This window comes from Hyperoodon ampullatus (assembly GCF_949752795.1).
Source record: "Hyperoodon ampullatus genome assembly, chromosome: 17".
NCBI lineage: Eukaryota > Metazoa > Chordata > Mammalia > Artiodactyla > Ziphiidae > Hyperoodon > Hyperoodon ampullatus.
In genome coordinates this window covers 58801252-58945430 of record NC_136930.1, presented here as the reverse complement: position 1 = coordinate 58945430, position 144179 = coordinate 58801252, and the positions used below count along the sequence as shown (strand labels likewise).

General features: G+C 38.6%; 1 protein-coding gene across 2 annotated transcripts; it reads right to left on the bottom strand.

Annotated features, from left to right (window-relative positions):
- Positions 1–22669: 22669 nt before the first annotated feature.
- Positions 22670–141439, bottom strand: COLEC10 (collectin subfamily member 10; the record flags this gene model as incomplete). 2 transcript variants are annotated; one of them, XM_079722388.1, is made up of 7 exons in its annotated part: positions 22670–23061; positions 24924–25019; positions 26621–26674; positions 36091–36162; positions 37539–37610; positions 87241–87336; positions 141403–141439. In XM_079722388.1, the coding sequence occupies 7 exons, from the start codon at positions 141437–141439 to the stop codon at positions 22670–22672; spliced, it is 819 nt and encodes a 272-aa protein (XP_079578514.1). The 2 variants fall into 2 exon arrangements, with proteins under 2 accessions (XP_079578514.1, XP_079578513.1); XM_079722387.1 differs by lacking the exons at positions 87241–87336; positions 141403–141439 and adding an exon at positions 61008–61252.
- Positions 141440–144179: the final 2740 nt, after the last annotated feature.

Here is a 144179-nt window from a genome sequence, read left to right as displayed (position 1 = left end):
AAATTAGGTGATTATGAGTTATTCCTACTCTCTCCTAGCGTAGGTGGCTTCCTCCATTCAAGGAGGAAAGATGTCTGTGACAACTCCAGTTCCCATCACCTTTATTACTTGTAATCCTAGAGGAAGAGAGATACATCATATCTCCCATTACCCATATGTTAAACCTTGACAAAAAGTGATTGGCCTTGTGCTTGAGTCACGTTTTTGAACCAATCACAGTGATTAGGAAAAGAAGTTTATTTGCTTGGCCAGCCTAGAACATGTCCCCATCATGAGGGAAGAGATAGAGTAACATGTTTACCAGCTCCATCACAACCACACAGAAGGACAAATATTGAGCAAATAACCAATATCCACTATAGGGAGTATTCCAGGGCACTATTTTCGTATAGATCTGGCTTTATTTATAATATTAAATATATAAATTCTACATTAAAGGAGTGCTATCTTGTGTCAAATGTCCATCGTTTAGACATGTAACTTTAGAGTAAAAGTCTTTCTTTTCTAAATGGTACATGGTAAATTGTTATCCTGAATGTAGATTGATTTTTTTTAATGCATGTCTGTTAATAGTGCCTAACAATAAATTACAACACACAAACAAGGAACATGAAAATCTAGATCACATAAGAGCAGAATCGTGTTAACAGCAGTGCAATCTATTTTAAATCTATTAGAAAAGCTTCAGTAGGTACCAGTAATGAGTTTTAAAGTGCCCAGTTCAGATACACCAAGCAAGCTGCTAGTTCAGCACATAGGATTCATTAATCATTGATGTTGCCTGCGAAACTGGTCTGTTAAAATGGACCAAGCACCTGGTGCAGGGGAGGCTGATCTATGAAATTTTCAGGCACGAGGACTGCACAGAAATTAACCGTCATTGACAGCTTTGATAAGAAACTGAAGATTGTTGACACTATAAGATAAGATTAGGAAAAAATGATTTGATATTATCTAGCTAGACAAATATTTATCCATTTAAGTTATCAAGTATAATGACCAGATGCTCAGCATAGAACTTCACTAGAAGCTCTTCTCTGCCTTTCCAATCTGATTTGCTGGTTTCACTGATGTACTTCATCACTTGGTAAATCACAATGACCCATTCCACTGGTCGCTGAATTCTTGCAGAAAGTGGGCATCTGGGTTATGCCTGCCTGCTTCAACTACCAACCGTTGCTATGTGCACTTACTAAGAGTCAAGTGTGTTTGTTCCCAAACCTGTTTTCCAGTTCAGTTATTACTATAATAAAATAATTAAATATTAATGAACAGAGGTAATATTTATAGTAAAAGTGGGTTGTTTCTGTGACTGTTAAGTTAAATCCATTGTAAAATCTTGACTAATATAACTTTCCAGAAAAAATGGTTGTATAGTTAGGTGAGCTCACCCTTTATGAAAGTGGTTGTGATGACTATCTGTTTGCCACTTCAGATTCATTCTCCTCCATTTTCCACCTTGTGTGTCTTCTGATGCTCCCCTGTAATTCACTCTCTTTCTCCTTTTTCCACCTTCTTTTCTTCTGGAGGCTGAACAGCAACTCTCCAGCTTCTACTTGCTTCAGGCCAATGAGAAACACTGGCAGGAGATCCAAGGGAGGGAGGTTTTGAGTGTTTACAGCCCCAGTTCCTTTCCTGTGGGGTCATATTGGATATGCTACATCCTGGACCTAAGTTCTCATTTTCTTTTTTTTTTATTTTAAATTTTTGCCATATAGTTGATTTACAATGTTCTGTTAGATTCAGGTGTACAGCAAAGTGAATGTGTGTATATATATACATACATTCATTCTTTTTTAGATTATTTTCTCTTATAGGTTATCACAGAATATTGAGTATAGTTCCCTGTGTTATACAGCATGTCTTTGTTGGTTATCTATCTTATATACAGTAGTGTGTGTATGTTCATCCCAAGCTCTTGATTTATCCCTCTCCCCAAAGTTTTCCCTTTCTCTGACTCACTTCACTTAGTATGGTAATCTCTAGGTCCATCCATGTTGCTGCAAATGGCATGATGTCATTCTTTTTTATGGCTGAGTAATATTCCATTGTATATATGTACCACATCTTCTTTATCCGTTCATCTCTCGATGGATCTAAGTTCTCATTTTCTGACAGGTAGCCTCTTCTTTCTGACTTCCTATAGTCATTTTTTCTTCTTTCCTTTCAGACCTACAGGTCTGAAACTGAGCACACTCAGTTTTTACCGGCCCTTGTGCACTACATTATTGCTTGTGTCTCCCCATACTTTGCTCACACTTTTGTTCATAATCCCTTTTTAAAACTCACCTTGACTTATCCATTTTGAGTGTACCAGTGATTTCCTGCCAGCACCATGACTGATATGCTGGAGGAGGATAAAGGATGTGGTGTTGGCATGAGACAGTCCTGGATGTAAATCTGAACACTATCATTTCCTACGCTAAGTGGATAAAAGTAGAGCATCTATGGTACATTTCCAAACTCCAATTTCTTATTTATTAAAATGTAGATAATAAGGAATTCTACTCCATAGGCACACAGTCTGCTTCTACCACCATAGGGAAAATCAATTATTTATAGCTTTTTTGTGTAACTCAGTGCCTAGCATGTATGAAATGCTCATCAAATTTTGATAAATGAATAAATCATTTTATGAATGAAAGACAATGCTTTCTCACACAAATTCAATTCCTGGATGATTCATTTGTGAATATTGAAGAATTCTTGCATTTCTAGGATAAACCCCACTTGATCATGGTGTATGATCCTTTTAATGTGCTGTTGGATTCTGTTTGCTAGTATTTTGTTGAGGATTTTTGCATCTATGTTCATCAGTGATATTGGTCTGTAGTTTTCCTTTTTTGTGACATCTTCGATTTTGGTATCAGGGTGATGGTGGCCTCATACAATGTGTTTGGGAGTATTCCTCCCTCTGCTATATTTTGGAAGACTCTGAGAAGGATAGGTGTTAGCTCTTCTCTAAATGTTTAATAGAATTAGCCTGTGAAGCCATCTGGTCCTGGGCTTTTGTTTGTTGGAAGATTTTTTATCACAGTTTCAAATTCAGTGCTTGGGATTGGTCTGTTTATATTTGCTATTTCTTCCTGGTTCAGTCTTGGAAGGTTGTGCTTTTCTAAGAACTGGTCCATTTCTTCCAGGTTGTTCATTTTATTGGCATATAGTTGCTTGTAGTAATCTCTCATGATCCTTTGTATTTCTGCAGTGTCAGTTGTTACTTCTCCTTTTTCATTTCTAATTCTACTGATTTGAGTCTTCTCTCTTTTTTTCTTGATAAGTCTGACTAATGGTTTATCAATTTTGTTTATCTTCTCAAAGAACCAGCTTTTAGTTTTATTGATCTTTCCTATCATTTCCTTCATTTCTTTTTCATTTATTTCTGATCTGATCTTTATGATTTCTTTCGTTCTGCTAACTTTGGCGTTTTTTTCTTCTTCTTTTTCTAATTGCTTTAGGCGTAAGGTTAGGTAGTTTATTTGATATGCTTCTTGTTTCTTCAGGTAGGATTGTATTGCTATAAACTTCCCTCTTAGAACTGCTTTTGCGGCATCCCATATGTATTGTTTTCATTGTCATTTATTTCTAGGTATTTTTTGATTTCCTCTTTGAATCTTCAGTGATCTCTTGGTTATTAAGTAGTGTATTGTTTAGCCTCCATGTGTGTGTAGTTTTTACAGATATTTTTCCTGTAATTGATATCTAGTCTCATAGCATTGTGGTCAGAAAAGATATTTGATATGATTTCTATTTTCTTAAATTTACCAAGGCTTCATTTGTGACCCAAGATATGATCTATCCTGGAAAATGTTCCATGGGCACTTGAGAAGAAATTGTATTCTGTTGTTTTGGGATGGAATGTCCTATAAATATCAATCACGTCTATCTTGTTTAATGTATCATTTAAAATTTGTGTTTCCTTATTTATTTTCACTTTGGATGATCTGTCCATTGGTGAAAGTGGGGTGTTAAAGTCCCCTGCTATGATTGTGTTACTGTCGATTTCCCCTTTTATGGCTGTTAGTATTTGCCTTATGTATTGAGGTGCTCCTCTGTTGGGTGCATAAATATTTACAATTTTTTTATCTTCTTCTTGGATTGATCCTTTGATCATTATGTAGTATAATAGTCTTTATTTTAAAGTCTATTTTGTCTGATATGAGAATTGCTACTCCAGCTTTCTTTTGATTTCCATTTGCATGGAATATCTTTTTCCATCCCCTCACTTTCAGTCTGTACGTGTCCCTAGGTCTGAAGTGGGTCTCTTGTAGACAACATATATACAGGTCTTGTTTTTGTATCCATTCAGCCAGTCTATGTCTTTTGGTTGGAGTATCTAATCAATTTACATTTAAGGTAATTATCGATATATATGTTTCTGTTACCATTTTCTTAATTGTTTTGGGTTTGTTATTGTAGGTCTTTTCCTTCTCTTGTGTTTCCTGCCTAGGGAAGTTCCTTTAGCATTTGTTGTGAAGCTGGTTTGGTGGTGCTGAATTCTCTTAGCTTTTGCTTGTCTGTAAAGGTTTAAATTTCTCCATCAAATGTGAATGATATCCTTGCTGGGTAGAGTCATTTTTGTTGTAGGTTTTTCCCTTTCATCACTTTAAATATGTCCTGCCACTCCCTTCTGGCTTGCAGAGTTTCTGCTGAAAGATCAGCTATTAACCTTATGGGGATTCCCTTGTATGTTATTTGTTGTTTTTCCCTTTCTGCTTTTAATATTTTTTCTTCGTATTTAAGTTTTGATAGTGTGATTAATGTGTGTCTTGGCGTGTTTCTCCTTGGATTTATCCTGTATGGGACTCTCTGTGCTTCCTGGACTTGATTGACATCCTTTCCCATATTAGGGAATATTAGGGAAGTTTTCAACTATAATAAAAGTTTTCAATAATAAAAGTATAATACAATATAAGTATAATATAATAAAAATATAAGTATAGTAAAAGTTTTCAACTATAATAAAAGTTTTCAACTATAATCTCTTCCAATATTTTCTCAGTCCCTTTCTTTTTCTCTTCTTCTTCCTGGACCCCTATAATTCGAATGTTGGTACATTTAATATTGCCCCAGAGGTCTCTGAGACTGTCCTCAATTCTTTTCATTCTTTTTTCTTTATTCTGCTCTGCAGTAGCTATTTCCACTATTTTATCTTCCAGGTCACTTATCCGTTCTTCTGCCTCAGTTATTCTGCTGTTGAGCCCTTCTAGAGAATTTTTAATTTCATTTATTGTCTTGTTCATGATTGTTTGTTTGCTCTTTAGCTCTTCTCAGTCCTGTTAAACGTTTCTTGTATTTTCTCCATTCTATTTCCAAGATTTTGGATCATCTTTACTATCATTATTCTGAATTCTTTTTCAGGTAGACTGCCTATTTCCTCTTCATTTGTTAGGTCTGGGGGGGTTTTACCTTGCTCCTTCATCTGCTGTGTGTTTCTCTGTCCTCTCATTTTGCTTAACTTACTGTGTTTGGGATCTCCTTTTCGCAGGCTGAAGGTTCGTAGTTCCCGTTGTTTTTGGTGTGTGTCCCCAGTGACTAAGTTTGGTTCAGTGGGTTGTGTAGGCTTCCTGGTGGAGGAGACAAGTGCCTGTTTTCTGGTGGATGAGGCTGGATCTTGTCTTTCTGGTGGGCAGGTCCACATCTTGTGGTGTGTTTTGGGGTGTCTGTGATCTTATTATGATTCGGGGCAGCCTCTCTGCTAATGGGTGGGATTGTGTTCCTGCCTTGCTAGTTGTTTGGCATAGGGTGTCCAGCACTGTAGTCTGCTGGTTGTTGAGTGGAGCTGGGTCTTGGCATTGAGATGGAGATCTCTTGGAGATTTTTGCCATTTGATATTACGTGGAGCTGGGAGATCTCTGGTGGACCAGTGTCCTGGACTTGGCTCTTCCAACTCAGAGGCACAGCCCTGACAGCTGGCTGGAGCACCAAGAGCCTGTCCTCCACACACCTCAGAATAAAAGGGAGAAAAAAAGAGAGAAAGAAAGAAAAAGATAAAATAAAATTAAATTAAAAAGTTATTAAAATAAAAAGTAGTTATTAAAAATATTTTTAATTAATTAAAAAAAAGAAAGAAAGAAAAAACAACCAAACCAAAAAACAAATCTGCCAATGATAACAAGCACTGAAAACTATACTAAAAAAAAAAAAAGAATGGACAGACAGGACCCTAGGACAAATAGTAAAAGCAAGCAAAGCTATACAGACAAAATCACACACAGAATCATACACATACACACTCACAAAAAGAGAAAAAGGGGAAAATATATATATCTTTGCTCCCAAAGTCCACCTCCTCAACTTGGGATGATTCGTTGTCTCTTCAGGTATTCCACCTATGCAGGGTACATCAAGTTGATTGTGGAGATTTAATCCGCTGCTCCTAAGGCTGCGGGGAGAGTTTCCCTGTCTCTTCTTTGTTAGCACAGCTCCCGGGGTTCAGCTTTGGATTTGGCCCCACTTCTGCATGTAGGTCGCCGGAGGGCATCTGTTCTTCACTCAGACAGGACGGGGTTATAGGAGCCGCTGATTCGGGGGCTCTGGCTCACTCAGGCCGGGGTGGGGAGGGAGGGGCACGGATGCGGGGCGATCCTGTGGCGGCAGAGGCCGGCGTGACATTGCACCAGCCTGAGGTGCGCCGTGCATTCTCCCGGGGAAGTTGACCCTGGATCCCGGGACCCTGGCAGTGGCGAGCTGCACAGGCTCCCGGGAGGGGAGGTGTGGATAGTGACCTGTACTCGCACACAGGCTTCTTGGTGGCGGCAGCAGCAGCCTTAGCGTCTCATGCCCATCTCTGGGGTCCGCGCTTTTAGCCGCAGCTCGCGCCCGTCTCTGGAGCTCCTTTAAGCGGCGCTGTTAATCCCCTCTCCTCGCGCACCAGGAAACAGAGGCAAGAAAAAGTCTCTTGCCTCTTCGGCAGCTCCAGACCTTTTCCCGGACTCCCTCCCGGCTAGCCGTGGCGCACTAGCCCCCTTCAGGCTGTGTTCACACAGCCAACCCCAGTTCTCTCCCTCGGATCTGACTGAAGGCGGAGCCTCAGCTTGGGCTGGCGTTTTTAAATATCTGTCTTTCTAGTCAAATAGACTTATTATAAAATGGCTCATTTGCGGGGACTTCCCTGGTGGCACAGTGGTTAAGAATCTTCCTGCCAATGCAGGGGACACAGGTTCAATCCCTCATCCTGGAAGATCCCAGGTACCGCGGAACAACTAAGCCTGTGCACCACAACTACTGAGCTTGTGCTCTACAGCCTGCGAGCCACAACTACTGAAGCCCCCACCTAGAGCCCGTGCTCCGCAACAAAATAAGCCACTGCAATGAAGAGTAGCCCCTGCTCGCCACAACTAGAGAAAGCCTGCACGCAGCAACAGACCCAACACAGCCAAAGATAAATAAATACATAAATGTATTAAAAATATAAATTAAACAAAATGGCTCATTTGCTAATTATCCTGGTGTGCTCTCTACTGGCATTTCAACAACTTGCTATATAACACTTATATAACCTTACATAGCACTTACTGTATGCCAGGCTTTTTCTAATTACCATATATATATATATATATATATATATATATATATATATATATATATATATATATATATAAACCTATGACCGTCTGATGTAGTTGCCCTTTCATGATCCCCACTTTACAGGGGAAGAAACGGAAGCACACAGAGGTTAAGTAACTTGCTCAATGTCCCACGGCCATTATATGGTAAGATCAGAATCATGACACTTAACTACAAGTTTGTAGTCACAGGTAGCAGAGAAAATGGTATGTGTTTACTACAACATTTTCCTCTTCCAGATCACACAGAAAGGCTACAGTTCCTCGATTGCCCTGGAACTAGATAAGTCCCAATGACTGAGTTCTGGCCAGAAGAATGTAGGCAATAATGATGTAAACTTCCTTCCAGGCTTGGCCTTTAAAATCATTCTTTGTTGTCCTCCAGATCGCTCTCTTTTGGCAACTAGGAAGCCAGGTGTTCCACATGGGACCACCAAGAGATGGAGACGGACTCCCCAATCTGTTTTCAATGATAATATGAATGAGAAAGAAACATTTATTACATTAAACCACTATGATTTGAGAGTACATTTACTTGCACATAACTTGATGTATCCTGACTAATAAAGAAATTGGTATTTTGAATCAGATTGCTTTAAAATCAATTATATGACATTGCCTTCATTGTTAGGCATCAAGAAGGTCCATATCAAAGGCTAGGATATATGAGAAACTAGCTATTCTTTTAATACTGTGGAAGAGCAACTGGAAATAACTGTTGCTTTTAGTAACTCGGGAGACAGGATAGGAACATTTAACTTGTAGTTTTAGGAGAAATGGATGAATAAAAGACCACTAGTGTCTACTGGCTATTATTGGCTGCCTTTGGCAAGGTTATTACCAAAAAAAATTGGGGAAAAAAACTGGCCAGTAATAAATAGAATTGAAAGAGAGTAGAATGCAGAAATTGGGGTCTTGCTATGTCAGAAGATGCCAAATAATTAAAGAAGATGAGATGTCAGAAGACATTCAAGGAAAAGGTCTAATAAAACTTCTGAGATGAATAAAGTAATCTGAGCAAAGACAGATGAAGACTGTAGACTTCCCAAGCACAGTTCCAGAGAGCCTCAAAGAGAGGGGATGGCACAGGCACAGAGCAAGGAAGCAGAGAAATACATCAGGCTTGAAAATTCTTCCTATAAAGAATTTTGTATGTGGTTGCTGATGGAACCTAAAGCAAGATCAGAAGCCTACTAAATTTTTAAGGAATTGCATTGTTAAAGAAAACACAACTCTGGCTTAAAAAAGATCCTTTGACTGGATGAGACCTAAAACAACCCATAGGTCCCAAAGTTTTGAGGAAAATAGTCAAGCTTCAAAGGCTATTTAACCCCCAAAGAAGGCGTGGTCTCTAACACCCATATCAGATATGGCCAAGGAGAATAATGAACTAGGAAGAACTTCCTTGCAGATAGAACTAGTGGTGGTAAAGTACAATGGTCAAATGCATTCCCCCTAGGAGTAGAAAGAGAGTGGTAGGTCAGCAGAATAAAAGAGCACACGCGCATTTATTCTTGCAGCCTGAACAATTTTAGATTCTTGAATTGGCTGATGGCCCTGTCAAATTGCCAGGTATAATGTGTCAATTTCATAGCCATATGCTGCTTTAAATCATAGAAAGAGCCTTTTTCATCTCAAAAATGTCAACTTGATAAAAAAACAAATAGATAATAAGATCACCATGAACATTATAACAACTTGAAATATCTCATGGCCGTTGCAATAATTGCTAGTTCCTCATCTGGGAAATGTCTAGTAATTGTCAAAACACTCAGAGCAACTAAAATTTCAGTAAATGTGAAAGTGATACTGCACAATCGGATGGATTTCCAGCTGGCAATCATATCCCCGCGGTCTTACCCAACTTTGGTTTCCATGTGAGATAGTAGCACAGTCTTGCTTATTGGACTGAGGTATTCCAAGCAGTATGCCACAAAGGTACAGTGGAAAGGAGAAATGTGGTCTGCTTTTCTCTGCCGCCAGTTTTCCTGAAACAGCCGGTAGGCACATTGTTTTATATTAAAATAAACACACTATATTGTAGGTGAGATTGCGACATTTAGATGAATTTTTGAGATGAGCTATGGAACTGCAAATAAATGTATTTTTGAGGCATTGGCAGACTTCAGCTTCCCTGGGCTGAATCACTTGGCAGAGACAATTCTGCCTGCCTTAGTTAACTGAGGGACGGGGAGGTGAGAGGGAACAGAAGGAGAGAAGGGGTGTAGGAGGCATTTTACAATTTAGCAGGATGGATATTGGTGCCTCCTTTAGATATTTATATCTAAAATCCCACTGGTCTTAAGTCACTGGGTAGAAGAACAAAATTCAGGTCTAGGACTTTTAAGGATGAATGTTCCTTACAAGGAATTGGGGTTTATTGTGATGTATGATGTCTCCCAGGTGAAATGAAGGTGGAGTAATAGCACAGCTATGTCCTTTATCCTTTTTCATTTCTTTTCCTTTCTGCTATTCAGCCCTTCAGTCCAATTCAAATCAACATAATTCAAAATATTATTACTCCATACAAAGATAGATGTATTTCAAGATAGATAGATAGATAGACAGATAGATAAATCAAAATATAGAAAGAAAAAAAGAGAGACACACAGAAAGAGATTCCATGAGTTAATGGAATTGTTACTTAGTCCTGCCCCATCCGACCTATTCTTCTGCCATAGTGGAGGGCATAAGACCAAACTGAGCTACCTGGGGACAACAACAGGACATTGTGTCCCAGTCAGCAAGACGCACTGTATTTTCCTTGAGGTCATTCTTCCTTGAGGAAGAATGAGAATCAACATGAGGCTTACAAGTGACCAGCATTCCATCATGGGATGAGAGTCTGTAAGGAGACAAAGACAAGGAGAACCCAGAGAAGGCAGAGTCCTTTCAGGTCCTGGATCCAGATGAGCACAATCCAGCTGTAGCCCTATGTTTCCCACTTTCCTTCCCTACTTCAGTTAGTCTGAGTTGAGTTTCTCTTTCTTGCTATTAAAATATTCTGGCCCAAAGAAGCACAAAGGGAGAGCTATAAGCCCAGAAGTGGTGGTGCAGAGGGAATGGGGAACCACATTTCTAGAGTAACCATACTACTTGCACAAATGACTTTTGCTTGATTGAGCTGATTGTGATTGAGAATAAAATTTTGAGTCGACCTGTGTGTTGAGTTTTAATTAGAATTAAAATAGACTCATGATAACGAACTTATTGGTAACTTTTTGGAGAATTTAAACATATAACTGTATATATACATTTTCATTCTATAAGCACGATGGCCATGACAGCAAAGAATTTCAGGGTCTTGTGGAATTTTTAAAATATAGTTCTCAAGGATTGGGGATCATAAGAGTGTCCTCCAAGACCTGAGAAGCCAGGATATGCCAAGGGGTGGACAGTACACTTGAATTCCATCTGACCCTTTTGCGTTGGCAATTTAGAAAGCTCCTAAAGTTAGGACTCATACATTAGTCCCCTTTGCATATGCAAAACCCAGCTCTGTAGACTTAGTAGCTCCTTCTTCTCCTGTGAATAAATCTGTAAACATTTTGTGAAAAGTCCCTACGATGAACTCTATTATTTTAGAGAGTGTCTCCTGGCCCCGCCTTCTAATTTTCATTGACAATTTCCTGTTCAATCCTGGGTTCATGTCCCATTGCCTCACAAATTGTATCCACCATTCTGCCTAGCTCTTTATTCTGATGCTTTATTAGGACTGTCTGTATTAATCCTGGCTGTCCACTGCTTGCTGCCTTTCTAATTTCAATGATCTTCCAACTTCCTTATCTTATCCTAGCTCCTAAAATCCCTAATAGGTATTGTCAGCCTCTGCTTGCTGAAGAAGAAAGCTTGGACTCCGGTCTCTGTGCTAGATATTTTTGTTCGCCCTTCAACTACATCTTCACCTGGCTCCACCATGTTTAGAGACTGGGGAGGTTGAATTTTTTAGCCTACAACAACTGGATCCTTTACTCTCTGGTTTCTGGTTGGGATTGGCCAATGGGAAGCACTTGTGGGTTAACAGGAAGCACTAGGAGATGCTAGTCAGCTAATGATCTGTTGGTTTCCCTCCCTACCTGGCAGCAGGTTGCTTTCCTACCTCTAAAGCCACAGATCCTCTTGGGTAGCTGTCCCATGAGCTCTCTCCAGGTCTGGTAACCCATTCCTCACATTGGCCCTACAGGTCCTGCTGTTACTACCCTACATGTTTCATCACCTCTTGGTGGTTTCCCTTAACTCTGTCTACACTTTTGTAAAATTTCCCTTTTCAAGGCTTCTCAATCACCTCATTTGCATGTGCCATCTCTTTCCCATAAGGACCCTGAATAAAACACCCCTTGGTCCTAAAGTGCTGCTCTGAACATAGTAGGACAAAGGTACACCAAGAGACTTTGAATTCTGTTCCTGGATTCACCTTTTATAAGGTAGTTATTGAGCCAACATATACTGGTTACTTATTATATCCTAGATATTTTCCTCAGCCATTGTGCTACAAAGATGAATGTGGTATAATCCCTGGCCTCAACAGAAATGCCCTGACAGGAACATATAGAATTGTGTGGAGAGAGAGCTGTGGAAGAAACCCCTGAGGGTCTTAGAAAGCTGAGATGTATAAGTTGCGTTTCATTGGATGAGTGAAAATTTGCTAAGCAGACAATAGGGAAAAATATGCAAAGGCAACATACACAAATTAGAGAGATGAAACTGCCGTGGAAACTTCTAGTACATGTGCAGATTTGGAGGTGTGTACTTAGAAGGGGTCATGAACGGAGGGGCTGAAAATGTAGGCAGAAGCCATATTACAAAGATTGCATATTCGTTCATCAAGTATCTAAGTTTCATAGTATGTTATATTATGAATTCTTGGCTTTATCCCATAGGACTATAAGAGTACCGGACAGGATTGGAGGCAAGATTTCTGTGATGTAGAACTGCAAAGGCTAGAACATTACTGCCATCATGGAACAAGTGACACTTCATTCTTAAAATTAAATAAAAACAGCACATCCCACTATATACATCACAGTAATAAAAGAGGAAGACAGGGAGTAATTTTTCCAGGCTAGAATACTGTCTACAGCAGCGGGACCTGAATGCTTTCAGAATCCCAAACAGAGGACTCAATGTCCTCACTAAGGGGGACCCACACAGCCACACTTCCCTCCAGAGGCACTCACGGTGTCCTTTAAGAAGACCCCTGAGCTCTCCATCTTCCTGCCACACTGCATCCCAGGATCACATCACTTCAGCCGCCCAGGGGACCCCAATTATGTCATTTTTCCTCCTCTTGATCAGAGCAGTTGCTTCTCAAGGTTCTTTTCAGGAATTTCCTCATGTCTGACTTTAAGTGCTTTCCACCAGATCCCCTCGGAACGCTCTGTCTCTATTAGTCACTTCCTTTATGTGAAGCTGTAATTTTCCTTGCCTTCTGAGGGACAGAAAAAAGAGTAGTCTTCAGAATTCTTGAAATATCTATTTGTTCCTTTTGAGACATGGACAATATGTTCTTAAGTTTCAAACCTATTCAGGACTAATGGAGGTGTTGTGAAACAGGAATGTGTTTGTACAGTTTTTCCTCTTTTCCATACATCCATCAATAAGTGTGTTGTACATGCTGACAACATGCCCAGAAAAATTGAGTGAGTTGTGAAATTCATCTAGAACCTAGGTAGCAAAGCCATAGCAGAAACTCTGGACTTTCAAAATATGCCCATTATCACATGGTAAGATGGAATAGTGTAGTGATTTAACAATGAAAGCCCTGAACTGAACTGCCTGCAATGAAATCCCAGCTCTAAGGCCCAGCAATGGACCTTAGAGATGCTACTTAATCTCTGTGTTTCTATTTATTCATAGGTAAATGGAGGTAGTAATAGTATGTACTACATAGGGTTGATTTGTGGCTTAAATTGAAACCACATATAAAATGCTTAACATAGCACTCAAATTATATTAGTTATTACTATTATTTTGATTGACAATGTCCAACTTCCATTCTTGATTGGATTGCTTCAACTCTCCTTTACTGAAAAGCTTCTGGAAAATATTACCTGTATATACTATCTCTACTTCTTTGCAGCCCATTTCCCCATCAACCCAGCTCTACTTTATCTCTTGCCTCCCTCATACTATTGAGACTTTTGCTAAGTTCCTTTAGGATTTCATGTTGACAAATCCAATAGGTGCTTTTTAACTGCTTGTACTTGAACTCTCAGAGACATTCAATAAATCTGATGCTCCCTTCCTGAAATGTTCCTGATTCTACTACTATTCTCTGCCTACCCTTTATCAATGAACCATAAGAAACCAACCCTTATCCTTCCTAACCTTTAAATATTAGAATAACTTAGATCTCAGGCCTGGGATATCTGCTCTCCTCACTCAATATTCTTACCCAAAGCAACTTCTCCCATTTCTGTACCTTCAAATCTCAGCTCTACACTCAGGATTGCTGTGGGGGACTCTGGCCAGGACTGCCCATGGAAAGTCTCTAAAATAAGATGAATGGGAAATGTCTATGTGTTATGATACAGACTCAAGTAAACTGAAATTTAAAAATTGCTAGTACAGAATTTCAAGGTCTAGAACCTGGTCTTTAGGCATATATGACATGGCTTGCTGATTTTCAGAATTATTGTTATATAATAGTATATGTTGTTTCTGACAAGGTCTTTTGAAGAGAAAGAAGCTTGATTGCTCAGGACTTCTCAGACATAGTGCATTACTCTCCTCATGTGGGGTGCTGAGTATTACCACTGTTTTGAGTGATTCTTAGTGAGAAATAGAAAGGAAACTTGCTCAGATGTATAATTTGGTGGATATCACTCTTCCTAATTAATAAAGTATCAATGAGTTTTATTTCTTCAGTCTTTGAGTTCATCCTTGATTTCTCTGATCTAGGTTTAAGACGTTTAGCATCATGAGCTATCCTAGAGTTAGTCTCTAATAAAGAAGAGTTAGTCTCTAATAAAGAAGTGTTAGTCTCTAATCTATCTCCTTTTGAATCCATCAGCATAAATTCCTCTTTTTTCTCATCAAAGGAATGTGCCCAATAAGACTTTTTTTCTTTTACCACCAGGTACCAAGCTTAGCATTAGCCTCCTCTGACATGAGGAGAGTGCTGTATTATCCTTGCTTCCTTTCCTCCCATATAAGTTACTAGATAATTTTTACTACCAAATTATACATCTGAGCAAGTTAGTTCCTTTACTCTTAACATGACTTCTTCCACTGACATCCAATGATGAAGAGTAAAATGCAATTCTACTTTATCTTGTGCAAAAATCACTGAAAGTAACCCCACCCTCATTTAGGCTTATGTGCTCAACACCCATAAAGGACTTTTGGTTAAGCCTTTGATCTAGAGAATCTCCTTCCCATCAAGTTCAATAAAGTCCACTTCAACTCACCAAAACCAGTCAAATTGATTATCTAACTGGTATCCCAGCTTCAGGAAATATTTGTCCTAGAAGAATGCCATTTTTACAGTTACACTGTCTAGCTTGGGTCTCAAACACTTCTCACCATACTCCGACTAGGTGATCTCAGCTGAAGCTGCTGGTTGTGGTAAAGGATAATGTGGAAAATACTCTATTCAGTGGCAAGCAGCAGAAGAACCTGGGATACTCAATGGACTTTAGAAACCTCAAGGAATTAAAGCTTTGAGACTTTGTCATATTTGATCATTTTCTGTACCCCAGCTCTTCCAGGGCTTTCCTCAGAAGTCTCATGTTTAATGAATTCCCTCTAACTTAAAGATTCCTGGTGGGCATTGAGGTTTCTGGCCAATGGCCCCGTCACCTGCGTGATCAGCAACTCCATGTACTGCCTTTGCCTTTTTGATTACTATGTGATCTAGAGAGGTGGAGGTTTCCGCTTTCTGCTTCCCTGTTCTATTCTCAGCGTCCTAGCTTTCTGCTAAACTTGATCTCTCTAGCTATCCTAGAGAAATGGAAATAAAAACAAAAATAAACAAATGGGCCCTAATGAAACTTAAAAGCTTTTGCACGGCAAAGGAAACCATAAACAAGATGAAAAGACAGCCCTCAGAATGGGAAAAAATATTTGCAAATGAAGCAACTGACAAAGGATTAATCTCCAAAATTTACAAGCAGCTCATGCAGCTCAATATCAAGAAAACAAACAACCCAATCCAAAAATGGGCAGAAGACTTAAATAGACATTTCTCCAGAGAAGATATACAGATTGCCAACAGACACGTGAAAGGATGCTCAACATCACTAATCATTACAGAAATGCAAATCAAAACTACAATGAGGTATCACCTCACACCAGTCAGAATGGCCATCATCAAAAAATCTACCAACAATAAATGCTGGAGAGGATGTGGAGAAAAGGGAACCCTCTTGCACTGCTGGTGGGAATCTAAATTGATACAGCCACTATGGAGAACAGTATGGAGGTTCCTTAAAAACACTAAAAGTAGAACTACCATACAACTCAGCAATCCCACTACTGGGCATATACCCTGAAAAAAAACATACTTCAAAAAGAGTCATGTACCGCAATGTTCACTGCAGCACTATTTACAATAGCCAGGACATGGAAGCAACCTAAGTGTCCATCAACAGGTGAATGGATAAAGAAGATGTGGCACATATATGCAATGGATATTATTCAGCCATAAAAAGAAACGAAATTGAGTTATTTGTACTGAGGTGGATGGACGTAGAGTCTGTCATACAGAGTGAAGTACTTAGTCAGAAAGAGAAAAACAAATACTGTATGCTAACACATATATATGAAACCTAAAAAAAAATTGGTTCTGATGAACTTAGGGGCAGGACAGGAATAAAGACACAGACATAGAGAATGGACTTGAGGACACAGGGAGGGGAAAGGGTAAGCTGGGATGAAGTGAGAGAGTGTCATGGACATATATACACTATCAAATGTAAAATAGATAGCTAGTGGGAAGCAGCTGCATAGCACAGGGAGGTCCGCTCGGTGCTTTGTGACCACCTAGAGGGGTGGGATAGGGAGGGGGGAAGGGAAACGCAAGAGGGAGGGGATATGGGGATATATGTATACTTACAGCTGATTCACTCTGGAGTGATTACAGTTTGACAGTAAAGATTTCCAGTATAAGGTGTTTACGTACCAGGGCCCAGATATCACGTTATTCCTCTCCATATGGAACTGAGGGATTGTTTGTGGTGAGCAAAGGAACACATCATTTTTTCATGTATAATTTCACCCTCCAGATACTATCTTGATAATTCATACAGGCATGAATCAGTGAGGCCTGGACATTAGTGCATACTGAGCTACTGAATTTTTGAAAATGTAAGAATGAGGAAGACTTAGAACAAAACTTTTTAAAAGGAGCAGTAGTGTAATGCTCCATCCCATCCCCAGTAACATAGATTATCTGAGGAAAGAAGAGCTTAGGTATTTTTTCTTTTACACTTTCAAAGATGGAGACACAAACATATATATTTACTCCCTGCCCTGCACTTTTTATAAAATATCTCCATGCAAGGGTGTTTAGGGTTAGAAACTCCAGAACAAATATTTTCAAGCTTCTTTAAAAACCGTGCTTTTTGATATTTCATTCCAGTGTCTCAAAATGTATTTTTGGATCTCCTTTTTCTCAAATGTAGAGATCAAAATTTTGGACTCTTGGAGATATTTGTTCACTCTATTCTTTAAGCCCTAAGGTCCTTTAGGGCAAAGATAATATCCCTATTCTGTGGAAGAGACAATTGTGGTGATTGTAATTGTGTGCCTGTACAAAAATCCTTCATCCTTCCTGGAGACTGAGTCCCTGAAAAGTACCAACATCAGCAGAATCAAAGATAAGATCAGACAAACCAGGGAGTTTGGGGAAACATATTTTGAAACATTATTATTTTAAACATAAACATTTCCAAAAAGCATCTATTTGTAAAACACATATGTTTCTCCCAGTAAGCTTTCTCCAGAATCATTTTCTCTGAGTTGATTCAGGAAATATCCATATGAAATTGTGACCTCCTAGGAAAGAGTCTCCCACAATTGTCTATTATGTGCACTACACTTAGTAAAAATATTCACCTAGACTTTGTTGGATGTAAATTGAATATGTTTTGCAATTATGTCTCCACTTACCTCATTTTCTCAAGACTTAGGAAATTTCTGTGCCTGCCTTGGTTTTTCACATATCATGGCGGAGCTTATGAGTATTCTTCCTGACTGACGTTCTATCAATATATCGAGGGGTGAGTTGTAGACAATCCTCATCTCTATCACCTCCCCCAGAAGCCCACCAACCCAGTTTGTACAAAGGATAAGACTTACCTCTTGATAAATTCATCTGTTTAAGGGTTCTAAAGTGAAAAACACATAGGCCAAAGCATTACATAGCTTTAAAATTGTGTGGACACACATGAATCTGCATTATTTCCCAGCTGCAGATGCCAACATGGTGATTAATTTAAGGTTGCTGTGCTCACATTTTAATAAATTGTAAAATTCTGATTCCCTTCCCCCTTCTCCCTACCTGTCTTTATTTTAGTATGAAAGTGACAGTCTGTGGGAAATCTGGGTTTCACTGAATGTCAACTGTAGGTCACCAGAAAAAAATAATGTGGAGGAATATTTACCAAGTGTTAATGCTCATCCATGCACAATCACAAGGATATATTCTGTCTTGTGAGGAAGTGGTGTGGGTGAGTATACACAACGACATGAGAACTTCTTGTTCACATCAAAATTAGCCAGCCTACAGGAATTTATAAATGTACTTGAAGAGATGTGTCAATGTTGCTCTTCAAGAAATGGTAACGTTGTACTTTTACACACAAAAAAATTCTCTTTGTCCAACTTATTTCAGTATAATTTTGAAGAGGTGTTATGTTGAAGAGGAAGTAGGAGTAAAAATAGAATAGGTTTATATATTCCATCCGTGACAGTGGATTAACTCTTGGGCTTCAGTGTGGTAACCTCGATGTTCAATGAGCCGAAGGAGAGCTCTGCTCATGAGGCTAGAAGTCTGATCTGTCTCCTTTTCCATTGTGTCTCCGGCCCTCATCACATGGTAAATGCTCCATAAGTACATTTGATGAATTAATGAGTTAGTGAGGTCTGCTAGGTACCTAAGCAAATTGTTCACCATGTCAGTTTCACAAACCTGGTCTCTGACTTGGACTTCATCCCACTGGCACTGGACACCTGCCCTGAACCCTCTCAATCAGGTCTTACCAAACCATCAACCTCTTAACGGCCTCCTCCCTTAGGGTTGACCCCTCTCCACTGAATACCCTCTCCTAATAAATAGATTATTTATAATTGAGATGCCCCACATGACTTTCAATCCCAGTTCTACTCTATATCTGTGCCTCTAATGCCTCACCAACAAAATTTGAATTCACTGGGAGTGGGGCATACCATATAGGGTTAGAGAAATGTACAAAACTGGGTATTCACCTTAGTAACCAGTGCCGCAGTGAGCACAGCTCTCCCTATCCTGATTTGTACTTTCATTTAGAGCCTGATCCAGCTGGTCTCAGAGTCAGACCTCTCAGAGTTATGAACAGCAGAAGGGAGAACAAGGAAATAGATGGAAATTAGAGACAGCATATTTAACTTCACTGTAAGGAAAAACTTTCTAATGGGGTTAGAAAATTACCCTAAACCTTCAAATATGGACTGTGTGACCACCTGTTAGGAGTGCAGTAAAAGAAAGTCCTATATTCAAAAAAAAATTCATGTATACCATATCTGTGGCAAATGCAGTGGGTGCTGTTATTTAGTTAACCTTTCTTATTCCACAGACGTCTATGGTCTCCAGGTATGCAATCCAGAGAGCTTAAAATTAATTGGTTAATAACAATCAAAGAAGCTCATACATCTAAGCAGGAAAAAATACCTTTTCTTTAATGCCAGTAGTTTTTATGGGTGAGTTGTCCAAAGTGTAATCAATGTTTGTTATATTTCTCTCAACACAGGGTGTATACCTTTCTACAGTGTTTGGGCAATGACTCTGGACATAAGATATTTCTTCTTGTCTGGCTATAGTGTGTGTTGCTTTGAAAAGGCAGCATTGCGCAATTGTGAACAAATTTTTAATTTTCTTCCCCTAGAACCTTTATGTCATCCTTGGAGAGTGCCCAGATATGTTCCTGAAAAGTTGAATATACATTTAACTTTTGAGAATGAAATTGATTTCAAATGTTAATTATTTAAGGGAATTATCTACTTTATTCTCTTATGGGGCAAATAATTACTTGCTCATTTTTATTTTTGGTAAATCTTAATTTTAATATATCTGCCTTGCTTTCCCTAAATCTGTAGTTATTTGCAAAACTGTAGTGACACTGTACTAAATCACCCCCTCAACATTAATGACATGTGTAGACATTCCTGAATTTAAAAAGAAACCAGTGAGTACCATATTTGTAAGGTAAGTTTCTGAATCCCCAGCAATTCTATTAATTAACCCTAATCTTTAACTTTGGAAAGTAATTAAGAGAGATTATTTGAGCCCCTGTTATCACAAGAGAATCGTGGATGAAATTCCATTCAATATAAGAGCAAAAAGCATAGGCTGGAGAGAACACTGGATTGACAGTTTCAATCAGCAGAGTGAAATCCTGCTTTTCTTTCAAATGAGTTGATTTTGGTAAACTGCTTAGCTTCCTTGGACCTCCGTATTCTCATTGGAAAGACAGCAGTAAAAACGTCGGCCCTTCTTACTTCACAGAGTTGATCAGGATCACATGGAAAATGTTATGTGAAGACATTTATTTTGTAAAGCACAAAGTAAGTTTTATAGCAAATCTAATTAAGTGTGTGGTGCCTTCAAAATTTCTCCCAGGCAAGGTCTCAGGATGAATCCTACCTTTGAAACTCTGTCATCTTCTCTTGGAAGCACCGACAGCAATGATGAGTCATTGAGAGAAATGTTGTTATTATTATAATAATCATAATAGAAATTAGAATAGCATGGACAGTACACACAATTAATATTCATACTTGGGGGGCTTAGAACAAATCAGAATATAAATCCCAGTGTGAGCTGCCCATAGGCAATGTTTACTGTCTGTTCCCTCTCTCCTCTTTTCTAATTCCTTTCTTTTCCTCTAAGTGCTTCTAGATTCTTGTTCCTCAAGCTCTTGGCTGGCATTCTACCCCAGGATACTGGATTTGATATGGTATCCTGCTTTGTAATTTTGATTTAACTGCCCTGCGTTCAAAATATGCCACATTCTCAGAAGTCTGAATTAGTAACTAATCTATTAACCTGAGGAATGACAAACATTGACTGAAGTCCTGTTATGAGCTGAATTGAATGAGGTATAAATGGGAGATCTTGACTTTGATGTCACTGTGCCCTAATGACATCCTACACAGTTAGAACCTTCAGAACTTTTCCCCAGAGGTAAGAAGTGGAAAGGTCACAATTTTGGCTAGCAGACTGTTTTGTATGACTTAGAATGTGGATTAAGAATTGATTAGTTGCCAACATTTAAAAATATAAAGATATCTTATAAAGTTCCAGCTTTCTGACTTCTCTTAAATATCAGAACATGTAGCAACATTGGGTCCTCCATGGCAAAAATAGCAGTGACTGAGAAGCAGCTGTTCCTTTGGGAGGGCAAGCTGTGTTCAGTGTACCAGGATCCCGACCTGCTCCACTTCATTTATTTATGCCATCTGTATGGCCTCTGTAGAACCTGAGCTTGTGACCCTTGATAAACTCACAGAAATAACCTAATTAAGTCCTATCTCATAACCAGTTAGTCATGGTTGAAATCATAGACAGGTGGTTTAAGGTGAACATATGTCGTTGATCTGTTTCTCTTACTTCATTAACTGTTTTGCCAGCATTTTAAATGTTTAATTGTATGTCACAAACTATAACTGGAGCAGCAGTTTATAAGGGGATAATCTAGGGTTTTGTTGAACTTTTATTTTTAAATTTCAATTTAGACCTGCTTTGAGGTTTGATCTGCAGTTCAAAGTAGAATTTTACCAGCTTAGTAAATGTGAGTCTCGGGCATGTTCCAAATTCCACACTTGACACATTCTTGTGATGTCATAGTACTTGAAAGCATCACTGAGGTGAGAGTTTTACAACATACAGTAGCAGAGAATAAAGGGCCTCCCACAAAATTTCACCATGCATGATATATTAGAGGCAGAGAAGGGTCTTAGGGACTTGGTGTTGGTAGCACCCTGAAGCTTCTAGAGTTTTCTGAAGGCTTCACAAACCCTTTCCTTCATTCTCCATGCTCAAGGGGAGAAAAGTTGCTATGGATAAACTAAAGATGAGGAAAAATGGAGCCATATTAATAGAAGGGGGCAATTTAGCAGGAGGATTATAAATAATATTGTGTGGGAACTAACCTTTTCTTTTTTTCTTTTCAATTTCTAGGGCTCCCTTTTCCTCAGATCAGAGGGTTAATCTGGAAGCCTGGAATTTACCTGTGGGCCTACAGAAAGGGGGCCAAGGCTTGGTATACTTCAGTGAAGGCTGTCAACCAGAAGAATAAAAGTTATCTGTATGATTCCATATGGTCTGGAACAGGGCACTAGGCTAGAAGTTCCTCATATAGAGGCTTAGAGTTGAAGTATTTCTGAGTCTGTGCAAAGAAGAGGACCTTGCTTGTGTGGCTATGGCCATGGTGGGTGACTGGTCAAAGAATTGGGGATCTTGGGTTCAAAGACAGATAATACCTTGACATTCCTAAGAGAAGAGCCTCTCATATGTCTGGCTTGGAGCCTAATCATCCCCAACCAACTATCCAATTATCCACTGGGCTAGATAGACAGTGGTTTACGGCTCTAGGGAGAGGTGGCAGAGCAAATGCCAAGTGAGAATTTCATTTGAGACATAGACAACCACCTCCTGCACAACTAGTAATTCAAGCTCTCTCTTGGGACCCATAACCTGGTGAGCTTATGGCTCAATAACATACCGTGTATGAAAATGTTCAAAATCGTCATGGACGAGCATGGTGATGGAGATTCCAAACCTCAGTCTAGCATTTCTCACTTGCCTTGAGTCAGAATGAATTTAGCGTAATTAGACAGAAAAAGATGGATAAAAATAACTGCCATGGTAGTCACAGGGAAATGACAAATGTGCAGCAAGAGGGAAGTTACTTTTTCTTCTTGACAAACTCACAGACAAAGTACATGGTAAGATGGCACTCTGTGTCATTCCACCTGCCTGAACTCAGCATTTCCACACAGTCCTCGTGGCCGTAGGGGTCGCTGGGCTCACCCTCCTTCCAGTTGCTGTAGTTCTGGAGTGGAGTGTTGTCGGTGAACACATACTGGCCCTCTCTCTCAAGGTCGTTCACCCCGATGAACACCCGGAAGAAGCCACTCTTGGAGACGTAGTCTGCCAGGAGCATGTTGGCAGCTTCATCCTTCGGCATGGCTAGCATTCCACCCCGGACCCGGCAGTGGGTCAGGGATTCCCTGTAGTTCTTCTCCTCCTGAACGATGTAGTAGAATTTCTCTTCAGTTTCCCTAATCCCTGCTATGACTTTGCAGCAAGGAAAAGAAGAATGTGATTATATATGTCAAAAAGAGAAATGCTAAGTATAAAATATTGCTAATTTAAATTCATTTATTCAAAGTTTAAAATTCTTTTCCAAGACCCTATCATGAGGTGGGCACTGGTTCAATATTTTCTCCACCTTTCTAGTTGTCAAATGGGGAACGAACTCCTATCATTCGTCCTCCCTTGTCTTTTTCTCCTTCACTTCCCTCACAATGTGAAGCAGAGAGCTATTTTGACAAAGATGTGTTATATGAACTGTCACTCAGCTCATCTCAGACAGTTTTTCCCCTCCTAGTTTATGCTTTTGCCACACTTACAGTGCCATGAGCATGACCTTCTCTCTTCCACTTCCGTGCCTTTCATGGCTGGAAGGTCTTCTTACTGCTTTATCCGGCAAATTCCTACCTGTCCTTTAGATCTTAGTGGAAGTGTTCTCTCCTATAAGAGCCTTTTCAATGCTCCTGGACAGACATGAGCACTCTTGTGCATTCTCCCCTATGTTTCCATTGTCCCTTTCACTTCACAGCACTTGACACATTCTAGTCTAATTGTTTGTGTGTCTCTTCTACTGAACTGTGAGCATCTTGAGGCCAGTGACCATGTCTTTGCCACTCTGTAGCCTCAGTGCCTGGAACAGCGTTAGGGGGTGGTAAAGGCTTATTGGACTGATATGGAAATAATACAGAAGTTTGTCCCTATGGGACAGATTCCTAGATTGTGAACATATACATCAACTGAGATGGTCTATACTTCAGTCCAGGTACATGAAGTAGACTGAGCTTCTGAGTAAGATTCAGGACAGAATTGGGGACTCAGAATCATCCCGAGCTCATAATATGCTATGTACGTTTTGGCCTATGGGGGCATCTACATACATCTTTTTAGGGTCTATAAGTTAAAATTTACAAATAAATCTATGAGCACTCAAATATTAAGGACTATTGTGCTATGTTGAACCTCTGGGGTCTGGTTTATTCATTAAGGTCCAAGTCATGTCAGATGCAGCATCTTCTGTATAGGTTATAACCAGAGTTATAACTGAGGGTTAGTTCATATCAAACATTTCCTATGCCTTTAGTATTACAAGACGAGAATGGACACAAGATGGCATCTGTGTGCCTCCAGTATTGTACAATAAATATGGCTGGATTATAATAAATAAAAGTACAACAAAGTGAAACCAACCATAACAGTAACTAAAACAGTTCCCTCATTCATACTGTCTCAGGAGAGGGCACATAAGCCCCACTTTAAGGGCTTTATTGAGAACTTTAATAGGGAAGTACAAGGGAAAACAAAAATGACTGATATGGAAAATTGCACAATTTAGAGAAATGCATAATGTTCCTATTGATTTGCACTTAGGGTAGAGGAGTCACGAAACCTGTGTTCAGATCCGTGCTCCACTGTTCATTAGCTTGTATCTATGGGTAAGATAATCTCTCTAAGCTTCGGTCTAATCATAAAAATTATTATTATTCCAAGTACTCAAGAAAGTAGCTGTTGTTTTTATTGTGACTTTTATCTTCTGAGATGCTGGCCGATGAAAGCTGGGCCCTTTTTTTCTTAAGGCCCAGCTAGCCAAACTCTGCCTCTTCTTCATTCCCCTCTCTCGCTAAAGCACCCTTTACTACCCATAGGAACGCACATATGTATGTCCACAGGAAGTGGACATGAAGTGTCCTAGAGTGAGTGGATAATTAGGATTTTGAGAGACCTTTAAACTGGTGACACTATCTCAGTAGGCCTTTGCCCAAATTATTTCCTGCTAGGGATGTTGGAATTGCAGTGTTGAAAGAGATAAATCCATGGATAAATAGTACAAAGCAATAGAAGAGACTCACCATTCTTGACAAACTTCATCGATGTCTTGAGGCGAGCCACACTGACATCCAGTTGTCCAACAACTTTTCGGTATCTTCCGCAATCACAGACAGTCCCTTTTAAATGACAAAGCTGTGAATTCATGTTGAAGCACAAGCAGACTGGTTGAAAAGAGCAATTGCTCTCTTCCCAATATTTACTGTCTTCTTCTAGTCTGACTACGTCTCTCTGTGAACGGCTATGCTTTTCGTCTTTTATTTAAGACAGGGTTTCTGATATACCTTGTCTTTAGGAATTCAGAAAATATCTTTTTAAATATTTTAAATTAGTTAAAACACACTTCTAAACCAGATTTTTTAAAAAAACAGTAAATATGACTAACCACTGTACACATATTGTGGACTATTTGGCATTTTTGTTGAACACAGAACATACCAGTCTCAGAATAAAATCTTTACAGCTTTTAAAAAACATATTTCTAGCCAGTCTTCTCTTGTGTTACTGCATTGTTCACTGGCTTACACAACTCTGCCAAGACAGGAGAAAACTTTCACAATGAAATAAATGTTAATTCTGATTATCCATTTGGAGTATAGCTTAATGTTTCAAGGACTAAGTTTAAATCTTGTGAATAGATCTATCTTACAATTTCAAGAGTCAGTTGTTCCATTTGTGGATTAACTATGACTTTAACTTCTGCCATTAATTCCCCTTTGCTCATTTACCTTTTCAATTACCTACTGGTAATGTGGCAGAGAAAGAATTGTAAGGAAAATGATGTAAAATTCAAATGATTCCCAGATAACCAACAACGGCCTGCTGTATAGCACAAGGAACTCTGCTCAATATTATGTAACAACCTAAATGGGAAAAGAATGTAAAAAAGAATAGACGTGTATATGTATAACTGAATCACTTTGCTGCACACCTGAAACTAACACATTGTTAATCAACTATACTCCAATATAAAATAAAAAGTTTAAAAAAATTCAAATGATTCCCTTTTCCTATTTAATGGCTGCTTCATGTCGACATTTCCATTTGCTTTGTTTCTTTGGTTGTTGAAAAGCAAAATGAATTCTATTAGCCAAAGGGAAAAAAAATATCTGTGGCTTTATTTATCCACATTCACAGTTAAATATAAGGAAGTTAAAAGAGCTCTTAGAATTAGTCTGCACTACACCTTTACGGATAGAAATAATTGAAGCTCACCAAGAACAAGCTACTTTTTTCGTTGCATCACGCGCTGGAAATAGACCTGTCTTTCAGTAACAGGGAGAAGCTCCCCAGCCATTGAGGCATGTTCTGTAACCACAGGGCCTCACTGGATAAGGCCAGTTTGCTGCTGGCAAACTACTTGGCCAGTATTTGGCTGAGATGTTGGTGGAATGTAAGACGTGCTGGTCCAATTGTTGTGGCCCTCGTGGATTTTCCTCTTGGTCTCAGAGAATGAAGGCTGCTTCTTGATGTGCTGAGTTTGCTGCCTCATGGTAAGCATGGGAGGGGTGGAATGCACCATCCTCCCCTTCCCCAGAGGCTTGGAAAGTCACCAGCAGATAGAGAGGAAATTTTCATTCTTCCCTTTCTTCTGGCCCAAGGATAATGAAGTTAATCCCCCTGAAAAGACTATTGTTTTTCTATAAACTATATTCATTTTTAAGATGAATAGATTTGGAATGATGCTAAAAATTAAGAAGAAAAACTAAGTATGTTATACCTGCTTTGCCTTTTCCTCCAGGTATCCCAGGCAAACCCTTTTCCCCTTTGTCACCTGAAGAAAAACAATAGCCATGAAAAGAACAACTAAATAAAATAGTGTTATTGATGAACAGAATAGAACGCATAAAATCTAATGAAACAGAATTATTTCAGGCAGACAATATCTTATACAACTAAAATAACAGGAAAGAGGTTTTAAAATTCATTGCAATATCTCCAACAAATATTCCTTGGTTTTATAAAAATAATTTGATTCTGAGTTGGCTATACAGGTACAACAAATCAAACAAGTCATAATTTAATTAGATGGAATGCAGAATTCCAGTTGGATATATAAATGTTTAAGTTTGTGTCACTGATCTTACTAACATGTTTTTATAATGTGGCCTTCTGGCCAAAGCTAAGACAATATTCTGCATGTTTTTAATTTAAAAAGTGCCATTGTTTTACATATCTGGATCAACTGATTAGCACTACACAGTGTCTGTGTATTTATTATGCCCCCAAGTTCTTCCATGTGGCTTTGCCCTTGGATTTTCAAAAACATGTATTGTGCTTTTTCAATTTAATTCGACAAATACTTACTATTTACTTACTCTATGCAAGACAGAAGACTTGCTTGGTACTTTGAAAGGGTATAAAGAGGGACAAAATTAAACATCTGGCTTGAAAGAGTTTATGCTTTTTGGAAGAGATGTGATGTATGCAAATATCCATAATATAAAGTTGTGTCAAAAATATTATACTGACATATCAACCTTGATAATTTTCCTCTCTGCTCTTTTTTGTATTTGACCCTTTTCTTGTTCAGTCAAAGACATCCACAAAACAGTTCTCAGAGAATCAGAATTATTAAAGCAAAGAGAAAAAAAATGTTCAATTTTTTCAACTTCAAAATAAGCTCTTGAAGCCCACATGAGGCACAATAATTGAAAGCAAAAGCTTTTGATTTATAAGAGGAAATGTTTGCCTGAAGTTTTGGGCCCTGAAGTTCTCTTTTCAAAAGAGAAGACCCTGATAGAAGTAAAATAGAGTTTATGCTTCAACGGTGATCTGGAAAAAGAATAAGAAAGAATTCAGGGGGATGAATACAGGATGAAGGTCATCCAGGCTAGAGAAGAGTACGAGGCTTACTCTTGTAGGATAAAGATGTGGCCAGGAATTGGGTATATGACCGAGGGGGCAATCTAAGGGGCAATGGGGTCAACATTGAGATTCTGCCTAACCCTTTCCTTTCCCAGCAAAAGGGAAAACCTGGGAGCCACTCTAAAACCCAAAGGGTTCACCATGTTGCCTGCCCACTAGCTATTCTTTCATCACTGTCTGCTGACTGCTTTTCATTGAGTCCCATACATACTGGCTACTGATCATGCAGAAAGGCATGCCTGCCAGGGCCCCCAGGATTTGCTGAGCCTTTCCAAATTGACCCATGTGGACACTTTTCTTTACAGTGATGCCAGACATTCATGAGCTCCCCAGACAAAAGGAGGGGAGTCCTTGAAAGCCCAAATGTAGTTTAAGTATGCTGGGGAATGCCTCAGAACTTGTACTTGGACGAAATGAGACAATGGTGAAATCTATGACAATGGAATGTGATAAATATTATAAGAAAGACCATGAACAGAGATAACATACTCTGTCCAATGCAGAAGGGAGTTGGAAGAGGTAGTGCCCCAGCTGGAAGAATGAAGGAAGGCTCTCCTGAGGAGATGGCATTGGAGCTTCAGCAGGTGAAGGTGGGAGCAACATAGGAAACAATGTACAGCAGAGGTACAGTTGGGAAAGAAGCATAAAAATATGCCGAGCACCCTGAAGAGGAAGATTGATCTGGACACACCTAAGCTGTGTCCTGGAAACTCCTCATTTCCTTTATATGTAAATTGGAAGAGATAAGACTAGATTTTGAGAGTATGTTAATGGAAGAAAAGGAATATATACTTGCTGAGTGCCAATCATTTGTCAAGTTAGATACTTTATAGGTATTATCATATTAAATCCAATGAGCTAGGTACTATCATTATCTTTATTCTACAACTGAAGATATTGAAGATCAGAGAGGCAAAATAAATTGCTCAAGGACATCCAGCAATTCAATAGCAGTGCTGGTATTGAAACCCAACCACTTCTGACTCCCCAGTTCCTGGTGTTTTTCAAATAACTTAACCAATGACTTAATGAAGGAAAGCAAAGTCTTCAAAAAATGTTATAAAAAGTTGAAAGGAATATCAGTCCTATCATCACCAAAAGCAATATGGACTTGAAAGTTCATATGAATATGGCTTAATTTTTAATTAAAAATAGTTTATTTTCTTTATATGTGAATCCTTTCAATTCAACATAGGTTGAAAATTGATTCTAGTTCTGCTATGATCCTAGTTCTGGTCTAAGCCCAATAATGAATATTTTTTTAAAAAAGCACACATAGAGTATTTGCTTTAGAAAATGATAGGTTTTGGGAGACTTCCCTGGCCATCCAGTGGCTGGGACTCTTTCACTGCTGAGGGTACAGGTTCAATCCCTTATCAGGGAACGAAGATCCTGCAAGCCGCGTGGCACGGCCAAAAAAATAGGTTTTTAAGGAAAACAAAGTGCACATAAGAGACCAAGGAGATGAGACATTAGCACCATTGTCTACAAAAACAGAATGAAATAAAGGAATTGCCTGGTAGGTTTTCAGAGAACGTAAAGACGGCTGTGGATCAGAGTAGGGAAAGATTCATTGAAGCAGTAGCCTTTAACTGGATCTTAATGTGGGAAATAGATACTTGAATTGATACATGGATTTTTTTTTTCTGAGAAGACGTAAGCACTGTGACTACTTTCCAGTATTTTGACATGAATTCCTTTCCTTTTTTTTAACAGATGGGAAAGTCAATGCAGTGTGGTGGAATGAAAAACCATGGAAGTCTGAAAAACCAGGGCTTGAATCTTGACTATGCCACTTAATAGCTAAACATGGACAGGTTACTTAATTCCTTTAAGCCTCCATTTCTTTCATTTTTAAAGTGGAATAGTGGTACCTTAAGTCATAAGATCATTAAGAAGGATAAATTAGATAATGTTATCATGGGATTAGGTCTGTGCTTGACTCCCAGAGGATGTTCAACCAGTGTTAGCTTCTGCCCCCTAAATCAGAGTTATGGTAAAGAAAAGCATGCCAAGTACGTAGCCAATTCATGGTGAATGTGAGCTCATAGTGTCTACTCCCCCAAAATGAAATCTGGTTTAAAGCATACACAAAAACTTATTTTTGACCCATAAGTGAGAACACCTCTGTGTTAACTGTCTTCATGTTGAAGAATTAGAGGTTGCATTTAAACAAACAAGCACCATAATACTTTCACTGTAAAAAAGATTATTAACCTTAAGTAAAAGCATCTATTTTGTCATGAGATTGACTTTACCTACACTAAATCATCCTTTCCTATTCCTGAAATGAAATATTGACATCCAGAAAGCTACCTTATTCATTCAAGTGACAACATTAAGGTCAGCCCAGAAAGCTGAGATTAATCTGAGTCAGTGAAAAATTTAGAAGGACCAATGACAAAATGAAAACAATAAATTTCAAAGTTCAGATTAAAAATGAAATTTATCCAGGTGAGCCAGAGCACTGAACCTCCATTTTTTTTTGAAATTCCAGGACACGCTCCTAAATTTGAAATTCCAGGACATGACATAGCTCTGGAGGAGAAAAAAATCTTAACCAATGGTGAAAACGGATGTTAAGGGAAAGTAGTACTTAGAAATAAAGAGTAGAAGAGAAGGTCACATCATAGGAAATAATGTATATCATTTATTTTTTCATCCTTAATGCAACAAACATTTAGAAAGTTTCTGCTGTACAGTAGACATTAGAATAAAATGGTTAAAAAGCAGCATCCTCACATACACTTTAAACAAAGGGACCTGATACAGCTTTTGTTCATTTGTTTCCTCCAGAAATCCACAGTGTATTGGATGAAACAGACAACCTAATAAGCCATGATGATAATAAAGTGATGGAGGCGTGCGCTAGGTGTATAGGCAACTGAGTTTGAATAAGGAATTGCCTGAAGAAGATAAGGTTGGTTAACCCTATCCGTTGCAGACTCTTACTTCTCCAATTTTTGGAAGTTCATCCATTTTGAGGCTCAGAAAATCATACGAAAACTTTTGATCCTACCCCTTGACTCTGTCGTCCACCACCCTTCCTTCCAAAGTTACCTAGTCTTATTCTATGAAAGGATTAAGACCAGGCTCAAGATCATGATCTTCACCCCTCCTGGTTGGAGTCTCATCTAGATTTGGCACATCTAAATCTAGGAATGTGCAACGTCTAGAATAATTAATGAAGGCCTTGAATTCTGGACGTGTTTGTGGCAATGACTTAGCCTCCCACTCTACTTCTGCTCATCTCTAGGGCAATACTTGAGATCTTAACCTTATATAACTTGGTCGCATCTCAGAAATCTTGAAGTCCAACATCCCACACTCTGGCTACACCTTTCCCTCCCTTTAACCATTTGTTAAATGAAGCTGATAGAGCCAGAAGCAGATTCATGATGTATTTTTATCTGAAGCTTATATAAGTTGAGGAGACTTCTTTAAAAAAAAAAAAACTAAATTACAAATGACAAAGTACTTATAAAAATGAATCCTTATTATAAGAAAAGAAAACTAAGTCACTAAATTTTAAAAGTAGCCAATTACCACATTACAAAATTCACTAAAAATCATAAAATTTTAATAAAAGAATTTTGTACTTCTATAATTCTTTTTTTCATATATTATGTGCTGCATATGTTTGGCTGCATTCATATACATCCATTGACCTATGGATAGGTGCATAATTTCCCATTTCAAAAAAAATATCATCTTTGCATAATTCAAGTTTGGGGTCTGTTTCTGCATGCTGTATTCAATTCCGTTGCTCTATTTGTCTCTGCACTAAATCAATACTATCTTAACTGTTTAACTTTATAATAAATATTTAAATGCAGTAATTTAAATCTTTCACTTTTGTTTTTATTTTTCAAGATCGTCCTTGGGTATTCATGGTCCTTTTCATTTCCATATAAATTTTGAATTGGCTTATCTATTCCAAGAGAACTACTTCTGGGATGTTAATGAAATAGCACTGAATCTATTGATCAATTTGAGGATCATCTTAATAATACTGATCATCTTAATACTGAGTCAACCAATCTATGAATGTAGCTTTACCTCCATCTCCTTAGATATTCTTTCATTTCTCTCATTATCAACATGTGGTGTTTGTCATAGAGAGCTTATGCATCTTTTGTTGGATTTATTCTTAGATATTTGACCATTTTGATGCTATAATAAATGGAATCTTTTTAATTTCAGTTTTTAAAATTGTTTCTAGTATTTAGAAACAAAATTGATTTTTATAAGTTAAGCTGTCTATAAAACTTAATACAAATAGCTAATTTCTAGATTCTTTTGTATTTTCTGGGTATGTTATCATGTCATCAAGAAATAATCACCCTCTTCTTCACTTCCAATTATTATGATTCTTATCTCTTGTTCTTGCATTTTCGCTCTGGCTGGCACCTCTTCTATAATATAATGTTTTTTTCTTTTTTAACATCTTTATTGGAGTATAATTGCTGATTAGACTTGGTGATGAAGGCTATGCTCATCTCATTTCCAATATCAGGAGAGAAGTGTTCAATATTTCGCTACCAACTATGACTTTTAAATAGGTTTCTGTTGTTGTTGACATTCTTTTCATATTAAATGTTTCCCTCTATTTCTAGTTTGCTACATTTTTTTAACACGAATGGGCATATGTTTAATTAAATGTTTTTTCAGAATTCCTGGAATTTTAACTGGAAATTTTTGTTTTTGAAATGAGAAAAAGAGTGGCATTTCCTGGGCTACTCATCTCTGGCAGACCTTGAATTCCCAATTCAGTTTGAGCAGCTTTCTGCTCAAGTCTCTTAGTCTCTTAATGCTGCCTCAAGTATGAATTGGTAAATGTGGAAAATTAGCACAGGATGTAGAGCTTACCTTAGGGTGGCTCCCCTAAAGTCTTTTTCAATTTGGTTGCCCTCTCATGCCTTCAGATATGGTTTTATTTATTTTTTGACTCAACTAGTCATGCTTAGCAGAAGGATTAATGCAGGTGAATCTCTCATGGCCCGTAGCAGAAACCTGACTTTAATTTTTATTATTAATAATGTAAGAAGTTGCTTTCACCTTCACAACTTGTTATTGATGGTGTATGTAAATTAAGAATATTGTCAACTTTGAGAATACCTCTGTAAAGTCTTGTTCATATCTGAGCTGTTAGATTTGGAAAGTTTTTCCACAGATTAACTCTGGCCTGGTACATTTCAAGCCTTCTTTCTTTTGCACAATCGACAGATTTCTTGGGCTGAATGCCCCGGACACATTCTTATGATGATCTGACTTCTGCCCCTGCATTTTTTCATTATGACTTTGGATAGAGCTGCACAGTCGGTGGTAGGAGTATTCTTGGAAGTTATTCCTACTTTGGAACTGTTAGTAAGAACTTAACTGTACATGGAAGTAACTGCAAACTACACAGATATATCTCATTAAGTCCAAAGGAAATATATCCCCCACTCAAGTTCTTCTTAGCTAGCTCCCAAAATACTTGTATCCACTCCAAAAACTGATACAAGGAGAAGTATGTTGGAGGGAAGTTGGCGCAGGAGACACTGCTCTCTCTCTCTCTCTTTATTTTTTTAAGGCTGTTATTGTCTTTATTTTGTCCATGAGGGAACTGAAGCACAGATAGGTTAAGAAATGTATACAAGGTCACATGGCAAGAAAGACACTGAGTCGGGATTGAAACCCAATCATTCCGATTTCAAACCTCAAGAGTTCAAATATTCTGCTGTATGGCAGCCCAAATAATCCATGATGGGAGATGTTCACACCTTAACAGATGTGTAAACTCAGGTTGAGAGCACAAAGGAAGGGTTCAGGAAAAGCTTTATAAAGAAGTCTATTTTTCATGGTCTTGAAGAATAAGTGGTATTTTGACACACAGTGATGGACGAAGAGGTGTGTAGGGGTAGGAAACTGTCTGAGCAAAGGCAGAGGGCAGAAGAAGGCACCTTGGCATGTTTACGAAACAGCAAAAGGAGACAGTACCCTTAATCCATGCATTCCAATGGGGACAGTATCACCTCATGGATGCAAAAGTCAGTGCAGGGGATGTGAAAAGATCTTACTCTTTTTTAATATATAAAGTATAAATACACACAAACTACATAACATATAGTCCATGGATGGTGTTAAAATTTCACGGAGGGGTGGGCAAGAAGGAAAATATGTCTGAAAATCTCATTAAGGGGGCAATATGTCTCAAAAGGCTTGTTGGCAAGGCATTGATTTTTTTTAAATGTTGAGAGGCACCATTTTGATGAGTTAAGGTTATTTTACCAATTTCACCAAGACTTGTGGCCATGTGAACCCATCGCCGAGGCTCCTCTTGGCGGCTTGGGAAAAACCCAAACAAGTGCGGGGCTCTGAAGCCAAAACATCAGCTTCATGGTAAAACCACCACAGGTACATCCTACAGCAGGACCATGAACTATGAGGGGTCCATGTAGCTCTTCTTCAGCTACAAGGATTTCAACTTCAAGTGAATATACACTATACGGTGGATATAAGCCACTGGATCAAAAGGAACCATAATAACTTCTTTTCAGTGGTACTGCCTTCTATTTCTGCCCTCAAATGCAGGTCGAAGGAAGTTTCTCAAAGGAATGAACTGGAGGGTGTTCCAAGCCACAGAATGAGAGGAGAGGGGCCATAGCCTCAGCTCAGCCTGTCGTCCATCAACCTGCCCAGGAGAACACACTGCTGGCCACTGCTGGTTTAACTATGCAGCTGCTCAAGCACATATGGAAGGCTGGAGGGGACATCAAGGCTGCAGAATTCTATTACCCATAGCACTGAGTTTCCCCACTCTGCACCTTTGCACAAGTATCTCTTGCATCTTCCTCAAATGCTTTATCCCTGTTTCCATAAACATGTTACTATTCTTCAAGACCTCAGTCAGCTCTTCTTCATACCAATCTGGCTTTACTCTCTGACATGGTTCCTATAGTAGTCCTGTAGTTATGCAGCATTATACAGTTGACCCTTGAACAACACGGGTTTGAAATGTGTGGGTTCACTTATGCACAAAGTTTTAAAAGAAATATATTGGGGAAGTTTGGGGAGATTTGCAACAATTTGAAAAAACTCACAGGTAAACCATGTAGCCTAGAAATACTGAAAAAAATTAAGAAAAATTTAGGTATGTCATGCATGTATAAAATATATGTAGATACTAGTCTATTTTATCATTTACACCATAAAATATATACAAACTGATTATAAAAAGTTAAAATTTATCAAAACTTACAGACACGACTACAGACCATACATGGTGCCATTCCCAGTTGCGAGAAATGTAAGCAAATGTAAAGATGTAGTATTAAATCATAACTGCATAAAATTAACTGGAGTAAATACTGTACTTAGGTCATAATTTCGTAGCCACCTCCCACTACTACTGTGGTGAGCTCCAGTGTAGCAAGTATCTGTTTAAAATGCCCCTGTGATGCAAATCATCCCCACTTGAGCCCGTTCTCCTATGCTCAAATAAATTGTGTATCCAGGTAAAAGGAGATCGCTTTGTAACTTCAAACCAACAGAACGATGTCTGTACGAATTGCTGAATATCAGAAGCAATAAGGGAGGGTGGGAGGGAGGCTCAAGAGGAAGAGGATATGGGGACATATGTATGCATATGGCTGATTCACTTTGGTGTACAACAGAAACTAACTCAGTATCATGAAGCAATTATACTCCAGTAAAGATCTATTAAAAAAAAAAAAAAGAACCTGCTACCATTGTGGTGCTTTAGGAGAAGGAGATGGGATAGGGTGCTTAGATAATAAAGGGGAGGCTACCTCTCTTTTATAATATTGAAGCAGGAACATGCAGGATCAGGATATGACTGAAAACAAAAGGATGTATATACACGCACCTCAAATTCCTATCCTGTTAGTAGATCTCAGACACAGACTTATTATTATTCCACTCAGATTAAAAAGGAATATTATACTGTCCTCAGCTACATTGAGTTTTATGAATAATTGTCTTCTACAACTAAGTGTGCTTCATGGTCATGACACCTGTTTTAATTGCATAAAGGATTATAACCAGTGGATCCCAGGAGAGTTCTGGGTAGAGACTAACTGAACTTTATGTTTGAATCTGTCCCTGAATTTCAGTTGAATTTTGCTCACGGCCTTTTTTTAAAGACACAATGCTTACGTATGGAAGAAACTGCCAAGATAGGAGGAAAGAGAAAACTCGTGCTTTAAAAGAAAGGAAAGGGATCATTTTTCATGGTACAGAACATTTCAGCATATATCGAGGGTAGGTTCAATTGGCTTTAAATTGCTCCTGGAGAATAAATAGTTAAATGTAGCTTACCCTTCCTGCCAAAGGGCCCAGTCTTGCCAATGTTGCCTTGGTCTCCTACATCACCCAGTTCTCCTTTAATTCCTGAAAAGCAAAGCATGTAATTTTTATATCCTAAGGTTTTATCTTCCCTTTAATGATGTGCCTAGTATATGATATTCACTTGAAGGAAATACTGAAAAGTGCATTCTTCTATCTGTGGTATATAATAAACATCCTGTGTTATATTATATACATCCTGTGCTCTATTTACTATTTTAATAGCATTATAATGTATGTATTAAAATTAAAATGTGGGTGAGTGTGACAGTCCTGGGCCTGATGATATTAAAATGCAATATTTCTAAAGACCTACAGCAGAGGATGTTTAATCTAAAGGTCAGATAAGGAGATGAGTGAAAAAATTCCTGCAGTCTTTTCGAATTCTGTTCCTCCTGAGATCCATTTTGGCTTCACTTTGGGATTCTATTTCCTCGCTACTTTAAAGAAACTTGGACTAGCTTAGCCATTGTTTTCAAAGGGGAGGGAACATACAATCATAAAACCTAGTGATTAAAGGGACATCAGAGATTGCCCCACCAAGTTTTCATCCAAAAAAAATATAATCAGGGGTTCCTAGTGCCTACAAAATTGTTACTAATTTGCATTTTTAATCTATGATTATCTAAACAATATTTACCAGTTGTAAAGCTATCTAGTTGTGAGAATAATTTTGCAGTTGATTGTACATAATTATAGAATAAGAAGAGTTTAAATCAGCATTTCTCAAATTGAAGTCTCAAAATCCTATGAGTTTTTTTCTCTCTTTAACTTACTGAAGATTTTAAAACCAGTGGTCTAGGGCCACTACCTTGTAGCAGATGGCAAGGAATAGTTCTAGTGCTCGGAAGACACGCGCTGACACATCACAATCCAGAAGCCGTATTCTGGCGAGGCTGAGCCTTGGCTTGTGAGTAAAACCATTCCCTAATAGCCTGTGTGTTATACTCTCATTTTCTTTTCTCCTGTTCCTCCCATACATACCCCACCATTTGCCAAGAGATCTTGGAGAAAAGTGAGTAAATCAATGGATCAGACAGCTCTTTCTGCTCTTGCTTTTCTTGCCCCTCACACTCTAAGCCAGCCGGCCAGAGGTGCTTAGCATGGCATCTGAGGGGAGACACAGCAGTGAACATGGCTGTGTTTCTAAAACTCAGAGTTTCTTAGATATTCCCAGAGACTGCAATTTCCCAGGGCTCCCAGGGTGTTCCTCTCCCACTAGCCCTAAGGATGAAGCTTGAGAAATGTGTCCGAGTCTTGTCGACAGGCAATCTCATAGGAACTCTCTGGTGGCAAGTAAATTCATCTAGGAAACACATCTCATGAATCTTTGGAGCAGAGGGCGTTATGAAAGCTGCTAACTTCCAAGGCAAGTCCAGTAGAGAGAGAGAAAAGTGTCAAAGTCATATCATGTTACCTACCTTTTGGCCCCATGCGTCCCACTTTGCCATGCTTTCCCTCCTCTCCTGGATCTCCTTTTTCACCCTCATCTCCTTTTGAAATGGAAAATGAATGAATGAGTGGAGCAGCTCAAATAGGAACATAAGCACAGACTCCCCAGGAAAAGCTGAACATGGTTAGAATCCATCCCTCAGCTCAGTGCTGGCCTTACAACTTCGATTTGATTATGTCCATAGGCCCATGTGAATGGGACACTCAGGGAAAGAGAAGAAACTCCCATTAACATTTTACTTTCACTTCTCCCATGTTGTTGGAAGAGGTAATCAAGAGGATGTGACCACTGGTTGACCAGCAAGCTAGACCCTGGCAATCAGAGGCTCCTTACCCTCTCCCCTGTCCTTAGAATGTATGTTCCACCCAGTTCCCTTAGCCTAAGCCATTTCAAGGGTGCAGCCTTGAGACCACCTGGACTGAATACATGCCCGAACCCAGTTAAGGCATCTATATAAACCTTTAAGATTCTGGTGGGTGAGTGCAGAGATCGACTAGTCTTAAGGCCACTCAAGACGAGCCTTGTAACTTCCTTTGCTTATTAAACCTCTCACCTACCAATCTGGAGTGGCCTGCCTCTTTCTTCATCTCCCCTTGTCCTCTGTGTATGGGGCCAGTTTCAGAATTCACCGAGGAAATTCCCAAAATTGCGAACCAACACACATCCAAATCTGTATTTAAAGAATTACACTTCTTGGCAAATCCCTGAGAAGTTTGTTTGGCCTGGCAAATCTTGATTCTTGCTGGAGAATCTGGCAAATTCTGGAAGCCTGTGCATGTATATATATCCATATACATGAATATCTATGCACAATACATATAAATATATAATACAAATATATATTTATATATTATGTAAATATATATACATTGTATACATATATAATAGATAGATAGATATGTAAACATATATATAAATTTATAACCCTCTGACTACATGCTTGAGAACCCCCAAATCACAGGCATGGACCTGGAAGATAAGAGCAGAAGACTAGCGAGGAACGGGGAACAGCTGCAAAGCAGTTCTGTGCGAGCAGTGGCTATTCTAGTCATAGGTGGGTCTAGCTCTAGCAACTTACCCAGTCAGGAAGAACTGAATTAGTGGTTTGATGAAAGGTGTCCCGAACTGTGAATCAGGAATCCTGGATTTTAATGCCATTTTAGTCACTGATGGGTTAAGCAAATTTTCAAAAGTCAGTGACTGAGCTTATTGGCTTTGGAGTGAGGTAGATCTGGAGTTTCTCAGCTCTACCGTTCAGTATCTGGAGAAAGTTGGCTATGTCACCTCCCTTTATGAGCCTCATTTTCGTTTCCTCTAAACTGAGCTAATAACACCTACTAAAGAAGGCTCTTGAGAAGTTTAAATAAGATATTATGTGTGAAAGACCTGGAATGTTGCTGTACACCTGAAACTTACACAACATTGTTAATCAACTATATTCCAATATAAAATAAAAATTAACAAAAGAAGACGTGGAATATAAGTGCTTAGCCATGGTTGCTATCATTGTTCTTTCCTTTATACTTCAGGTTCCTCATCCTTAATGTAGAGATAACCCCCACCCTCCCTAACTCTCCCAGTTGTGTTAGGATCAACAAGGTAAGCATGTGAATGTGCTTTGAAAATAAAGAGCACACCACACAATATTATTAAGACGAGCTACCTGCCTTATCACCACAGCAACCTCAGGACAGGAAGGCATCCTCGTCATCACCAGTGGAAAGTGGTAGATAACAGACTTCGTAAGACAAAAACGAAATTCCTGGGATTAGATTAGATTAGCTTGGGAGAGAGAATGTTGAGGTGTTTGTTCATTTATCCAGAAAAAGCATAACAAGTCATTCTCTACTTTTTTCGGAGAATGAATGTTAATATTTTATTTTTTTTAGAACGTTAATATTTTAAATGAAATAATATTTTAAACGGAGCAGTTAGATTTCCAGGTTGTGAGATGGGTCAGGCATTGGAACCCTTCACACACGAAGCTCTAGTATCTCCTTCTGGGGAAGGTTTCAAAATACAATGCACAGATGATTTGTGTGATCAAACCAGTGGGGTGAAGTGGATGAACTAGATGGTGTTTCTCCAGCTAAAGTTATTAGTGACTGTTTATCAAGCAGTTATCCTGGGTGCCAGCACTGTGCTAATGTGATCACCACAGCAATTCTAGGAGGTGGAGACAATTACTGCTCCATTTTCTGAATGGAAAAACTGAGACCCACCGAGGTTAAGTTGTTACCCTGTTGTCGTAGAGCTCGTGAGTGATAGAAGTAGGATTCAACAATATGTATGTCTCCACCTCTCCAGATCCCTACTAGCAGGTAATTGTTCCTTCTAGTCTAGGATTCCGTGACTCTCATCAGACCGGGGATTTTACAGAACTTGGCACTGTGCCACATTTTTCAGGGAGAGAAGTGGAGATACAGAAAGTGAGTCTTGTTTCTTTTAAAATAAGATGGATAGTGGGGAAGATGAAACCAGCTCAAGGTCTCAATGACTTAATTCATAGGGAATGTATCCTTGAGGTAATTTAGTATAAGTCAGACCTGGCTTTCTCACTCATGAGCTGAGGGACCCTGGGAGGTCCTTGACCTTGGGCCTTGTTTCACCCGTTTGTAGAACGGACAAAATAATACTTTTTTCAGAGAGTATTTTTTGTTTTTTTTTCCTGCGGTACGCGGGCCTCTCACTGTTGTGGCCTCTCCCGTTGCCGAGCACAGGCTCCGGACGCGCAGGCTCAGCGGCCATGGCTCACGGGCCCAGCCACTCCGCGGCATGTGGGATCTTCCCGGACCTGCGTCCCCTGCATCTGCAGGCGGACTCTCAACCACTGCGCCACCAGGGAAGCCCCTTAGCTCCATTTTACAGATGAGAAAATGAGGTCAAAGAGAGGTTCAATAACTTCCCAAGGTCACATAGCTCGTAAGTAATAAAGTCAGAATTCAAACCAGGGAAAACGCCTTCAAAGCTTTTGTTCTGAACAAGGTGTATGATTGGGAACAAATTTCTGTTTTAACATTTCTGGGTTTGGGAATTGCTATTCTGCACAACGGGACCAAAGATGCATGTCCTGCTCACCAAAAGGCAAAATCAAATGCAGGCATGTACGTGGTTTGGTGAATCATAAAACGACACTAGTGTGAATTATTGGTGCCATTATTATTTCTTCTCTCCCCCTTCTTATGAGCTTGCCCATTCATTTTGAAGCAAGTATCTAACTGGAGGCAGCCAGGTGAGTGACTTAGTCATCTGCTGCTCCCTGGTGGTTCCTGATGGAGACCTGGGAGGGTGAAAACAGGATTATTATTCTTCTGCCCTGTGTGCCTGAATCCCAGCCTGGTGGTGAGAGGGCTACTGGCAGCGATGAAGTAAACAACGTGTACCCTTGCCTTCAGCTTGGGTCCCAGCTTCATTTGATCTTTGGGACTTGTTTTAATGAGAACAGAAGAGAGGCATAAAAGCAGGCTTTGGAAAGGATCTCCCACATGACGCACAGTTGTCTGCTTTTACCCTCTTGGCAATATTTCATTGGATTAGTAGGGCAATTTAGACTTACTTTCCTTCTTTTAAAAATAGCCACTTACATTTTAAAATTAAATGAAAAGCTATAAACTGTGATGAACTAATTTCAGTTTTACAAAAATTATTTGTTTCAGCCCCTGCCAGGCCACCAGCTTGCTGTGATAATCTCTCCAGCAGAATTCCAGCAGAGCACACAGCTGACCGATTTTTCTTAGGTACAATTTTTTTCCCCAAAAAGCAAAAACTCTTTTAAAGTGAAATTCTAGTTTGAAATGAAATAGCCGAACCTAGGTCATTACCCCTGCTCAAAGGAAGTAATTATTAAAACTTAGTGAATTGGTTTTGGAAATGCCAAAGAAAATTCACTGGAAGCTGTACTTTTCCCACTGCCAGAATAATCTTATGGACTGGGGGCAAGTTGTTAACAGTCCTTCTCCTGGTCAGCCTTGGAATTGAGTGATACAGGTGTTATGGTATGCTTTATCAACTGAGGCCAGATTCCTACCTAAAATATATCCTCCCCAACCCTACTTATGCCCTTTTTCCATGTATGCTGATTGCATCTTCATTTTTGGGAATTTTCATAGTTGTATCAGTTATCGTCTGGACCGCTCATATATATGAGATACACTAGTAAGGTCATAAAGTGGACTGCATCCCAGTACTTCTCCTTCCTCAATCACGACCTCATCATTCCACAGAAACATAAAAAAGAACAAAATAATGCTATTTGCAGCAGGATGGATGGACCTAGAAATTGTTATACTGAGTGAAGGAAGTCAGACAAAGACAAATATCATATGATATCACTTATGTGTGAAATCTAAAAGAAAATGGTACAAATGAACTTATTTACAAAACAGAAATAGAGTCACAGATGTAGAAAACAAACTTATGGTTACTGGGGGAGAAGAGAGGAGGGATAAATTGGGAGATGGGATTGACAGGTACACACTACTGTATTGACAGGTACACACTACTGTATATAAAGTAGATAACTAATAAGGACCTACTGTATAGCACAGGGAACTCTACTCAGTACTCTGTAATGACCTATATGGGAAAAGAATCTAAAAAAGAGTGGATATATGTATATGTGTAACTGATTCACTTTGCTGTACACCTGAAACTAACACAACATTGTAAATCAACTATACTCTAAAACAAATTTTTTTAATATAAAAGAAAAAGAAAACTTTTAGGCCTCACTGGGACCTGCTGTTGTTTGCCTTTCCTCTATTCACCCAGGTTACCAGTCCCTCTGTGCCTCCACCTACCTCCCCATAGGTCCTGGATCCCTTCAACTCAGTCACATTCACAAGGCTCGCCCTAAGGAAAAAGGAGTGCACTGCACTGGAGAAAAGAGCTCTGGAGAAAGTCATTTCATTTCTCTGAGTCTCAGTTTCATCCGTAAAATGGAGGAAAAAACCCTTACGTCAAGGGATTGTCAGAGACTAAAGGAGACAATGCATGAGAGGTGTTCAGCACAGTGTCTGGTGCTTGGTAAACTCATCTATTCTTGTTTCAATTAGAACAGAATGGAGGTACAAAAATGATGATGATGATTACGATGAAAGGTCATCTCTTTTGAACCTATCTCAATCCTTATTTTAAAATCATTACTTACTTTTTTATTTGACTATGCATTTTTTTTTACTCATTACTATGAAGATTTTCACACAAAGATAGCTAAGTAAATATACACCCATTAAAGATACTGAGGTATCTTTAACAATTAACAAGTTGTCATTGCTTCATCTATTTATTTTTACTGATTTTTTAAAAGTAAATTATAACCTATATTTCTCAAAGACTTCAGCAAGTGTCTCTAAAAGGTAAGAACATTCTCCTATGTAAACAAAATATCATTATATCAATCTTACTTTTTTTTTTTTTTTTTTTTTTTTTTTTTTTTTTTTTTGCGGTACGCGGGCCTCTCACTGTTGTGGCCTCTCCCGTTGCGGAGCACAGGCTCCGGATGCGCAGGCTCAGCGGCCATGGCTCACGGGCCCAGCCGCTCCGCGGCATATGGGATCCTCCCAGACCGGGACACGAACCCGTATCCCCTGCATCGGCAGGCGGACTCTCAACCACTGCGCCACCAGGGAGGCCCCAATCTTACTTTTTAGTGGGCTGCAGGGATTTGTGTTTTGTGATTTCATTTATCTGGAGCCCATACTGCTGTGCTGCATATAATCTAATGAAAAACAGGCAAGCACTTAGAAAGAGGAGAAGACATTCAGAGGAGTAAACCGAGGTTCTTTGAAGACAAATCATGACAAATAATTTCATTTTCTCTTCTGAAAGGACTACTAAGAAACTGCCATGACCAGAGTGATTGGAAGAAGACAAATTTCCACTGGTCTTTCACAGAAGACAGCAGTTCCTGGGAAGCTGGGGTGATATATTGATGAAGCCCACAGGTTCCACTCTTACATATCCTGAGTTCAAGTCCTAATTATATCACTTTCCAGCTTTGTGAACTTAGGCGTAATATTTAACCTTTCAAAGTTTCTGTTTTATCTGTAATTGGAAATAACTAGAGTACCTACATGTTTAGTCTCCCATATTGAGGGCTGTTTCCTTACTCTGAGACACATGGTACTTTGATTCATTTTAATAGCTTTGGGATGGTAATTGTGGGCAGAGGAAAACATCACTAACAAGGTTTCTCACTTCCTTTATTCCCTGTCTAGTCTTACTTGTACAGCTCCTGTTCATTGCCTGAAAGTGGGATTCTTTAACTGTCTAAATAGTCCTGTACCCTAGAACTGGCACCCATCACTTGGTTATTGGGAGCCAATAGGAAAAGACTACATTTAGATATATATTTTAAATTTTTTTTAAGGAGAAGATTATCTTTAATTTAAAACCAGGTATGTCTTACTGATCCCCCAAAGATAGCACTGGGTATACAGTGTAGAGAGACTACAGATCCATAGTGACATTTTATCACAGCATCTTTCTTTATTTGAGGCTCTGAGGGGCAATTTTCTTCATATTTCTTTTAATGAAAACATAAAAATTGAGTAAGCAAGCATGATTTCTAAGTGAAAAATCGCGTGTAAACATTGTGTTTGCCATCTTCATGGCCATGAGGTAGCTTATCTGTTGATAGGGGAGACCCTGACCTTGGTCAACCTTGCTTAAGAACAATAAACAACAGTATGTTTCTCCATGATTAGTAAAAATATGGTGGTAGCACATACGTCCTCTAAGAGATTTTTCTGAGATTCTTCCCTAACATTACCTCACCTGGTTATGATGAATGCGTGAAATAAGACCATTCTTCTAAACAGTTAACGCTTTTCCTAACTTTTCCACATTCGACATGTTCACAAAATACTGTTTATTCCTGTTCACAGTAGGGATATGTTTACCAAAGAACCATGTTCATCTTAGTCCATAGGAAACTTCATGTCTTTAAGGAGGAAAGCTGTCCCAGGGAGAATCTTACATGGAAGGTAACAGCTTTTAATCAAGGTGAAATTTTCAAGGGGCTCAGCCTTCAGAACCATTGAGTCTATTCAAACTGAATGAGTGACAGGACTGTCATTCAAGTTTCCTCCAGAAGCTTGGTGCAATGAACAGGAGTTTTATAGTCTGTTATGGGCTGAATTGTATCTTCTCCCCAAAATCCGTATGTTGAAGCCCTACCTCAGCACTTCAGAATGGAACTATATTTGGAGATAAGGCCTGTAAATAGGTGGTTAAGTTAAACTGTGGCTTTTAGGGCAGTTTTAATCCAATCTGACTGGTGTCCTTATGTGAAGAGGAAATTTGGACACACAAAGGAACATGAGGAATGTGTGCACACATCTCTGAAAAGGCCATGTAAGGACACAGTGAGAAGACAGCCAACTGCAAGCCAAGGAGAGAGGTCTTGGCTAAGAGAGACCAAATCTGCCAACTCTTTGACCTTGGGCTTCCAGTCTCCAGAACTGTAAGACTTCTGTTGTTTAAGCCCCCCGGTTTGTGATATTTTGTTATGGCAGCCCTAGCAAATGGAATCATAGTCACAGAGATCTAGGTGCAAATCCTAAATCTCCACTTAACAGCTCTTTAATCTTATCCTAAATAATTATCCCCTCTGCTTCAATTTTCTACCCTGGAAAATTAGGATAGTTACACGTGTCTCATGGAGTTACTGTAATATTAAATAATACTATGGATGGCAAAATTCATAGAGGAGTCCCTTGCACTGAGGGGACTCATTAATCCACAAAATCTGTAACTTTCACCTACCTGGGAGCTTCTACCTGTGCTTCTGGTAACGGCCCCACAACTTGCCATAGGAAACAATACTAGCTTATTCTCAATCCACGTAGTTTGAACCTTCTCCACAGTAACTGGTTCAGCAGTAGACATATGGCCCAACGAGAGCCAACAAACTTCAATTCATAGATAAGTCTCCTCAATAACTCAAACAGTTATGAATTTCAAGACAGAGACTTGCTCTTTCTGCAGGGGTTGCAGAGAGGATAGACTATTACTGAAGTATCTGAATCTATTTTAGCACCACAAAATAAGAACCTTCTTTAAAATGAAGTCATTATAAGGGAAAAGAGAACCAAGGTGTGTTTGATTCTGAACACATCACTTGAGCCTGGATATAGCTCTGCCTGAAACCCTCCCTGTTACATGAGTCTATAAATTCCTCTTCTCTCTTTTGTTTGTATGATTAACCAGTTTAAGTTGGATTTGGTTTTGTTTCTTTCACTTGCAAACACAAGTTTCCTTACTATTGTAACTACTAGACACTGATCAGAATCTTCTTATGAGGAGATCAAAACTTCAGGAGAGAATGGGCAAGTAAACATAATTACTGTGATAGATGCTGGAAGAGTAGCAGTTATGGGAACATAAAGGAGAAAATATCTAACTCTGCTTGCTCACACCTAAAACTCTCCTCTATTCTTTCTCCAGAAGAAGTAAACGAGATCCCTTTCATTGGGCTCCACCAGAATAAACTATATCTCAAGGTAAGTGCAGAAGAAAATAACCTAAGATACAGATTTGTCAATATATTAGGGCAGGTTGATACTAGAATGTTCTCATCAATAAAATTCATGTGGATTTTTATCTTTTGTCCAATTCCATGCACCCTGTAGGTCCAGCTAATGTGTCACCTCCTCTACCCAAGAGTCTTCTCAGCATCTTCCCCCATCTCCCTCTTTAGCAGTCTGGATTAATCTCATTCTCTGAAGGTAATTCCCCTTGGACTTCATAGCACCCACCACATTGTGTCACAGATGATGGGATGCATTGGGGATGATATATTATTTTCTTTCTATCCCTAGTACCTGGCACAGGGTCTCAGATGCAATAGGTGCTTTCTCAATAAAGGTTTCAAAGTAAAAGGAATAACATCCTTAAAAACAAGATGGATAAATGTGAGGTTAATGAAAATACAGTCAAATTAATTACTAATTGATTGAAATGTCATTCTTAATAATGGCTGATTAATGAATTGACTTCAGCCTGCTGGGGGGTCTATGGGAAAGGCTTATAATCTAGTAAGGCAGCCCAGGCAAGTACAGACAGTCCCCGATTTACGATGGTTTGACGTACCAATTTTTTGACTTTACAGTGATACAAAAGTGATATGCATTCAGTAGAAACTGTACTTCAGCTTTTGAATTTTGCTCTTTTCCTAGGCTAGCGATATGCAAGATGATACTTTCTCTTGATGCTGGGTGGTGGCAGTGAGCTGCAGTTCCCAGTCAGTCATGCAATCACGAGGGTAAACAATCAATACACTGACAACCATCTGTACCCAGACAACCGTTCTGTTTTTCACTTTCAGTACAGTAGCTAATAAATTACATGAGATATTCAACACTTTATTTTTAAAAAGATGATTTTGCCCAACTGTAGGCTAATGTAAGTGTTCTGAGCATGTCTAAGGCAGGCTAGGCTAAGCTATGGTGTTGCCTAGGTTAGGTGTATTAAATGCACTTTCAACTATGATATTTTCCACTTAGGAAGGGTTTATCCGGATGCAATCACATTGTAAGTTGAGTAAGATCTGTACACCAATATCTGTCTCTACTGTTCCCTCCACTTTATATTTTTGTTTCCTCTTCTGATTTACCCATCTTCCAGTATCAGTGTCATGCTCCAATGCCCCAGACTCCAGTCCCCCAGGCTCCAATCCCCCAGGCTCCAGTCCCCCAGGCTCCGATGCCCCAGGCTTCAATGCCCCAGGCTCCAATCCCCCAGGCTCGACACCCAAACTGGCTTTGACTCTTCCTCCTTCCTAACTCCCACCTTGATCCTTATTTTTTCTCACGTCCATCCTCTCTTTTTCCTTCTGTCTCTACTGCCATTGTTTTACCTCTTCCTGCCCTTGTACACTAACCCGTGTTCCTTGCAGGTGAGCCCTAAATGGTCTTCATGGTGTTTTATTCACCATGAAGTTTCCAAGGGCCTAGAATCGTGTCTGTTCTATACATAGTTATTGAAATCCTGGTTTCTTTGGATCTGAACTTCACTTTTTCAAACCATCTTGCAAACTAATCTGTATAAAATCACATTTCATTATAAAACTGCCCCATTCAAAACATTTCAGCAGTTCCTCTGTGTTTCTAGGCCAAGTCCAAACTAATTAGTCTAGTGTTTGGACTTTCACAGACTGGTATCAATGGAACTTTCTGGCATTATTTTCTGACATTGACCTGCATAACCTTCTATTCCTGCCCAACTTGTCTATTCATTGTTCATTAAAATGTCTTTCAATGTTTGTTCCCATTGAAAGGCACATGGTTTTCTCTCTGTTTGAAATTCATCTCCTCAGGGGAAAAAGTTATAAAGTAAAAGACATATATGACCATATGAGAAATTAAAAGTCTTTATATGACAAAATATGCCACATAAATATATAAAGTTTATCAACAAAAATATGAGAGACAAGGAAAAAATCAAACACTGACATAAAAAATGATTAATATTTTTAATGTACAAAAAGTTTTTTGCAAATTGCTTTGCAAAACAAGACAACAAATGAAATTAAAAGGTAATCTAAAAATATAAACAGTAAATGATGGATAAAATGCCCAGACTATTAGTCAGAAAAACATACATGTATAGATGTCAATATCATATTTTTCCATATTTAGTAATAATTATAAAAGATTAATTGCATCTGAAGTTGCCATAGCTACAGAAAGCACTCAGTCATTGCTTTTGGCAACATAAATTGCTACAACATTTCTGCAAAATAATCTGTCAATCATGATTGAAATAAAAAATCCACATACTCTGTTTTACCTTAGCGAGCCTATTTTATGGGACTTAACTGTAAGAACAAATGTATACATGAGACTGTTTGCTTGTAGTGGCAAAAACAAAAAAAATAAACAATCTGAAAGTTTATCATCACAAGACTGATGAAAATATGAGGAATATTGTGCAACTACTAAAAATAATAAGAAAGATCTCTGAATAAGGAGTGAGCTCCATGTTATATTATGTAAAGAATGTCTCTTAGAGAGTCATATGCATATGATCCCATTTAGAAGAAAGAACAAATGAACAGAGCAAATATAGAGAAAAGTGTTAATACCAAGCTATTAATGATGGTTACAGGAGAGATTTGGATCTGTCAAGGGCAGCGTCACAGTGAAAAGAGAGATCATTACCTTTTTCTTTATATATCTTTATTTTGTACACATTTATACATGCTATGTGTTACGACAAGCCTGAATTACTCTTATGATTTGAAAAATAAATCATAAATAATATAAAGGAACTGTGGCCCTTTTCTCCTTTTATAAATCGTACCAATGAGTCGTGTCTCAAATTAAATTCTAAATTATCTGAATTTACTGGTAAAATTATTTCCTTGGTAATTCACCATCTGGTGCCTTGTTACTACTTTCTAATTGCTGCCTTGAAGTATTATTTTAAATTGCATTGTTATTTAATTTCAGAATGTAAGTTCCTTGTGATAAGGGCAGACATTCTACACTTTGTTCTCAAGAGCTGTTTAAACTTCACAATGTGCTCACTCATTCATTCCTTGGACAAATATTTACTGAGTTTCAACCAGCTACCAAGGTCTGTGCTGGATCCTAGGGATACAACATTAGCTCGGACAAGACATGACCTAAGCCGAAAAGTTTGGTGGGAAGGAGGCACCAAGCAAGGTCTTGTAAATGTCACGAATGTTCTGAAAGGGAAATTACTGCCTGTTTTGTTGGCGTCTAACAAGGTGAGCCTTTGCAAAGATCAATGATGTAGGGGTAAGGAGACTAGGCTTTTACTCATCTCTACTGCTTCTCCTCAGATGACAAGATTACATATCAAATAAGAAAATAAAATGGAAGTGCTTTTTCAATATTAATATGCTAAACAAATGCAAGGAAATACAAAATGTAAGGAGATATGTATATTGTGACTAATTTATCACAATAACAATAATACCAACGTCAATAATGATAACAGCTAATGTTTATCAGGTGCTTAATATGGCCCTAGCTGGGTTGTTAATATGCATGGCATGCTGTCAGCCAATCCCTTTACTGTTACCCATCCATTCCAGGGACCCATAAACTTCATTCCCCCTTCACCTCAGTCCTGTGTAACCTAGCAAAGAAAAGTGAGAATTTCAAGAATCCTGCAATCTTTCCTACTTGAATTACAAAGCACCCACTCTTTGTTTTCAGGCTTATTTTGTTTAAAAAGAATTCCTACTTGGAACCTGCAAGTCTTTTGCAGTCACTGCATGTCTGAGTAACAGGGAGGAAAAAAACAAAAAACAAAACACAACTAACATTATCCTTAATGAAAAATACAACATTAAGTTTTGTGGGGCAGGTTTTCTTCCGCCTGAACATATCATTCATTATTCAAATGCAGTCACAGCCAAGTCAGCAGAAACAAATGCAAGGAGGAGGTATCCCATCCATCTAGGACTGAGTGCTGTGTTTCTGCAATGCAATGCAGTGGTTAAGAACAGGGCATCTGGGATCAGCACTCACTGGCTGTGAGATTTTGCAACTACTTCAATTCTTTCAGCCTCAGTTTCCTCATCAGTAAACCAGAACAGTGAAATATCTTCCCCAGGGTGCTGTGGAGAGGAGTAAATGTGATGATACATGTGAAGGACCAAACGGTGCCTGGAATGCAGTGAGTGCTCAGCAAATATTACGTTATGACAGTATCATCCAATCGGCCCCCAGAGTTTCCAGCCACTAGAAATTAGAGGGATACATATTTTGTAATAACCTATAAGGGAAAAGAATCTGAAAAAAATATACATATATCTTGGATATATATACATATATATACACACATATATATACATATATATGTATACCTGAAACTAATACAACATTGTAAATGAACTATACTTCAATTTAAAGAACAATAAAATAAAGAGAATGAGAAACCCCCTCAAAAAAAAAAGAAAGAAAGAAAAAAGAAAATAAATTAGAGGGATAAAAAGAAGAGGCCAAGGGGAAGCAATGTATCTTTTAGCTCACACCTTGGCTGTGCGGATTTGCCATGCCCTGGCTGATATATATTTTTGCTTCCAGAGATTTGTGCTTCTGGCATTGAAATGTTTACAATACTCTATAGATGTAACATACAATATTCTGTCTAAATTTTCTTTCAGTACAAAGTGGGGCAGAAACAAATTTAAAGAAAAAGAGTAGTGTTGTTATTAAGTGTAAGTCATAACTGCTATTATATAAACGAATATCCTCCCGACTATCTGTGAGAAAGGCAGTCCTCCCTGCTATCACTAAATAAGACAAAATATAAAAACTAAGAGTCGAGGCTACAGGTCATGTGATTAGCTTTTATTAAGAAAAAATGCCTAAAAAGTATTTATGATGTCTATTTTCAACTGCCTATTGGACTTTTCCATCTGGATGTTCATAGGTGGCTCAAACGCAGTGTGGAACTCATTATAATCTGCCATTTTGCTTCTAAAATCTCTCTAATACACCCTCTCCCGACAGCCTTAATGCATCCCTTGTTTGTAATTCATGTTCCACCAGGAGCTTCTCACATCCTTCAGTCTATCATCATCCCTTCCAAGAGATTTACCTGCCTGAAAAACAAATTTAATTACATCATTCTCCTACTCAAAAACTTCCATTGGCTACTCTGGTTTATACGATCATTTGGCTGCTCAGACCCAATAAATACAACTTCTACAGAATAGCTATGAAACCTGGAAAAAAGAAAGAAAGGAAGAAAGAAAGAAAGAAAGAAAGAGAAGAAAAAAGAAAACCCAAGGTACGATGAAGATGAGGTTAACAAAGCATAATGAAGCATATGAATATTTACATAGAAGCCACTGGAGCTGGGATAGGGAAAAAATTCTGCCTTCTACCTTATTAAAAGATCCATCCTAGGGCTTCCCTGGTGGCGCAGTGGTTGAGAGTCCGCCTGCCGATGCAGGGGACATGGGTTCGTGCCCCGGTCTGGGAAGATCCCACATGCCGCGGAGCAGCTGGGCCCGTGAGCCATGGCCGCTGAGCCTGCGCGTCCGGAGCCTGTGCTCCGCAACGGGAGAGGTCGCAACAGTGAGAGGCCCGCGTACCGCAAAAAAAAAAAAAAAAAAAAAGATCCATCCTATTTACCTAAAAGGAGGTAGAGCGAAACTTAGTTCCTCTTCCACTGGACACCCCTGCTCCAAGACTACGTCTCTACTGACAAGTCACTTTGTTACATGAGTGATGTTTTTTGACATGGCAGAGTACTGCGCCCTAACCTCATTCCAAAAGGTAAGACAGAAAGGGATATTGGAGGACAGGCAGTGGAACGATGCATTTTGGTAATTTCAGTTCCCAGTAATAAAACTTTTTAGGAAGGCACAGGAACACCTTGGGAGCTGTGAATGCTGGACGTTTTAGTTTTGCATACGCTCATTTGTTCAGAGTTAAAATGTTAGTCAAGAAAGAGGGAGCAGGAACAAGTTCCATGTTAGTATTGTTGGGCAACATTAGAATAATACCAACATGGTATTGCTTTCCTTGATCATCAGGAGATGATAGATGTAGATATAGATATAGATATTGTTGATTAAAAAATAGGTACAACCTCAAAGTTGAGAGTTATGTTTTATTTGGCAGACAAACAGGACTTCAAGCCCTGGAGGCAGCATCTCAGGTAACCCTGAGAAAACTGTTCTGGGGAGGTGAGGGGGCAGCTAGGATATAGAGGAGTTTTGCAACAAAGGGCAGGTAGTCGGAACAAAAGATTACTGTTTATGAAAGAAAACTAGATATCTCAAGTTTAGGAATTTAGTGCTTTTCTATGTATGGGAAGATGCAAGAGTCTGGGCTCACAGAAATCATTCCTTTGATGTGCACCTCAGCTCTCTGGGGCCGGTATCCTGTGTTTTCACACTTGAGTTTCCTCAGGGCTCACCGCTGGGGGTCGCTGCAGTCTGATGGCTGCTGGACGGCAGGTATTCTTTCCTTCCTGTGTTCCCTCAGGGCTCACCAGCTGGCCTTTGGAGGTGGCTGCAATCTGTAATCGCTGATACCTGTGACATCCTTTGTTTATTGATATGACAGGCAATATTTTATTTCTCAATATAGATATAGATACCTATGTATATGTTAATCATTTTAATAAAAATATAATGTCCCCTTAGGAGTACTCTAATCTAGGAAGGCAGGTCATAGCCCTTGCCTTTGTACACTCTAGGTGAGCTTTATTTCAGTGTATTTGGTCTGTGCCTATGGTCTAGTACTGGCTTTTTCCCAAGATCATTGGTGGCATTGTCCAAGCCTTGCTCTTCAAGTGCTAGGGCAACACTGATAAAACAGTTCCAGAGATGCTCCTTTGTGGTATATCAAAGTCTCCCAGTCTCTTTGGGGACTTTCATTTTGGTCTGGAGCACACTGTCACCCTTGCTGCCAACTTCCCATTGGACATATGGGTCTCTTCCTTTTGGTTTTCCTGTCATTTGGTCACTCGGCATGTGGTCTGATGAGAGAGATGTATAGTCATAGCTATTGGCTCTGAATATCAAAATCTTTTTCTAAATATTTGTTCATCTCAGGCCAGGCAGAACAACACCATGTAAAATATTTTTGACTGCAACCAATATTGTAATGTCTTACACATACACCCATCCCTGGGTGATATGTTACATAAATGACCTTCAGAAGGGTCACAAACAAGAGTACTGTGTTTTAGTTTCCTTCTCTTTAGATAGGGATAATGATTTCTATAATACGTCAGTGGAGCTAAAGCGAAATAATGGATAAACCCTTTGTAAATTTTAAAGACTCGTATTTATATGATTTATTTCACAGATACAAGTATTGTCAAGAGACCTGAAAGGATGCTTCCAGAGTTTTCAAATCAAGAACAATCATGATAAACAATATGAAAACAATTAAATTATTCAGATGCTACTTGACTTGAGTCTCTGAGTGTCAGATTTTAACTGCATATATTTATAATTCCTTTATAAAAGAGCAGAGAAAGTTGTAAAATATAACTGAAAGAATTTTGGAAAATTATAGTATATTGCAGATCATATAGCAGTGTGAAAACCAGACAGACTGGTTATCAGTTGGAATATCCTGAAAAGATGTGGAGAGGCCAAATAAAACCATTTCTAACAGAATTAGAAAGTTTCCAGAAGTAGTATTTTATAAACACAAATAAAAAAAGACATCTAAGTTGTATCTGGCCTACACATATGGCTAATGACCTAAGACCAACAGAATTGCCTCCCTAGGGTACAGACAGTGGCTAAAGGAAAATATTCCTTAAAGGAAAAAAAGAAGAAGGAAAAAATGGAAAAATAATTCTCATTCTCCCTTGGGTTTTGCTAATCTGTGGTTTTCTAATATTTAAAGAGTCCTTAACAATGTGTCAGAGATGGTGCTAAATGCTTTATGTGGCTTAGCTGATTTCTCCTCATCACAATCCTATGAAGTAGTCATACCATTATTAACCCATGTTACAGATAAAAGGACTGAGGCTTGGTTTTTTCTGTCTTAATTCATTTAATCCTACTAGGGTGTATTTACACTATTATTATTCCTATTTAATTGATAAGAAGTCCCAGGCTCAATTGGAGAACTACAGAAAGCAAGCACCATTAGTGAAGAGAAAGGGTGGTCTCAAGTTTGTGAGCGTCTGATGAATAAAAGTTGACTTTGCAGTGAGACTAAAATAGGTAGGAAATGGCAGCAAGCAGCAGAAGGCAGTGCATTTCCCTGGTAGATTTCTGTTTGTAGAGCCAAGGTTACAACCTATGAGCCTTTGTTTAGGGATGTGGGAGAGAAGACTTATGGTGACAAGTAACAGCAATGGAAGCTAATGAAAAATAATGATGATAGCTGAGCTATACGCTAAACGTGTCTTAATTTTCAAATTCAGCTTTTGAGATTGGCAATAAAATTATCTCCATTTAAAAAATGAGGACACTGAGACTTAAGATCACATCGGTAGGTAAGTGGCAGAGCTCAAATTCAAAACCATATATTGTCTCCAAAGCCCATGATCTTTACCAACATGCAAGCACCTATTACTACAGTCCCTAGTAACAACTGATATATAGCCAAATTATTATGTGAGTTGGGGGGAGAAATGGTATAGGTAAAGGATACGACTTTCTTAAATGAAACAAGCTAATTTTTTTTTTTTTTTTTTTTGGTTATTACATCCTCACTCATCTTTGCCCACACTTTGATTGACTGGACTTTTATTTCTCCCCTCCTGACCTAACCTTGAAATGTTTTCTTGGCATCTATTCAAAGAGAAAAAGAGGAGAAAAACTGGTTCAGAACATCCATCCATTGGAATATAAAGTTGAAAAAGCCAAGCCTCTTAAAATTTTGGTCTGACCTTGTGCATAACATACACATTAAAACTCTTAATGAAAGAATCTGGTGAATTAATACAATTAAAAAAAAGGTTTTGGGAAAATACCTACTTGCTTAACCTCTCTGATAAAGTCACCAGAAAGAAATCAGCAACTTAATTTGTACCAAGGTGACCCAGCTAAAACAGTTCTGTACCATGTTTATACATTGACCTCCTTTTCTAATGTTAATTTATAAAACCTAAGGAAGGATCATTTCATGCCTAATGAGGATGATAAAACCTGAGGACAGGGCTTCCCTGGTGGCGCAGTGGTTGAGGGTCCGCCTGCCGATGCAGGGGACGCGGGTCCGTGCCCCGGTCCGGGAGGATCGCACATGCCGCGGAGCGGCTGGGCCCATAAGCCATGGCCGCTGAGCCTGTGTGTCCGGAGCATGTGCTCCGCAACGCGAGAGGCCACGGCAGTGAGAGGCCCGCATATCGAAAAACAAAAAAACAAAAACAAAACAAAAACCTGAGGACAATGGTAGAACATGGCGGAATGGAACAATGACTGGCTTGGGAATCTGGAAGAGGAGTTTTAGCTCTGCCACCAATGAACAGCTGTGTAAACTAGAACAAGTGATTTTACCTCTCTGGGTTTCAGTTTTCACAAATGTAAAAATAACTGGGGTTAAACCAAATAAACTCTGAAGTTATTTTACACATAGTGAGACTTCTGATTGGAGTGTGAAAGTGACCCAGATATTGCTGGGCATACTGGCCATCTGTTTGGAGGCTGAGAACACTTCTGGGAAGTAACTCAAGTGTGTCAACTGCTGGGATGCAGAGCCATGTTCAGAAAAAATACTGGCCAGATTGAAGTCCATTTCCTAGAGGTAAGGGGTTTTCTGGGAAAGAAACTATCCCATAAGACAGAGGTTTACGTCCTGGCAAAGCCACATGTACCTCGTAGTGTCTGGCACTCAGATGTGGGCCCTGGACCACCCGTGCATGGGTTCCATAGGGACCAATAGGAGCTTTAAGCAAAAACTAAAGTAGCTGTTTCATCCTGCCCTGTAAAATCCTGTGATGCAGTCAACACTGCTTAGGGGCCCCTCCAGCTGATTAGACGGTTTAGCATTCTGATTGGAGCTTGAAGTCCAACTAGAATTGAATCAGGTTTCAACCCGCCACCTTCCAGCTCTGTGGCCTTAGGCTAGTGACTTAATAGTTCTAACCTCGGTTTCCTCATCTGTCAGATGAGAATTATAATGTCTTCTTTCTCAAAGTCTACTGAGATAGTTCAACTTAAAAATGGCTGGATAGCACTCACGCAGTGCCGGGTCAATGGCATCTATTCAATGTGTGTTAGTATTACTGCTGCCACCACCGTGACTGAGGTTGTCATTACAGCCATGCTGAAGGGGAGAGAGCCTTGCTTGGCCCCATGAGTTCATCACAGGCCAGTTGCGTGGAGTCAAGATGGTTACTTGTAGGAGTTGCAGTGCCCTCAGAAGCAAAGGAAAGCCTTCCTTACTGAGTGAAGTGCCACTGAATTAGTGGCCAGGCCAAGTTGAGACAGGGGTACCAGGGAAGTGGTGGCACGGCTGTGCTTACAGAAAACCAGTGGCCACTGGTGGGAAAGTTCTTTGACCACTGAAGTGGTACAATGGCAGTGTCTCCCAAGACCAGTTGTTTTCTTGGAAGCATTGCAACACATTTTGGGGAACTGCAAGACATCCTTGGAAACTATTTTCAAGCAACGGTCAGGGGATCTTGGAAAATTTGGGTTTGTTTATTTCATCAAAAGTATTTATTGAGGGCTTCCCTGGTGGTGCAGTGGTTGAGAATCTACCTGCTAATGCAGGGGACACGGGTTCGAGCCCTGGTCTGGGAAGATCCCACATGCCACGGAGCAACTAGGCCCGTGAGCCACAACTACTGAGCCTGCGCATCTGGAGCCTGTGCTCCGCAACAAGAGAGGCCACAATAGTGAGAGGCCCGCGCACCGCGATGAAGAGTGGCCCCCACTTGCCACAACTAGGGAAAGCCCTCGCACAGAAACGAAGACCCAACACAGCCAAAAGTAATATAAATAAATAAATTAATTAAATAAATTAAAAAGTAACTGTACCATTTTAAAAAAAAGGAATCTTAAAAAAAAAGTATTTATTGAGCAATCGCTATGTGTCAGGAACTCTTCTAGACAGCAGGAAAATACACTCAGCAAGATGAACAGGGTCCCTGCTTTCATGAAGCTTGTATTCTAGGACTGACTGTAGATATATAAAAACACAAGGGATTTTCATTTAGTAGTAAGTCTGTGAAAGTAACAACAAAATGTCTTGGGAACTATGACAGAGAGTGAAGGGGGTCGTCAGGCAGGGCCCCACTGTGCAAATGGCATTTGAGCTAAAACCAGAACGAGAAGAAGGAACTCTCCTTGGGAAGATCTGGGGCAAGTTTGGGTCAGACAGAGGGAACATCAAGTGCAAAAATCCTGGGTCAGGAGTGGGAGACAAAGCAAGGATGCCTGAAGCAAACTACAAGTGGACAAGTAGTTTGAGGTGGGAGAAGGTGGGAGAAGCCAGATGGATTGCAAAGGAGCTTTAAGACCACATACATAGACATACACCCAAATTTCATTGAAAGAAAAACCTCCTAAACCAAAAACCAAAATAAGCAATAGGGTGAAATATCATTAATTTCCAAACAAACGAATGAAGTGATGGAGTTCATTATCAAAGATGAGGCACGTGATCACTTTCAGCATATTTTAGGGTCCAGTACAATGTTGGGCTGTGAGCTTGCATAAATTCCATGTTCTGAGGCAGAGTCCTATCCATTTATCAAAAAGGGGTCAGTGGGCTGTATTTTCAAACATGATTCTAATAGACTCTAGTAGATGTCATGGAATGATGGTGGACACAGAGCCAGAAGGCCAGGGGTCAAGTTCAAATTGCATGACTGTGTAACATCTACATGGAAGACCTTGGGACCTCCACTTGGCCTCATAGAGACTGTTTCCTTATCTTTAAGGTTAAAGTAATTGCTACCACGTTGAAAAATTGTGAAACTTAAACAAGATAATGTATTTGAAAGTTCCTTGGAAATTGTGAAGCATCACCCAAATATTTCTTATTGGTTTTACATTTCTTTTTAACAGTTCTTGTTAAAATTTCTTGTCATTGCTGTTTTCAAGTAAAACCACTAGAGGTCAGAATTTCACACAAATTGTTTAAAGAAACCACCAACGTGGGGGGAAAAAAGAAGAGAACATTTTCCTACTAAGCAGCATAAAATAAGCTTAAGGCATAGAAAGAAAAATAAAAATGGCTTTCAACGAAGAATTTTTTATAACTAGAGCAATACTTATTCTCAAAATGACTATTCAAAAGACTTAGACAAATAGGAAGAAGGAAAGATAAATAGAATCTGTTAAGTATCTATTAATAATGTCTACACAGCTTAAAGTTCACTTTGATTATCCGATGTTATTCTTAAAAGAGGTCTGTGATGAGGCTCATTTTGCAAATAAAGAACGGAAGCATAAACAGATGTAATACCATCCTGAAGATCAAGCAGATTCAATCCAATGTCTTTTTTTCCCACTAAGTCAAGCTTGGGAAGTAGTGCAATAAAAAATGGTGTGTCTGTCTTAGACGATATATTATATGACAGAGCAGCATTAATGGTTTTCCATTTGCAACTCTATATATTTTTATTAAATTCCAAGTCTCCCAAATGAATTTAGGGAAAACTCCTTTTATTGTTTGTTTCTCAGAGTATCTGGAAGTTTCTGCGCACTGTGCTGATAACTATGGTATTGAGATGTTTAGCCATGGAGAAAAATATAGACCAGCGTGCTCTTAAAAAAATATATTAAACAAAAGCAATAATCCAGTTCTTTAAAATGTTTGCTTAGCCATCAAGCTTTTTTTTTTTTTTTTGTCATTTTGTAGAGATAAATATACAAATCTGCCTTATTCATGGGTGGGGAGGACTGTCACCGTGTTCATGACAGGATGAAGTAGAGTAGGTGGCAGTTTATATCTTGAGAGAAGACAAAAAAAAAAAACATGTCTTGTGTTTTGGTGTATCCACAATGTCTAGCACAGGACATAGAGCAGAGGAAGGGTAGTGATGAATAGGCTTTTGATGTTATGCATGTGGTACACATACAGGCAATTTGCAAACTAAAAATGAGTTAACTGACCCCAAGAGTTTGCACTCTAACACCAGCTTTCAATGTAGGTACAAGTTCTTCCTTAGCTTGAAACCTTTAGAATCCCACATGATGCCTGGGACTTAGTTGGTATGCAGTACGTTCCAGAATCTTGGAATCTTTTTAATAAAAAAAGCCACTGAGAACCCATTTGATGCCAAGTCCCCAGGTTCTAGGGGAAGGAGAAATCATACCAAGTCCATAACTTAGTTCCGAAGCCCGGAGCTCTAGAGGGCTCCTTCCCAAGTCTGTCCTCCCCAGGAGCACTTGCTTCTTCATTCTGTCACATTTCTGCTTGTAATCATCTCATAATTTCTACACAGGCTCAGGAAGAGAGTTAAAGAGGTTTCCATTGTTTGAAACCTTAGAGTTTCTAATGGGAAGGGAGAAGTTTTGTGTTACGTTAAAAAATGAGGGTTGGAAGCCTCATGGTGGACCCCACGCTGGTATCCAGCAAATATTAATTGTCCCCCGCTCTCCCTCCTAAATTATTTACGTCTCCATTGCTCATGACACTAATATATATAATTGAATGCATCACTTGTGCCTAAAATCGTGCTTAGCACTTAACAGGTATTCAATGTATGCTGGCTGAGTTGGAATGAATAGAATTGTTGAATGGGACGATATTTTGGACACGATTTTAACAATTCTTTGTCCATTCTTCTTCCAGTTTGAAAGTTGCAGTTTCTCTGCAAGGAAAACTGCTTAACAGTTCTATTCTAAAATGGATTCTCCCACTTGAAGGGACCAAGTTTTAATTTTAATTTTTAGCATTTCCCATGAAAGCCCAGGAATAATACAAAATGTCCTCTATTCTATGAAAAGTCCAGCAATGGTTTTAAGTAAGTACTTTATTTCTAATTGATACTTTGTTTTCTGAACATTTACCCTCGCATTATTCATTTATTCACCCAAGAAATGATTTGGAAGCCCCAAGGCCTCATTGTCCTTCCCTGCATTTATTTTATGGTATCAAAGGTTAAAACTTGGATTGCAATCTTAGGAGGAAATTAATTCACTGATTAAGAAAAATGCACTTTAAGCAATACACATTTAAATAACTGACAAGCACGGGGCAATGTTTTTCTATTTTTTTTTTAAAGACCCTTTTTTTCTACTTAAAATTTTAAGCAGATGCAGTTCTTCCACCATCTAGCCTGGAGAAACATAGCATGAATTACGAATGAGGGAGCACCAATTTGTACTGCAGTGACCACTTTCAGAACAAAAGGGTCAGAGCTGAAACCAGGAAAACAGCAGCATTTTTTTTTTTACCAACCAGTTGCTTGAAGCGCATTTGGACCTTGGCTCTACTTGAAAAACAATGTTTGCAATATTCTATCATCCTTCAGCTGAAGGCACTTGGCCCTAAAACTCCACTTTCAAATAAAGAAATGTTCATTTCTATGCCACCTCCAATCCTTGATGAAAATTCTCCTCTTCATTGGAACCCAGAAGCCCATTAATGTATGAAATACATGAAAGAATTCATTTTTACTTTACTGAGCTTTTGTCTAGTAGCTTTACCAAAATCAGTCTGAGAAAGCAGTTGGAGTAAAAACAGCCCATGAACAGAGATGCTCTTAAGGAAAGGATTCCGGAAGGTTGATGTCTTGCTTGTGTATCTCCCCTGGAGCAGCATGCAAGATGGAACTTCCCCCCGCCCTGGGTGAATTCCATCACATCCCTGCCCCAGCCTTCCAGCGCCTTCCCACGTTCTCTTACCTAACACCAAGGGAGATCTTAAAATAAGTAACAAGACATTGATTTTTCTAAAATAGAAGGAAAGTGAGAGAACTCTAAGGAAGGGAGTAGAGAAAGTCATTGGGGGCTAGAGGGGTTGAGAGATAAAGTAAGAGAGCTTACTTACTAGATATGAGCATTTCATTTTTCTTTCCTCACCTTTGGGTCCTGGTGAAACTATGTGTGTGGCACAGACTTCAGTCGTAGGACGACTATCAACGTCCAGACCCAGACTCTGAATTTGCAAAAGAAAGAGCACCAGGAGGATGAACTGATTCCTTCGAAGATGGGCTGCAAAGCCACCCATTGCTGTGGTTCGCTGCCCAGAAGTGCCAAATAAACAGCTTTATTTTAAATAAAACCTTCTTCTTTAGGGAAGAAGGGGAAATATCTGGAACACACATTCCAAAAAGGGCTGTAAAACAGGAAGGAAGCACATCCTAGGTTGTTTATTTTCTCAGTGTTCCAAATGAACCATACATTGTCCAGACTGTTTATTTTCAAGTGACAACAGTTTATTGAAAATTATCTCTGAACTAAACACTCAAGTGTGCGGGTCAGCAGAAACACTCAGAGAATAGAGGGGACAGAGATACCTTCAACTCAGTGCATGAATGGACAATTTAATACCCAAATTGCACTTAAATGTTGGGGCTCCAGAAAGATTGAGCCAGAGATTTCTTGAATTACCTACATATGATGTACTCGTTATGCATGGCATTGAGCTTTTTCACAAGGAAATATTCATTACTTGCTGCTGGTGGCAGTTGAACACTAATACTCCCAACTGACCTCCATGACCTTATTTCTTTCTTCTCTTGCTACAAAGAATTGTCTTGGGATTGAACCCCAAAGGAAGGAACACCACTTCACTGCAAAGCAATTTTGCAATAAGTATCAAGAATCTTAAAAATGTTTATGGCCTTTGCCCTAGTAATTGGCCTTCTGGTACACTGTCTGAAAAAAATATTCTGAAATGTGGGCAAAGCTTTATTTAAAAGATGTGGCCAAAAGGCGAAAGGACATCAGTTGCTTAATGATATGTTAATGGTTGGTAAGTCATCATTAAGTACAAATGCATGAGAGTACAGCATGACAATTTTATTAAAATGGTGTTTTCAGCAAGTTTTTGACAAAATGGGGAGAAAAAACCTTGTGGTATCACATTTGTTAAAAAGCAGAACAGATATAGATACAGATAATGTAACTACAAATACAGACATACATACAGAGATAGAAATAGAGATCTCCTTCTCTCTCTTTCTATATTTATCTGTTATCTGTCTATCTATCTACCTATCTATCTATCTATCCATCTGTTCTACCTATCTGTTCCATCAACCCCATGACCTGTATGAGTAGCCTAGACTTAGTAAGATTCTGAAAAACTAGAACCAGGTCATATAGCAGGGAGATTTCTTACCTCCTCCATTTTTTTTTTTTTTTTTTTTTTTTTTTTTTGCGGTACGTGGTCCTCTCACTGTTGTGGCCTCTCCCGTTGCGGAGCACAGGCTCCGGATGCGCAGGCTCAGCGGCCATGGCTCACGGGCCCAGCCGCTCCGCAGCATGTGGGATCCTCCCGGACCGGGGCACGAACCCGTGTCCCCTGCATCGGCAGGCAGACTCTCAACCACTGCGCCACCAGGGAAGCCCACCTTCTCCATTCTTGAAGAGGCATGTTAACTAAGAGTTGGGCCAGAAGGGGTTTTGGACCTAGTTTCTTTGAAATTGGAAAAGAAGAACCTTACATATTCTGATAAGAACTAATAAGGAATTATCTCTAAGAGATGTCATTTCAAATTATGGTCAATCTAAGAAATACAGGTAGATTTGTTTCTTATGGCTACTGTAACAAAGTATCACAAACTAAGTGGCTTAAACAACAAAAATTTTTTGTCTCACTATTCTGGAGGCTAGAAATCTGAGATCAAGGTATTGGCAAGGCCATGCCTCTTCTGAAGACACCAGGAAAGGATTTGTTCCAGGCCCATCTCATAGCCTCTGAGTGCCTTGGCTTGTGAAAGCATAACTCCAATCTTCAAGTAGAGTTCTCCCTGTGTGTGTGTGTCTCTGTGTCCAAATGTTTCCCTTTTTATAGACATACAATTTGTAATGGATTAGGACTCACCTTAATGATCTCATTTTAACTTGATTACCTGTTTAACAACCCTGTGTCTAAACAGAGTTACATTATGAGGTACTGGGGATTAGAACTTCAACATGTAATTATTTTTGCCTGGGGAGACTCAATTCAACCCATAACAACAGGCTTGTAGTACAACTAAACTGATCTTTTCATAAGCAATACAGGGAAAGGGAGGAAAAGGAACTGGCATTGATTGAACAGTCATTATGTGCAAGGATAGGTCTCTTAACTTATTTATCTTATTTAAACCTTAAAATAGCCCTGTGGAATAGATAGTAATTCCCTCATTTTACAGGCAAAGTACCTGAGTCTCAGAAAAGTGAAGCAGTTTTGCCAAGGTCACTGTGATGGTTGATTTTATTAGTCAACTTGACTGGATCGTGGGTGCCAGATACTTGGCTGTACATTACTTCTGGGCACGTCTGTGAGGATGTTTCCAGATGAGATTAGCATTTGGACTGGTAAACCGAGTAAAGCAGGTTGGCCTCCCCAAAGTGAATGGGCCTCATCCAATCCTTTGAGGGCCTGAGTACAACAAAAAGACAGAGAGAGAGAGAACTTGCTCTCTGTCTGAGCACTTGAACTGGGACTGGCTTTTTCCTGCACTTGGACCGGAACTTATAGCATCATTTATCCTCGTTCTCAGGCCTTTGGACTGGGACTGGGATTTACACCATTATCTCCCCTGATTCTCAAGGTCTTTGGGGTTGGACTGAAGCTATGCCACTAGCTTTCCTGGGCCTTCAGCTTGCAGATGTCAGACTGTGGGACTTCTCATCCTCCATAATTATGTAAGCCAGTTTCTTATAATAAATCTTTCTCTTTCTAGAAATAGATATATACAGATAGATAGAGATAGAGATAGTGATAGAGATAGAGATATATCCTGTTGGTTCTGTTTCTCTGGAGAACCCTGACTAATAGTCACCCATTGAAAAGGGGACAAAAGAAATTCAAATACAAATTATGTCTAAAAATTCCTGCTTTAAAATGCTATTTGGATTCCATAAAGCTGAATATTCTCAAGCTTTGAAGGTGCATTCATTTTCACACATGCTTAAAATGTCAAAAGTGGATGCATTTGTCATGTTAACAGTGATAGGAAAATGGTGGGAATTAATAGAATTGTGTTAGAGGCCTCAAATTCCACATTTGTCATAATCAACTGTATGACATAGAGCAAATCACTCAACTTCAATTGCCACAAGGCATATAAAGTGAGTTTGGACTTGATGTTTAATGTACTTTCTGAATTCTATGATTCTTTGAAAATAGGTGTTCTTTAAGCTACTTAGACTATTCTAAATCTATTTTACTTCTTTCATTTCTTTTCTTTTTTTTTTTTTTTTTTTTTTTGAGGTACGTGGGCCTCTCACTGTTGTGGCCTCTCCCGTTGCGGAGCACAGGCTCCAGACGTGCAGGCTCAGTGGCCACGGCTCACGGGCCCAGCCGTTCCATGGCATGTGGGATCTTCCCGGACCGGGGCACGAACCCGTGTCCCCTGCATCGGCAGGTGGACTCTCAACCACTGCGCCACCAGGGAAGCCCCTTTCATTTCTTTTTTAAGCATTGCCTGGCACACAATGAACATACATTCTTTACATTTATATGCAGAAATCCACTGGTAACAGTTTGAAGCAATAGTCCTTAGTATTTTTCCTTGGATGTCCTATTCCTGTTCTTTCCAACATTTTTTTTAAACTCAATGATGCATATAATATCTTTCTATATTAATGAATAGACTATTACAACAAAATTTAAAGTAGTGCAGATTATTCATTACATGTTTTATATGTAAAACATGATTTAGTCAATCAATGCGCTAGTGTTGGGAATTTAAAATTTCTAATATTATAACACTGTGATAAACATCTTTAGAGCTCAATCTGTGTTCCCAGTCCTTTTGATCTTGAAGAAGACAAATGTATATGGCTTGGTAAGTCACTGAATGTTGAGAGCAACAGATAAAGAGAAATTAAAAAAAAAACTCATATATTGTAATCATATAGTGCTTTCCTTTCTCATGGAGACTATGGTCTCCAGGATTAATTTTTTTCTCATCTGGCTTGGAAATATAGTTCCCTTTTTCCCTCACTGATAAATACGGGAGCTTTTAAATAGGTGGATATTCAAAGTAGAGGACTTTCATAGACTAGAGAGGACTGCTCTACTTTTAGCTAGGATTTACCAAGAAATGTGATCTTAAAAAACACTTTTCAGGGCTTCCCTGGTGGCGCAGTGGTTGAGAGTCCGCCTGCCGATGCAGGGGACACGGGTTCGTGCCCCGGTCTGGGAAGATCCCACATGCCGCGGAGCGGCTGGGCCCGTGAGCCATGGCCGCTGGGCCTGTGCGTCCGGAGCCTGTGCTCCGCAATGGGAGAGGCCACAACAGTGAGAGGCCCACATAACGCAAAAAAAAAAAACACTTTTCAGTTTCAATCTGGGTGACAGGAAAAAACACTATTGCCACTAAGAAACTCTGGTTGTGGAAAAAAATAATTTTGAAGGGAAAATAATGAGGCTGGGTGACTTTAAGGGAAAGGGAAACAACAGGATGGAGATTACAGGCAGGCATTTTGGAATGCAGGTCTTGATTCTAGGGGGAAATCTAGAATTTGAGATTTCAATCTGAGAGTCATAAGTATGGAGATTATAGATAAAAGTGGAATTTTGAGTGAGAAAAGAAGTTCAAGAATACCATACTTGAATATCATACTTGAATATTCAAGTATGAATATCATATCATACTTGAATATTCAAGTATGAATACCAAGAGAGTCTATATTCAGGGGCCAGAAGGCAAAAGAAGGGCTAGCAAACAGATCACAGAGGGAGCAAAATGTCATGGAAGCCAAAGAACAAGAAAGTCTAAATGTATAATTGGTTCCAATTAATGCATGGAAGCATAAGATGAAGGTTGAGAATAAGCCATGGGATTTAGAAGTCAATAATTTATAAATACCACGTTATGAATGAAAGAGATCACTCAGTGAAGAGATTTCATCAAGATGAGAGGAAAGGAGTGACAAGGAGTCTCATAACCACTGGGAAAGTCATTATTGAACAGTCACAATAATATGAAAACTAATAATATCACTTACCTATATCGACCCATATCTCTCCTGCTTACTTACTCTCAGCATCTAAGAATATACTGTATTTTTTCTTAAGGGTTCTAAACAGTGTTTAAACCAGAGTGCAGTTAAAATTGAATGGTGTGGTAAATGAGACAGTGGAATCTAGCATAATTTACTATGAAATTTGTCGATGAAGAAAAAAAATGTTGTAAAGAAAGTATTAATGGAACGTGGTCTGTGAAATGTTGAAAGTTGTGAGCCTGTTGCTATTGTTTAAAAACTTTGTGCAAGTTCCTTGATAACCCAGGAAATATGGAATAAATGAATGACATAAATTTTAAAAGGGAAGAGAGGATTGAGTAAATGAAAGGAATTTGTCAAATGATATTAAATGTATCCTTTTTAGTGTGTGAAAAATATCTAACGCCCACTAAATCTTTCTCTTTCAGTAGAAAGATTTCTACTGAAACTTTAAAGACTTAACTCTCAGTTATCTAGAAAATTAAGTCAGACATTGAAATACAAGTCAACTATGCTTTCTCTTTAAAACATAATTCTGACATAAACAATAAACCAATCAAGTTTTCAGCTGGTATAAAATTAGAAGAGGTTAATGTAAAATAGATAGCTAGTGGGAAGCAGCTGCATAGCACAGGGAGATCAGCTCAGTGCTTTGTGACCACCTAGAGGGGTGGGATAGGGAGGGTGGGAGGGAGACGCAAGAGGGAGGGGATACAGGGATATATGTATATGTATAGCTGATTCACTTTGTTATACAGCAGAAACTAACACAACATTTTAAAGCAATTATACTCCAATAAAGATGTTAAAAAAAACCTAAAAAAATAGTAAGTATAAAAAGATAAGAATTAGTGGCTCGTTTATGAAATTATCTCTGTGATTCCACATTTTCCTGAATTTTTCATCTTCCACTTCCCAAGGCATTGAAATCCCAGGTTTTGAGATTTGTGCTTGTCCAAAAATGACAGGCCACTGAAGTGAATAACAAGTGATATTCTGCCGCCTTCCCCATTCTTCTACCCATTTTTTCATAGGTTGAATGGTGGCCCCATAAAAGATATGTCCATATTCCAATGCCCGGAACCTGTGAATATGATCTTATTTGGCTAAAGGGTCTTTGCAGATGTAACTAAGCTAAGGATCTCAAGATGAATTATCTGGGTTATCTGGGTGGTCCTTAAATCCAATGACAAGTGTCCTTATAAGACACACTCAAAAGAGACACAGGGACAAAATGAGAAGGCCATGCGAGGACAGAGGCAGAGGTCGAGGTTATGCAGCCTTTAGCTAAGGCACACCTGGAGCAACCAGAAACTAGAAGAAGCAAGGAATCACCCTCCCCTGCCAACACCTCGATTTCGTACTTCTGGCCTTCAGAACTGTGAGATAATAAGTTTCTGTTATTTTAAGCCACCGAATTTGTGGTAATTTGTTATGGCAGCTCTAGGAAACTAAGATACCATTCTTGTGATATTTATCCACAGTTAATGGGAAGGAATGACACATCAGACATTTATTCAGTGCCTGACAGACTGAATAACATCTGTTCTTGTGCATTTTAATTATTATTCATCCAGCTTAGGTGATATCTGGAGGGAAATGACAAACAGAATATGAAACAAGCATATCCCAAGGCTAAAGTGTTTTACTAGTTAAAACAGGATAACAGCAAAATGACAACCTCATCTCATGAAGGAATTTCCTAGCAAGGTGATATAACTCAACTCTGAACTTGGTTTTATCTTTGTCCATCCACATATAAGCATCTTATTCGATTAAAGTTCTCTCCCATAAGTTAATTTAATTGCATGCAGTTTGTAAAAAAAATTATTTTATTTTTACATTTTAAACCTCATATTTATAAAAACACATTTTAAAAAAAGTCAAATGGAAATAAATCCTCACATTGATTGTTGGCAAAGGTACCAAGGCAATTCAGTGGGGAAAATGATAGTCATTTTAACAAATGATGCCACATGGAAAATTGAGTTGCCACATGAAAAGAAATGAACTTAGAACCACATCTCACACCGTACTCAAAAATTAACTCAAAATGGATAAAAAACTGAAATATAAGAGACAAAACTATAAAACTTACAGAAGAAAACATAAAAGAAGAACTTTGTGACCTTGAGTTAGGCAAAACTTTCTTAAATATTACACCAAAACCATGGTCCATAAAAGAAATTGATAAATTATACTACTTCCAAATTTAAAACATTTGTGCTTAAGCACCCATACACCTCATTAAGAATAAATAGACAAGTCACAGACTGGAAGAAAATATTTGTAAATCATATATTCAATAAAGGACTTGTAAAAAATTGAGTAATAAAATGCAACTGACTAAATAAAAAAACATGAGCTAAATAATTGAACAGACATTTATACAAAGACAACAAATAGCTAATATATGTATGGAAAGATGCCCAATGTCATTACTCATTAAATTCCAAGGAGATACCATTATACACAGATTAGACTAGCCATAATAATTTTTTAAAAGTGATAGTACTAAGTGTTGGCTAGGATGTAATAAACTGGGACTCTCATTCTTTATTGGTAAGGATGTAAAATGGTACAGTCACTTTGGAAAACAGTTTGGCAGTTCCTTTAAAAGTTAAATATAAACTTAAAATATAAGCCATCAATTCAATTCTTTGATAGCTATCCAAGAGAAATGACAACATATGTCCACACAAATTCTTGTACATGAATTTTCATAACAGTATTATTCATAATAGTCAAAAACTGGAAACAACACAAGTGTCCATCAAGCAGTGGATGGATTTTGTCCATCAAGTAGTGTGTCCATACAATGGACCAATACTATAAGGAACAAACTGCTGATAATGTGGAACAATATAGATGATGGCTTCTCTCCAAATTATTCAAAGTAGAGGAAACCAGACAAAAATTACTAAGTATTATATTATTCCTTTTATACGAAATTTCTAGGATAGGCAAGACTCTCAAGATAGAAAGCAGATGAGTAGTTGCCTGAGGCTGGGGGTGGAAGCAGGAATTGATTTCATATGGGCACAGTGGAACTCCGGGAAGTGATAGATGTGTTATAAATTTGTTTTACAGTGATGGTTGAACGACTATATAAATACACTAAAAATTCCAACTCTTCACTTACAATTGGTTAATTGTATGGTATATAATTTATAACTTCATAAAACTGTAAAAAAACAAACAAAAAAAAAACTAACATCAAAATTACATTCCAAACTCTTGGAATGTTTTAATTCTCAAGAAGTGTTTGTAAGCCTGGAAATCATCAATTAGAAAAATTTGGTTTTGCCTCCACTTTGGAAATCAGTTCTTATAGATTCAGTAAGTCATCAATCTTAAGATTGTTTCCAGGTCAGTATGTACTGATTCAGTGCACCTAAGGAGTGTCTTTATATGAGGCTTTTTCAATCACAGCAATCAATAAAAAAAAAACAGAGAAAAGAAAAGATATTAATATATATGTTACTAAATTATATTATTTAAATACATCTAAGTATAAGCTTAATTACACTAAAGAGCACGGGTATCCCCATTTACTTACTCAGGGATCAATACCTTCTTCTGGTTAAAATGTGGCTCAAGGCAAGCTCCTGATTTTCATTATTTTTGTTCTGTGTTTAATTATACACAGCAACTTCTTGAATAATAGCAGATGAATTAGAATGGATAATTATATGGGCACATAATGAGAGGGGTTTGAGTTTGAATGATAGATATGTGTGATGTAAATGCATTCATTCATCTACTTATTCAACAACTATGAATGATTTATCAGATACTATAGTACAATATCTGGAGTTACAATAGTCCTTAAGACACAGTCTTTTTCTTAGGGAATTTATTGTCTTTTGGGGAGGAGAGAGAAGTTTAAAAACAGTTGCCATTACTTTTTAAATCTTTTTCCCATTCTGATAGGGATAAATACCGGGTATCCAGTTGTCATGGAGACCTAGATGAGAGGAACCAGATTTAGGCTTGGTGGATTAGGAAAGGTTTCCTTTAGGGGATGTTTCCTAAGCAGGTTTTGGAAAACTATTGAAATTAGCCAAATAAAGTTGAGAAGATATAAAAGGAAGACATTCTGCATAGAAGGAGTACCATATGCAAAGTCTTGGCTGAGAGATAGAATGATATGTGTGGGGAACTGAAAGTACTTCATTGAGGCTAGCGTTTGGAACTTGATGGGGCAGATAAGGCTCAAGCTGAAGGTAAGGAGTACATCTGAAGGACACTGTAGGTACTGCTTAGGAGTTTGAAAAAGATACCAAGGGCAGTGGGAGCACATGAAGGATTTTAAGAAAGGGAATGTTGGGATTTCCCTGGTGGTCCAGTGGTTAAGACAGCGCTTCCACTGCAGGGAGCGTGGGTTCAATCCCTGGTCAGGGAACTAAGATCCCATAAGCAATGCAGGTGTGGCCAAAAAAAGAAAAAAAAGAAAGGGAATGTTGCTGGTGGATCTGAAAATCAGAATATGAGAGGTGTGTCAGAGGTAGGCCTTCTTGGCTTCATGTAATAGAAACGCAGCAAGTGACTTGCTCAATGAGATAAGAGATGGATTTTTTGGTTTATTGGTTTGTTTTTTCAAATAATAAGAAATCTGAAGGCAGAGAATCCTAACACAGTAGTACTACATTGTCATCAGGGACCAAGACTTCTATTTTCTGGCTTCACCATATTTTACATGTGGCTTTTCTCCTCATAGCCACAAAAGGGCTGCTATAACTTCAAACATTGTACCTACATTCTATGCAGGATGAAGGAAAAAATTGTAGACCAAGGGCCGAGACAACGGGACAGCTAGTTAGTCATCTTTTCAAAGAACCATCCTGGAAAACTTATGGGGTGAAATCCATTTACATCTCATTGGCTAGAATTATGCTAGCAGCAAGGGAGGCTAAAAGATCAAATAGTTCAATTAGGTAAATCAGGGCTTTGGAAGCAAGGGTGAGTATCAAGTGAAGCAAATGGATTAATAAAAGAATGTGGAAGTAACAAGACTTACTGATTGCTTGGAAATGGAGGGTCAGGGAGAGGAAGGGGTCAGGGAAATTCCCAGGTTCCTGGCTCGAACAGTTGGATGTGATGCCATTTACTGAGACAAGAAATGCAAATTTCAGAGAAAAGATGATAAATTAAATTTTGGGTATGTTGAGTTCAACATCCTTCTGGAATATTCAAGGGGAGGTATCTGATGGCCCCAACAAAATCTCAGCCAGAGGTACAGATTAGAGAGTCATCCACATATAGGTTGTAATTAAAGCCATCAGAGTGGATGAGGTCTTGAAAGAATAGAAAGTGAGAAGAAAAGATAGCCTATGTATTATAAAGGAAGAGTCAATAGAGTTTGGTAACTTGCCAAATCAATATAGAGGAAGAAAGTTCACATTTTATAACTGAGAGATTCTTTAATGCTTTTGTCAGTGTGAAAGGGAAATTAATACTTTAGGCACTTTTTTTTCCTTTTTGACAAGGCATCTTTATTCTTTGTAGTCAGCTCAAATACATGATCGCTTTTAAATTGCTTTATGCTCTCTAGGAAAAAAAGATGATTAAACTGAATATTTTTAATAGAAACTATGCTAAACAATAGCGGTGACTCGACATTTAAGAAGCCTGGGCCCAACTTTCAATACCATTACAGATTTTTGCCTTGGGGAAGATTATTTACTTGTGCTACATCTTAGTTCTCTATTTTTGCAAGTGTGGAGACCAGATCCATGCTCTGCTTATGGAGATGGGTCAAACAAAGGTTCGTGGTACCTGAGTTCCCTGGAGATAGGCACTAAACAGGTACAGGTTGAATTACTATAGGGCATCTATTGCCTCTCTCCTCACTGTGTACGGAGGTCAGGGATGAACGTTCTTCAGTGTAATTGCTGTTGACCACTTCTTTTACCCCTTGCTTCTGAGAATCCTTAGCAACAAGGTCTCCATAAAGATTGAAGAGTGTGTGGTTGACCTGATGTATTTGGTTGACATTCAAGACAGAGAAGTTAAAAGAGATCATCAGGCATTTGTTGAGCTGATGAAACACAGAATATAACCCATTTCTGGGAAAATATTTCCTGCATTATAGAGATAAATATTTATTTCAGCTCTGCTGGGAAGCATGTGCCTAATAAATGATATGTTCTTTTTTTAATGGTCTGTTTATATTTCAGAGATTTCATATTATGAAATTTGGCTGCTTACTTTATATATAATTTTCAGCACATCTTTTCATGAAATACTTCTGAGAAGATCTAAACTTGCCATCAAGCAAATATATTTTCTAAGTTCTGATAAACGACTCCAAAACTTCTCCTTCACAACAGGCATAGATACTGAAGTCTTTTACTCCTATTTCTCTTTCTTCCAAAGGATCCAAAAGCTTACAAGGACATGTCACAATGTATACAACATGGGGGAACAATTTTGCTTAAAAATGAGCATTTAGTTGCTAAAAAATATTTTTTAAACACGTTAATTTCAGAGGCAAGAATACATCACGGAAAATGGAAGCCAGAATTTAAGGACTCCTAGAAATAATGCTGTGTGTGTTTTGGGGCACCATGGGGATATGTATAGGGTTAATGTTTTAGGATATCTTGGCCACACCATTGAGCTCAACTCAATTTTGGTTTTGTGTTCTATTCTTCAACCCCAGGTCCATGGTGTCTCTGTTAAGTGGCTCCTTGTCTGTCACATGCTTCCTCTATGAATATGTTTAATACATGTATTTTAGAATACAAACATTGGTTACATGACCTGTTGGCAATCTGTTGCTATGGGAGAATTTCCCTGATGAATAATCACATTCACAAGATGCAGCCTTAAAGTAAATTATTTCAAGTTGATCAACTAAATTAAGACTGAAGGAAAGACTAAATCCCATTTTGTAAGTTCAAGTGTGTGCAATCCATCACACAAAGGAACTTTATTTCCTGACCCTGAAGCATCACCAGTGCAAGACAGTTATACGCAGTATCTTTCTACCAAAGTGCTGAGGATAAACAGAGGATGATTATTTCAAGCGCAGATCAAACAACTTAAAATTGAGTATTAGGCATTCCTCTTCTGCAAAATTCCCTAGCCAATAATATACTAGGAATTTCCTCTTTGCCGTCTTCTCTCAGGCCTCTCCTTCTCAACATTTTTCTCTAGGACTTTACCTGTGATCCTCTCTTTTTGGTTCCATGTAACCTCACTCTTCCTCCTTCTTGGGTTGCCAAAATAGCTCCAAAATCTTCTTTTTTTGTGGCGTTTTGCAGATATTTTTGCTTTCTCACTGTGTGCCTTCCACTAAATTTGCCCAATAACTTCTGAGATAAAACACCCTTTTTCTTTAAGATAACATACCATCGCCAGCAACATTTCTTTCAATTAAATTAAAATGTAAAAATACTTAGTTTTCTCTCCTCTGAAAATGGAATGGGCACAAAAACAACATCATCAACTGACCTCGGGAGAGAGCATTGGCTTGGTTTGCTATTTGTAATTTGTTCCACAGATACTATGTTAATCTGAGAATCTCATTAACTCCGTGAGGAAACAGAAGCTCAGAGACTTTAAGTGACATAATAAATTTGTCTAACTAATAAGTGTCACAACCAGAACTAAAGTTCAGATCTTAGAAATTAAGATCAATAGTGATAGCCTTGGAGCTTTAGAAATTAAATGAGATAATGCCTTGGATAATGCCTTGTTTTTTTAACTTAAAATACTTACCTGGCAGAGAAGACTATAAGTAGCTCTCAGAGTTATACCTAAGTGACATTAACATGATCTTTCAAGAGATCAGTATATGCACAGACTTGGTGTTGCTGCTATTTCCATAATTCGTCTAGCATCTGACCTCCTATTTAAAAATGCATGTATTTTGCAAGCTCTAGCTGAAACTGTGGAATGTTGCTGGGACCATGTCGGCTAAAACCAAGCCAAATAACTTTGCCTAAGAATGGGAAACTTTGATAGTTTTTATAATGTTGTAGGTGGAAATAATTATACCAATGTTGCCATCTTGGTGTATTTTCTATCAGTTCTCCCTGATGAAGTTACCCCAGAAATGTGTTTTTTTTGGGGGGAGTACCAAGTGCTATACTTCAGCTATCTCTTTTGATGCTTAATACACTGTAATAAAACTGTTATCTTTCCTATTTGACGTGTGACAAAACTGAGGCACAGAGTATTTAAGTGACTTGCTTAATATCACACAGCAGTTGAGGTGCAGAGGTGGGATTCAAGCTCCAAAAGCTATACTTAGGCTGAGCTTGAGCATCTCCACTCTCTGCCCCTGGATTCAGGATCTTTGCCTTTGTAGCTTGCCAAATATTGAGCAGTGTGCATCTTATGCATTAGAGAAACTGACAACTTAAATAGTATAATCACTATCTAAAATGAGGGTGATGTTCCTGCTTCTATTATTATTATTATTTTTTCCGCTCAGGCTGGGAAATAAATGTCACAGTCTTTTATCTACTATACATTCATCTGTTTATTCATGCATTGATGAACGCTCAAACGAACATATATTTCACTCCATCTCTGTGCCAGGCACTCTTGTTTGTGATCAAGGGCCAGACTTCCTGAGTTGCTGCTGTTTTAAAGCACTGATAACATTTTCATTAGGTTCATGATCTCTATCTTCCTCATAAAATTCTGATTTTATTGGTATATTAACTAAGGCTCAGGAAGGTCAAGAGACTTGCCTTCAGCCAGATGGATGGGAAATAACAGGGATTTGAATTCAGATCTTCTGATTTGCTATCTTGATGCTTTTCTCACTGCATCACTAAAAAGGAAAAGGTCTCAGTAATCCAAGAACCACCTAAAACAGTAATTTGGAAAGAGCAACAAATGGGTACATTACTTACAATTCGTGCTCTTACAGTGTATTTCTATTTGAATTTTTATAATTGATTAATTACGTTTTAGATTTTGTTACAGACTCGTATTATCCATAAGTAAATGAAAGCATTTTTTTGAATTTTGCAGCTCTTATCCCTCCAACTTGGAAACTGGTTTCAGCCCATAGCTCTGAAAGACACATATGTTTCTCTTAAGCACTTAGCTTTGGGAAAAGGATTGAAGTAAGGATTTATTCATTTTTAAAAAGCCAATAGCTTTCACTTTTTTCTATTTCACCCTTAATCCAAATATTTATTGACACTTTAACCTTTCTTGTTGGTGGTGAGACTCTTAGAATATTTAGATGTGTGAAAAATTAATTTGCTTTACTGAATAAGGAGCACTGTAAGAGTGAAGGAAATATCACAGCTACCTGACCAACAGAGGCAGCAAGAATATAACTCTGGTCCTGTTGTTCCCGTTCTATAAACAAGTCAGTAATCCCAGGACAGAACCACTCAGACAGGCTTCCATAGTGGCAGAGAATTGCTTGGTATCAGTGACCTGGATGTGAACTGATTTATCGGAATTTTTATCTCCAAAAAAAAAAAAAAGAATATTTTTCACGTGGGTCTTAGAATCATAGTCATTTTATTGAATTTTTCATTGTCTTAAAAAGTATTGGCTTTATTAAAGTAAAATAAATTACCAAGCCAAAGAATAGAAAACATTTTTCCTAAGAAAAAATAGCCATCCAGACATTTAATCAGACTCTAAATGCGTATATAATGTTTCTTGCAGCCTCTGGCTAATGATTTATAAGCTTCTCTTGGATAGAAAATCTCTTTACTAACTTCTGAATAAATCGTATTACTTTAAGGCTGCCATAAGATGATTTCAAGAGATAATGGTGGGTTTATATTTAAACCAAAACTTTAGAGGCCAAATGAACTTTCTTATTTTTTTTTTGACATCCAGGAATATATTAAAAAGCAAATCAGTTATTCTCTGGTTACTCTAGAAATTCTTAGAAATTATAAGTGATAAGACATTTGAGATATAATGCTTTCCTTTTATGAATCTCATTAAAAATAAAATAGTTAAGACGTATGAAGTGCTAGGGAACATTCATTTTACAAGTGGTTTACATATATGAACTAGATTCTCACAAAAAGCCGAGTAGGTAGGCACTATTCTTACCAGGATAAACAGGTATTTAGAAGTAAAGTGGCTTGCCCAAGGTTTCACGGCTAGTAATGACCATCTGGACTATGGGTACAAGCAATCAGCTTCAGGGTCGCAACTTCAGCCTGAAAGCCAGTCTGTCTCTCCTAGCAAAAGCTAATTCAACCATACCGACAAGGTATTCCTGAAAAATGGGGGAAACTGCATTTTTAGATAATTGAATTCTCGAATCATTGATGGAGACACAGTAGTGATAGAAGTTATAGAGTGGTTCTTTTCCAGATGCAATCAATGCTGAGATGACTTTTTGTTTCTTCTTCAGGGCAATTATACAGCTCCTACAATTGGTGTTAAAATTCCTTTGATTCATCAGGAATTTATGAGTACCAACTCTGTGCCATGTACCTGCCTAAGCACTGGAGGCAGTACAATGAATACAACTGAGTCTTTGAACTTGAGAATTCCTCTTTGTTAAAAAGCCAATTAAAAAAAAAAGAAACCAAACTTTAAAAATTCTATTATGCTATTCTTGTGGTTTAGTAAGTAAGGATGTTAAAAAAATCATCTCTTTCTTTGATGACTGAGCATCAAGGATTTGGAGCTACCATGTGGAACGATGACTCATTCTATAGTAGACGGGTTTATGTAAGGAGATGGATTTAATTTGTTCAAACTCTAGAATTTACCTTGAAAATCATACTTTCCTAACATCTATGAGATAAGCTTGTTTTTCTGACATTTTTTGTGTTTTACATAAAAGAGGGCAATTCAGACTTTCCACTTATTTGCATTGCTGCTGAGAGCTGTGTTTTTATTAATTGATTTTTTACTGTAATTGGCATGACACCTTTGACATTGGACTCTCAAAGTCATTTGTTTTCTCCTATTAGTTTTTAGTTTTTCTTTATACTACATAATCACATTCCTATAGAAAAAAATGTAGAAAACTGGAGAGGCTTAGTACAGAAAGAAAACAACACCTCTTGGGGTTTATGTTTAAGAGAGTAAATATATCCTTTTTTGCACATTTTTCAGAGAGGAAATTTCTCCATTCCAGCTGATGTGTGGAGTGTTGAAAAAACTGCATCTACATATTATGTATATGTTAGTTCTATAAGGAGACGAAAGTAGATATGCTACTATTAAGAGCTGGCAAGTGAAAGTCCAAATTGTATTTTGAGCTTTAGTCTCTCAACCTTTCTGCTTCCTGATCCCTGTAATTCAACTGAAGCTTTCTTGCTAGTGCACCAAATGCAAGAAAGACTCCCCTAACTTGATCTGGAAGGCTAATGGCTGGATCTGACACAGCATATGCTGTAACATACTCTTGGTTACTGAGTACACACAGAGGCTTGAGACAGCTGGCCATGGCCACGCTTCTGGCTTGGAGTAACGCCCTGAACTTCCACAGTTGAAATGAGTCCATGCTTTTCTGGCTGCCTGATCCACTACCCATGTGGCAACAGAGCCAAAGTGGTAAACCAGTTTCACCAAGGCTCGATGTACCCGAAACGTTTACCTTGTACACTAATCCATATACTCTTTTATTTGAAAGTGGCCGCTCCTTTGTGATAATGATGTACTGTCTCTTTTGAGAAAGCACCCATTAATACATGTTGGTATACACTCCAAAAAAAAAAAATTTTGGAATAGAGTCCAAAGTAGGAGAGCCAGATCACTTAGGAGAGCTAAATTAGCATTTAGGAGTTTCCTAAGGGAATGCTCTTCCCAAGACCTCATCATATTCTTAGCTGAATTCTTTTTTTTTTTTTTTTTTTTTTTTTTTGCAGTACGTGGGCCTCTCACTGTTGTGGTCTCTCCCGTTGTGGAGCACAGGCTCCGGACGGGCAGGCTCAGCGGCCATGGCTCACGGGCCCAGCCACTCCGCGGCATGTGGGATCCTCCCGGACTGGGGCACGAACCCGTGTCCCCTGCATCGGCAAGAGGACTCTCAACCACTGCGCCACCAGGGAAGCCCTTAGCTGAATTCTTGACATGCAAGTTCATGTTGGTTACTTCATACACAAGCTAAAGGTGAGGTAGAAAATTCTATGGTTCAATGTGTGGTGAAGTCATTGACTAACCCATAAGGCCATAGGAAGACAGTCAATGGCTCAGGATCAGGGTTAAATGAAAAGAAATTGATTCCTAAATAGGCAACAACAAGCTGGAATCCATTTTTTATTTGTGTGTTTAGTAAGCAGGTAAACAAAGCAAATACCACATAAAAATCATGAAAGTCTAATTTTAAAATTACAATTGTTTGAAAATCAAGGCATCTTTTTTTCATATTTGGAGAATTCCGACATCTCCAGCTTCAGTTTAGAGATTGGATGTGTTGAGTGAATAGTTTGAACTGTCTACTGTTTCTCTAAGTGGCACCATTAAAAGGAAGGGTCGGCCACTATAAAATATGGGCAAAGCAACTGTTGAAATAAGATGCAGCCAATATTTACCTGAATGATAAATTCATGTCAAGAATTCCAATTTACTATACATCTATGGACTTATGATACCCACCCTTAATCATGCTTTTTCTGAGGGAGCCCCTTATAATCTGTACAGAGCCACCCAGGAAGCAAAAGCAAGGATAAAATAAAAAGAGGTTGCTAGGATGAAGGTTGCAGATTCTAAACAAAGATGAGTGACACATGTTGGCTAGGATAAATCTACAAATAGCCTGGGGCCAGACATCAGACATTATTTGAAATGACAAACTTCACATTAAGTAAAAGAAAAAAAAAAGATCATAGATGGAGACAGACAGTGGTGCTAAAAGTTATACAAGTGCATGATTCATTTCCAGAAGAAATCAATGTTGAGATGACTTTTTTCCTCCTTCAGAACCAATAATGAGCCTCCTATAATTAGGTAAACTTTCTCTGTCCTATCAAAACAAACCGTTAAGCCGCAGAGAGGCCACTGACACATCTACCCTTCAACCAAAGCTATAGTATTTTAATTTAAGTACAATGCAAAGATGCATGAGTCAATCTACCGTAAATTTTCAGCAAATAGTGTGTGTCATTGGAAATAACTTCTGCTTTTCTGAAGACCGTAGATTTATTCTGTAGGAGTTTTAGAAACAAGCAACAATAATTTTAGCAAAAGCAATTCCCTGCGTTCACTAAACCATAACTGTCTGAAACTAGTTATTTCTAGAATTACACAGAACCAAAATAGCAAACATGTAAACAGAGAGCTATGGGTTAGAATTCATCAAATGAGGGGGGAAAAAAGTTTTGAATTTTAAGGTATAAAATATCACAGCTGTTAACTATTTATAGTTGCCCAATTTTAATGCACAATTCAAGCACTAATTAAAAACATTCTCCATAAATAGAAAACCAATTTGCTGTGTGTGCAGAGTGAATAATACAATCAACTTTCCCCAGCTATCAATTTTCTCTTCATACAGTCGGTCAAAAAGTAATTGAACTTTGGACTTCTCATTAAAACTCAGCAATGGAGTCTGGAAAAAATGAGGCTAGGTCTATTCATGCCATCAAATGAGGTTATAGCATATCTAATCCCATCGTTTCAGTTTTGTCTGTCGTCATCATGAGTTGCTGGGCTGTGGTCTGAACCAATTAGGGGTAAAAGCAGAGTTGAGCCGATTGGCCATGGCATATTTTATCCATTCCACACATACAGGCAGAGCCTTAGTTTGCCACTGAGCTAATAAAATAAAAACATGGGACATGCAAGTGACATCTGTCCCAGTCAGGACACTGGGATGGAGAGATGGGCTCTCATTGTTTCAACCTTATCTTGTTAGCTTGGTGTTAAGTTGTATTAAAGTCTAAGGCAAATTCCAGGAGGAGAAATTCTTTGTGGTTCTCATTTATCCTGCTTTCTGAAATTTCTGAGGACATTTCATTGAGAGCTTGGGACAAATTGGTGATGGTGGAGGTGAGGGTGTGGTAAGGGTAATACATTTTCCTGGGAAAGGATAAAATCATGGAAGTTAATTAACAAATCCATGGGAGTCTTAAATTGGAGCTGGAAAGAAACAGAGATAGTCTCATTCAGTCCTTTTATCTTATAGATAATAAGATCCAGAGATTTAGAGCAACCAGCCTCAAGTCACACTTTGCTGAGACATGAATTTGGGTTTCAACTCCCAGCTGAGTTTTTACAGTCGCAGCATAGTCTGACTACTCTTTCATGTACTTTCATGTTGTTTGTTAAAAACAAACAAAAATAAAAGCAGAACGAAAATTCTCATTGAAGACGTCTTGCAAAGCCACACATACGTGCTTGGGTCTTTCTGGCAACGGTTAGCTCTACTATGGCCATGGTGTGTGACCTTGCTCATTTTCAAGTACACAGCATCTCCCACCCACACCGCCTTTTTAATCCCAGGCTCTTGTAATAGGTTGTGTGTATTTCCTTATGGGAGGCCAAGTTTCAGAATGTACCTTCAGATTCTTTGCAAGTAAAATGTGTCTCTTTACCTTCAACAAGAAACTTGTGCTTTCATTAAGGTGACCATATAAATTATCTTCCAAATCACACATTTGTGAGAGCAGATGGGGTAGTGCTGATTATTACAACAGGACAACAGGTGCACACTGAACTACTCTTGGCAAACCAGGATATATGATCTCCCTAGCTTTAGTGTTTCCAATATCCACAATAGTAAAAATTCCCCTGTACGGGTATTTGTTCTATTTTGCAGGTTTTTTTAAGGTTTATTTTTGTTTTCTTATTTTGAAAGGTAGCATTATATAGCGGAAAGGTAGAAAAAAATACAAAGAAGAACATCTGGGGGTCTGAGTCCTACTTCTGTGAGACAAAAAAATCATTGTCTTTTCTTGGATTTAGTATTTGCATCTATTAAAAGATAGAGTTGGACTAGGTCACTATTAAGTTTTCTTCTAGCCCTAATGGTCTAGGATTTCTTTGCCCCCCAGATTTCCATTTAACGTGTGTGTGTGTGTATACACACATATATACATGTCTATATGCATATATAAAAATAGAAGTCAGTTATGAAAAGCATATGAAGTTTCAATAAATATTGAATAAGAAAACAACCAGACTTTGAGTCTGGAATACACTGTTAGTAATGTTATCTTTGAAAAAAAAAAAGGCAAAATTGTTTACCTATATTGAAAGTCACACCCAGACACATAATGTCACAGCAACTTGGTAGTTCAGTACAGACAGGAAATGTTTTTTCATGTGTGTTTTTGGCAAAACTCTACAGCTTAGGGTACTGGTGGGGTTTTTTTTTGTTATAACAGAGTCTTTTATGTGGCAAAGTCACATTAGACGCTGTCTGGTTGCTCCTGGTTACGAAGACTTTTCCTATTTGACTCACCTTCAATTTTTAGGCAAATTCTCTGGCTTCCTGCTATTGTTTCTGGTGTCTGCAAGTCCTTGCAATCTTTTATGTGTCTTTTGAGAGGAAAGTCTGGGTGATAAAAGTGTTACATGCCCCGTGTAACTTCAGAAGTGTTAATGATTAAAAGCATAAAAATGGTTGGATAAGAAGCAGAAACAGAATTTATCAGAAATTCTAGATCCTTATCTAGTTTAATAAATCCCCCATTTAAATTATAAGTGATAAGCCTTATCTACTTTCTGCATATACTACAGGCACAACCTGGGACAGTGTTTTGTCTTTCCATAATGCTTGTCTGAATTCTAACATTTCAAAACTTCCTTAAGTCACCTTGCTGAGCCAGGGAGACAAATACAAATATGGGTGGTTTCTCTCTTCTGCTATGACTCTTGGTTGTAAATTTGAGGTGCAAGATTGCTTCTTCATTTGATTACTACAATACGTTCCTACCCAAGCTGCAGTATAAGGAATAGTTAAAAAAAAAAAAAAAACAGCTTATTGAGCCATGAGCTTAATAATGTGCTCAGCATTTTCTACATACAACCTCAACCAATCCTCAAAATGATCCATTACATAAAATGAGGTTAAAAAGATCATTTACTCAACCAAGTTTGCACAGCTGATAAGTGGAAAAGCCAGGATTCAAACCCAAGTATATCTGAAATCCAAACCCTGTGTCCTGAGCAACTATAGTCTTATCTCAGGGTATATCATGGGGTGATAACTTCCTTCTCTACATTTGCACAAAGTCTTATGTTTTTAACACTCTTACTAGCACATCCATTTAGCTTATCGGTCCTCATAATGTTCTACAAGGGCAACAAAGAGGGTGGACATTAGGTTCATTTTATAGATGAGGATGCTCAGAGTGGATGGTCCAGCATCACAAAGCTAGTAATCTGTAGTGCCAGCAAATGAACCTGTGTCTTTGGGCCGCTGCCCTAGTGAAAAGTCCATAAAACCAGGGTTATTTCTTGAAAGACTTTTTAAAAAGTAAAATAAAACCTTAAAGAAACGAAAATTCAAAAGCATAATTAATCAATCATAAATAAGGAACAACTGCCCTATTAATCATAAAGGCTAGAGGTAACATTTAACAAAATTTGGTGTTTCCTTCTTGCCTATTTCACATCTCAACCAGTGTCTGGCCAGTCTGAATTTGTGACAACACTAATCAATGATGGTAGTTAACATAACCCAGACCTCTATGACTCCCTCTGTCTTGTCATGCACCTCCTTATATTGACAGTCTGTTTTTCCTACCAAATTCTGATGATAAGTACAGAAACCATTTCTTATAGGTCTTCCCATAGAGTGGGTGCTCACTAAAAGTTTGTTGATTAAAAGCAGAAGGTGTTATTGTTAAGACATGTAATAATAACATTTACTGAGTCTTGTTTGATATATACCAACCACTCTTGTAAGGACTTTAGCTGTATTAAAATATTTAATCCTAAAAACTATCTTATTTTACTTCAATCTCACAGGTACAGAAAATGAGGTACAATCAATTCAAACAGTTTTCCAGAGTCATAATACAGTAAGAGGCAAGGTAAAAATTTGAACCCAGTTAGTACAGTTTAGGAAAATTAAGATTTCAAACTCATTAGCACTTAGCAATTCTGTTAGGTGGTATTCTTTTAGTCTTGGATCCATTTCATAAAAATATTGAAAATGCATTCCTATAGTGTTTTTCTACTGAATTGATGTATGGAGGAAATGCCATTGAAAAAAAAAAAAAAACACCTTCAGATTCTCCTGCAAGAATTAAATGGTACTCCATCATTTGGAGACCAGACTGGAAAAAAGAAATGCTGCTTCAGCAGGTTCTGTCCTGAGGATCGGACAACAAGAGCCAGCATTAGGTGGTACGTTTTGGAGCAAGGCAAATAGGTTTGAGATCCAGCTCCATCCGTGTTTGGGGCTAAATTCCCCAGAAGTCCACTCTTAGACAAGGATGTGTGTACCCCTTTGGCATGGTGCCAAACTAAATGTGAAGCTTCACCCGGGTTATGTCCAGGCACATGAACTACAACCCCGTATGTTCAGAGGTTAGTTCTATTCTATGTGAGTTATTCTCCATTTGCTTCCGTTATTTTTTCCTGGGGGATGTCCTTTTTAGACCAGATCACAGTCTCACTTGCCTTCGGGCTTCCAGGTTTGAATTTGCCAAATCGGAGCAGCACCAGTTGGAGATCAGGAGGTGGGGAGAGAGAAAAGTGGAGGTGTTCCCTCCACACTCCCCCTGCAGGGCCATAGTTTGACAGTGGCTCTTTCTTCTATCAATGGCCACAACTCCTGCTGAATGACCCTCTTGCGTACAGTTAAAACTCTTACTCTTGTGGATCCCAAAACCCACCTCCCCCTTCTGGTCCTCCACCTCTGTTGATAGTTCTTGGTGCTTCTCCATCTATTACTGGTTCCTTTAATCCTGCCCACACCTCTCTGTAAGTGGTCCTTTCATCAAATTTTCTTTGCTCAAAGCCTTGAATATACATATTGCCACTAAGGACTTGACTAGTAAATCTCATATCTGTATGGGTATTCTCGTTATGGATTTAAACAAAGCAGAGAGCCACAGAATACCTGTCTTACTATATGTTTCCCATTGACCTTCCTCTTTCTCCCTACATGCCACTGGACTAGGAGGGATGGGCTTTTGCTCTTCTCTTTGTGATAACTACATCCCTTACATCATATCCTGAATTTCATTTCGAATGGTTTAGAATAAAGCACAATTTTCAATCTTCCACCTTGATGTGCCAATGAGATATTAAAGAATTGAGAACAACTTTTACTTTTTAAAGAATGTCTGCTTTTAAGACTATAGCCATGCTAGGCCCCCCAAAAGAAAAACAAAATAATAACTCATTTAAGAGTCAAGCCCAACTATTGATGCCATTGTTGGGTGGTTGGCATCTGCTTTCTTCTTTCTGGTGTTTTATGTCTCATGACTTGGAGTTGTTATAGCCAAACATAATTTACAGGAAGAAAGGAGTAGAATACATCCATTTAATAATTTAACATTATCTCTACTGCTTGGGCCAGAGATAGATAATTCCTTTGAGGTCCACTAACCTCACCTCTCATTTTATAGATACGAAGGTGAATAAAATAGTACCATTCTTATGAAAGGCAGAATGTCGGCCCCCAAAGATGCTCATGCTCTAATCTTTTAGAATCTATGAATACTTTAGGTTACATGGCAAAGGGGAATGAAGGTGGCAGATGGAATTTAGGTTACTAATCAGCTGAACTTAAAATAAAGACTTCATCTTGTGTGGCACATATATACAATGGAATATTACTCAGCCATAAAAAGGAACGAAACTGAGCTATTTGTAATGAGGTGGATAGACCTAGAGTCTGTCATACAGAGTGAAGTAAGTCAGAAAGAGAAAGACAAATACCGTATGCTAACACATATATATGGAATTAAAAAAAAAAAATGTCATGAAGAACCTAGGGGTAAAACGGGAATAAAGACACAGACCTACTTGAGAACGGACTTGAGGATATGGGGAGGGTGAAGGGTAAGCTGTGACAAAGCGAAAGAGAGGCATGGACATATATACACTACCAAACGTAAGGTAGATAGATAGTGGGAAGCAGCCGCAGAGCACAGGGAGATCAGCTCGGTGCTTTGTGACCGCCTGGAGGGGTGGGATAGGGAGGGTGGGAGGGAGGGAGACGCAATAGGGAAGGGATGTGGGAACAGATGTGTATGTATGACTGATTCACTTTGTTATAAAGCAGAAACTAATAAAACATAAATAAATAAATAAATAAATAAATAAATAAATAAATAAATAAATAAAAGAAGTAAAAAAAAAAAAAAAAAAGACTTCATCTTGGATTATCTGGATAGTTCAAATGTAATCACAAGGGTCATTAAAAGTAGAAGAGAGAGGAAGAAGAGAGAGGTAAAGAAATGGCAGCATGAGAGGACTTGGTCCAATGTTGCTGGATTTGAAGATGGAGGAAAGGGCCACAAGCCAAAGCTTCTAGGAGCTGGAAAAGGCAAGAAAACAAAATCTCCCTCAGAGTGTCCAAAGTTAAATAACTCCACCAACACCTTGATGTTAGTGTGGTGAGACCCATTTTGGGGCTTCTGACCTCCAGAACTGTGAGATAATAAATTTATATCATCTTAAACTATTAAATTTATGGCAATTTGTTATAGCAGCAGAAGGAAACTAATATCATTCTAAGCCAAATACCCTACATCTTTAGCTTAGAGTTTTAATTGGTAATTATTTATTTAGCATCTTCTATGGATCATGCACTATGCCAGACACTGAATATATAACAAGAAATAAGACAGCCATAGTTTCTCTCCTCTTAGGTCTTATAGACTGGAGAAAGAGTCAGAAAGTTAAATCACATGTATATGTATAACTGAATCACTTTGCTGTACACCTGACCAGCACACCATTGTAAATCAACTGTACTCCAGTATAAAATAAAAATTAAATTAAAAAAAGAAATTTAAATCAGCTTTAACATTGACATAGGGGAAGTGCTATCCAGAGAAGGGCAGTGTGCTATGGATGACCTAGCAGGGGGTGTGACCCTAGGAGGGGTCAGGAAAGCCTTCTGTAGAAGCGACTGTTTCAAGCTGAAAACTGAAGGGTGAGCCGAGGGAACTGACCCTGGGGATGTAAGTGGAATTGGGCCTTGAGGTGGGGCACAATAGATATAAACAGAAGTAAGAGCGTGTTCCAGAATAAAAAGAAGGCCTTGGTGAAGCCAAGAGAAGGTTCTGCATGACTGGCATAAAGGCTTAAGAGACAGCATGGTGAGAGAGGGGGCTGCTGACGTCAGCAGGGGCAAAGGGACAATGCTATACGTGCCACAGACTGTGAATCCCGAGCCTTCAGAAACAGAATTTGGGTGATATAATTTAATGCTATTAGTAAGACGGCTACTATTGTGTATATTTAATTTTATGTACATTGTAATTTTCTATCTAATTTTAATGTATATTGTAATTTTATATGTATCGTAATTTTATGTATAATACTTAGACGGTCATGCAAAATTGCAAAGAACTCAAAGAAAGCTAATGTGGCTGGAGATAAGCAAGAGAGGGAGAGCAGCATTTGAGGGACAGGGTCTGGTAAGGTTGGGAAACAATTCAGGCGTGTTTATTAAGTCGTGTGGACAGGTTAGCTCAAGAATAAGATATCCATGATTGATCTAAAGATTCACAAAGGTGGATCACAAGACTCACGAATGAATGAGAATGAGGGTATAACATTACCATTTCAACACCAACATCCATTCATTGAAATATGTTCTTAAAACAAGTCTAAATACCAGCTTGCATAGGAAAAGGGGGAGTGAATGTACATAAACCCCTGTGGTATTGTGTTCAGTTGTTCATTTAGTTAAAGTAGTACTAAGATTAAGTTTTCACATCTCCTGGAAAGGGAAGTTTAATGGAAGAATGTTGATTCCCATTATGCCATGCCCTTTTTCTAAAATTACAAGAAGCTTCTTAAATCCCCCATTTAAGTCCACTGCCCCATCCTTTGACTTTAAGCAGAGCACAATTTTTGATACCCTTAAGGGGAAAGAAGGTGATAGAAGAAGGGAAGCTGATATTTTATCATGTCAGTGAATTTACTGTGTATGTAATTCCGTTACATTCTCTCAGCAACCTTAGAGAAGTTGAATAATACTCACGGTTATCAAGCTAGAAATGGCAAAACTGAGATGTGAGCCCCGCTTGGTCTCATATTAAACCCCAGGTTTATTCTACGTTACCATGTTCGTTTTCATGCTCTCTATTCAGCAGCAGAAGAGAGTGAGAATCAACTTTCTTGGCGCATCTCCAAAGTCTAGGGATATGTCCGGAAGAGCCTAGAAAAAGGAAGAAGAATGTTGAACTCCTGAATAAATTCAACTTCTATTTATTGAGCTTCTGTTAAGTGCCAAGATTCATGTTGTGGATTTCATGATGAAAAAGACAGGGCCCAAACCTTCAGACAGCTAGACAACAAAATTTTGTATTTAATACAGTCACTCGAGAGAAAAAAATACAGTTCAATGTGATCATAGCTTTTATGGAATGAGTGTCAATCAGAGAAGGCTTCCAAGAATAATAATCTAGGTGTACATGGGCAAAAGAAGAGAAGTTTCTACCAAGGAAGTTCATACTGTGTACAGATGCTTGAGATGATCAATTTAGGATTCAGAAAACTTTGGGGACTGAGGATCTAATGTAGAGTGTGGTAACTATAGTAACCATGAGAGGTGATGAATTAAGTGTTAATTAATTTGTGGTAATGATGTATCAAATCATCACATTGTACACTTTAAATACATACAATTTTATTTGTCAGTTTAATCTCAATAAACCTGAAGGGAAAAAAAAAACATTTTGGAGAGAGCAGGAATGGAAACATCCCATCATCTCGAATGCCATTTATATGTCTGTAATTATCCCCATCAACTATGCTTTGTATATGAGTAAAATCCCATACACCTGGGAAGAACCAAGTTAAGTATGATTTCACCTCTAGGGCTGGTGTCTCATGAAAGCACTAGAGCCCAGCCATCCTCCAGAAGATAATTTCCCACAACCAGCAGTGAATAATTCATTAATAATGAAGAAATTGGCTTAAATAACATTATAAAATGTCAAATTCAGAAACAAGAAATTTTTTCTGGCATTTATTTATCCAACAACTAGTTATTAAGTGCTTCATCTGTGTCAGGCACTGTTCTGGGTTCTGCTAAAAGTGTGATGAATAAGTTAGATATGGTCCCTCCCCTCAGACAACTCACAAAATAAAATAATTCGATAATGGAAAAGATACACTTTACCAGAAAAAAATACAGACTTTTCTCCCAGATAGGTATAAAGGTTGTATGGGTCCTTATCTGGTTTGGAATGGGTGATTCTGGGAATCAATAATGATAGAAATCATCTTTGTGTTGGGGTGTTGTGAATTTTTTTCCCCTTCAGATCTACTCTTCACTCTTTTCAACTGCCCTATTTGCTGTGTGAAGTTGACCCATATGGACCCCACTGAAGGGCATATATTTTGGCTTCTGCTTGGCTAAGTCAATGGGAAGCCCCCGTGACACTGCAGGGATGGGAACTCTCATGATACCTTGACCTTCAATGGAAGGCTACTGCTCCTCTCAAGGTGAACTTCTCCACGTGACTCTCCTTGAGGTCCAATATCTTCTCCTTCCTCTCTCAATTATGGCTCAGAGGTGGTAACAACTTAGCTGTTATTTACCACCTGCAGATTATTGCATGATTCCATGGGTTTCCCCTCTATCCACTTGCATCATTGTAAATAGTCTCTTTGTAAATTACTCATCCTTAAATTATTTCAATTTGAGTGTGTCTTCTGTTCCCCTTTGGGACCCTGACTAACACCTTTGTTGTACCCAAGTTTCTATCCTTTATTTACTTATTCTGCTTACATCGACTGACACCACACCTTCAACCTGGTGTAGAGGACAACACTCAGATAGCGACAATAGAATACCTGCCTAAAATAAGCACTCGCACATACTCTTAGTAGGAACTTAATTTACATATATGTCAAAATTTTAAATGCACTTCTCTTCTGACCCAGAAATACCATGTAAGGAATTTATCCTGTTCATTACAGTGTTATTTATAGTAACAAGATACAGAAATCACTGGTTGTATACATTATGGTATATCCAAACAACAGGATGATGTGCAGATGTTAAAAAGAATACAATAGATCTGTATGCAGTAATATTGAAAAGTCTCCAAGATATGTTAAGTGAGAAATCAAAGTACTCGATAGTATTTTATATACCTATTTGGGTAAAATATACAATATAGTGGGTCTGCTATATGACTGGGTCTACACATAAAATTTATTTTTGTTTTTGTATTTTTTGGACATATTTAAAAAAAAGAAATTTTGAAAGGGATATGATGAGAGACTAGGGAAGGGAGATTGTTACTTCACATTCTTTTAGCTTTCTGTGTCTGTTTTACTTTTTTTAAAAAAAATAACATGTGCTTAAATTAATTTTTTTAAATAACATAAAAATAGAAATAGAGATGTAATTTCAACCCCCTGTTTTGCTTAGCTTAATAGAGGAGTTCTGAAATAATAGTCAGAGGAAATAGCTCCCTAAAACAAATTTACAAGAAACAACATCAGTACATTAAACAATATCACTTGTGAAACCTGAAATGGGAGCATTTTACTCCACTTATTTCACATGAAAATCTACTGAAACTGACTTCAAAGGCTGAACCACACGTCCTTGACAGCCACCGGGGGCCTGTTAACATAACCTCTGCCTGTTTCCTCTTATAATTTTTGCAATACAATTATAACTGAAAGTCCCCAAACCTTGTAATTGTCAACTAACTTTTGGAAAATGCAAATGGTTGACCAAGGATTTAATGGGAAGGCCCCTCCCACCCTCTCTGAACTTCGTGGTGGTCTTTGGGTACAACATGACCTAGCTGCAGCAATTCTCAAAGATGAGCCGAAGAAGAAAATAGTTGTCTTTTCAGAAAGGGTTTCTCTGTGGACATCAAAGATCGCAGAGAAGAAATCTGTATAATATTATTTCCTTTTCCCGGAAGTTATTGGCATCTATCCAAGGTTTTTCACTGAAAATTAACATCGTCCTGTATACAGACAGGTTTGATATCTGAGCTTAACTGGCTCAGCCCATTTTTGTGAAAACTATATTAATATTCTGTCCATGCTTCAGGCACTCTTTTTAATCCAGCACAGTTTCATATCTCTTCTTCCTGTTTCTGCTTTTCACAAATAATCACAACCAACCATAGATAGCGGATATTCCCGAAAGCACCAAATAATAGCTAATGCAAATACAAAGCATTCTGAGCTTCAATTTCCTTTTAGAAGAATTCAGATCGTAAGCATTGTAATTTCTGATAGAAACTTCCATGCACACAAGCATATTGTGTTAATTATTTTCCATTCTTCTTGCTTATTGACACAGCATCTGTTGTGATCGTTACTCATATGCTATAAAGAGGCTAAATAGGCAAGGTGGAAGAAAACATTTTGTAGGTGGTCTTGCTCAATGAACAGGGAATGCTATGTTATTTGTATTACTTCTGCTAACTCAAAATATTAGTCTTTGCTAGTTTTGAATGGTGTGATTACTTCTCATCTATTGAACTACAGGCAGGCACTGGACTAAGCACATTACATGTATTATTGCATTTCAACTGCATGATAAACTTTGAAATAAAGATTCGATTCCTATTTTACAGATGAGAAATGGAAGTTCGGGAATAGTATCTGGGCTCCACACAGCTAATAAATGGCAGAGCCAGTGTTTGTCTTAAATGTACAGGTCTTTTCTTCTAAACCCCAAGAGTAGGACTAACATCACAGAACTTTAAATGACCAAAGTGGCCACTATTTTATCTCTAAAGAAAGTGAATTACCCCAAAGCCCCAATAACTTCCCTGCAGCCAAAATGAACAAGCAGGTAATATCCCAATGTAAAAAACCAAAGTTAGACATTTCTGAGATTTTTACCTCCCTGATATTTTTCTGTCCCCATCTGCAGGCTGAAAAGACCCTTCTGTGGGTTTTCCTGGAAATATTCAGACTCTCCAAACCTCTACTTAGAAGAACTTCTAGTCTACCATATTTGGGCAGCAGAACTACAAGTGAAAGAGAGATGACAAAATTCAAGAGAACACATCACAAAAAGTCCCTTTCTGAATTGTTTTAAAACAAAGACAATGGTCAAGAAGACCTTTGTTTATTAGAGAACAAGATTTTCCTTTTCCAGAGAAACCGCTCTTATTCCTTTCTCTATTAAGAAATGGGCAATACTTAGGCTGAGTACAAAACCACAGCCATTAGAATCCTGGAGAGGAGCTTTAAAAAATGCATGAACTAAGCCAACAGCCACACTGACTGGACAATGGCATGCCTTCCTTTTGGTAATGAGCCTGTCCTCTCAGTAGATTGTGTGGATCAGCCACCATATGCCTTTGAGCTCAGAGTCACTATCAGAGTGAATACTCTGTTATACAGTCAAAACCACAGAATGCAAAGGTTGAAGGGGCTACAGAGCCTTCAAAAATTTCAACTTTTCCAATTTCTCCCTACCTTAGCAACCCATCCCTCAACTTATATTTTACAGACGAAGGGTGACATGATGGTTACCTTGCCAATAAATAGCTAAACTAGAACTCTAAACTAAATTTCTGAATTTCCAAACCTCTGCTCATTCCACAACATGAGAGGACTTCACTTTGAATCCTGGTTAACTTCTTAACAGTGGGTGACCAAACTCTCTAAGTTTCAAATTTCCCCACCTGTAAAATGGGAAGATTAATGGTACTTGCAGGTTAATGCTGTGCTTGATACACAGTAAGTGCCAAGTTAATATGTTATCACCATCATCATCATCATCATCATTATTAATACAGTGTTTTCCACATCAAAGTCTTATTCCCTAAGATGTCATATATATGGGCTTTAAAAATTACATTTACCCTCTGTGAATGCTCAATTGTCATTGTAAGTTGAATTAAGGTCAAGTATAGCATAATATATACCTAATACGTAATTCTTCCTCCTATTTACCCTTCTTCTGGATTAACTTCTAACATGATCAAGAGAAAGAACTCTGAATAACCAGGTTAAGTGTTTTCAGTAAGACACAGGGGAGTGGGGAGGCCCTCTGTACGGTCTGGCCCTTCATCTAATTTACCATCTCCTTCAACTACATGTCCCATGACAGTCATCAGCGTCACTATTCACCAATTGATATGCTTATGTCAGAAATACAGTGATCTTTTTCAACTACTTTTCTACTTTTTCATCCAACACTTCAAGCTAATCAGTGACTTAGTCCTGTAAGTTTTATCACTGTAATCTGTGTATAATCTACCGCTTCTCTCCATTTTCATCGTAATGACATAAATGTTGACTCTCATCATTTATCATTTTAATTATGCAAGAATCTCCGATTACTCCCCCCTCCCCATTTTCCACACTGCAGCCAGAGGTAACATCTAAAGCAAAAAACTAAGATTGTGTTTCTGTTTTGTCAATCAAAATCATTCAGGGGCCCCAACTGTCCACAGAATAAAGCCTAAATTCCTCAACAAGACATACAAGAGAAAAAGCCCTCTTCAGCCTCAATTCCCAACAATTTCCACATCAAATTGTATGTCCAGAACATGTTGAAATACTTGTAGTTTCCCAAACACACCAAGATTTCTGGCCTTAATTCTTTCTTTTAATTAAAATGCTCTTCTCATTACACTATCTTGTTTGATGATTAACTTTTATGTATCCTTCCAAACTCAGCTCAGGTTATACCTCCCTGAAAGCAGCCTCCTCCGTAACTAACAGCACCCTGTTCTCACTTCCCAGGTCTCATTACTGTGAAATTTATAGGCCTCTATTACTGTACTGCTTTGGAATTTTTTACTTGTCTCTTTCCTCCACTAATTGGAACTTTCCTGGCTAGAGGGTAAGTGTTTTCTTCTTATTGGTACCCTCATGTCTATCCTAATACCTGGCAGGGAGTGAGTACTCAATTGATTTGTTTTAATGAATGAGAACCATCTAGACTCATGATTGATAATCAGTTATTGCCAAGTGATATTTCATTTGGTTTACATATTTCAGAGACGGAATGTTGTAGGAAGCTCCATGTACCCTTGGTTGCGGAGTGGATTCTCACAACCATAAAACAGGGTGTGCACAACCACAACTCCAGAAACCTTTAATCTGGTCTGGAATATGATGTAACACTGGCACCACCCTATGTCTTTCCTTCCAAAGAATACATTGGACCTTTAAATATGGTTTCCATCTGGGATGATTAGAACCCAACATGGTGGGATGCTCTCTCACAACTTCCATCCCTCCATCCCAGAGTCATCAGTGGAATTTTGAAATCTTCACATAAAATACAGAATGAATAATTATAAATATTTTTTTCACACAATAACTCCAAACTGTAGGTGAGGGGTAGGGTAGTCATTATCTTTAATGTGAAATATGGTTAGTTCCACAGGCATGCATTCACATGTTCAGAGCTTTATGGCAACTTGTTGATGGAAAGGACTACAGTTTCTTAAAAATTTTCAAAACAACAATATGATAATAAGTACTGTTTATGTGCCAAGACTTATTCTAAGCTCATTACACGTACTGACTTATTTGATTCTGCCAACAACCACAAGGAGGTAACTACCATTATTACCTCTCTCTTAGTGATAGAAATTGAGGCTCACAGATTTGTCTTTGTTGATCTTTTTGTGGCCTCTCCCGTTGTGGAGCACAGGCTCCAGACGTGCAGGCTCAGCGGCCATGGCTCACGGGCCCAGCCGCTCTGCGGCATGTGGGATCCTCCCGGACCGGGGCACGAACCCGTGTCCCCTGCATCGGCAGGCGGACTCTCAACCACTGTGCCACCAGGGAAGCCCTTTGTTGATCTTTTAATTGCTTGTACCTAGTATGGTTAACATCCAGATAATTTTTGAATGAATGAATGAATGAATAAATACCACACTACCATTAGTTAGCCATAATGATTTTTATTCCTGTCAGCAGGAGGAAAATCATGTTTCTCTACCTGAGATGACACGACCACCTATGAATTAACTTTTGAAATGTCTTTCACTTTCTCAAAAAGAAGATTATGAAGCATTCTCATTTTAAAATAGAGATAACAGCTCCTTAAGTTTGTGTGTCATACACTTGACATTTCACTTTTTCCAAAAGTCTGTCCTTTACACTACTGTGCAATTTCAGTATGATATATGATACGTATCAAACCTTTCCTTAACCAGGTATCCAGCAATTAGTCACTTAATGTGTCAGACACTCTCCTAGATGTCAAGGAAACCAAGACGTATACGATAAAGCTCCTCTTAGGAGCTCATAACTAAATGGAGGAGACATGCAGGCAACCACGATAATACTCGTATCTGTTAACACTGAGTACATGCTTAGTGCATTTTGTACACATTTTCTCATTTAATCTTGACAGGGAACTTCCAAGGTAAGCTGAGAAAATCAAGGGTGTAATTGGTCCAAGGTCACTTAACTAATAAAGGCTGAGTTAGAATTTAAACCTAGGACTGTCCAATCTCAGGGCTCACCATAAGACATTATGAGACAACATGTTAAGGACTTTAATCCAGGCTGAATAGAGAAGGCAGGGTAACATAGAGGAGAGAGAAAGTAATTTTTCCACCGGCAGAGAAAGGAAGTCTGTGTGTATTTCTACACTCACATATATGAGTTGGAGAAAGCTTCACAGAAGAGAAGATATTTTAGCTGTGGAGAGAAGTTAAACTCACAAAACAATCGGTTAAGGTCCCAGAGCTATGCAAGAGATTGATGACTTCAAAGTAATTAGCACAATACTGTAAATCAACTATACTTCAATAAAAAAAAAAGAGTAATTAGCTGTTGCTGGAAAATTAGCTACATATAAGGGAGTGGCAATAGATGATGTGGTTGTCTATATGGTAAGAAACTTGTACTCTGCCTTATTGGAAATGGGATTTTAAGCAGGAAAATGATGGTTGGGTTTGAATTTGTATAAAAGATCATTAGCTATCTATAAAGGATTATTTGGGAAGAAGAAAGATTGGAGGCAAACACGTTAGTCTCGACAACAGCAACTAAGGATCTGACCCAGAGAAGTAGCAAGATTGGGGCTGGAGAAGAGGTCACGAGTAAGAAAGATATTTAAAACAAAGAATCAACAGAATGCATGGATTGAATGTGGGCATGCTTATGGTTTGGCAACCTATTGAATTTAGCCCTGTAGCACAAGGTTATTTCTGCAGCTGTCTTGAGTGGCTATGGAATTAAGATAATAACTGATTTTACCAGGCACTTACTATGTGCCAGATATCATTTTAAGCCATCACAACAAACCCATGTGGTAGGTACTATCATTATTCCCATTCCATAGCTATAGAAAGTGAGGCACAGAGAATTTAAATAATTTCCCCAAGGATATAGAGCTATGGTAATGCAAACTGTGAAGCTCTGCCCAGACTCCCTTTTGGATCAGGACATATGCTTCTAATGGCTGGCAGTGTTGCTACCTGAACATCCTCATCTCCTAGTTCCAGTAAGGGAAGACAGCCACATTGCCCAAAGCCATGATACCCTTCCTAGTGGCAGCCTGCAACCAATGATTAATAGATGCAGTGTTACAAAGGCCCTCCCCAGATTCACTTAACTCTGAAAGCCCATCCCAGCTTCACACAAATTTGGCTTTGATGAGAATCCACATAGCTCTACTTTTTTTGCCCAATCCTGCTTCCCTCCTTAATCCCCACAGTGTTGATCTCAAGAGCACTCCTTAATTAACATCCTACACACCTATCTTCATCACAGAGTCTGCTCTCTGAGGAATCCCTTCTGAACAGCCACCAAATGAAAGGGCTACCATTTGAACTCAGTTGTTGTAATAGCCATGGTTTTAAACACTTTTCTATATAGCGCTGCAAAGTCAAAGACCCTAGGGCAATGCCCAGGACTGCAAAAATGATTCTCAACTCATCATGACTTCAACTTTTTGTATTAGTTCATAATGCAGAACGGTCATTCAATAAAATTATACTTGAAAAGAAGATAATTGAGAAGATGCTGAACCAGGTACTGTCAAAATCAAGGGAGGAGAATGTTTCGAGAAACAGGAACTAGTCAACTACGCCAAGTACTGAAGGAAGATTAAATGGAATAAGGACTAATAAATGTCTAATGGCTCTGGCAATGGGATGGTTTGAGCAATCCAAGTGAGTTCTGTTGACGTGACATAACGTAAGCATAAATTACACTGCCGTGTTACAGGCAGAATGGGATGATGAGAGAATGAGATGATGAGAGAATGTAAAGATAAGGAGTGATTGTAAACTATGCTGTCAAGGAGCTCGGCTTTCAAAGGAGCCAGGATAGAGCCTTGGTGCTTTCTAACATTGCTCATGTGTTAAGGTTGAGTTGGGTCTATGTCTGCTGCATGAGCACAAGAAGCCTGGAGTAACACAGTTTGTAATAAATTTTAAGCAAACATCTGAGCTTCTGTGAATACTCATTTGCACCACATCTTCTCCTTTCTCAAGAATTGAAGGTTCCCAGAAGTGAATCCTCAAACCCCACACTGTGATGTGGTCAAGCCGAGTGCTTAGTCACTTTGTGCTTGGTGTCTGTACTGTCGATTTTTTGGAAGCTCAAGTTTCCCCTAACATCTTGCCCCGCCATTACACTATGAAGTACACCAGGAACTGTTTCAGGTAAGAAGTTTCTGACCTAAGGCCACAGGGGTGGGTGGCCCAGGGAAATTAACCACAGAAAGTATTTCCCACAAACCCACAGAGCACAGAACCTATGTTTGAAATGCTGGTGTTTGTTCTTGTTTATTCTCAGCAGAGTGCAGTACCAAGCATTATGTAATAGAGGCAATAGCAGCTAAAACTTTAAAAAATAATCTCTGTGGTAAATTTGAAAACAAATATTGGACTGGAATATTTCAGATTTTCCACTCAGTGGATTGAATTGCTAGATATTTCAGTATCACTTTCTTTCCATTTAGCTTTGGAAAGCAAAGATAAAATGCATGACCTAACAGTCAATTTCCACATTTTGGAAGGAATAGACACTGTAGATTTGAGCTGGAGACCGAGCTCTGAAGTATGGTTACTATGCAAATGCAAATACGTGTTACCTCAATTGTATGAATATCTTATAGAAAGTGGGATCTTTTTGTTAGTTATAATAATCCATGTAAACTCCCAGCTCACTGTAACTCACTGTAACTGGGTTGAGAGATTACATGTCAATGGTCTTGCCCAGACCTCCTGCAGCTTAAAAAAGTCTAGTGTGGGGATTCCCTGGTGGCGCAGTGGTTGAGAGTCCGCCTGCCGATGCAAGGGACCTGGGTTAGTGCCCCGGTCTGGGAAGATCCCACATGCCGTGGAGCGGCTGGACCCATGAGCCATGGCTGCTGGGCCTGTGCGTCCGGAGCCTGTGCTCTGCAACGGGAGAGGCCACAACAGTGAGAGGCCCGCGTACGGCAAAAAAAAAAAAAAAAAAGTTTTTTCCTAATTTGTTCCACTTCCACCTTTCCCAATTCTTGAAGCCTTTCTTCATAAAAAGTGGGACCAAAGGTCCCAAAGAATATTCTAGGAATGGGTAGGAAATAAATGTTAGGTAACCATCAACTTTGTCTTTTGTCAAAAGCTACTACTGTCCCCTACCCAACCAGAGGCATGGAAACACAAAGTTTAAAACACTTTCTTGAAATGGAAACCTGAAAAAGTAACAGTTTTTTCTCACAACAAAATAAATTTAAAATCTAAACTGTGCTGTATACTTTTCACCTCCCAGCCCTTATCATATTAGCATGTTTCTGACAAACAAGACCTCCCAGAAGGAATATGTGTCTGTGTGAGGTTTTGACCTGCAGTGTCTAGCTCTGGACAAAAGCAGCTGGAGTACAGGACTGTCACAGCCTCTCTTAAAACAAAAACAGCAACAAAAATACTGCTTCTGCCTCTTACAAAGCTATTTCTCTGATTTCAAATGAGGGTTTGTAATTGCAGCTTTCACAGATTGTCTTTACATCAATAAATTGATTGAAAGATAAATACAGAATGGGATGCTTCTTTTTCTGAAAGATGTAATGATTGAGATATACATTTTAACAGAAACAATATCATTGTTCTTTTTCACTAAATGTTATCCATTCTTTCAACATCACTAAAATTTAAAACCAAAATATTTTCCAATTTTCATAGAAATCACAAAGGGAGAACTAAGCTGAATACTTAACGTGTTTAGAAACTGGGGGTTTTAAACCATTCTCTGGAACATATATAATCTCAGTTTTAGTTCTGTTCATTAAATTCTATTGCACCATTTCTCCTTCCACAACTCACTCACTTTTATCCCACATTTAAAAAGTACTCTCTACCAAGCTCTCTGCTTCTTTCTGAAGTTTCCTTTAAAAATACCAGCCTCAAAAATATCTGGTCAGGAATATCATCCATTTATTCATTCTACAAATGGGATACATACATGAAACAAATAAATATAAATCCTTGCATTCTTGGAATTTATATTGGGGGAAATGGATGGAAGACAGGCAATAAATAATAAATAAGTAAAATATATGGCATACTACATGGTGACGAGTGCTACAGAAAAAACACAGCGGAGTCAGCAATATTGGGAAGAAGGAAGTGGTTTGTGGTTTTAAATAGGGTAGTTGGGTGAGCTTTATTCAGACAGCAATATTTAGGGGAAGGTTTGAAGCAGGTGCATGTACAACCAGGTGGGTGTCTGAGGGACAAGCACGGATGATGGTAGCTGCCTCTAGTGGATCAGGTGGCCAATGCAAAGGTCCTCAAGCAGGAGGTGGCTGTTGAATAGGAGGAAGATCAAGGAATCCAGAGTGAGCAAGGGAAGACTAATAGGGACAATGACAGAAAGACGGAAGTGGGGTAAGGAGGGTCTCCTGGCATTTTCAGGATTTTGACATTTACTCAGTGAGATGTAAGTCACTGGAGGATTTTCTAACAGAAGAATGTCACGACCCTTCTTACATTTTAGAAAGATTACTCTGACTGCTGAGTTGAGAATAGTCTGGGGAGGAATGGTTAGAAGTCTACTGCAACGATCCAGGCAATAGGTGATTGTAGTTCATACAAGGGTGGAAGAAGAGGAGGTGGTAAGAAGTTCTCACTTTGTCACTTTCTAGATCTTTTTTTTTTTTTAATAAATCTATTTATTTATTTTTGGCTGCGATGGGTCTTCGTTGCTGCACGGGCTTTCTCTAGTTGTGGCGAGCAGGGGCTACTCTTCGTTGCGGTGCGCGGGCTTCTCAGTGCGGTGGCTTCTCTTGTTGCAGAGCATGGGCTCTACTTGCGCAGGCTTCAGTAATTGTGGCTCGTGGGCTCAGTAGTTGTGGCTCGCGGGCTCTAGATCGCAGGCTCAGTAGTTGTGGCACACTGGCTTAGTTGCTCCGCGGCATGTGGGATCTTCCCAGACCAGGGCTCAAACCCGTGTCCCTTGCATTGGCAGGCGGATTCTTAACCACTGCGCCACCAGGGAAGTCCTTAGATCTATTTTGAAGGAAGAGCCTAAAGGATTTCCTTAGAGATCGGATGTGGGATGTGAAAAAAATGGGCTGTTTTTCCCAGTGTCATTATGCTGCCTGAATGATGAACTCTTCTTTTACCTCTTCCCCACCTAAAGCAATTTCTTCTGCTTAGTGCTGAAATCGTTTTTATATAACGCTAACATTTCACCTAGATTTTTATATCTTTGCTGTTTTATCCAGCACAGACTTAGATGGGAAATAAAAGGTTTAAGGGGCACAAATGCTTGACTGTGGGAGGGCCCTGCCTGTCTGGAAGGGAATGCTGATAGTTTCTTTGTTTTTCATTTGCTCTCCTTAAAAAAAACTGGCCAGTGCTTAAATTGTCACAGAACAAACAGAACAATTTATGAGGCTGATCTAATTTACTTTTGACAATTCCATCACCGTCTGACAGTTAACAGTTTTTATTTTACTCTGAAACGTCAAGATATTCTATTTGGATGTTGTTGGGAGAGAGGCGAGAGGAATCTTGGCATTTGAGCAAGACAATGGCCGGAGGGTGCAATACCAAACCATGAGACGGCCTTGCCGATTTTTGTCCCAAAGCCAGCTTTATGGGTAATGATGATCAAGAATATAGATCAGTTGACTAAGCTGTTTTACATACGTCAACCTATGTAACCTTTGCAGCAAACATGTGGATTATGTGCTTTTGGCTGCATGGTACAGAGGAACATATTGTCTCACAGAGGTGTATTGATATCCCCAAGTCATGTCACTGATAAATGACAGAGCCAGGCTCAAAACTGGGGTCAAAATTTAACTCTAGTAATATTTCTACAGTGTTGCAGTTGATGGATCTGGAAAGAGAAACCGGACCATAAAAGAACTTTGTTATTTCACAGTCTTGTTAAGGATGGGTCTTTCCAGGAACATAAGGTGATGGTGGTTAATAAGTTTATAGGATTTCTAAGGCCTTGACCTGAGATGCAGATTCAGCCGGGATGAAACCCTGCCTATTCCACTTCCCTCCAGAGGGAAGCCTTCAGCCTCTACCGGCTCCAGCAGGAGTAATTCCTGCCAGCCCTTATGCTTTGACTGCAGAGGACATTCATTCTCTGCCCCTAAACTCCTTATAGAGTGTCCCTATCTTAGATATAATTGCTGCTGTACTTCATCTGCAGGGACTAAAGTTCTATGACAAATGAGAGGACCTGTTTATGAAGTCTGCGGTGCTGTGAAGCCCTTTAAGAAAGTTTAAGTCCTGTTAGTATAAATCTGGAAATAATGTAATACATGTCCCCTTGACAGAACAGAAGAATAAAAAGTCACCATCTGCCTTTCCCCAAAATAATATTAATGGGGCTATAACACCATGGATTTAAATTGAGGCAGCTTGTAAAATTAAGGAAATAGAAAGTACAAAATTCATTCCATCAGAAGTTTATTGATTTTCCAATTAACACTGAAGATTTGCTCCTAAAATCTGTGCTTACTGGCTCAGAAATGAAGTATGCCAGTAGATAATAATTGACATGAATTGCTATATTCCATATATCACCCACAATGTCAAAATGACTGGTAATGAGCAAGTTCTAGTTGTTTAAACACTCTACAACTGAAGTAGCATCATTAGAAAAGATAAAGATTGCACAGCATGAAATTCTTGTGCATTTTTAATGATCCTAGTTTAAAACAAACATACAGAAACAATATATTTCTAGGTGAATTTGATTTAAGTATACTAAAGAGAAGCTTAGTTTCTCAAGAAGGACTAGGCACTTAAAAAAAACAAAATTTAATTAAGTACAATTTTTGGAACTGATTCAAGATTGCTAGCCTTTTAACCTTCAGGCCATTTTAGGATGCTTATAATGAAAAACTGAAAAGAATCTTCACCATTATACTTGTGCTCATGGTAAGCTGGTAAACAGAAATCATTTGCTAACTTAGCTACCTTTTTTTTTTTGTGGTACACGGGCCTCTCACTGCTGTGGCCTCTCCCGTTGTGGAGCACAGGCTCCGGACGCGCAGGCTCAGTGGCCATGGCCCACGGGTCCAGCCGCTCCGTGGCATGTGGGATCTTCCCAGACCGGGGCACGAACCCGTGTCCCCTGCATCGGCAGGCGGACTCTCAACCACTGCGCCACCAGGGAAGCCCACTTAGCTACCTTTTTGTATTGCCTTTATTGAATATACAGCTTCAGGGTACTAGGTTCATCCATAACTGCAGAGATACTATTAAGCTTAACTGTTAATCACAACCTTGGAATTTAATACCTAGTATTTAGCAACCTGTACTAGGTATCTGTGTGCATCTCTTAGGTCAACACAGTTACAAAACAAACCTGGAAACCATTACTCTAGCTTTTGGAAAAGTTAAAAACTTCTAGAATATTTATTTGAATAGGGAATTTTTAATTGATGTATTCCAAGCAGCAAAAACAGTTCCTGGTAAACAGTTGGGTTCTCAATAAATATTTATTGAATGTTGGTTAAATGAATAGATGTTCTATTTTTTGCACCAACATTTAATCATTTCAGCAATGTGAGTGCTTACTCTATGCTAAGCAATATGCTAGGTCCTAGGAAAGGTAGAATGAGGCAGAAGAGCCAAAGACCCAGTTCACAACCTTAAGTAGCTAGTGACCTAGTAGGGCAGGATAAAAGGAGGTAAAGAAGCCAGGCTATGAATGAGCCCTGTGTGATCATGGAAGAGAGGACTACTGCCTGTCTGAGGAGGTCAGACAAGACGTTGAAGAGGATAGGATACTTGATTTCGGTATCGTGAGGGAGACATACTGAGAAATGAATGAAACCTCACAGCATCAATGATGAATCAGTTTCCTTTTTCTTTCTTTGTTTCTTCCTTTCTTTTCTTTCTTTCTTTCTTTTTCTTTCAAAAATCAATTCTTATCACTCTTTAAGAAGCCAGATAACATCATACTGAAATTTTAACTGGGCTGCAAAACTTTATTAACTGCTTGTTTCTTGGGTTAGGCCTTCAAATGAACACAATGTAATAAATGTCAAGCACTTAGAGAACGGATTTATGGTTACCTGGGGGGAAGGGTGGGAGGGAGGGATAGTTAGGGAGTTTGGGATCGACATGTACACACTGCTACATTTAAAATGGAAAACCAACAAGGACCTACTGTACAGCACAGGGAACTCTGCTCAATATTATGTAACAACCTAATTGGGAAAAGAATTTGAAAAAGAATAGATACATGTATCTACATGTATCTACATGTATAACCGGATCACTTTGTTGTACACCTGAAACTAAACAACATTGTTAATCAACTATACTCCAATACAAAATAAAAAGTTAAAAAAAAATGCCAAGCACTGTCTGTGCCCAGTGTCAGGTACTCATCGATGTAGGAGGCAGCACAATTCCTGCCCTAGAGGATACCCCTCCTGTGTGTCATCGGGGCATGTCCTTGGGTTGGGAAGACCTCCCTTCCCTCAGGAAAAAGCTTTGAAGCTGAGACCTGATGAGTGAGAGTAGAGACAAACAGAGGAGGAAAAACAAAAACAAAACAAAAAACAGGAGTGGGTGGAAAGGAGAGAAAGACCTTCCAGGACGAGGGAGGAGCATGTGTGATGCCACCCATTCCCATAGGATCCAAAGACCAATTTCTTGGGAGTCCTTAAAATGAATGGCTTCAAGAGCAAATGGAAAACAGGTTTTCCTGTCACTCCTCCCCCACTTGACTATCTCCCCTCACTGCACTGACAGCCTGTACTGACAGGGAACTTGCTTTCCCTTTTCCGGTATTCTCCTCCCACTGACCTGGAAGTTGCAAGCCGCAGGTTTCTTGGAACTGCGAATATTGTTTGAACTCCAGCTAAAACTGGAGATGTGTTTTGAGTCACAATATGCAAGCATATTTATACCATCTGTTTATGACACTTACAGGTGGACACTATGATTCATTACACATGCTGCATACTAAACATAGACTCTTGGAAAATCCTGAGCCCTGGAGATTCGTTGGGTACCAGTCAGTGTGCAGAAGGAGAAGGCAGTGACAATCTTTTCTTATAATTTTATAACTTGTCAAATAGAATCCTTATCTTGAAGAAAATGTTTTTGAAAGTGCTTCATAAAATGGATTAGGTAGATGAGGATGAGGCTGAGGATGGAGGAAGTAGAGTGGCAAAATATATACTATTATGACCAGTTATGGAAGATTCTCCTCTTCTGTGGGTTGTGTGTATATATATACACACGGGCACATGTATTAAAGAATCAGAAAATACTTGGTAATTATGGGGCCAGAAACAAGTCATCTCTGTGTCAGAAGGAAGGATTTGGTTCTAAGAAAATTACTTCTTTCTCCTCAGTAATGTTTCTACCTGATTTGGACTTAGCTTGTGCTACTTATCTTCATATGCAAGTAATTCCTTAGCTGTGTTTTTTTTTTTTTTAAGAAAATGTTGGGGGTAGGAGTTTATTAATTTATTTATTTATTTTTGCTGTATTGGGTCTTCGTTTCTGTGCGAGGACTTTCTCTAGTTGCGGCGAGCGGGGGCTACTCTTCATCGCGGTGCGCAGGCCTCTCACTATTGCGGCCTCTCGTTGTGGAGCATAGGCTCCAGACGCGCAGGCTCAGTAGTTGTGGCTCGCGGGCCTAGTTGCTCCGCGGCATGTGGGATCTTCCCAGACCAGGGCTCGAACCCGTGTCCCCTGCATTAGCAGGCAGATTCTCAACCACTGTGCCACCAAGGAAGCCCTGTTTTTGTTTTTAAATCATATTAGGAACCTTTTGATCATAATACACAGAGACCTAAATATCAAGCCACAGGATATATCCATCCTTTTGTTTTTAGAGATGACTCTCCCTTTCTATAAATTAGGAATACTACCACCACAAGCCAAGGCTGGTATCACTCCAGCCGTTCTCTGTTTCAGCCAAATGTGCAAACTTTTAACAGCCTCATAAATAACAACTTTTAAAGTGGTTTCAATAAGCATGTATCTCAAAGTCAAGCTGTCTGGTGGGGACCCGTCCCCTTGGGGAAGTAGAAACATCCAAAAGAGTCAAGGGAGAAAGAACTCACTGCTGTATTCAATTAGTTGAGAAACTGTCGAAGTAAATAAGGCAATACCTTCAAGAACACAGAAAAAAGGAGGCAGTGAAGTAGAACAGATTAAAAGAAAAAGGAGAAGTCTGTTTTAGCTACCAAGTGACCCCAGGGGTGAAGAATAATTTCTTCTCCAGGACAATTTTAGTAAAGGTCTCCTAGCAAGATGGCTCGGTGGAAACGATTTCTTTTCATGTTTGTGGGAAACTGATGAAGTTTGCAGGAAACACAGGCAGTTGAATTCCAAACAAAGTACAGTAGGTCAGTTAGAGGGAGCAACTTCAAGACTCTTCTGTCCTCTCCTAGAATACTAATGGCTTTGAGAAGTCCCAGTGGTCATGAGGTAAGTCACTTACATCTTAAGAGACAGTCCAGAGGAAAAGTTCCTTAATTCTGTATCAACTCAAGATGGCTTTCACAGAATTCTCAGCCATCTCAGACAGACAGCTAATAATACTCATCTCATAAAACTATTTTTAGCCGTAAATTTTTCAGTAACTATTTATTGAGGCCTACTATCTGCCAGGATTTGTGTCAGGTTGAAGAAATGCCCAGATACACAAAGCCTCTGATTTCAAGAGTGAGAATGAGAAAAGTATCATTAGATATTTATACAGTTATTAATATAAAATCACAGAAGTATGACTATAGTGTTATAGAATCATCACAGGGATAACTCTATCTGGAAGAAGCAATAAATAAGAGAGCAAATTCCAAAGCATAAATCTCAGTAAGAGGTTCAGTGAATATGCTGTAAGTTTTCCTTCAATCACTGCCTATGTACCTGTGAAAGCCACAACAAATCAATCACTGCACTCATTTTGACAGAGCTGAGTTTCAGCCTCAGAATCCTTCTCAACACAGCTGATCACCACCAATAAGTCAAAGCTAGTATGGACCCTACTTGCTAATCTGGCTCTCTACCAATGCAAGGAATTGTTATTAGTATAGTTTTGAGGGCAGTTATCCATCCAAACTGCCCATTGTCAAAGGGGATCAGTTGGATCAGTTATTTAAAGGGCACAAGACCAAATATCAGATGATCCACATTCATGCCCTAGCTTTGTGACTGTGGCTAAACCTTACATCAAAAATTCCTTCATTGGGGCTTCCCTGGTGGCACAGTGGTTGAGAGTCCACCTGCCAATGCAGGGGATGCAGGTTCGTGCCCCGGTCCGGGAAGATCCCACATGCCACGGAGCAGCTGGGCCCGTGAGCCATGGCTGCTGAGCCTGCGCGTCCAGAGCCTGTGCTCCGCAACAGGAAAGTCACTAACAGTGGAACAAATGAGATAAAATAAATAATTGCTCTAGTATTTCTTTTTGTACCTCAATGGATTGCTCTGTGCACACCCATGGGATTCTCATACCTCATGTAGAAGACATCTCTTCTATGGAATTTATATAGGTAGAAGAGAAAAAATAACTATAAAATGAAGAAAAGTCTTTTCTTTTTATAAGGCCAACATCTTGAGAAATAATTGGCAACTTTTACTCTCTGCCATGCCAAATAAGACTTTACTAGAGGTTCAATATGCGATAAAAATTTCTCAAAAAATGCAACACATTTTCTTGTGATGTGTTGCCTTTTAATTGAGTTGCTAAACCCACTTGCCAAACTCTGTAGTAGAGCATAATGGTTAAGCTCAAAGTCTCTGGAGACCTACTTCCTGGATTCAGATTCCAACTCTACCACTCCCTAGTAATGCATCCTTGGACATGTTACCTAGATTCTTTATGCCTCAGTTTCTTCATTTGTAAAAGGTAGAATGATAGTATGCCTGTATCATACAGTAGTTGTGAGGATTAGATAACTTCCTAGCACATACTATGCGCCCTAGGGTGAGTTTTTTTTTTATTAACTTTAATAAAGACAACATTAAAAAGCTAAGCTTTCTTTGCTTCATTTCTGAGTAAGTTGTTAAACTGCTTTACAACCATCAAGAGGCAAATCACAGTCTTCAGTCTTCTTGAAGTAAGTTTAACCCTTAATCCACAGATAAGCAGATCAAAGGTGATTTACCCAGCTTCCCAAAGGAATAGAACGGAAAGAAAAGCCAGATCCCCACTTGTGCTGTGCCCCCTGAATCTGTCACTTCTATAGGCTTTATTCTAACTTCCCATAAAATCTATTCTTAAGGGGAAGGGATTTGAATAGAAGGTTCTGAGCCAGTGGTCCCTTCCTCCCACACTCGCCTGTCTGTGTCTGTGGGGTTTTATTGAAATGAATCTCAAAGGTGAATTTTATGGGTCAGTGTTGACAGCAGCAGATATCAGGGTATGAAAGGCACTGCCTCAAATGAGGAAAATGGGACAGTGTGTGTGTTTGTATTCAGGAATTCCAAGTTAGTGCTCAATGAATTGGCTAATTAGATGTACTAATTGAGGGTACATCTTTTCACTCTTGCTTTATAAGGAAGCAAGGAGGGAAAGGAAGGAAGGAAGGAGGGAGGGAGGGAGGGAAGGAATTGTTTCCGAGTACCTATTAGGTGCCGTGTATTTAATCGTCACAATTTGATGGGGGCAGGTATCATCATCCCTATTTTATACATGAGGAAACTGGGTCTTAGAAGGTTGAATTAACTTTCTCAGGATCACAAAGATATTAAGAGACTTAGCCAGGATTTATTATCTAGGTGTGTCAGAGTCTAGATCATCACATACACACCTGTCTTAATGCCTCCCATGAGACACTCCAGCATCCCAAGCAGCCAGGCTCCTGGAGTGATCGTCCCATGGCTACTCTCTAGGAACACCTCCCTGCACAACTGCAAACCTCTGAGCTACCACAGACCCAAAACTTAAGCACAAGCTGAATCCCAACGACACAAAAATTACTCTTTTGATAATGATTCAGTCAATTTAGCCCTTCCCTGACTCTATAATTTTACATTTACTAGATTACTCATTTTCATGGGAACCATGAAGAATACTAATTCAGAGTAAAATGGAAACTAGGAAGCTAAGAAGGGGAATGGCATTCTGGCTCCACAGTGAGTTCCCAGATTCGCTCTTTCCCATACCTCTTCCACTCACTGCTTGCAATTGACTGGAGTCACATTTATAAAAATATCTTCCCAGGGCTTCCCTGGTGGTGCAGTGGTTGAGAGTCCACCTTCCAATGCAGGGGACCCGGGTTCGTGCCCCGGTCCGGGAAGATCCCACATGTCGCAGAACGGCTGGGCCCGTGAGCCATGGCCGCTGGGCCTGCGTATCTGGAGCCTGTGCTCCGCAATGGGAGAGGCCACAACAGTGAGAGGCCCGCATACCGCAAAAAACAAACAAACAAACAAACAAAAAAACCCAAAAAATATCTTCCCAGAGAGTTCCCAGTTTGAAAAAATTATTGTGCTCCATAATTTGCTTAGAATTCATTGGTTTGGGCCTTGAACTGCATTTTTCCATAGGATTCACATTCTCAATTTAGCTACCAAAAACTCTCTGACATATAATGTAGCTGAAATTTACTTAATACCATACCAGTAAAGTAAATAATAGACTTGAATAATATTTTTGTAATGATTAAAATTATAATAAATATGATAATAATAATTGCAAATTTGTACCAGGCTCAGTATTTAACACAATCTCATGAAAATCTATGAAGATATCATATCCCATTTTTATAAATGAGAAAACTTTCCTGAGCCAGATTAAGTAATTAATCTAAAAACACATAATTATTAAATTGTCAGGATTTGAACTCAGATCTATTGCATATTTGATGTTCTGGTTGCTCAGACTCTCTGAATTTTAATGTAATAAAGTACTGGTGTCAGAGATAAGAGATTCAATTTTACTTCCAGTTCTGTTGAGAACATGCTTTGGGCAAGTCCTTTAACTTCCCTGGACTTAATTAATTCACTAGTAAGTTGAACAATTTGGACAATTGGTCTAAACTCCAGGCCAAGTAAATCTCTCAGTGATAAATTTCTCATCACCTCTAAAAGCAGCCCTTTTAGCCCTTTGTTCCAAGGCTAAAATTTTTAGTAACTTTTTTTCCTAGTCAATCAAAATATATCTCCAAATAATTTCCAAATACTTTTCTCCTAGAACCCTACAAGGTAAATCTATACGCCCTTCTCCATTCATCCAATCAGTAACTATGTAATGTAGTACCACCATAAGGGAATCCAAAAAGGTTACAGTCAAATGAGTGGAAATGAAATGAGATTATTAGAACTGATATTTACTTATTTAATACAGACACATCAGAGTCCAGTAGGAACACAGAGAAACTCTTTATGTATGCCTGGAATATACTAGTTATGGCATAGTAGGCTATACTGAAGTAGAAATAAAGACTGACATCTTAGGGGCTTGACACAAATTTACCTTTCACTCAAGTAAAGTTTAATGTGGTTTGGTGATAGTTCTAGGCAACTCCCTTCCAAGTGATAAACCAGGAGCCAGGTTGCTTCCAACTTATAGTTTTGTCATCTTTGATCCTTCACTTACAACTGCATAGTCAGAAACAGAAAATGGAAAATCGTGCATAAGATTTTATGGCTAGGGTAGTAAATCTCTTTGATCGCCTCTGCTCACATTTCCCTAGCAAGAACGCAGCTACACGGTCCTAGCTACATGCAGTGCTGACTGGGAAATGTACGCTTTCAGTATTTCCAGAAATCAAATCGTTTGGTCACCAAATTGCATTATGTTTCCTACAGGGACTCAGAGAGGTTACATTGTAGAGTTGCAAATGAGTTAACATTTGAAAAATGAGCAGGAGTTTTACAGGTGATAAATCTGATGGAGGTACTTGGGTTAGAAATAAATTCCTGAGCAAAGATCCAGAAAGAGCACAGCATGTCCAGAGACCAGTATTCATTACATAAATATTTATTGGGTCCATATCATGCATCAGTCCCTTTGCTAAGTACTGTACTTATTTTGGGAATACTATTTAAAGTAGATGTCTTAGCAAGAGTTCCCCCGAGACAAATTCTTGAGTGAAAATACTGTATTTAGAAAGTGATCCCCCAAAGCAAAAGTGATGGACAAGGGAAAGTGAAACAGAAAAGGAAGATAAGCCAGTTCAAGGTTGCATTGTCTAATTGGCCACTGATACAAGCAACTTGTTGCTTGAGCCTGAGGGTTAGAGACTTATGTGTCTCATAACTGCTCTAAGAGGATTTGAGGTTGTGCACAAGAGATATCTAATATCATCCTCTTCCAGTACCATCTACCTCTTATACTACTCAGGTCCACTTTGGCCTTCCATTAGTCCAATCCATCATAAAATCCCAATCAAAATAGTAGTCAGTTATTAGAAGTACACTAGTGGAACTAGCTCCAGTTCCTGCTGCTGTAACTGGTCCTGAGGCACATGATTTTAATTCATTCTCTCACTCCTATACTAGCTGTTATGGGCTGAATGTTAATGTCCCCTTCATGTACCAAAATGTTCATTGCAGCTCTATTTATAATAGCCAGGACATGGAAGCAACCTAAGTGTCCATCATCGGATGAATGGATAAAGAAGATGTGGCACATATATACAATGGAATATTACTCAGCCATAAAAAGAAATGAAATTGAGTTATTTGTAGTGAGGTGGATGGACCTACAGTCTGTCATACAGAGTGAATTGAGTCAGAAAGAGAAAGACAAATACTGTATGCTAACACATATATATGGAATCTAAGAAAAAAATTGTCATGAAGAACCTAGGGGTAAGATGGGAATAAAGACACAGACCTACTAGAGAATGGACTTGAGGATAAGGGGAGGGGGAAGGGTAAGCTGTGACAAAGTGAGCGAGTGGCATGGACATATATACACTACCAAACGTAAAACAGATAGCTAGTGGGAGGCAGCCACATAGCACAGGGAGATCAGCTCGGTGCTTTGTGACCACCTAGAGAGGTGGGATAGGGAGGGTGGGAGGGGGATGCAAGAGGGAGGAGATATGGGGATATATGTATATGTATAACTGATTCACTTTGTTATAAAGCAGAAACTAACACACCATTGTAAAGCAATTATACTCCAATAAAGATGTTAAAAAAAATTTATACACTGAAACCCTAACCCCCAGTGTGACTATATTTGGAGAGAAGGCCTTTATAAATTAAGGTTAAATGAAGTCACAGGGTAGGGCCCTAATCCAGTAGGATTATAAGAAGAGATACCAAAGAGCTTGCTCTCTCCCGCTCCCTCACCACCTGGACCAAGAAAAGGCCACGTGAGCACACAGTGAGAAGGAACCATCTACAAGCCAGGAGGAGAGCTCTCACCAGGAACCACATGGGGCAACACCTTAATCTTGGACTCCCCAGCTTCCAGAACTAGGAGAAACAAATTTCTGTTGTTTAAGCCACGCAGTCTCTGGATTTTGTTATAGCAGCTTGAGAAAACTAATACACTATCCATTTAATATTTTCTTCATCTAAGGATGAGGCCTATAGTTTGGCTGGTCTAGTAGTCTTTCCCAGTGGTCAAGGTTGCTCACCTAATGATATGGCCTAGACCTTCAATCCTGAGGGCTTGGGACTCATGTCCTTGTCAGGTCATGGTTGTTATACTTGCCCATTCATCATTTTCAGTGGGTACAGAGCTCCAAGTAAATACACTGGTTAATAAATATACTCCAACTTACCTCCTTTGTATAGCAGCAACCCTAGCTCCTCCTGGAAACCAGGATCAATTACCCACACCAGTGCTGTAATCATTGCTTGCTGGTTCACTAGCATGAAGAATCCAGAGTGACTAAATTGTAATCCTAGCTTCACATAGAGTAGAACTTTTCCTTTTTCCTTTGGAGGTAAACCCTTTAGGAAAATAGGACCTCAAGTCCAGCAGAGTTTGAGCATAAATTTTACAAGTGGGTATCAAAGAATGATGGTAAGAGTGCTTACCTTTATGTAAATCTCTTGCTTCCTGGATTCATGTATTCTACCTGTTGGGGACCCAATGGCATCTCTTAACCATTGGCTTAATATATTTATTCTGAAGATAGTGCTGAAACCCTAAGGGCAATATTACTGAGCTGGCACATTACTCGAGTGTTTTATAAGCATTTCCACTATTAGGTCAGTTGCTTCTGGATGACTGAGTATATAATAAGTCAAGTAGATCCCAAGATTATGATAGCATTTCAAGCATTCTGTAAGCCTTCAATTGTGGTGCTTATTGTAGCACTGAAGGCAGAAAAGGCAAACCAATATCTTTACATATAATAATTCCAGTAAAAGTAAATCACTCCTCCTCCAGGGTAGAAGAAGTCTGATGTAATGAACCAGCCACCAAGCAACTGGTTTCACTCAGGGAGGGTCCCATTACAAGGGCGGGCTCAGCATTGGTCTCCAGTAAAGATTGGGTATTTAGCCACAACAGTACCTAGATCAGCGTTGGAAAGAGGCTCCCATGCTATTTGGTCCAAGCATATAGACTCTATCTCTGCCCCTGTGGCCATTTAATTCATGAGCCCATTGTGCCAGCATCAGGCTGGCAGAAAGTGAGGCTGGGTGTCATCTTCTCCACTTATTATTGAGTGTTTCCTCTCTCGTTCACCCTTTCCTCATGGTTTGTGTCTATGACCATAGATCTATCCATATGGATCTTCTGCAGACTTTGTGTCCTGCTTCTTACCTTACTCATTCCAAGTTCCTGATCAATAGGCAAGCTATTTTCTAGTAGTCACGAATCCATACATATTAATACCTCAAGTCACTTCTCTCTCCATAAAAAGTGAGCAAACCAAGTGTTTTACTCATAACTCTGACCACTGGGAGGATTTCCCCCACCATTCTCCTTTAGGAATACCTATGGCTGTATCTGTCATCTGGCAGTTGTCCTTTTAAACTATGGTCAGTATAATGAACCAACACCAAAATATTCATCAATGAGGCAGTACTCTGAATCTTTGTAGAATTCAGTTCTCACTCTCTGGCTCTGGATCACATGTATAAATGTATAAATAGAAAGGTATTTATATTTCTGGCTACTTCATGTTTACAAAGTCAAGATACACAGAAGTATCCAATACAATATGAAATGGAGAAGAATCTTTATGATTGAGAGCCTATGTCAATCAAATGCTACCACATAAACCAACATCCCTCCTACGTGTACCTTATCACAATTTACCACATGTGACTGTCTTAATATTGAATAATTACGAAGCTACTGCATGCCAAAGATCATCATCACCCACTTCCTACAAGTATTCAGAGTTTTAGTTCTTTCTTACCTATGAGTAATCGAGCTTTAAATCCCATCACAGGAGTCTGTTTTATACAAACACTTCTAGTAATTACAGTTTTTCATATTTCTTTGAAAACAGAACCTCAGTCAAAGGCTTACATAAAGGTAATTTATTTGGGAAGTAATCTCTGGGGCCAAAAATTATGGAAAGAGGGAGTAAAAAAGAAGAGAAAATATATAAATATGAATTGTTGAGTTGGCCATTGGTATAGATGACAGGTACTCAAACCTGCATAACGCAGTAGAGATTTATCAAATATGTGTCTGAACCATTGGTCCGGGCCTCTATTGCCCACATGTCAAGGTGGCTCCATGCGTGTAAACATCCACTGTTGAGCTACACAAGTGTGATACTAAGAGGCTTCCTCAGATATGCCCTAGGGAAGGAAGAACTATGTGGCTTGAGGACAAAGTGAGGCATTTTGCAATGTACCTTGGTGAAACTAGTCAAGTTCTATACGGAACTGTTCATAACAACATGACCATGACTGATATAAGAGGTGAAAGTTGCGAAGATTTGACATGGTATAAAAGAAGTATCTGATGCAGTCTAATGCAAAAAGGATTGAGCAAAATTAGGCTTGACACTTAGAGACCTGATCCCAAGGATACTTCTATGTGATGAAAATTATTTTGGATTTCATTCGTTAGCAGATAAAATTGAAGGATTTTGAGCATGGAAAAAATATGCTCACCCCTGCATGTTAGAATGATGACGTTTGTAAGCAGTATGAAAGACGCTGGTACAAGTGATATAAAGACCAACAAATAAGACTATTTTCCGTAAGGAGATGAGATATGATGATAGTAAAAATCCGGGCAGTAAGAATATACAGGACGTGCTCACTTGAAAGCTGTCTGGAGGAAGAGTCAATGGGCTGGGTTTCTGTTGAGCAAGAAGGGTATAGGAGAGAGAGGAATCTATGATTACTCCCAGATGAGTAATTTGAGACTTAACGGTGCCATACACAAGTTAGAAACATAGACTAGGGAAAAGCCGACTGGTGTCAGTGAAGCATTGGCTGCATAGAGTTCATTTTGGATATGTAGAGTTTGCAGAATGGTTTGGAAATTTGGATGTATACATTCAAAAGATAATTGGGAATATCAGCATGGAGTTCAAGAGTGAGACCTGGGCTGGGTAGGGTGGGAATGAATAGCATACAGGTGGAATACTTAGAAAAAAATTTCAGTCTCAGAGAGATTGCCACTCATTCATGGGGATCTCTCAAGGATCATTCTTGGCAGCTGTAAGAGAAAAGGGAGAAGATTGAAACTGAAGCAACTTCAGTCTGTGATACTAGAAAAGGTGATATAGGATTCCTAGGATCGTTGTTGTTGTTTTCCTTGATTGCATAGTTGGAGGAGCTAGAATAGATGGTGGGCATTATTGCTGGATTAGTATCTCATTTGGAAGAAATTATTTCCCCAAGGGTCAGAAAAGTTCTTCGCACTTAGTTTCCCTGTAAATAACAGTAACAGCTAACCACTTTTGAGTGCTTAATGTATCAGGTATTGTTTGAGTCTAGAACTTCCCTAAAAGTATGCCACTTACCGCGGATGTGGTAATAGTTTGGTTGAACATGTTCTGGTTGGCTCAGTTAAATTTCAGCTTCTGCCCAGTGTACCAACCCAAATGTTATTATTAATGTGTCCAATTTTGCTCTCAGAAGTGTCCATATCTACATGACAAATTATACGGTCGTCCTAGTTATAAATATGCTAAGATATTGATCTCTTCAAGGAGGCTGGACAGCTTACCAGAGTTGGGAAGCCCCAGGTTAGTATCCTCTGACCTCATCCCCATTCGTCTTCGTGTGCTAGGCAATATTTCAATTATTATGTGTGCCAAGATGTGAAAAAGGTAGAGAATCTGGGCAAATTGCTTGGTATTATTATGTCAATTTTATAGATAAGGATACGGGTTAAGTGGCACAACCAAGATCAAACCAGAAGAGAGAAGATAAAAATGCAGACCCCTCTAAGTGATACCACTTTGCTTTCCAAGCATCCTCCTTTAAAAAAGGACATCCAGCTAATTCATCCTATACTCAGGGATGCAAATCACAGACTCATTCTGTTTAAGCTGAAATCATTTTGTGACAATGATATCAGAAAGTATTCTCCTTTTAAGACTCTATCAAAAAGAGAAATACTTCTTACTTCTTGGAAACAATTGTACCATTTGGGGCCCAACCAAGGATTTCAGAGGAGCCTTAAAACGAATAAACTAGAACCAGTAAACTCGAGTGTAGTTTATTCTGCACACTATTTCCATTTATGTGGTCCCTGACTTTGAATCTTCACATCACATTGAAACACAGCTTTCTGATTAAGTACACTTTCAAAGTCATCTGACTTAGAAGATTTACAAAAAGCAGTTGAAAAACACTATCTGGTACTTAAGACTTCTTCTTTCCATTGTAACTGGTCACACAAAGAGGTTTTTCCTGAATGTTTATCTATACATATGTCACTAAAAGTAGTAATTATATACAGCGAGAATATCTGTCCTTGCAAAGTGTAAATTCAATTGGAACTAAGTCAATGAAGAGAAAATTAAATCAAAAATGATTATGTAAAGAACTTTCCTACTCTAACTTGTCTGAAGTTACTCAGTTACAAAGTGGAAGAGTAGGGAATTAAAGCCAGGCTTAGAGGATTTCAAAAGGACAGGGCTTTGCTTTCCCTATTGACAGTACAGTATGTACTCAATTTTGGAGCATGGAAAATATATGTACTTGTTTTGTACCTGTAGTTTGTATATATAATTTACATCTTTGTGCTTTGGTGTTTCAAAAATTTTAAGGCTGTAATGAGGGGTCACATTTACAATCATCAATATATTCTCTACAATGAATATGCTCCCTTAATTAAATCATGATTCTGGAAAAACACACCAAAAAAAGAAAAAAAAAACCCAAAGTCCAGGGTTTTGAAATGATGTTTGAAGCTGTCTTCAGTGATTTATGTCACTCGTCTGGATTTTCATCCTCATGAGACAATTCCTCAGAGCTGATTCAAATCCCTTTCTTTGAATTGCTTCTCCAACTACAACTTCCTATTGTTCTCTAATTCCAATAAAATATTTTCTTCAACATCATTAAACTTTCCAGTTCCTCAGTTTCCTCTCTCTCCCCAATCTAAAAGCATTTATCTATTTCTGGCTTTACTTTCCTACACTAGCCAGGTAGTACCTTTTGGCCAAATATTTCAACAAAGCTTTCCCCAAATACTATTTGATTCCTTTTCTAGCTAACCTGGATAAACTCCACCCGCCCTTTTAATGAGATTCCTTTGTGGAGCAATGTAATTAACCAGATAAGAACTTGGAGAGACTTGAAGGTATTTGGTTACTGGAATAGAACATTCAAGCACTGTAAATAAAATGCCATCATCCAGAAAATTTGGTCTACATGATCTTATTTATTCTAGTCCATTAAGTGACTGGTTAAATATTTTTAGCAGATGAGTGTCAGCCCCTACCCATGGTTGTTCAATTCCTTTTAAGTACAAGTAATATTTAATATCTTAATGGAAAAGTAATTTGTTCACTCAGAGAATTTAAAATTTAAAAAGTTTCTTCTGGTAATATGAAACATATTTTTTAATAACAAATGTTTTTAGCTATTTCATTAGGAAATGTTTAAGTTGTACTATTGTGATATAACTGTTTCAAGAAATAGCAGGCTAGTGATGTTTTAATAATTCCCCCCAAAATAACTGCAGCAACATGGATGGACCTAGAGATTGTCATACTGAGTGGAGTAAGTCAGACAGAGAAAGGCAAATATCACATGATATTGCTTATATGTGGAATCTAAAAAATGGTATAGATGAACTTATTTGCAAAGCAGAAATAGAGTCACAGATGTAGACAACAAACCTATGGTTACCAGGGGGTAAGGGGGGGATAAATTGGGAGATTGGGATTGACATATACACACGACCATGTATCAAATAGATAACTAATAAGGACCTAGCACAGGGAACTCTACTCAATACTCTGTAATGGCCTATATGGGAAAAGAATCTAAAAAAAGAGTGGATATAGGTATATGTATAACTGAATCACCTTGCTGTACACCTGAAACTAACACAACACTGTAAATCAACTATACTCCAATATACTTAATATATTAAGTATATTAATATATACTCCAATATATACTTAATATATACTCCAATATACTATACTTAAAAAAAAAGAAAAGAAAAATATATACCCAATGAAGCAATTCCATAATCTCAGCCAGATCTCCATTACTTTCCCCTACTACTTCTTTTAAAAATATCCATCACCCTTTTCTTCATTTTGCTCCCTTTCCTGCTTAGATCCCATGTTCAGAAATGCAGTCACTTCCTTGCAAATGCTCTCAACTCTCTTTCCCCTCCCTCTATCTTACCCTGCCATTTTTGCCTGGTGAAACTCCAGCCTGGTTAACTCAGCTATCCACTTGCTCTGTGCTTGCACCTAGGAGGCTATGTGATGCTGGAAGAAAGCACAGAAGTAGGCTGATGGGCCTCATTTTAATTTATGCCCTCTGTAATGTCTGATAGTCCTACCACACTTCTCCAGGAAAATTATTTCCCCATTCTCCACTTTACCACCCTTTTCAGATAGCCACCCTTTCCTCTTGTCTCATTCTCAGTTGAAAACATTGAGCAATAATTCCCCCCAAACTAATCAGAAAAGAACAACCTCATCTTCTTCTCTCTGATGAGAGGCACTTCCTTCCAGTTGCCTCTGTACACTCTGCCCTTCTTCCTGTCTTAATGAACTAGGTATCCTGCTCTCATGTAAGGCCTTCCCCTTCACTGATGCTCTGGAGACCAGGACTATTCTCTTTCTTTACTGCAGCCTCATTTTCTTCCTCACCACAGGATCATTCCTATTTGCCCACAGATGTGCCTTAGTACCCATCTTTTTTTTTTTTAATTTAATTTTATTTATTTTTTTATGCAGCAGGTTCTTATTAGTTATCTATTTTATACATATTAGTGTATATATGTCAACCCCAATCTTTTAAAAGACTCCATAATTCTTTCCAATTATCGGTTTGGTTTCTGCTCCCTTTTCCACTTGACAGAACTCTCTGTACTCATTGCTTCCACTCCCTCACATTCTATTCTTTGTTAACCTGACTGTAATTGAACAACCATTAACTGAAATTATTTTTACCAGGGTTACCAACATCTTATGTCTTCCCAAAGTCCATGGCAAATTTTCGGTTCTCACTTTTCTCAACATCTCAGAAGGATTCAACAAATCTGACTACTATCTCTTAATTTCATTTTCTAGGCTATGAGACCATATTTATATAGTTGTTTTTTTTTTTTCCTACCTTCTTGAAGGACACTCTTCCTCAATTTCCTTTGCTGGCTCCCTCTCTTTTTCAGACCTGTAAATACAGGAAACTTCTAGGGCTCAGTCCTCTAGAAACACACACCCTGAGGTGATTTTAACCATTACTACGGCATTAAATGCCATCTAAACACCAGTTTTCCTCATAAAAGGACTTCAATTAACCTTGATAAATAAATAATGGCACTAGTGCAACTATTTTGATAATCTTGCATGTATCTTGTATATATCTTACTGTGTAACCTTGGGAAAATTACCTAATGAGTTTATGCCTCAATTGGCAACATTACTAAATGTCTGGAGTTCTTATGAAAATTAAATGATAATGTACCGGAAGCACTTAGCATAGTGCCTGGGAAACAGGAAGCACTCAATAAACGTGAACACAAAAATAAATATTAGTTATATGGGGGATGGGCCATTATTTGGAAAAGCACAATTAAGTCAAGCAAATCCAAGTTCTTAAATTTTCATCCCAAGATCAGATGCACAAGGTTATCAAAATCACTTGGCATTTCAAGAACTTCTATTCATGAGCTTTCCCAGCACAGTATTTAAATGATTAATCATTTTATTTGGTCAAGGTGATGGTTTCATGCTCTACCACACATGTCCAAAGGCAATCTATTCCTTCTATTTTACATAAGAATGGAGTCAACTGAATAGAAGCTTAGGGTAGGTGTTACATGGAGTTTGTCTATCCACACTGGGAATAATCAGAATATTTACTCCCTTTGGGGAATATGCTATAAGTAAAAGGCAAACGTAACTTATTCCTTCTAAATTCTTACAGTTTTATAGGGATACAAATACTTTTTACATGCAATGTCTCATTTTATCTTTAAATCAAACTTATGAGGTGGCAGGAAGAATATAATTTTTATTTTATAATTGAAAATACTGAGGTTAATTGACTCCCATGGTTTATAATTGGTAAATTCATTCCTGGAATGCAGTTCTTGATTGCTAGTCTACTGAGCGCTCCAGTATGAGTCCTCAATTATGCTGCCTTGGTAGAGTTTGTGATGAACTGATTTTATTGTATGAAATAGAATGGCTTGTTTTTCACTTGTTAACACCAGCACGTCTATTTATTGCCATTTGAAAGGTTTCCTTAATACCCCTTGACTGAGCAGCTGCACCTATCTGTGCTTCAGTCTACTGTATATAACTTTACAAACCATGAAACCTGGTACATTAGCACTTGAGAGTTTCCACAAGGCAAGACACACAAACACTCACCAGTTATAAAGCATAACCAACGAAGGAGAAAGGGCTATGGCAAAAGCAGAGCCTAAAGAAAAGAGATTTCTTTATAAGGCAGTGAGTAAAGAGCAGGCTCAAATCACTCAGAGCTGGGTCATCATCACCTTGCTATGGCATTTGAAGCATAAACACTTTGTTTTCTCATCTGAAAATGAGGATCCTAATAACTAATTCACAGCATCATCATGAGGATTAAAGTGCCTTACACATTATTGGTGCTTAGTAAGTATTTGTTCCCACTGCAGTCCCCTCAGTAACTACTGGTTCATTTTGGTTAAAGATGTCACCCTGCAGGAAGAGGGAAGACCATCTCTAACTGGGAATTTTATTACAAAGTGCAGTAGAGAGTAATTAAAATCAAATGTGTACTCTTGTTTTGTTCTTTAATTGTTTGGAATGCATTCATCTTGTTATTAAAAATTAATTGTAAATTTCAATGCAGAAAAAACTGAATGAAAGGTATTAGAATATTTATAATCCTCAGCCCACTGAAATGTCATTTTAAAAGTAAATGCTTAATAAAAATTTGATTATGTTTAGTTTGAAGAAGAAATGACCTCTTAGACCGGTATTGCTTTGATTTCCTCAGCAAGATTTTTGATGATAAATGAACATAATCTCATGTATCAGATGCAGAGACCCCTTTAAAAATCTACCTCTTTTATTCTTTCAAAAATGTCATCTTTTACTCATCCACATCATAGTTTTTCTCCTTCAATTAGCCCCTAAATTATTAGAAAGGACAGAAGAAAAAGGACTAGAAGATGAACTGTATTCATTTTCAGAATCTAGAAATCTGCTTAAGATGTATTTCCATAATTACAGCTTACACAGATATCCTGGAAGTAAAAGAGGCTGGGTGTTTCCACTATAAGTCATCAAGTAAGAAGAGAAAATGGCCAAAGTACTTAAATGAGTATCTTTTTGTGAGGATCAAATTGATAAGAGTCAACAACCTTTATTAGCAAAAGAGAATTTCCACATTCACATCATAAATGGATCAACTAACTTTTAAAATTGTTTTAAAGTTCTAACTCATAAACTGTAAAAGTTATAACTTTTAAAAATTGTTTTACTCATAGCACTTATAAATTACTTTTTAGTCTTAAAAGGCATTTTATATTTATTTCATAACAATACAGTCACAGGGTGTTATCTTTAGTCCCGTTTAGTGAATGGCTAGAAAGTGATCACAGATTTAAGTAATCTGTCCAGGATACACTTCAAGTAAGTGGAATGAATAGTTAGAACTTGAGCCTGGGTCTCCAAATACTAAATCTTTTCCACTAGTCACTTTACTTTAGACTTACAAGAACTTGATGTGAGTCCCACATTAGTTGCTTCTGGGCAGTCAACTTTGGGTAAGTCAACTAACTTTTCTGAAGCTCAGGTATCTTATTTTATTTTTCAATGTTGTACAGTTTTATTTGTCAATTATACCTCAATAGAGGGATGGTGGGAGACCCCATATCATTGTGGTTGTGATCTTTTCTGGTAGCTTCCAGTCTTTTTCATAGATTCTGCAGACAATTGTGATTTGGGTGTGCTCATAAGAGAATGTGAGGTCAGAGTTTTTTTATTCCACCATCTTGCTAATGCAAAAAACAAAAAGGTCAGGTATCTTTTTTTTTTTTTTTTTTGAATGGGAAACGTGACATCTAGTTTCCTTTCAAGGCTTTAGAAAGAGCAAAGGACATAATGAATATGAAAACACTTCACACCAGATTTTAATTTGCCTATTCCAGAAGTCAAACGTTTGACAGTCAAGTGATTATAGAGACTGATTGTCCAGCAAGATAGAAAGAGCAAGTCATCTGGTGAGCCCCATATCTAAATCTAGGTCTAAATCCTTATTTTTTACTTCCTAGCTTTGCATCTTACCCAAGTTCCTTATTTATTATTTTCTGAGGCTCAGTTTCCTCACCTGCAAAATTGGCACACACAATAAACACTGCTCCATGATCCATCCCTGATTTACTCCTTTTTAAACTGAAATAGTTATTATCCAGGATTTATTATATTCTGGATATTTGTTTAAAGAGAAATTTAATAGCTACTCAGCAAAGGCATACTTGTTTTCTTTAGTGTGACCAAATTTCATTTTTTAACTGCAAATTCCATCTTCACATTACAGACAGGTCTGTCAAATTGAATTAAAATAGAAATAATTTATATCCTTTTCCGTTAAAAACAAAACACAACAAAAACCTATCCTGAAATCCAAGCAAATGATAGGAAGATCAGAGAGAGAAAAGAAAAGATCTGTATGGAAATGGCACTTTTGCCCAGCTGTAAAAGCATAAGGAGATACACAGAGGTTTTTTTTTTTTTTTTTTTTTTTTTTTTTTTGCGGTACGCGGGCCTCTCACTGTTGTGGCCTCTCCCGTTGCGGAGCACAGGCTCCGGATGCGCAGGCTCAGCGGCCATGGCTCACGGGCCCAGCCGCTCCGCGGCATATGGGATCCTCCCAGACCGGGGCACGAACCCGTATCCCCTGCATCGGCAGGCGGACTCTCAACCACTGCGCCACCAGGGAGGCCCTACACAGAGGTTTTGATCGCTAGGTGAAGGGCCAACTGTTGGGATCCTTTTCTCGCACAAAGCAGTAGACTCCGGCCACCTAGGGAGGTGTGAGGCCTTAGACACCCTAGCCGCAGGAATGAGTCAGGTGCAGTGAAAGAGCTCAGAGCAGCTTGCTAATGCTAATTAACTTCTCCTGAAGGCCCCGTTAAGAAAGCCAACCCTGGCCAAGTTTGAGCATCAAAACATCTATTTGCTTTTCTGGGTTTTGTATTATTTGATTCTCAAATTCCTTCTTGCTAAAGCAACACATGGCAAAATAAAAATTCTGTAGATACAGGGACAGCCAAGACTCATACCTTGCCATCACTCTACTAAAATGCTTTTGTAAAATGCCAGGGGGACCTGGCATATCCCACCCATGAAATCTCCTGCTGAGACTCTGGCAGAAAACAGATGGCTTCACGCATCAGCAGCCCAGAGTTATTTTGGGTCTGCCACTTACCAGCAATGTGTGCGTGTGTGGATCACCTAACCTTTTGGAGCTTCTATTTCCTTATCTATAAACCTAAGAGGATGGGTTGAATATTGAGTATATGCCAGACCCTTCCTGTCCCAATGTTCTCTGATACAACCTATGAACCAATAATAAGGATTCCCAAACTAAAACAAATTCAATGCTGCCTCCAATTTGGAATGCACTGACTGACGTGATGTTACTAGATTTAGCGTATCTGTGGAGAGGGGAAAAAAAAACCCAGTTTACTGGCAGCCTGGGTGAGTCAAAAGGCCAAGCTATTTTTGGTAAAGACCACTAAAGTGGCTCAGGCATTTACATGCATTTTCTCAGCAATAGGACAAAGGCATTCTGCCCAAATTCCAGGGAAAGACCTACCAACACCTTTGCTACTGTCCAGTAGTTAAATAAATGTACTTAGCTGAATAAGGACAACACACCCTGAATGCTGGTTTTGTAACATTGGTCATGCTTTGCAGTCTGCAAGTTGGTAAGGCTGTCAAGTGACCTAGTCATCAGGTGAGACTCATAGCTTCAGCAGGGAGTAAAGAAGCATTTTTGGACTCTCTTTTTCCTCTTGCCTATATTGAATTGAATTAAGAAGCTGTCACCTTAGGAAGATTCCCATGGCCAGGGCTAAGAGATACAATGACCATCATATATTGAGTTTGGAAGACAACTTTGCAAGCAAAAGTCAGACAAGTAGCCTTTCTAGTACGTGTAGATAATTATGATAAAGAATATGTCTTCCTTTTATCACCAACATTACTGTCATATCAAAACTTTTGAAATTTTAGGTAGTGCAGCTTTGCTAAAGAGAGCTAACTCTGGGATATAACGTATAATGTGCCGACTCAAGCTCACACTGCTGGATGGTATATTTGAAAGCTGCTAAGAGAATCAATTCTAAAAGTTCTCTTCACAAAGAAAAAACTTTGTGTGTGTGTCTATATGAGCTGATGGATGATGCAACTTCTGGTGGTAATCATTTTGCAATACAAGCAGGTCAAGTCATTATGCTGTATACCTTCAGCTTATACCATGCTGTCTGTCAGTGACATCTCAGTAAAACTGAAAGAAAAAAAATTGACAAGGAAAAATTTAATTAATTAATTAATTTTAGAAGAAATAGAGAGTGCTAACTCCCAAAGCTGGCATGTTGATGAGGCAGCAAAATGTGACACTTGGAAGCAAGAACTTGAAAACCAAAGAGCTGAGACGTGAATCCCAGCCCTGCCTCCTTCACCCAGTCTGCCACCTTGGGCAAGTGTCCCCTCTGAGAAGGTCAGTTTCCCTGTCTGTATAATGGCGATAATAACTGCACCTAATGTGAATACACATATCCATGTGATGCACTCAGCAAAGAGGCTGACACATAAAAGCATGAAATTAACACTATCAGTATTATTAAGCTATTACTAAACTTTGAATTATGCTTTGTATAATTGTATACTTTGTATCTTTTGTATTAGGTCACTTGACAACTTTACCCAAAAGCACAGAAATTCACCCATTTTTTATCCCTCCTCTATTTTGCCTCTTAGGATACAGTTTTGTAAACTGACATTCATTTTGCCAATTTACAGGTAAAAAGTTGACCAGATTTCCCCTCAACTCTACTAAATATGAACCTCTGAAGACGTAGGGGCCATGTCAAGCCATCTTCCAACCACAAGGGGACCAAAAAATGGAGGTAACATTGAGAAAACAGATGGAAGAAATGTAGAAAGAGGCTGTTATAGCATCGTTTATACTGTAGTATCATTTAGATTCTTGATCAAGGTCGCCCTGAAACCTTATTCTTGAAATATTCAGCTGTACAGGCTAAGAAATTCTCTACTTTGGTTGAGCCAGCTGGAGATACACCTTATGCCACTTGCAAAAAAACAATTCCTAACTATTAGACACTTGTTAAAAATGCAATTCCCTTGACCTGGTGAATGAATCTTCAATAGAAGAGCTGAGAAATTCTGAATCTTTAACCAGGACCCCAAGTGATTCTCCTGCAAAACCAGTGTTAGGGACTGAATTGTGTATCCCCCAAGTTCATATGTTGAAATCCTCACTTCCAGTGCTTCAGAAATGTGGCTGTATGTGGAGATAGGGTCTTTAAAGAGGTATTTAAGGTTAAAAGAGGTCATTAGGGTGGGCCCTAATTCAATATGACTGGTGTCCTTTTGAAAAGAGGAGATTAGGGCACAGATACACAGCGGGAAGACCGTGTGAAGACACAAGAAAATGATGCCCACCTACTAACCAAAGAGAAAGGCCTCAGAAGAAATCAACTCTGAGACACTTTGATCTGGGACTGGACAAAATAAATTTCTGTTGTTTAAGCCACACAGTTGGTGGTACTTTGTAATGGAAGCCCTGGTAAACGAATATAATCAGCTTTGGGAAACATCGATTCTGGGACTTCTCATCCTGTGCTAACATCTGTTTTGTAACCTTCCGGGCGAGCAATCCTGCAGCATATGTTTGAATCTCCCTGCAAAGGGAATCCACAAAATTCCAGCATTACCCATCTCATCTTGGAACTGCTCTCTGTGAGAAAATCTTCTTTACTTTATACTGAAATTTACGTTATCAAAACAATTAAGGTGGGGCTTCCCTGGTGGTGCAGTGGTTGAGAGTCTGCCTGCCGATGCAGGGGATGAGGGTTCGTGTCCCGGTCCGGGAAGATCCCACATGCCGCGGAGCGGCTGGGCCCGTGAGCCATGGCCGCTGAGCCTGCGCGTCTGGAGCCTGTGCTCCGCAACGGGAGAGGCCACGGCAGTGAGAGGCCCGTGTACCGCAAAAAACAAAACAAAAAAAACACACAGGGAGATCAGCTTGGTGCTTTGTGACCGCCTGGAGGGGTGAGATAGGGAGGGTGGGAGGGAGGGAGACGCAAGAGGAAAGAGATATGGGGACATATGTATATGTATAACTGATTCACTTTGTTATAAAGCAGAAACTAACACACCATTGTAAAGCAATTATACTCCAATAAAGATGTAAAAACAAAAACAAAAAAAACAAAAAAAAACAATTAAGGTTCATAATGATAACACTGGGACACGCTAAGATTCTAAAGCAGTTTCAGAATAACCAAAGAAAGCATGTTACTCACTCAAAGTTTAATGCTATGTTTCCTATTGACAGTATAATGTTTGATATGAATATTCTAGCTTTTAATTTAGGATATCTGACAAATATTATTTGATTGTAACTAGCACTCTCAATTTACTGATCATTCTGGATAAAACATAGTTTATCATAGTTTCTAAAATAAAAATATTATGTATGAAGTTTTCTTCCCCAAAGGATTTTGAACTTCTGAAGTGCAATCAACAAATGATGATAAAACCTCAATAGGTTTGGCTGCATAGTTTCTTTTGAGGTCAGATCCTTTAGCTTCAGAGGCAAAGCTTGTTCCATACAGATTTCTACCTACACATCACAGGCTGCCTATTCCTATAAACCTACAGGCAACACTCCTGTCAGGAAGTAATATTTTCACTGTTTCATTTAAAATAGTCCTACCAACTGTTTTACTGAAACAGTGATTATTTTGGACAGGTACTGTCCCCCAGAGTCATTTAATCTGATTCAATTACCTGTGTAATTGACCTCCAAAGCGTTCCCATTTTAGAGAGGACATTTCTCATTTTAAAACAGACACTGACAGTCAGGTTAAAGTTTAATAAAGGTCCTTTTACTTCAGCTGACTCTACTAAAACTCATATTAACAGTAATAACAATAGCAACAATAATAACAATGCTTACTGTGATGTTATAGAGGGCTTTAAATGTATTGCCTTATTTAATACAATTATCCAATGATAGAGGTTATATGTAGTCTGCATTTTACAGATGAATCTCAGAGAAGTTTAATAATTCAAAATCACACACTTCAGTAAGTAGCAGAACCAAGCTTCGTACCAAGTTTGATTTGGCTTTAAGGTCCTGCTCTCATTTACTGTGTGCATTCCACAAAGAGAACATATAGTCTGAGAAAAGAAAAATTTATCCTCTTGGCAACATCTGTAAAACATCTGTAAAATAGGGATATTAACACCTGCCTCCAGATTGTTGCAAAGATTAAATATAAATGTAATTTATCAGAGTATCTGGCCATAGTTCTTGGCAGACATTTCTTAAGTGCTTTATAAATGTCAATTTCCTCTTTTTCAGTAACTTTTTGCCATGTATTTCCAGGGCACTGATCTGGGTCACACGGGAAAACCTACAAGTAGAAGGTACAGTTACTCCTGATTTACTAGAGTTTATATCTAAGTATAAAGGCAAAAGACTGTGATATGAAAAAGTTACAAAATAATGTTTTAATGAGTGCTTAGAGCAGGGGTTTTGTAGCCAGACTCCATTGGATTTGCATTCTGTCTCCACCATTTCCACCTACCCTTTGTAAAATCTTGGAACAGTTACTTTCCCTCTCAAGGTCTGAGTGTCCTTGTCTGTAGAATGAGGATCTACCTCATGGGGTTGATTTTAAGAGCTATTCTTCATTGATGTTAATTTGCTTATTGTACCTCACTCAGTCCTTACAATGACGATGAAACGTGTTCTAGTTCACAACTCTCAAGTTCAAGACACAGGGAGGTAAATATTTGATGAATGTCACTTGGACAGTGTCACAGCTGGGATGCTTTCCCAGGCAGTGTGGCTTTACAGCCCAGTTTCCTAACACAGTATACAACACTGATTTCCAGGTTATAAATGATATATGTGATGTTCCAGAAATATTTTAAATGCTGAAAAATATATAAATGTGTAAATATGTAATATGTAAAAGATGTATAAAGATAAAAACAAACTAGTTAAACAATTCTTCCTTGGGCTGAAAGGAAAGAATAAAAGGTTGTACGATTTGTGAGGATATTTTAATGCCTTAAGCACACTGAATAGCATTATGCTTTTTTTTATTCCCTAAAAGAAAGAAAGCCTCAAGTCTATGAAATTGATGGCCCTTCCAGACTTTTTCAAAATTACTGCTTCTTCATGTCATTTCAAAAGATGACTTCTAATTTGATGACTGTTCCCATTAGCTCTGGGCCACTCAGCTTGCTTTTTCTAACAAAGGTCCACAGATTAATCGTGCGTGGCTGATGTGATTTCCTTGAAGTTCTCAGTGGTCTAATCTGCCTTGATGTGGTTCCTTTCATGGTTTTATATGGCACTTGTGGGACATGAGTGGGCATAAGGCCAGCAGGGTTATATTGTGTCTATTTGTTTTCTCTTCAAAATGAAGATTGTGTTTAAATGAAAAATTGTGTTCCAGGAACAAATTATTTCCCTTTGAAGCTCTGTCTCCTAACATGACATTTGGAGGTTTTGTGGAGAGAAATAATTTGTGTTTTTACATAGCCCTCCATGTTAATTTTGTCCTTCCATTTACAGTGAAAAATGAGAAATGTAGACCCATCCTCCATTCTTCAATATTAAGACAGGATCTACTCCGAGAGGCTGGTAGTTTTAAAAAATCATTTTCCAAATTACATACACTCTACACAAATATATGTGTGTGTGTGTATGCATGTGTGTGTATGTGTATATATATATATATAATATATATATATATATATACACACACACAATATAGGAAAGAAAAAATGTTTTTTCTCTCTCCCCCACTTCAGTTCCCTTCCCCTTCCTAGAAGTATATTCTTCTCAGCTTTTTTGTGCACTTACATATATATGTATATATATATAAATATATATATGTTTTTTGTTAAACAATATCAGATGAGATTTTGATCTCAGTGGATATAAATCTATCTTGTTCTTTTTAATAATCTCAAATTCTTCAGTATAGATGTAAGTTTGCTGATACTTTTTTCTTTTTTAATCTATCATTTTTCCTCTAGTGTTTTGGAAGTTATATGCCCTTTTTCAAACTCCCAAGTTGCTATCTTTACAGTTTTACAGTAGGTACAGGCATATCTCCTTTATTACACTTTGCTTTATTGTGCTTCACAGATATTGCATTTTTTTTTTATGAACTGAAGGTTTGTGGCAACCTTGCATTGAGCAAGTCTATCGGCAGTATTTTTTCAACAGTATTATTTCATTATTGGTAAATTAAGGTATGTACAGGGTTTTTTTTAGACGTAATGTTATTACATACTAACTACAGTATAGTGTAAACATAACTTTCATATGCACTGGGAAACCAAAAAATTCATGGGACTTATTTTATTGCCATATGCACTTTATTGCGGTGGCCTGAATCCCTAGGCAATATTTCTGAGGTACACCTGTATATACAGAGTATATGAAATTTATTACTACATAGAGCTAATCTGTATATATAGCTTACCAATAAAAAAGAAAATTTTTGCTTAACTTTATCCTTTCATCATATGCTACTACCACACTGACACAATCTGAGAATTTTCAAGATTATGATTTTATTCATTCTTCTAAGATTTTCTTTGTCCTTGGTGTTCTGCAGTTTGAATATATTATGCCCATGAATGAGGTTTTTTTGGAGTTTATCCTGTTTGGTATCCTAAGCTGTCTGGATCTGTGGTTTGATGTCTGTCACTAATTTTGGAAAGCTCTTGAGCATTATTACTCCAGATATCTCTTCTGCTCCATTCTCTTTTTCTTCTCCTTCTGATATTCCAATTACAGGTATGTTACATCTTTTGATATTGTTCCACAGTTTTACGTATTCTGCTCTGTTTTGTTCATTATTTTTTCTCTTTGTATTTCAGTTTGGGAAATTTGAATGATTTTCAAGTTCATTGATCCTTTCCTCAGCCATGTCTAGTCTACTAATGAACCCATCAAACACATTTTTCACTTCTGTTACTTTGTTTTTTATTTCTAGCATTTCCATTTGATTCTTAGAATAGCCATCTCTCTGCTTATATTATCCATCTGTTCCTGCATGCTGTCTACTTTTTCCATTAGAGCCTTTAATATATAATAGTTATTTAAAATTCTCTGATAGTCTGTGTCATATCTGACTCTGGAGTTTGCCATGTGACCCCTGTTCACCAGTGGGTCCAAAAATGTTTGTTGATTTTTAGTTTGTTCAGCTTTTTCTTGTTATAAGGGCAGGAATCCTGACTTCTAAGCTCTACCACTTGGAGCTGAAATCAGAGTGCTATTATTCTTAACAAAAAGTTGTACTGGTTTTGTTGCTTATCAATGTTTCTGATGAAATGTAGCTTCTAAGTTTTTTTTTTAAGTTCATTGAAATATAACTTTAATAAACATTTCAGATAGAGTTTGTGGTGATAAATATCCTAAGTCCAGGAATGTCTTCATTTGTCTTTATTTTGCCATTTACATGAATGACAATTGGTCTGGGCATAAAATTCAAGGCTCATAATCTTTTTTCTCAGCATTTTGAAAATTTTGCTTAAGTGTTTTCTTGAGCCAGTTTTTTAAATGATAAATCTCTTATCAATCTTTCTTGTACCTTTTAAGTTACCTGTTTTTCTCTCTGGAAGCTTTTAGAATTTTCTCTTTGTACGTGGAGCTTTAAAGTTCCACTTAGACTATATCTAAGTGTGGGTCTTCTTTTTTTCCACTCTCCAGAAGCAGTTCCACAAGCAGTCCCATTGTTACCAAACATAAGTACATGTGCCCAAAACACAGTGAGGCCAAACAATACCAAAACGTTGGAGTTTGGAGCAGAGAAAGGTTTATTGCAGGGCCATGCAAGGAGACTGGTGGCTTATACCTTAAAAACTCCAAACTCCCGGAAAGCTTTCAGCAAAGCCCTCTTATGGGGAAGGTGAGGGAGGGTAGTTGTTCCTTGCTACAAACTTCTTCGTGTCAGATCCTTTGTTCTTGAGGTCAGGTCATGATGTTCCTGTTAACCTCCATGGAAACAAATGTTATCCTCTGTTCTGACAAGAAAGGGCAAGGTCCCAAGGCTCAACTTTTGCCCTCCAAGGTCCAGGCCGGGCTAAAGGGAGGGGTTCCTGCATGAGCCGGTTACCCTGCCTGGGAGCGTTTACACACCACCCAGTCTGGGTCCTCCAGCCAGTGCCCATGCCTGGCTGAAAAGGCAGATCTCAGCTGGCAGCGCCCTCAGGGTCAGGTCCCCAGACTCTGCCCAGCCATCATCACTGAGGGAGCCAGGTGCCCAGGACCCAGCCAGCCCTCAGGCTTTTCATTTAAACTGGAGAGAATCATTTGTATAGTATCAATAGGAATACGTGTTGTGGCAAATATCAGTCAGGTTAATTCCCAGCTCACAACAATTGCCCTTCTTTGAGAATAGCCCAACCACAGAGGTTGTCCTGAAGTAATGTTGTGCAATGTCCTTGCAACTTAACCCTGACCTCTGGCCACCTCCTAGAGGCAGACAACTGATGTAAGCTATACCAATTTTTGAAATTTGAATGGAGAGAGTGATGCTGGTTGAAGCTGTTACCTTAATGGCAGTGTCCATATTCTCCAGTTGCTGAGGCCTTTGTGGACTGCGACCCATGGAGACTGCCACTGCTGTTAGGTCGCCGAGGTGGGGATTGGGGAGAGGTTCACTGCTGCTTCAAGGCCCGGGCCCCGCCACTGGGTGGCCATTGCGAGGGCTCTGGAGCTCTGCGAGACACAACTTTCAGCCTGTCCCCACATCCCGTAGCTCACCTGCTGGCCGGAGGGCCTGGAGGGCACTGGGAGAAGGCCGTGATCTGCCTCTCAATGCACTGTCTGCCGTGAGGACCATTGCGAGCCTGACTGTTGGTGGAGCGGGACCTCTAACTGCTGCGCTCATCTCGCCTGCTCCGCCCCTATTGCATCATTGTGTCCTTCAGAGACGGGATGAGGTACACTCCCCTCTTCCCCTTTTTATTTTCTTTATTAAAAATTAAGGGGGCCTCCCTGGTGGCGCAGTGGTTGGGGGTCCGCCTGCCGATGCAGGGGATACGGGTTCGTGCCCCGGTCTGGGAGGATCCCATATGCCGCGGAGCGGCTGGGCCCGTGAGCCATGGCCGCTGGGCCTGCGCGTCCGGAGCCTGTGCTCCGCGACGGGAGAGGCCACAACAGTGAGAGGCCCGCGTACCGCAAAAAAAAAAAAAAAAAAAAAAAAAAAAAAAAAAAAAAAAAAAAAAAATTAAGGTGAAATTTGCATAACATTAACCATTTTAAAGGATATAATTCAATATTATTTAGTAGATTCACCATCTTGTGCATCTATGCCTTCTATTTAGTTCCAAAACATTCTCATAACTTCTAAAGAAAACCCAATACCCATTAAGTAGCCAGTCACTATTCTTGAGCTGTTTTTTTTTTAAACATCTTTATGGAGTATAATTGCTTATTCTTGAGTTTTACATAGATATTTCTGTAATTAAGCAATATGCGTATGACACTATTTTAAAAAAGGAATACCTGTTAGAATTGTGGTCATTTATGAGAGTCGTATTTTGAAGGCTCAATAACCAATGATATCTTTAAATGGAATACTGATCAGTGACAGGAGGGTACAGTATTTCATAGCATAGTGTCTTACTTCATTTGGGATGCTGTAGTGAAAATACTATAAACTGGATGGTTTATAAACATCAACAATTTTTTTTCTCACAGTTCTGACTTCTCACAGGCTGAGAAGTCCAAGATCTTGGTGCTGGAAGATTCAGTGTCACTTTCTCACAGATGGCATCTTCTCACTGTGTTCTCACATGGTGGAAGGGGCAAGGGAGTTTTCTTAGGCTGTTTTTGTAAGGCACTAATCCTTTATGAAAGGCTGTACCCTCATGACCCATTCACTTCCCAAAGGCCCTATATCTTAATACCATCACTTGGGGATTACAATTTCAATACACGAATTTGGGGAAGACATAAACATTCAATCTATAGCACATGAGACTGCCTAACCATCATTAAGAAAATAAAAAGGCAAGCCACAGGCTAGAAGAAAATATTAACAATACATGTAGCTGACAAAAAAATGGCATCTAGAATATAAAAAGAACACTTAAAACTCAAATATAGGTTGCAAATCCAATTTTTTAAAAATGGCCAAAAGATTTGGCCAGAAACATCATTTAAAAAAAGGTATCTGAGTGGTTAATAGGCACATGAAAAGAGGTTTAAAATCATTAGTCATGAAATAAATGCAAATTAAAACACCTACTGAAATGAGATGTCCTATTAATCACTAGAACAGCTAAATTTAAAAATGCTGATGCCGAGATTGGTTCAAGATGGCAGAGTAGAAGGATGTGCGCTCACTTCCTCTTGCGAGCACACCAGAATCACAAGTAACTGCTGAACAATCATCGACAGGAAGACACTGGAACTCACCAAAAAAAATACCCCACATCCAAAGACAAAGGAAAAGGCACAATGAGATGGTAGGACGGGCGCAATCACAATAAAATCAAATCCCATAACTGCTGGGTGGGTGACTCACAGACTGGAGAACACTTATACCACAGAAGGCCACCCACTGGAGTGAAGTTAATGAACCCCATGTCAGGCTTCCCAACCTGGGGGTCCGGCAACGGGAGGAGGAATTCCTAGAGAAACAGACTTTGAAAGCTAGCAGGATTTGACTGCAGGACATTGACAGGACTGGGGGAAACAGAGACTCCACTCTTGGAGGGCACACACAAAGTAGTGTGCTCATCGGGACCCAGGGGAAGGAGCAGTGACCCCATAGGAGACTGAACCAGACCTACCTGATAGTGTTGGAGGGTCTCCTGCAGAGGCAGGAGGTGGCTGTGGCTCACCGTGAGGACAAGGACACTGGCAGCAGAAGTTCTGGGAAGTACTCCTTGGCATGAGCCCTCGCAGAGTCCGCCATTAGCCCCACCAAAGAGCCGGGTAGGCTCCAGTGTTGGGTCACCTCAGGCAAAACAGCCAACAGGGAGAGAACCCAGCCCCACCCATCAGCAGACAAGTAGATTAAAGTTTTACTGAACTCTGCCCACCAGAGCAACACCCAGCTATACCCACCACCAGTCCCTCCCATCAGAAAACTTGCACAAGCCTCTTATAGCCTCATCCACCAGAGGGCAGACAGCAGAAGCAAGAAGAACTATAATCCTGCAGTCTGTGGAACAAAAACCACATTCACAGAAAGATAGACAAGATGAAAAGGCAGAGGGCTATGTACCAGATGAAGGAACAAGATAAAACCCCAGAAAAACAACTGTATGAAGTGGAGATAGGCAACCTTCCAGAAAAAGAATTCAGAATAATGATAGTGAAGATGATCCAGGACCTCAGAAAAAGAATGGAGGCAAGGATCAAGAAGATGCAAGAAACATTTAACAAAGATGTAGAAGAATTAAAGAACAAACACCTAGAAGAATTAAAGAACAAACAAACAGAGATGAACAATACAATAACTGAAATGAAAAATACACTAGAAGGAATCAATAACAGAATAACTCAGGCAGAAGAACGGATAAGAGACCTGGAAGACAGAATGGTGGAATTTACTGCTGCAGAACAGAATAAAGAAAAAAGAATGAAAAGAAATGAAGGCAGCCTAAGAGACCTCTGGGACAAAATTAAACTCAACAACATTCGCATTATAGGGGTTCCAGAAGGAGAAGAGAGAGAGAAAGTACCCAAGAAAATATTTGAAGAGATTATAGTCGAAAACTTCCCTAACATGGGAAAGGAAATAGCCACCCAAGTACAGGAAGCGCAGAGAGTCCCAGGCAGGATAAACCCAAGGAGAAACACACCGAGACACACAGTAATCAAATAGACCAAAATTAAAGACAAAGAAAAATTATTGAAGGCAACAAGGGAAAAATGACAAATAACATACAAGGGAACTCCCATAAGGTTCACAGCTGATTTCTCAGCAGAAACTCTACAAGCCAGAAGGGAGTGGCATGATATATTTAAAGTGATGAAAGGGAAGAACCTACAACCAAGATTACTCTACCTGGCAAGGATCTCATTCAGATTCGATGGAGAAATCAAAAGCTGTACAGACAAGCAAAAGCTAAGAGAATTCAGCACCACCAAACCAGCTCTACAACAAATGCTAAAGGAACTTCTCTAAATGGGAAACACTAGAGAAGAAAAGGACCTACAAAAACAAACCCATAACAATTAAGAAAATGGTAATAGGAGCTTACATATCGATAATTACCTTAAACGTGAATGGATTAAATGCTCCAAGCAAAAGACACAGGCTCTCTGAATGGATAGAAAAACAAGACCCATATATATGCTGTCTACAAGAGACCCATTTCAGACCTAGGAACACATACAGACGGAAAGTGAGGGGATGGAAAAAGGTATTCCATGCAAATGGAAATCAAAAGAAAGCTGGAGTAGCAATTCTCCTATCAGACAAAATAGACTTTGAAATAAAGACAATTACAAGAGACAAAGAAGGACACGACCTAATGATCAAGGGATCAATCCAAGAAGAAGATATAACAATTATAAATATATATGCAACCAACATAGGAGCACATCAATACATAAGGCAGCTGCTAACAGCTATGAAACAGGAAATCGACAGTAACACAATAATAGCGGGGGACTTTAACACCTCACTTACACCAATGTACAGATCATCCACAGAGAAAATCAATAAGGAAACACAAGCTTTAAATGACACAATAGACCAGATAGATTTAATTGATATTTATAGGACATTCCATCCCAAAACAGCAGATTACACTTTCTTCTCAAGTGCACGTGGAACATTCTCTAGGATAGATCACATCTTGGGTCACAAATCAGCCTCAGTAAATTTAAGGAAATGGAAATCATATCAAGCATCTTTTCTGACCACAATGCTATGAAATTAGAAATCAATTACAGGGGAAAAAATTGTAAAAAACACAAACATATGGAGGCTAAACAGTACCTTACTAAATAACCAAGAGATCACTAAAGAAATCAAAGAGGAAATCAAAAAATACCTGGAGACAAATGACAACGAAAACATGACGATCCAAAACCTATAGGATGAAGCAAAAGCAGTTCTAAGAGGGAAGATTATGGCAATACAAGCTTACCTCAAGAAAGAAGGAAAATCTCAAATAAGCAATCTAACCTTACCAACAAAAAAAACGCAAAGTTCATAGAAGGAAAGAAATCATAAAGAGCAGAGCAGAAATAAATGAAATAGAAACAAAGAAAACAATAGCAAAGATCAATAAAACTAAAAGCTGGTTCTTTGAGAAGATAAACAAAATTGATAAACCATTAGCCAGACTCATCAAGAAAAAAAGGGAGAAGACTCACATCAATAGAATTAGAAATGAAAAAGGAGATGTAACAGCTGACACTGCAGAAACACAAAGGATCATGAGTGATTACCAGAAGGAACTCTATGCCAATAAAATGGACAACCTGGAAGAAATGGACAAATTCTTAGAAAAGCACAACCCTCTGAGATTGAACCAGGATGAAATAGAAAATATAAACAGACCAATCACAAGCACTGAAATTGAGACTGTGATTAAAAGTCTTCCAACAAACCAAAGTCCAGGACCAGATGGCTTCACGGGTGAATTCTATCAAACATTTAGAGAAGAGCTAACACCTATTCTTCGCAAACTCTTCCAAAATATAACAGAGGGAGGAACACTCCCAAACTCATTCTACGAGGCCACCATCACCCTGATACCAAAACCAGACAAAGATGTCACAAAAATAGAAAACTACAGGCCAATATCACTGATGAATATAGGTGCAAAAATCCTCAACAAAATACTAGCAAACAGAATCCAACAACACATTATAAGGATCATACACCATGAACAAGAGGGATTTATTCCAGCGATGCAAGGATTCTTCAATATACGCAAATCAATCAATGTGATACACCATATTAACAAATTGAAGAATAAAAACCATATAGTCATCTCAATACATGCAGAAAAAGCTTTTGATAAAATTCAACACCCATTTATGATAAAAACTCTCCAGGAAGTGGGAATAGAGGGAACCTACCTCAACATAATAAAGGCCATATATGACATACCCACAGCAAACATCATTCTCAATGGTGAAAAACTGAAACCATTTCCTCTAAGATCAGGAACAACATAAGGATGTCCACTCTCGCCACTATTATTCAACATAGTTTTGGAAGTCCTAGCCTTGGCAATCAGAGAAGAAAAAGAAATAAAAGGAATCCAAATTGGAAAAGAAGTAAAACTGTCCCTGTTTGCAGATGACATGATACTATACATAGAGAATCCTAAAGATGCCACCAGAAAACTACTAGAGGTAAGAAATCAATTTGGTAATGTTGCAGGATACAAAATTAATGCACAGAAATCTCTTGCATTCCTATACACTAATGAAACATCTGAAAGAGAAATTAAGGAAACACTCCCATTTACCATTGCAAGAAAAAGAATAAAATACCTAGGTATAAACCTACCTAGGGAGACAACAGACCTGTATGCAGAAAACTATAAGACACTGATGAAAGAAATTAAAGATGATACAAACAGATGGAGACAGATACCATATTGTTGGATGGGAAGAATCAACAGACTGAAAATGACTATACTACCCAAAGCAATCTACAGATTCACTGCAATCCCTATCAAATTACCAGTGGCATTTTTTACAGAACTAGAACAAAAAATATTAAAATATGTATGGAAACACAAAAGAGCCCGAATAGCCAAAGCAGCCTTGAGGGGAAGAAATGGAGTTGGAGGAATCAGACTCCCTGACTTCAGACTATCTACAAAGCTACAGTAATGAAGACAATATGGTACTGGCACAAAAACAGAAATATAGATCAATGGAACAGGATAGAAAGCCCAGAGATAAACCCACACGCCTATGGTAAACTAATCTATGACAAAGGAGGCAAGGATATATACAATGGAGAAAAGACAGCCTCTTCAATAAGTGGTGCTGGGAAAACTGGACAGCTTCATGTGTAAGAATGAAATTGGAACACTCCCTGACACCATACACAAAAATAAACTCACAATGGATTAGAGACATAAATGTAAGACTGGACACTCTAAAACTCTTAGAGGAAAACATAGGAAGAACACTCTTTGACATAAATCACAGCAAGATCTTTTTTGATCCACCTCCTAGAGTAATGGAAATAAAATCAAAAATCAACAAATGGGACCTAATGAAACTTAAAATCTTTTGCAAAGCAAAGGAAATTACAGACAAGATGAAAAGACAACCCTCAGAATGGGAGAAAATATTTGCAAATGAATCAGCAGACAAAGGAGTAATCCCCAATATATAAACAGCTCATGCAGCTCAATATTAAAAAAACATACAACCCGATCCAAAAATGGGCAGAAGACCTAAATAGACATTTCTCCGAAGAAGACATACAGGTGGCCAAGAAGCATATGAAAAGCCCCCAACATCCCTAATTATTAGAGAAATGCAAATCAAAACTACAATGAGGTATCACCTCACACCAGTCAGAGTGGCCATCATCAGAAAATCTACAAGCAACAAATGCTGGAGAGGGTGTGGAGAAAAGGGAACCCTCTTGCACTGCTGGTGGGAATGTAAATTGATACACCCACTATGGAGAACAGTATGGAGGTTCCTTAAGAAACTAAAAATAGAATTACCATATGATCCAGCAATCCCACTACTGGGCATATACTCAGAGAAAATCATAATTCAAAAAGACACATGCACCCCAATGCTCATTGCAGCACTATTTACAATAGCCAGGTCATGGCAGCAACCTAAATGCCCATCGATAGACGAATGGATAAAGAAGATGTGGTACATATATACAATGGAATATTACTGAGTCATAAAAAGGAACGAAATTGGGTCATGTAGAGACGTGGATGGATCTAGAGACTGTCACACCAAGTGAAGTAAGTCAGAAAGAGAAATACAAATATCGTATATTAACGCATATATGTGGAACCTAGAAAAATGGTACAGATGAACTGGTTTGCAGGGCAGAAATAGACACAGATGTAGAGAACAAACGTATGGACACCAAGGGGGGAAAGTGGTAGGGGTGGTGGTGGTGGTACAAATTGGGAGATTGGGATTGACATGTATACACTAATATGTATAAAATGGATAACTAATAAGAACCTGCTGTATAAAAAAATAAATAAAATTCTAAAATTCACACACACAGACACACAAAAAAATACTGATGCCATCAAGTGGTGGCAAGAATTTGAAGCAACTGGAACTCTCATACATTTCTGGTGGAAATGTAGAATCATACAGCCGCTTTGGATGACAGTTTAGTGGTGTCTTAAAGTTAAATATACACTTATCATATGAGCCAACAATTGCACTTCTAGGTATTTACCTATGAGAAATAAAAACATCTGGCCAGGCTTCCCTGGTGGCGCAGTGGTTGAGGGTCCGCCTGCCGATGCGGGGGACGCGGGTTCGTGCCCCGGTCTGGGAGGATCCCACATGCCATGGAGCAGCTGGGCCCATGAGCCATGGCCACTGAGCCTGCGTGTCCGGAGCCTGTGCTCCGCAACGGGAGAGGCCACAACAGTGAGAGGCCCGCGTACCAAAAAAAAAAAAAAACAACATCTGGCCACACTATAACTTTTACATGAACTTTCACAGCAGTATTTTTTAATAAAAATCCCCAAAGTAGAAACAAGCCAAATATCCAATAGCTAGTGAGAAGATGAATATTGTGGTACATCCATACTATGGAACACAACTCAGCCATAAACAGGAGGAAACTACTGATGTACAAAACAACAATGATGAATCTCAAACCATTATGCTGAAAGAAAGAAACCAAACATGAAAGAGTATCTACTTTATAACTTCTTATATATGAAGGTCTGTATAAATCAAATCTATTCTTTATAGAGTAGACAGAAAAGAGATAAATGTTTGCCTGGGGCCAGAATGGGGAGATCGACTGAGATCAAGCACAATGAAACTTTCTTGGGTGATATATATGTTCTATATATCTATGTATATGTTCTATATCTTGATTCTGATTATAGTTACATGAGCACAGGCATTTATCAAAACGCATTCAACTGTACACTAAAATGTATACATTCTATTGTATGTAAATTATACCTCAATAAAGCTGATTCAAATAAAAACAACAGCCTGGGAACAAATAAAAATGCAAATTGTTATCTTGGAAGAGATGAAAGTTTTTAGGGAAAAAATGCTTTTATCCAGTGTTTGACAGACTGCCATGTGTTAGATATATGTATTCAACTTGTTCTGTGACTCCTCAGATGATAAATAAGTATAAGAATGATTTTTGGAGAATATAAATAAAATGTCCTGAAAACTGGAAGTTTTTTAGTTTGATATTTGAGAACTTTCCAAATTTTCTGATTTGATAAGGTGCTGAAGTCCTCTAACGTTTGGAAAATTTTGACATCATATTGATTTAGTACAATGAATCTTATTAACAAAATCCTTTGCTAAAATTGATGTTTTGTAATTTCCCTTGAAATATCTGAATTATGAAACCAGAACTTATAATTCTATTCAAACATGCATTAGAATGGAAAAAGCAATGAACTGGGCTCTATCCTTGCCTCTGTGAAACCTAGATATATAACCTGGAATGAGCTGCCTCCATACAACTCCCTTTTGTAGCGTGTAAAATCAAAGTCTGTGTTACATTTTTTGGATCTCTCCACTAATTAAATCCCTCTATTAACTGCCCTAACTAAAGACTATGATTTTACGTTTGGCTCTAGAAGGATCTGTGTAACCATAAGAGGGCAGTATTCCATTTAAACAATTTCTTACACAATTTCCTGTAAGTGCTTAGTACACTAAAATTACAGGACTGTGAGACTGGCATAATATTTGCTAGTATTAATCCCCTTAAGATTATGTTAAGAAAAGTAATTTGTCTTTTTTAAGTATGAATACATAAATTTATCACAGCTAGAGGCAAAAGGGAGTCATCTTACTCTTTCTCTGGCTATCAGGCTTGCATTTACTTAAATTGAGGAGATCATGCTTCTATCTCATCAGGACTGTAGTATATTAAAACACACTTGTCAACCCAATTAAGGGGGGGCATTCTAGGGCTAGGATGTACATTTATAAAGAGACATTTTTCTATGGATTCTGTGTAAACTGCAATGTACATGGTTGCAACTAATTCAAAATCAGTGTCAATGTCCCACATCAAAATCACATTTCAGTAACAGGAGGTAAAATGAGAAAATAAAAGGGTAGAAAGTCATTTTTGGATGAGAATTTACTCAGGTCTTACTTGATGCTCAACACATTTTTAAAGGAGTGGAAGGCTTAGAAACTACTGTTAAGGCATTTACACCATTTAAAGAAACTGAATATGTATTCCTTAAACAATAAAAGATAATTTATGAAAAATAGAGTCTATCACCATGAAAGGTATTCTAATTTTCTGTATGTGTCCCAATTGTTAGCAATTTTATCTGCTTTATAAGCCCATTATCTTACAAGGACAGAAGGCCATGGAAGCTTGCACAGCTCAAGGTTGCAATAACAAATTCATGGTTTATGGAACTAAATCCCCTCTTCCCTCTCTTCTGTCCTTTACACTGGTTTATTATCTCCTGGTCACTCATCTCAACCTAAGAATGTCCCTTTTCTGTCTCCTTGACATTCAGTTCATCCTTCCTCTACATAATGTTAAAGTATCTTCTCACTGTCTTAGAAAACCACCTCCATCTTCTACAGTTAGAGGAAAAGAATGTTTAATAGTTTAGAAAGGAAAGGTCCAAGCATAGGGAAATCAAGGAACATTTACCAGTTCCAGGCTATGCCCAATCCCATAGGAAAATCTGTCATCCTCTTGGCTTACTAGGGATATTTGAAGAATCCATATGACTTGCTTAAAATCACTGTTTTCATTACACTCATTATTGTGTATGGCTTCTCACAATAATGGAGTGAACATAAGCAAATGATCAACACAATGAATCATACGAAAATCATCTTTTCTTTGAAAAGAACATTTATACCTGAAATAGAGAGCCTTGCTTGGGCAAAATTATCCATAGGATGACACAGCAGAACTTCACAAGTTGAGGGAATTTAGAAATGCTATATAAGTTCGCACCTTGCTACAAGACCAGAGGGAAGCCATGCCTAAAAATGAAAAAAAAAAAAGTCATTTGATTACAAATGTTACTCTAATTTTACTCTGACTCCATTTTGATATTTAAAATTTATTCTGATGTAGTGTTAGGATGTTAATAAAATGTAAATTGCTTTTATCCTGACCTTCTGTTTTATTGTTTCTCCTCAGCTTTTATTACAGAATTGTTATTGCTATGGAAATGTTAACTTCCTGTTTGTATTTCTGGAACTCTGAAGGGCATGGAAGTTGGCCAGTTTAAGCTTTATTAGGTAGCTACTGAGAGATAAATGTCTGCAGCATTTTTGTTTTGTTTTGCTGAAGTTCACTAAATGAAAATCTGTCCATTAAAAGTAAACTGTGTGGTCAATGCTACAGCAATGCCTCCCTTTTCTACCAGTAACACACTATAAACCTTAAGCTCATTTAGGTTAGTTATGAAGACCCACTATTGCTGCACCTAAGCCCATATGAACTTGAAACTAACCAGTCTCAAAATGTGTATGCCTCTCCGGATAGCAGATGAGAGCCATGGGTAAGGCTGGATAACCTTTCCAGATGTGTTTCATCATGGCTGCTACCCATTGGAGGGAAATCACAATGGAGAGTTGAGACCTTGGCTTTCCAGGTTCATAAACCTGGTTTTGTGAGTTTACCTAAATTTTAGCTCTGATGCTTCCTTATAAACAGGAACATCACTTTACTGATTACTAAGGGAGATACCGAGAACAGTGGGAATGAACAACTCTAGTGATCAGAATGCTTGTGCCCCATAGCCCTTCATTCACAATCTTTACTAGGAAAAAGGCAATTAGAAAACTGACTTAGTGATAGAAAGTTGCTTGATGAGAGAGCAGTAAAGGGAACTGAATGTCCTTAAAGGAATTCTCATCTTAATTAAAGGAAGATACACCTCTCGGCAGTGATCAGAACATGGTACTTTGGTCTGCTTTTCTCGATGATTACAGAATAGTTATTAGCAGAAATCTGTATTCTCTTTTTTCTTCTTTCTGTAGAGCTTGCATTTGTCCTAACAAACTTCCCCTTTATTTAACCAAGTAGGTCATTTTATGTATATTGCACTAACAAAATGTCTTTGCTCCATGGAGCTTTAATTTTAGTGGTGAAAAACAGACAATTAAATGTGGTATATAATATTTTATGTGGATAAAAAACATTATTGAAAATAAGAATAAAGAAGAGTAAGCAGGCAGAGAGCAATGAAGGAAATGCTGTTTTAGATGGCATGAGCCAGAAAGATCTCTCTAAAAAAATGACGTTGGAGCAAAACGACATTGAATTAAGTGAAAGGCAGGTCATTAGATGTATCTAGGGAAAGAAGGCTCCAGGTACTGAAACAGGTGTACTTACTATGGTGACATCACCATATCCCAACACTTTCTATATTGGGAAAACCAAATTAAAGTTACTACCAGTGGTATCCTTGAAAGAGGAAAAGAGTCCCAAAAGGACACTGTGTGATTGAGGACTTTGGTTTGGTGATGGATAAGGAAACCGATTGTTGACAGCCATCATCTACCTAGGGTACATTTTCCTAGTACCATTTGGAAATAATTATTGTCACTCAGGGTCCCATCAGAATATTAGGCTAAATTTAGGAAGGTTTGATAAGGCATTATTTACACTGCTGTGTAGTACCCTGAGAACTTGACCCTCCTAGGCCCTCGAAAATGAGGAGATGGCATGATTAATGAAACTCAGAAGAAGAGAATGATAGCTTGAGAAAAGCTATCATCTTTGGTAGAGAAACCCAACCATTCCCAGGTGACCCTGCAAAGAGGGATGTAGTCCATGAAGATCAGCATCCTCAGGATGGGGGTGGGGTTTAGGGGAAGGGATGAAAAGATAGCAGGCACACCTTCCCTTCCCTTTTTGATTGCCAGTCTGAGACCCTACGGAGATTAAAATGTGGTGTTCCAGTCCTACACACTCAACCGAACACTTACGCAACTGCTCCTTCCCCGATGAAGGCTCAACATGCCTAAGGTTGACCTTATATCAAGTTGTTTCTGATAACAATGGAAATATAAAGACCAGTAGACAGAGATAGTGCTAAACATGGCTTAATCTTTGGCCACAACAAAGTCAGACTCCATGCAAATCTCAAAGAAAAATCAAGGACTATAAAGAGAAGGGGCTTTGGGTCTAATACTTGAGTGCAAGTCATACCTGTGACAAGTACTGTATTTGTGATCATTGATCAAGTTGCTTAATCTCTTTGCACTCCACTTTCTTTACCTATAAAATGAGCATCATTATAGTTCTTACACATAACATTATTGGGAGGATAAAGAAATATATGATGGATGCAATGGAAAGGGCACTGTAACCCTCAAAGATGCATAATGCTTTCTCCCACAGATAGAAGAGCAAAAAGAAGTACTTAGTCATACCTGCTTTAGAAGGAAAAAGGAAAAGGCATGAACACATAAGAGTCCACTATGCCCCAGACACTGCTTAACATATATTATTTAATTCTTTGAACACCACCTATAAGATGTTAATATTACCATTTTACAGGTAAGAAAACTGGGGTTCAGAGAGACCAAACAATTCACTCAAGATCACACATCTTGTAAGCGGCAGGGCCAAGATTCCTAATCAAGCAACATGAATCTCAAGACGATGTTTTTATTCCTG